We start from the raw sequence: 116,435 nt of genomic DNA, 5'->3' as shown, positions 1-116,435 counted from the left end.
AAATATCTTTTACCATATTCCAATGCACTCGTATTTATCATTCATTCGTTACCAAAAATAATGCTTTTACATTTCATAATTTATACAGTACCAATATTTTAGGTGAGCATAGATATAATTGATTAGCTGCTTGGTAATTAATCGTCACTTATATCTCTTTCTCTTCTTTTATATATCTTGATCAATTTGAATGTATTTAGTATTCATCACGTAAATCTTTTGATCAATGCAGGCAATTAAATCTCGATTGCATCGTCATCACGTTGTGACCGCATTGTAAAGAATTTTGAACTATCTTTGTTGATGATATTGAATCTCGTTTGCATCATTATTACTCTGCGACCGAATTTTCAAAGTTAAGGTATGGAATATTCTATTACTCGATTCTATTGATTTAGCTGTCATATTAATAGTCAAATTACGTCATCAAACTTATAAAGCTACTTTCTATAGATTTACCCGAAGATAGATCTTTATACTTGGAAGTTCAACCTTTTGAAGACTTCAATCTCTTAGACGAATTGATTGACAATGGAACAAATCAAGCATGCAATAACAGAGTTTCAAATCCTGAGGCATTGCTGTTTACGGTAAGGAATTTCATTCTATTTTAACTGTTTATAATTTCAATTGATTTTACAATTTAAATTTTGAATTACGAGTAATTTTAATCTATTTCATTTCAATCACGGAGTATCATGAATTCATAAGACGAGGCAATTCATATTTAACAGTTAGTTATTTGATTATTTGCATGAAACAGATTATTTCAGATAACTGCAAGTAATTTGTCTTTTTCTTTTTTATTTTAGACTGTAAGTTCTATTGAATCTTTTCCCATTTTATTTTTATGATAATAAATTTATACAAGACTTACCCTAACAAAGGATGTTATTTAGGAAATTGGAACTTACAGTATAATTGACTGGTTAAGGGTAAGATTACTTATGTAATGGATCCTTATGATTCCGGTATAACGAAAAGATTTTGATATACACTGACTCAAGGCCGTAGAGGGGAGGTATAAGTTTGGAACCTTATTAGGCCCTGTTCTTTTGAGTTTATGGGCAGAGCAGAGCAGATTTCAGCAGAGCAGAGCAAATTTCAGCAGAGTAGAACAGATTGAAGCCGAGACGAGCCTAGCAGATTTTATTATTATTATTATTATTATTACTACTACTACTACTATTACTAATAATAATAATAATTATTATTATTATTATTATTATTATTATTATTACTACTACTACTACTATTATTATTACTATTATTAATATTATCGCATTATTATAATTATTAAATATTATTATTAAATATTAATTATTATTATAATAATAATTATTATTAAATATTATTTAATTATTATTTTTATTATTATTATTGAAAATTAATAATTAGTATTATCTTTAAATATTAATTTTTATAAAAAATCAATTATTATTATTAATATTACTAATAATAAGGATTATTATTACTATTATTATTAAATATTCATTATTTTTAATATTATAATTATTAAATATTCATTATTATTATAAATATTATAATTATTAAATATTAATTATTTATTATTATTATTATTTAATATTTATTACTACTATTATTATAATTCAATATTAATTATTATTATAATTATTAAATATTAATTATTTATTATTATTATTATAATTATTATTAAATATTAATTTTTAATAATATTATTATTATTAAATATTTTTTATTTATTATTATTATTAAATATTATTATTATAATAATTCAATATTAATTATTATTATTATTAAATATTAATTATTATTATTATTAAAATTAAATATTAATTATTATTATTATTATAATAATTCAATATTAATTATTATTATTATTATAATAATTCAATATTAATTATTGTTATTATTAAATATTAATTATTTATTATTATTAAATATTAATTATTTATTATTATTATTAAATATTAAGTATTATTATAATAATTCAATATTAAATATTATTTTTAAGCAGAGCAGGGTAGAGTAGAGCAGATTTCAGCAGAGCAGCTCTAAAGAACGGGGCCTTAGTAGGATAACGTCTTAGGCACCAACATAATGCACCTGTATTCGTCTTCCCTCGCCTGGATTCAGCTGTCAAGCCTGTCCGAATACTTACAAAATCTGTAGTCTTGAACTATAGTTCTAGTAGTATACCCAAGTCTTCGTGTTCTCTGTCTGGGCAGTATATTGCTGATTTTCCCTGCCTGATCGTAAGGATAGTATAACCACAGAATCCCAAGATAACTGGAGAGAGTGGAGACTAAGTCACATTATTAGTAACAGATTGTACAAGAATGTATTGACCAAGTAAATATACAATACATTAATCTTCACCATGTCTGCAAGTTAATGCTTTATTACACTGGTGTAGTATAGTAGTTAATAAATAGGTATAAACAATCATAGTTTTACATATTGGAGACAAGGGAATCAAATGAGAATGTGAGTTCTCATCAGAAAAATAAGGAGCTTTCATTATATAGCCCAATTAGCATTACCAGTGCAAAGACAAAAAATAATTCAAATGCTTAGCCTTATGTACCTACAGCTGCTACCATAGCAGAGGAAGTGTTCTTACCGGTTGAGGGCATGCTATATGTGCATCCACCTCCTCCACGTTGTTTGACTCTAAATCTGTTTGGTTTCCACTGTTGGAATTGGCCATCAATTTTGCAACCTGCAACCCACACAATCAACATAAGTAACCAATTATCTCACTGTTAGCTAGGCTAGGTCTTTTGATAGAGGGGGGAGTTCTCACTGCCTGAGGGGATTGTATATGAGAACTCGCCTCCACCACGTTGTTCAAATCCAGATCTGCATTGTTTTCATTGTTGGAATTACCCATCAATATTGCAGCCTGCAAACCACACAATTGACATAAGTAACCAAATTCCTTAATCCTTACTCTTAGGCTAGCTAGGGTCTTTTTGAAAGAGGAAGTGTTCTCACCGGCTGAGGGCCTTGTATTTCATCACCCTCCACTCCCTCCTCCATCACACCATTTAAATCTAAATCGGTCTGGTTTCCTCTGTTGGAATTGCCCATCAATTTTGCAACCTGTAACCCACACAATTGACATAAGTAACCAATTTCCTCGCTCTTATCTAGGCTAGCTAGGGTCTTTTTATTTTTTATTTTTTATTTTTATATCTAATATATACCTCATCCTTCAGCTGTTCGTTCTCTTGTTTCAGTGCCCTCTCCTGTTGAAGCAGTGATCACCAGATATAGTTAAATAATGACAAAAAAAAAAAAAAAAGGGAAGACAAGAAAAAAAGAAATATGAAAACTAAAACACAGTTGACATAATCATATCCTGTGCATGCACAAAGAATGCCCATTATTACCATTCCCCCATTTGGATCAGCTATAGTCGACATGGCTGGGCAAGAAGTTGAGCCTGATCATAATGCTTAGACTTTATCTAACGATAACTAGATGAATATTGAGGGACAACTCTTCTAGGAATGTTCTTCCAAAGACTTGCATATTCCCATCTGAAATTTCTGATCACTTTTGCTTTGAAGGAACAAGAAACTGTTTCGCATGCTTCATACTACTCCGAAGATAGTGCATCCACACCTTTTGAGTTAAATCCACTAACCTAGTTTTTGAATGAGGAGCAATTGGTAAAAATAATCGTCAGGAAACCGAAGATACTGCATCCACACCTTTTGAGTTAAATCCACTACTGAGCTACAATTATTCTGTATTTTTCACTTAAGGAACTTCATTCAGCATAGTTTTTTCTAATGTAATTGGGGGCTGGGTTCTATTTATAGAGTTTGGTTGGACCAACCATCACATTAAACTCTGTCTCTGCATAGATCCCTTGTTTCAGCAGTCTTGTTAATTGCGGTTGTAAAGAGGTTCACAACTTGCTAACGTAATATAGATTTGGTTGGCTGGAGCACTGAAGATAGGTATGCATAACTTCTGTCTTCAAGGAAAGGAGGGATGTCAAAGGAAGGTAATGAAAATCAAATTTATTAACCTTATTGTTCATTGCATGCATTTTGAAGAGGTGAAGCAGCAGGTATCCTATTTAGGAGAATATTATAGAAAATGTCAAGGAAGCTCTAGGATTAGTTCCATAGGTTCTACTTTCATCCTATACTTTCAAGGTAGTGTGTCCCAGGTCGGGAAATTAGAAACAGAAATTTTTGCCTGTTCCTAAGTACCTTGTCGCTGCAATCACTTTGTGAAATTCATCTGTTCACCGAGGAATGGACTACAAGATACATATGCTTATCAAAACTGGTTGGGTGTCCCATGAGAATTGATAGATACAAGCAACCTCTCCCATTGCCTAACAATAGTGAGAATAAAGGACAATATAGATGAAAAGAACATTGTCAATAAAAACCTATTAGAACCATGAGGATCCGCATCCTTACAAGTGGATTAAAGAAATTGAATAGTGCGAAGTGGTAAGCTTTAGGATGCTTTCTACTTCTTTGTTGTAGTGCTGCATGTTCTAGACATAGATCCTGGTTAGGAAATGTGAATTGGCAAGTCTTTCCTTTGACTAGTTAATAAGTCATTATATAAATGGGGATGCATCTACATTTGTAAATAAGTACAACTTTACCCAGAAGCTGAAAGTATAACACATTATTCTTATTAGATACAAGATCTCTAGAAGAGGAAATCACTGTACCTTTTCACGTAGTGCAGCTACAGATTCTAGCATAAGCTGAGCCTGTTAAGAACCATAGTATCGAAGTCAGTGCAAAACATTTGATAAATACTGAATGGCGATCAAGAATCTAAATTGTGTGGTGTCTAGTTTAAGATTGCCCGAGAAAAGAATTTAATGACCCTCCTTGGTTCCTCCCCATTATTTTCCCTCTTTGGCTTCTCCCAACCTCACAATTTTCATCCTTAGTATTTGAGAAGAAACTGAGGTGAGAATGGATTATCCCGAAACCTCAAAGAAAGATGAAGCAACAAACAGAAAAGGATAAAGGTTCTTATGTGTATAAACTACAGACTGCTTACAAGAAAGCAACTGGACTGGGGTAAGATTTAGTATGGCTATGAGATTATATATTAGTTTAGCCTTTATGAAGTAAAATGGTTACTGGATGCGAATGATAACAACCAAAGGAAATAGAAGGGCCAAGAGTTATGTTATGTATTGTCTTACTGAACATTTCAGCGAAGAAATTAATGCATTCTGTATGATACATCGTGCAATATGTACTCTACACACTCTACAAGAATGGATTACTTTCCTGTTTCTAGTGAGCAAATTACACAATTACTAATCAGAAAATTGGGAGCTTGACTACACCACACAAGAGTAGCAACTGCTGTTTGATTTGAGAGAATTTGCTCATGATGATGAAGTAGTTGTAAGAACTAAGTCAAGCTCCTTCAAGTTTGAGAGTTGCAAGAGTAATGGAGAAAGAATAAGAACTAGCCACATAGTAGCTCACTAACCCAATGGCCAACTAAAAAAAGGAGAGGGAAAGGATAACAAGGGCAAAGATGGACCTTTCGGTTTCTTGTCTGTAGAAGGGCATCAGCTAGTTGCCTCTCCATCTGCATGAAATCATCCAGACTAAGTTTCTCAATATCTGGGCCTTCTAGATACCTGCAAGATTAAATAAAATTATGAAACAAAAAAATGTCATCTTCAGAAGAAGAAGCAGATAAGACATTTTAATACTTGCCTTTCAACTGTTTTTACTAGTTCACTACATGTTTGAACTTCTGTGCATGTGGAAGGGGAACTCTGGTCACAAGAAAAAAAACACCAAAATTGTTACAAATGAGGGAAAAGGTCAAGAGAACTATGAACATGAATGAATATTCAAAACATGAAAAATCATTCCCGGCCTAGAATAAGAATGATGCTAGATACAGAGAATTCAGAAACTTTCAGTAAAAGAAGTGAAGGACTATCGATAATGTCTACAAGGACGATCAATACTCTAATGCAAGAAGAAACTATCCTATATTCCTATGCCTAGACTTTATAAATAATCTCTATCCACACTAACATCAATACCTACCCTGTTAATTCCAACCATGATAGCTGATGGCAGCTACGGAATGGAACAGTAATAAGAATACAAGCACAGCCACACCCCCCTCTCCCCTCCAGAATTAGTACCACACCACTTACTACTTGAACACAAGCAGAAAGACACTATCAAGGAAGCTGGTGTGAGCTGTGAGTAACAGTGCACACCATTAGGAAAGGCAAAAGATTGAGAACAGATACTCTAGTATCAAAACCTGTCTTTAGACTGCAAATTGCGTAACAAGAATTACACTGAAGGCATTCTCATCAATGTCATTCTGTAATTGCTTACCAAAAATTCAGTCACCAATGGGTATGTGCAATAATAAAGTAGTAGTAGTGATACCATATCATCCTATATGATGTACTATAATACCGCATAGAGTAGCCTTTAGCATACGGTCAGAACAACTAATTCATCAGGATTTGTCATGTATAAAAGACTTGGGAGTAGCAGTGGAATAGTACATGAACATAAATGAGATGTTCATTACCTCTGTTTCATCAACAACCATTGAAGCTTTCCCATCCGCGGCGATAGAATCTTGGTAGCGCTTAAGAATCTGAGACAAACTGAACAAGAAAAACCATGTCTTAAATAAGGCAAGTCAAACACACATGAATTATCCATATAGAGCAGGGTAAGCCCTTGTACTCTAAAGAGAATGGAAGTTTCAAAAATCATTAAACCAACAGAATTTTGTGCTATTTAGGGAGGACAAGCCTTAACAAGAGTTCAGAGCATCCACAATACTAGCAGTAAGAATTTAAGTGACAACTCTTATGGATAACACTTATGGATAACACCTATAAGTGTAAGTTGAGGGTGGTTAGAGGCCAAGAAATAAAAGGAACCCTTAGTGGATGTTGAAGAGGAAATAATACATTGAGCTTGACTAGATATGACAAATAGGTGATAGGTGAAGGATTTGTCTTTTTAACATCTGACCTTATTTGTTAGATCCCATAAAGTTTTCTAAGATAACTTTGATACATCATCACGATCTTAGCCGGAGCTTCTTTAACAATGACAATGGACATAGAGACTATATTTTGCTACCTATAACTTCTTGTATAGAGGTCAATAATGAAAGAAATATGAGCCAACTACAAAGAATGTGGAAGTAGAAGCAACACCATTGTGTATAGTTTTAAATTAATGAGAAAACAAAGGGAAGAAGATGGTCTATTGGGAAAGGCAAGTTTTGGACCATAAAGGTTTAACTTCCTTCATATGATATGTTAATGTCCTTAGTACAAAGAGAAATGGTCAATCTATGAATTTTTCCTTTCCTTCTCAATATCCTATCTCCCCCATTGAGTAAAGATGTACTACGTTTACTAAAAATGGTTGCTATATATCATGTGTAACAAACATTTTCTTTTCTTTTTAAATTTTCATTTTTCTCTACCTCTCTTCTTGTCACATGCATCACTATCTTTCTCTCTCCATTTGACATTCACAAGCAAATTTTGTCTAGGAGTCTGTGCAAAATCATTTGTCGCATATCCTGTGAAAGAGAGGTAGTAATCAATTTCATAGTGAAACCAAACCCTCGTCCCATTCTAAATTTCCAATTAGATTTTTCATCAATTGGTAAAAATAAGCTTGGTCAATGAGGATTTCTGTTTGACTAAAGGAAATAGTCCTTATGCTCTTAAGGATTTTTGACATTATTGTTGTACTCTTAATACGAGGGTGACTAAACTTGAGTTATGAAGATTTCATTTACATCCAATGTTCTTATGCTTATTTACACTTTATTTGGATGGAAGGAAATGGAGAGATTGATTATCTTTCATTTGGATAACAAACGAGGAATGAAGGGAATGGGAGGGGAGAGAACTGAAGGGATTTAATTGTAATAATTTGATCTCTCCATTGACTCATCTATTTCCCCTCCCTTCCCCTTCACCTCCCTTCCCTTCTTTTATTTCCCATTTCTTTATCCAAACACACTGTTAGAGACACTATTAGATTAAAGATAATTTATTTTCTGCACAGAGCAAAATAGCCCCAAATCGCTAGAAAGTAAGAAGTGGAAGAATGCATATCTAAGTAAAGTGTTAATAAAGACAAGATCTCGATCAAGTGATTGAAATTTCTATCAAAGTCTTGTACTTGCGAACAATTCATTTTCGCGGAATGGTATATGGCAATAAATGATTCTTTATCTTTTCGAAAAAACTGTGAACGGATTTATGTGCTCAACTCCTTAAAAAAAAACTTCCCAACCTTAGGATTGAGCATTTAGGATCATAAGTTGTTAAAGTTGAAAAAGACTTCTTAGAGACTTAGGGTAAAAAAAACCTAGCTGAAATTAACAACAAAAACATGATCATTATGGACATGAGGGATCTCTATTTCTAGTTTTTACAACCTTACTATTATAATTATTGGCAGAATCTCTTGTTATCATGAGTAATAGGCCATCCTTGGTCTACTTTGAGTAAAGATCTATGAATCTATCCAACAATATGAAAGGATTATGATTCAATTTGTATGAGTAAAAGAAAATTCTTATTCGAGTTGGTCATACCCATTTTACACATGAAAAAAGAAATCAAAGAGTTTGTGTATCATGTTAAAGTTCACATATAAAACAAACTCATATAACAATTGAAGGTGTAAGGAGGAAAATATGGAAAAAATATAATCAAACCTTAGGGAGGGAAAGGTAAGAAAAGCACCTTTGAGAGACATACCATACATTTTGTTTCATGAACTTTTTTTGGAGTTGATTTTTCTTTTAACTTACCCTAAAAGTTATTTGTTCACCTCTTAGATCTTATCTTTCTAGGTAGTTACATAAAGCTCTTACTGTATCTTTGTTCTTGTTTTAGTTCTAGTTCCAAGATTAAAATGTATAATTACTCAACTTTCAATCATTTCTCAAACAATAATTTATGTAATACATCACACAAGGAATTGGGTTTTCAGTCTTTAAATATTTTTGAATTGTCCTTTAAACTTAATTCACAGATGAAAGGATTTCTCTTATCATTTCCTTGAAACACATTCTATGAGCAAGTAGTTTAAAAGCAAAAATAAATAAGAGTATTACTTCCCCATTCTTGTCAGCATGGGGTGAGCATGGTATAAAAAGAGAAAAGACCTTTCTCTTGTTTCTAAAGTTTGATGTAAATACTAATTACTAAATTGATAAAATAGGTAATGAAGCCAGAATAGGGATTTTCATGCACATATCTAGGGTTTTCTCTCATTTAAATTATTCTTTTACACATCAAAATCGTGTAAGCATGTAAAAGTAAGTATATCATCCAAATTGCAAGAAGTTCGTTCTTCCAAAGGTTTGATGAACACTTGATTTTCTCTTATTGTTAAAGGATCATCTAAACCAAAAGTTTAAACTCATAACTCTTATCACGCCCCCTCACATGAGAGCCTTTTGGGCTTGAAATGTAGATATAGCATGAACCTCCTCATATATAGTGCGTAATATTCACACTTGAAAGAAGAGGTGGATGAGATTTGAACATGTGACCTTGTCACGTTGGTTTTGATAACGCTAAAGGAGCATCTTAAAGCCCAGGATTGGTTTATACTACATTCGTCCCTTATTTTTTCTTCATAGAGGTAATGTTAATTAATTTTTGGTTGATAGAAATTAATGAGAGTGAAAAGTGGTAGGGTTCATAGGGTAGTTGTGAGAGTAAAGTTATGGTTCCATATGTCCAAAAATATAATGAGGCAAAATTAAAGAGATGGACTAAAAGGGAAATTGGGGCAAAATATGAAGGATAGTGGAAGTATACTCATATTGTTAAATACGAGTCTGGGTCATACCCTTCATTGGAGAGAGTCTACTTTACAAGTCCAAAAAGGTTCCTTCCCAAAATCATATGGCATAGGAAGAGTAGTCCCTTAGCTTTATAAAGTGTTATATAACTCCCTCTTCTTTCATCGATGTGGGACGTTTACATGTGGTGTTTGGGAAGGTTATGCCTAAACACTTATTTTAATGAAATTTTTACTTTTTATCACCTATAAAGACATTATATTAAAACAAATCAAAACACAAATTATAAGAAATCTTCCTCCCATGGTATGAGGTAAAGGAATTAAAAATGTAAAAGATACTCAAAAGGATACATAACAATGTAAGATAATGTGAAAAAGACAATTTCAAAGGGGGGCTATAATGTATTATTTTGAAGATCCTAATAAATATCCTTTGTGCAAGGTAAGTAAGGGTTAAATAAGAAAGGTAAAGAAGAATCAAACATATAAGTAAAGAGTTTATTCTCATTTAACCTTCGATATATGAAAGTTGATTCATAATGGATATATAATTTTGGCTCAAACTAACATGCTCATTGTTAAGATTACTGACTAAACACTCAACTATACATTGTCCATAGTAGTATCTAGTTACTCATCTACACCTAAGGAAGGCCACAAATATAATATTGTTTCTGACTCTCCCACAAGTTAGCACACATCAATGTTTTTGAAATTATATCTTATGTGCTTAACTTTTAAAACCAACCATTCCTCATTTAGAAGTTTTGGGTTGATTAAATGTCTAGGATAAAGAATTAAAGACTTTAAATTCTTCAGTTTATTTCATATTATGAAATAGGGGGTTTTAAGTATGTTCTTATTGTCTTTAATAACAATCCTTTTAGTTTATTTCATATTATGAATCAAGGGTTTTAAGTATATTATTACTGCCTTTAATAACAAATGAGAGTTAGTTTATAACCTTATTTTTGGAAGGTTTAACTATTTATTGAGTAGCAAAGTATTCTTAAAAGTTGTCAAAGCATTGTTCATTTCTAATGTTAATGATGAAAAGCCTTTGTTGAACTATCATACATTTTGAAATCATTTTTATAGTCCTATAATAAAGACGAATTCATTTTTGAAATTTTGGGCATGGTTTAGAAAATAGTTGCATAGGTCACATAATTAGTGGTTTTACCTCTTATCATGACTAGATATAGTTTTGTTCATATATATATAAACTCATTTTACATAATAGACTTTGAAAATATATTAAATATCATTCCACTGAACATTTGAATTAAAGGCTATTTACCTAAGGTAGAACAAAATTTTAATATTAGTATATTCCACTATATAGCCTTAAAAACATACAAATGAATCAAAAGCAATTTCATTTTTGTATATATCAAAGTAATTTCACTTTTTTTACAAAATTTTAATGAAAGATCATGAAATTAAAATATTTCAATGGTGTAAAACTTGGAGACTATGTTCTTACAATAATATGACAATGAGGATTCATTTGTGTAGTTAACAATATTGTCAATCTAGTAAAAAAAAAATCTTCAAAACTTAATAATTATTATGAAAAAAGGAAATTGCGATGTGTTTTTTCCTTTTAAGTGGTTTTTACACATCTTTGAATATTTGCTTTTGAACCATTTGCAATACTCTCTCCTTCTTGTCCTTCTAGTGAATGCGAAAATGAAATGATTGATGCCCTTATCAAATAAACAAACAAACAAGACCATCATGAACTTTCATGTTAACATAATCAAAATTTCATTAATATCACGTCAAAGGAAATAATGCTTTTAATGTTTCAAATACAGAACTTATAATGCAATAGACATAAATTTTAGAAGCACTCATACATCACTTAAGTAAAAAGTCTAATGCATTTCTTATGATTAGGACAAAAACGAATAATTGACATAAAACTCATTTTTTAAATTTCACATCTATGATAAACAAAGTGGAGGCAATAGGGTCGTCATGAGATGGAGTTAAACTATTAGTTTCACACAAGATACCTATATAATCCTCATGTTGGTTCATGTAACCGACCCATTAATGGAACTAATGGAAAATGCAATGATACATTAAATACTATTTTGAAATTAACCATCATAAATCAAACTATTTCAATCAATCTTTTTCCTCTTCAATTAAAGGAAAGAACGAAAGATTATCATTATCCAACATCCTTATTATATCTTACTTTTTTTTATTTTTATAATTTACTTATCGGGGACTCATATTTCATTTTTACAATAGCAATTTGTTTGAAGGTAAGTATTATGATGTTGATGAGAACTATATGTTAGTTAATAAGATTATGCACATAATTACTTGAATCTAAATTACATATCTACCCGTAAAATTTTGGCTCATATTATTTCATTAGAATTTATTGTGATGGATCTTATTAGCATTGTGTTTTCCAATAGATCGTTGAAATTGATATCTTGATTCAATCTCATGGTGATGGTGGTGATGATGAGGATTCCAATGCATGCAGGCGAAAGAAGTGTTAAGTAGTCTATTATATAGTAGTAGTGGTGGTGGTGGTGGTGGTGGTGGTGTGGTGGAGGGAGGATGGCAAAGGAGAGAATATCAGTGGCAAAGGAGAGAATGGTGGCCTGGCAAATGGCGTCTGTAAAGATGGGGAGTGGGAGCGGGGTGGTGGAGGCAACTACAAGAACGGAGAGAGAAAGTCAAATGCTTATTGTTGTTGTATGTAAGAGTGGAGAGAGATAGGGTCTAATATGAGGAGAATGAATAAGAGTAAGGGTAAACTTGACATTTTACTATAAAAATTATGCTTAATAATATAGAAACGTTAACTAGAACGATTTTTCATCATATACCCCTAATTTTTTTGCTTATTCACCATATACCCCTTAACTTTTTTAAATTCATAATATACCCTCAAGTTTTCACAAAAATACATCATTTACCCTTGATAACTAATGATTGTTAACTTCATCGGTCATTATGGATAATTATGACTCGAAACCACCCTAAATACATTCTCCTAGCCCTGAAACAACCAACAGTCCTTTTTCCACCCTTAAAACCACCCTCAATTTCATTTTCTCATCCTCAAAATCAATTATACAGATATGATTATGGAGATTCGGAGTGGTTTCGGGGGTTGGAGAAAGAAGAAGAGTGGTTTTGGGGATGGGAAGAGAGGTTTAAGGTGATTTCGATGCATAATTTACAAATTTCACTCATCTTGTTGTCATTAAGGGTATATGGTGAATTTTTGTTGTGAATTTTTATAACAACTCAGGGTATATGGTGAAGGTGAAAAACTTTAGGGATTTATGGTGAATAAACAAAAAAAGTCAGGGGTTTATGGTGAAAAAACCGCAACTAAAAAAAAACTTTTCAAAAAGAATGTTGTCAACTATAAAAAAAACGAAAGAAACTTCCCAAAATGAATATGTGTCAACTAAAAAAGAACGAAGGTAGTATTTTATTAATGTTGTCGGCATGGACATATCTACGCATATAAGTGATTCTTCATCCATCATTGTGAGTCCATTGTAGATAAAGGAGGGAAGTTCGTTAATGACAATTAGGGTAAAATGTTCTTCACTCCATTGAATTTGAAGGACTTCTTGGTATGGGTGTTAAAGCCTTGAAATATTATGGTTGTTTGGTATGGGTGTTAAAGCCTTGAATTTGCTTTGAAATATTATGGTTGTTTGAGATGGAAATTTAAGCTCCTTAAACATATTTTAAAAAGGATATTAGTTAGGAAATTTTGCAAAAAACCACCTTTTAAATCTTGTTTTTTGCATTTAACCACCTTTTAAAAAAAATGTTGCAAAAAACCACCAATTTTAAAATTTTTGTTGCAACTTACCACCAATTCAATGTAAAACAATTGATAAATTTGGCTAAAAAAGTGGTAATTTGCAACAAAATTTTTGAAATTGCTGGTCTTTTGCAACATTTTTTTTTAAAAGGTGGTTATTTGCGAAAAACAAGATTTAAAAGGTGGTTTTTTGCAAAATTTCCTATTAGTTAAGTGCATATGTAAAATCTACATAATTTTTTTGTCCTTTGTAATAATATGTTTTTCCTTATTTTTTATCCTTCGATATAGAAGAACTTAAAGCCATTTCAAAGATTATTTTCCTTTTGGAGGTAAAATAAAAGGATGAAAGATTCTTTTCCTTTTGGAGGTAAAATAAAGGGATGAACTAATCTAAGTTGACTAAGTATCATATGAAAAAATCTCATAAGGGTGACCTTTAAGAGTATTGGCCATATCAACTTTGGACTAGGAAATTTAATATTTTAAGGACTCAAAATTAAAATTTTCATGTGAATTTTTATTTCATATTAACTTCCCGCATGTTAGTCCCCTATTCCACGGTTTTCACCCATTTCACACGTGAATGACGAATGAATGGATACGGGTGATATATTAAGCGTGTAATGGATGGATGTAGATGGAGAGTATTGAACGGTGTATGGATGCTAGTGAAGTTCCACCCGCTCCAAATCCAATCCATTGTCATCTCTACTTGTATATAACCACCTATTCCATGGGTAAGGGACATACATTCAACCATCACATGGTAGGAAACCCTAGTCGAAGAAACAAAATGAGTGGAATAGCTTTGGTGACTTATACAACCCTTGTTGGCGTTAGAGATGGAAATGTCCAGTGGATCACCCGCCCACCCGCTTCACTCGCCTTATTGGACAGATGAAAAACCTGGTTTAAAAGGCGGGTGACGGATCGGATTCGGGTGGACAATTTTCATCCATCACGGCATCACCCGATCCGTTAACCCGACCCATCGCTCGATTATTACAAAAAATACAACATTTCATGTGTTATTGTTAATTTAAGCTTGGATTTGAAGGCTTTGAGTATTATTAGAATTTAGATGTTTATGAATTATGAGTTCAAACATCATCCGATAATACAATAGGTTGATATTTCGATAAGACGATGACGCTTAGGACACACTAAATGTTATGTAATTTTTAATTTTAAATGCTCATATTGTACACCCGATTATCACCCGAACCATCCGTTTTACCCGTGGGTGACGGATGGATGGATTCGGGTGGATGTTTTAGCGGGTGGTGGATGGATCGGGTGGGGTGGATGGATGCAGGTGATGATCCACCCGCCCCGAACCCAATCCATTTCCATCTCTAGTTGGCGTTGTTGAAGACAAAGTTGATGGTTCACTTTGCGGTTTTGAGAAAGGTACATCAAAAGTTTGGTAGTTTTGCGAGTAGACCAATCGTGCGGAGGAGTTACAAAAGTTGACTTGGTGGTGGTCTAAGTATCTAAATGAAATGTCACACTAGTGGTGAAACCACTTATGATTGCTTAAAAGGTGGAGGAATAGGCTTTGCAAATGGTGGATTTGGTGCAAGTGGGCTAACTAAAGAACACAACTATTTTTCAGGTAAGAATATTAGAGTTGACCTTTGCTTCTTCACCGACAATATAACTAGTGGTGAAGTTAGGTGGAAATCAAAATTTTAGTGGTAGAAAAAACTTTTAGAACAAGTATGGGAGAAGCTTCATTGCAACCATCTATGAATGCAGGAGCATGAAGATTCTAGAAGTGATAAATAAGGGTATTCTTGTAATTGGCCAAAATGATGGAATCAATGCTAAGGTTAAGTGAAGGTAACATGCATTAGGTGGAAGTGTGTAGAAAGATCCTAAGGTTATTTATAATAATTGCGTAAAGGGCCAAGGTAATAATGTTAACTATAAGGTCACGTTGGGGACAAATATTTTGAGTGATGTCAATACAATTAAAAAGAAAAGTGATGTAGGGCTAGCCTAAATTTTAGGAGTTGAGTAGAGAAATTAGGCCAACTCATAATAAAGTTTGCCTCTTAAAAAAAGGCCTATAAATGAGATTGTTATCTTCGGATCACTTTTCATTTTCTAAATCTTAACCAATATCAAATACAACCTATATGAGATGACAGTGGGTCTCGGACTCAACCTACATCCATGGTCACCATGGATCTAGATTCCTTTTCACAAATATGGGTTCCTAAAATTTAGACCCAACGAATTTGGGTCTGGGTCATTTGAAGAAAAAACCGTTTTGGGTACGGGTCTAACCATGATAATCGCACACCCAAATCTTATACCTTTTTTTTTTTTTTTTTTTTTTTTTCCTTCTAATAATTCAATTCAGTATTCCCTATCTCTATAAAATAATTCAGTTACAATGTTGTCAAGAGGAGAATAAAGGAGTTAGTTAGATGAATACCTTTATGGCTTTATAAATAAGAGAAGAATAGAACAGAGTTAACTTAATTGATCGGTTGTTTTGGGTTAGCTTGGTAAGCTAAATTGGGGCACCTCACGAAAGTGGAATTTTCATTCATAACTGTTGTGATTTCATTCATGATCGTTGTAATATGGTATATCACTCAAAGTATCTTCTTCGTCCTTAATTTCTACCATTAATGATGTTTATGCTATATTAATTTACAACATAAGACTTGGATGGAAGGATGCTAGATAGAACCAAAAAAATTAAAATGAACTAAAGAAGTATTTTTTATTTTTTCTAATTTTGATTTACTTAAATCTTGTTTATACGTTTATCTGAAAGTGCACCATAAAAGGTAGTTAGGGATTAAGACTCGGTCAAATATAAAGAAAATCTATTATAAGTGAAAAGATGACAAATAATGTATGTATTTTGGCATGTCGGTGAGTAACGGATTTGCTAGGCATTTGTTACTCACCAAAGGTTGTTGACAAGTCAACCTTAGAAAAGTTAGCTAATGCGTTTGAAAAAAATATTGCTTAATTTTGACCAAGGAAAAGGAGCTAAGCATCTGTATCACTAGAACAATATCGCATTGCTTAAGTTCGTTTGACATGTAGGGAAAGTCTTTATTCTACTAGTCTTCCATTTTCGTGCTCTCATTTTCTTGTATTGTTGGGTCATGCTTCGAGTTACTCTTAGTAACCTACTCCTTAATCCAAGTTTTAAAGTTTGTATATCTAGCCGAGGATCTAATGTAATTGGTTGTTTTCATTAGCTACTTAGTCTTTTATTCAAGTTGAGTTTGGGTTTAATTTACGTATGTTAACTTTTAGGTCTTCACATCAATATTTAGTGAGGGGGGGGGGGGGGGGGATGTGTAAAGACTTTGGCTTTTCTAAGGGTGAAAGGATTTTAAGTTGTAGGGGATGTTTGCAAAAAGGATAAACCATGTCCCGTGGAGTATGGGGAGCTTTTTTCCCTCTTTATAATTAGGGTTGTAAAAATTATAGTTAGGGATAAGAATTTATGGTTAAGTAATAAAAAGAAATTGATCTTAGATGTAAAATTACCTATGTAAAGTAAATTTAAAGAACTATGAAAATGGAAAGAGAAAGGAAGTAGGAAGGATAAGGGTAATTAGTAAAGATCCTAATAAAATGTGTGGTAAAGATAAATGTGAAAATTTTTATTACATCCAATATAGGAAATCGAAGAAGCAGGTCTCGTAGATTTTTAATAGTTGTTTAAATTTACTGTTTAATCTAAAATGAAAAGATTAATAAAAGTGTTCTTTGAATGCATTTTAAAAGTGGATCTTAATTAATCTTTAAAGTTTAGTTATTTATATTAATCCAATAGATTTTAGTCTATGATTACTAATTTTGAGGGAAGAATTCGATTGTTGGGGTTTATAATAAAAAAAATGTGTCTAATATGACTTCATTGGTATTTCTATATATGGAAGTTTCATCTTGCCATTCCTTAATTAGATTCGTTCGTTCTTGCCATATTATCCTTCTTCTTTTGCGAAACATTAAAAAAGTATTTAACAATAATTATAGCTTTTGTTTATATCGTTTTAATTTGTTTTCTTTTATCTAACAATTTAATTTGTATTTTAATGAGGTAAATATGAACAAAAATAATTTTTTATTGCATATAATTATATTGATAAACATTAAATTAAGTATAAGGCTCTGTTCCACTTCATTTAAAAAAAAAAAATTAATATTCGGCAAAAAGAATTTTATTTAGTAAAAATACATAGATGAGTGTGTTAAGGCAATAGTGACTTGGCAGGGGAATGGGTAAGTCTTGGAGTTGGAAGAAAATACCCTCGGTATAGGCCAATTCCGAAATGTGAAGTTGCTGCGTAATGTTTCCAAACTATTTTGTAGATTCTGAAAAATTAAAGATAAGAGGGGAAGAGAGGCTCAAGTGGATTTTGCACATAAGAGATTAAGGTATTTTGCTTCGCGTGTGGAATTATGGGACACTTGGAGCGAGACTGTTTCAATGTCACTAAAGAGGATAGGAAGAGAAGGCTAGGATGGGGAGTTGGTCTTAAAGCAACTCCTAGGAAGGTGAGAGCAACATAGGCCAAAGAAGTAGAGCACCTGTTGCAAAGCAAAAAAAAAAACCACCAAAGGTAGAGAGTTCGATGATTGCTAGCAAAAGGTGTAAGGAGATTTCAAAAGAGATGGTGATTTCTTATGAACAACTAGCCTCGGACCACCACAGTACACTTTTAGTTTTCCTAAGGCAGCCAGTACATATTTAAGGAGGGGGAGATAAAAAGGTGATAAGGAGTGCTGGAGAGGGAGACAATAAAGGATGGTGAATCAATCGCCGCAATGTGAAGCAATTTTCGCTATTAGTAAAGATAGTGATGGTCTAAGCATGAACGTAAGAAGATGTGGAAAAGGAAGGCTAGAGCAGAATCTTAAGATGTTATATCATGGATATATCTTTACCAAATCAAAAAAGAAATTCCATAATAGCTAATTTTAAAGGAGAGGAAAATGGAGGTTGTGAGTGGTGTAGCTAAGACTTTGGCAACCCTGTCGAGAATTACGAATCTGTTATGTTGGAACTACCGAGAGATGAACAACCCTTGGAAGGTTCGCCAACTCCGTAGATGGAGCAACATTTATGCCCCCGACATTATATTTTTCTTGGAGCGATGATTAAGAAGAATATCGCAGAGAGCACTTTAGCTTGGTTATGTTCATGCATTTGGAATGGCAAGTAGAGGTAAAGTGGGTGGTTTATGCATATATTAGAGGTATAACATTGATTTCTCACATGTTACGTTTCTCAAAATTATATATGTGAATGACGATGCGCCATGGAAACAAAACTCGATCATTCCGTTGTGGAACGAGCGCTTTGTAACGGGTTTTAGAGAGACCGAACCGAGGAACCCCGTTTTATAACGGCGAGCCAAAAATCACACCCAACATAGCGCATCTCCCGTTCCATAAGGATGGAACGGCGTTCTGGAACCGTTATAAGCATTTAATGGCCGTTAAATTTTAGAAATTCATACTATTCTTTTTATGCTTTTGCCATTTCATGGCTTCAAGATTTTGGAGTTTTATAAATGGCGGAGAAGAAGGTTGAAGATGGGTCATGATCAAACAATCAGACTATTCAAGAGACAAAAATATAGAGGAGAGAGGAAAGAGGTGAGAGAAATAAAAAATGAGTGGCTGAAATATTAGACACTTGGACCCCACATTCAATTAACTTCCTTTTCTTTTTATTTTTAATATTTTTGGACCCACACTCTTTTATCCCTTTTTTTAATTTAATTTTATTAAAAGTACTCTTACAAGTATTTTAACTAAGCTATACATCTTAGAGTAGATAATACTACACTACTACATGGTCTACATCATACAGTCTTTAGTATTTATTATAGTTTTGGCTATTATATGGTATAAAAACTAAGAATATCGCTCTATAAACTAAAAATTCTGCTTTTGTGAATTTTTTTTAAGTATTTCACGCCGCGAAATCCGTTATCAGTTCTATTTAACCGTTATAAGCCGTTTCCACAACAACGCGACCGCGGCTGCATTTTTTTCCCATGTGATGCGCCTTGTTGGAGGTTTGTTGGGATTTATAAATGGCCGAAGGAGGAAGACAAACACAAGTGGACTTTGATTCGACACCTTAACGATGGGGTGGAAATTAAATACCTATTATGTTTAAAGGCAACTTCAACGAAATCCTTAGCTATGAGGAGATTGATGGAGGAGCTGACATATTAAGAAGAGAGGTGGAATATTTTAGATACGGTTGATGTGTGTGGCCTTCGAAATTTTGTCTACGTAGGTCAGTGATACACATGAGGGGGGGGGGGGAATTCAGCTAATACTACAGTTTGTGAGCAGCCAGACCGTTTCCTTCTTACCTCTTCATGGTGAGAGCTTTTTCCCAATATGATAGTGGATCATTTGGTTCATTATAAATCAAACCACATAGCTATTGTGATCAAGCAAAAAGAAAGAGGGAACAAGAAGAAAAAGAAATTGAGGGAATTCAAGTTTGAAACTTCATGGTCACTTGATGAGGGTAGCGAGTAGGTTGCTAAGGGTGCGTGGTAGAGCTCGCGCGGGGAGAATGCAGTCTCTCAGATGGCCTTTGTGGGGCTTAAGATGGCCTTTGTGGGGCTTAAGCTAGCTACTTGGTGTGCAAAAGCTCACAAAATTTTTTTTAAATAGATTACCGAGACCAAGAACAAGTTCAAAGCAACCAACAAAACCCGATCTCACAAACTAGCTTTGTAGAGTGTGCTTTGCTTGAAAAAAGATGACTAATTTCCATGATAAACACGAGGCCTATTGGTACTTAGGGTCGCGTACACGAAGTACTTTTATCATAAAGTTTCGCAAAGAAAAATAAAAATTACATTGGGGGATTGTTTAGCAATGGGAGTGTATAGTGTGAAGATATGGATGAGATTGAATAGATCGTCACTCATTTTATGAGAGTCTTTTCAATTTGTCTAACCCTTCAAATGGTGCATTTCAGGAGGTGCTTGAAGTTATGAGGCCGACAATTTCCAATGAGATCAACCATAAGCTTCTTCATCCGTTCATAAAGAACGAAATTTTCAAGGCTCTTCGGCAAATGCATCCTTGCAAAGCTCTCAGCACATATTATTGGTGATGATACTGCTAGTTTTGTTTGTAATATCCTTCATAGGTCCTTATCCCCTAATATTGTTCTTATTCCGAAGGTAAAGTCCCCCTACTTCTACTTTGGAATTTAAACCAATTGCTTTATGAAATGTGCTAAATAAATTAGTGTCAAAGTCAATTGTAATCGGGCTAAAAGAGTGTGCTTCCTAAGGTGGTTAGCGAAAATCAAAATGCATCATTGCCATGGAAATTTTCCACACTATGAAGACGAGGTGTAAAGGCTGAATATGATAAATTGCGATGAAGCTTGACATGAGCAGAGCCTATGACAAAGTTTAGTGGGGTTTTGATGGGAGATGGGTTAATATGATAGTTAATATGAGCAGAGCCTATGACACCAGAGCAATTGACAAGAATCCAAAGTGATAGTTAATTTGCTCAACCAATACGAAGCAGCATTCAGACAAAAAATTAATTACTCCCTCCGTATTTTATTACTTGCTCCATTTCTCCATGCGCAAAGTTTTATGATAAATAATAAAAAGTAATAAAATATGGAGAAAGTGGGGATGGTGGAAAAATAAAGTATGATAGTTGAATGGAGAGAGTATATCAAAATATTAAAGTATGATAGTTGGGGGTCTACTCAGAGAAAAAAAAATAGTAAAATATTGTAAAATGTTTCTAAAAAAGAAAATGGTGCAAGTAATAATATACAGTCGTAAAAGGAAAGTGAAGCAAGTAATAAGATACAGAAGGAGTATGAGAAGTTTGAGGTTTCTTTTAGTAAGGGAGTTAGTGTTCAGCGAAGAGAGGGTTTGTTGGAAATTCTACACATGCGACGGTAAGTAGATATGAGAAGTATTTAGGCATCCCTACAATTATTGGTAGTTTAAAGTGTGTAGTGTTGTTTAGGTGTTGCTTGACATAATTTGGAAAAAGTTGCAGGGTGAAAGGAGAAATTTTTGTCCAAAGTCAAGAAGGAAATCCTCCTAAAATCTGTGATCCAATCCATCCCTACTTACCTCATGGGGGTGTATCAATTTCATATGACAATCACCCAAAATATTCAATCGGCGATGGCGAAGTTCTATTGGGGGCAAAAAGATTCCAAATGGAAAATCAATTGGAAAAGCTTGGAGAAGATGTGCTCCTAAAAGTTTAGAAGGCATGGGGTTTAAAGATCTCACTGTTTTTAGATACTTTATTAGGACGCAAAGTGTGGAGGCTCATCCGGAATCTGGACTAATTGTTAGAAAAGATTACGAAGGCTAAGTAGTATCTTAATTCGATGTTTTTTTAGGCTAGCTTGGGCTATCTCGGAATTATGCTTGGAGGAGTATTTAGAGTTCCAAAGCCCTTGTAAGAGATGGCATCATTTGGAGGGAACCTTGGCTAGTAGACGAATGTGCAGAATTGTGACAAAAACTGAAATCGAAGACTTAAGGGTTGTGGGTGATCTGATTAATGGCAAGGGGGAATGACTTGTAGGTTTAATTGAGCAATACAGATACGGGGTGTATACTTGCTATCCCTCTATGAGATTCATTTGCAGAGATAGGAGGGGTCACGGTAGAGCACATGCCCTAGTGCCCTACCACCCTTTCCCTTTTTTTTCCTTTTTTTTTAAAAAAAAAAAGTTTAATTTTTTATTATTATTTAAAAATAAACTGACTCTATTTGTTATTGCAAACAATTAATTATTCTACTTTTTAATTTATTAGTGGTTTAGGACTAGTGTTTTCAGTCTTAGTTTATCATATACTTCAGATGCATATGTGGATGAATGTTGATATTAAGAAAAATTTGTAAATTACCACCCAAAAAGGTATTTATTTTCAAAATAATCACCCGTTTAATTTTTTATTTTATTTTACCACCCCTTAAATTAAAAAACTACTCAGATTACCACCCATTTCAAAATTCCGATAGATTTATGTTATGTGGACCCACCCAACGGCTATGCCTAAGCATTACAATCAGCCCTGTCTTCACTCCACCTCCCCCTTAAACCAATTTATTGTATACAAGACAACCTAAAAAAAAAACCAAGAGCTTGTTGTCTGAATCACCATTACTATTGATCATCTTCATCCTGTCACCACTAAAAGTCGGGTGAGACCCACATAAGAGAAATCCACCAGAATTTTAAAATAGTTGGTAATGTGAGTATTTTTTGAATTTAAGAGGTGGTAAAATAAAATAAAAAAATTAAATGGGTGGTTATTTTAAAAATGAATACATTTTTTGGTGGTAATTTAAAAATTTTCCTTATATTAAATAGGATTGATGTTATGCCTTTTGTTTTACACATGATGATACATTTTGTTATTTTTGATAGTACATGTCTACCTTCAATTGTTAATCCTATGTAACAATATGAACTAAGTATTGATTATGTTGATAACTTTAAATTTCTCTTGATATTGGATTGTTACATTTTAAATTTATGCTTAGTTTTTGTCCTTTTTGGTAATGGATAGGTGGCTCAATGTGCTCTCTATGGCTGATTTTATTAATGATAGTTATTTCTTAATTGGTTAGTTCTATTTTTTTATTTATTTAAATGTGTTTAGATTGGATTATTTTGTTGTCGATTAGTGTATGTGGTCGATGGTGCCCTACCAATGTTGGAATCTTGGCTCTGATAAGATTAATCGAGCCTTTTCGAAAAATGGAGATTATTCAATCAAAACGCTAACATGATAGGTAAAGTGATGATTTTCACCATTCTTCTATTAGAATTTGGGCAATGGAGGCTAGCCCAAAAGTCCGACATTTCCTTTGGCGGTTGTGCACAAATACTGTATAGTGAAGCATACTTTTGCCACTTGATTGAGAATGTTGTGTCTTTGGTGTAATTGTGAGGTCGAAACAGTGGGCCATGCAATTTTTTACTGTCAACGAGTTTGTGAACTCTGGGATGAATGTGGCTCAATGTGAGAGAGCGAATTCAGTGTGCAATTTGATTGAGAGTTGGAAGACGGTAAATGCAAAGCTAATGCAAAAAGGAGCTACCTTGCTTGGTGTATTTGGTATGAAAGAAATCAGTGGGTCTTTGAGTAAAAATCAACCCCAATAATGCCCTCATTGCTAGAGTCTATAGGCTAGTGGAGGATCATGGTCTATATGCTAAACACATCTACAATTCTTCTCTTCGAAGATTGCAGTGAGAAGGAGGACTTGGCTTGTGCCACCTCCAGGCATTATAAAAATAAATGTCGATGCCAATCTCAGTGAAGATGGGTGGATTTGTCTTGGAGTCATTGCAAGAGATAGTCAGGCGCACGCGAAGAGTTCGAGCCTACTGTAGCCCCGAAATTGCCGAAGCAAAGACTCTGGCGATTAAGGATGTTAAAAAATTGGTCCGGACCAGGCGGACTGAGCGCGGAATGGAATTGGTCCAGTCTCTAGGTCGAGAAAATTATTTTCCTGACCTTCCGTCCGTTCTGGTCCAAAACCCTATAAAAATCGGTCTTGGACTAGATCGATTTTTTGCTTAAAATTATACATAAAACCTTTAATAATAATTAAGATTATCCTTAACAAGCTTGAAAAACTTTAGTCGTATGAGCTTTTTTTATACTAAACATACAAAAAAAGACGTTAAAATATTGTTTTTCCTTTTTTTTTCAAGTTTTTCATAAATTATTTAGAATTTTTTTTTATAAAAATTCTATAATCAGTCCAAACCGTTCCAGTCTGAGTGGGTTCAGTTCTAGCTTAATCAGTTTGGTCTTCGGTTCTTGAAATTCAATTTTTTAGTTCGGTCCGATCTTGGACCGATGAACAGCCCTGCTGCCCATGGCTCTAAGGCTTTAAAGGAGGTTCGACATTGAAGAGGTAATCTTGGAATCTAATTGAGACATTAAATCAGCATCTCTCAAAAGGAGCTATAGTCTTCGTTAATCTTGACTTAGTGTTAGGTGATATTTTTGTACTTAGCTCTAAATTCAAGTCTATTTGTTGGTCGCATGTTAAACAGATGCAATTTCGTTGCACATTATTTAGCTAAGCTAATATCGTTTGATCGAAAGGAAGTCTAAGAGGATCATTATCCTAGTAAATTTCTTCGTACGTACTCTTGGACAATCTGTACCTAAATTAATATATAAGCTTGGTTTTCCTAAAAAAAAAAGAGATAAAAGGTTAGGTTTTCATAAAATACATGATTGTACATACTATTACTATTATGGCTGTTTCTGTTAAATTGTTGATACATTAATGGTGCAACTAAAGTTCATGGTATCTATATAGTACTCTAAAAAAAAAAAAAAAAAAAAAAAGTGGAGTTCTTTTTGGAGGAAATTTTTTCTCCTAAACTTTTATTTTTTTTTGGATATTTTCATCTTATTATAAAAATAACAAATTTAGTTCATGTCCCAAAAATATTATATTTATGACAACTAACTAATCTACTCCGTCAAAAAAAAAAAAAAAAAAAAAAAAAAAACCTATATTGAACAAGTATTTTATACAATTGTTAACCAATATATATTTCACACTTGTAATTCCTCTGTAATTTTAAATGTATGATTTTCTTCTATATATAACTTTGTCACGGCCATTAAATTACAACTGACAACATATATTTTGTGTATTATCCTACGCTTAATAGATTCTTTTTGTGATTTCATTTTGTCAATATCACAATGGCACAAGTTAATACATGGAAACTAAAAAATCATCAAGAAGCTATGAAATAGTTCTTTATTGTCTTGTCATTTAAAAGGTATAAAGGTTCAACTTAAGGTTTTCTTAATGTAATTGATGTGTTTATTTTTAGGTTGTTTCAAACTCAATGATTGATCTAACTTTCATAGATTTTGCTTGAATATTTGTTGGAAATTTTCCATGGGTAGTATGAATGAATATTGTTCTACATCAAGAGATTAGTAAAACCTCTAAAAAGCTTCATTACCTAAATTGCTACTTTACCTTAAACTTTTTTTTTTATTCAACAGTGTTTAACTTAGTAACACCACTAATTAGCCCTAAAATCTATTGTTGAACACTGTCTAAGATACATTTACCTAAACTCCATAACGCTATATGTCAAAGATAATTAAAAGTTGTAGCTTTAAATCCTTGAAAAAAAGTTGTACTTCAGAAAGCAAAAAAAGTTGTACTTCAGAAAGCAACCAAGGTGAGGCTAAAGTATCATCACACACATATACTACATCAAATATTCATGTTATAAGAAAAATGATGCTTACTCGAAAGGAACATAAAGTTCATAGCTAGGTGAAATATGAATGTTTTGATAAGTTACGAATTGTAATATATAATATTGAAAGATTAGTTGGTTGATAACTTCATTCTTGTGTAGTTCATCCATCTATTCGATTCTATACACCATCAAACTTTTAAAGCAAATAAAATTAGTAAACTATGCACTTAAGGAGCACAAATGCACGTGTAAAGAACATCACATTTTGATAAAGGAACATGGATTTGTTTTTCTATTTATTAGTTATTGGTATAATTAAGTGTATAACATACTCATCACATGTTTTTCTGTCAAAGTGTCATGCTCTTTTACATACGCATTTGTGTTATTTTGGTGTATAACGAGCAATGTGCATGTGTATCAAACGACTAAGATTATAAGGTTGAGTTTTACGCTTTGTTTGGTTGACAATATAAAATGAGGAAAGTGAAATTTTTTGGGATTTTATTAGTTGGATAGTTGTTTAATTGACACCCAAAAATGGAAATCTTCATAACCCACAAAACATGATGGGACAAACAAGTTTAGGAAATTATTAAGGAAATAACTTCCCATAAAATATAATTTTCTACAAAAATGTAATTCCCATATCAACCAACGAGACCTTAATATAAATGCTTTAGGCGACATTAAATCACATGAAGGTCTTGAGGAGATAGATATGAAGGTTTGCAAACAGAGGCGGAGCTAGGGGGGTACAAGTTACTCTATAAATTTTTTTGTGGCAACAATCTATCATAAGAACTTAGATGGAGCGGTGGTTCAAGTTACTCTAATTATTAAACTTGCAGCTTTGTAGTATGAATCATTCGTTGTCATCTTGGTGAGTGGAAATGAGGGATTGTTTAGAGGACCTAAGTTCGATTTTTTTTTGTAGCATTTTACACTTGTTTTTGATTATTTTTTTTTATTGTTATTATTTATGAACAAGACAATGCATATATCCTTTCATTATTTCTTAACAATTACATCTTTTTAAATGATTTTATAATTTTGCATGAACAAACCCATACATTTGATAACCTATATTATCTTATGTTTGAAAATTTAAAAATTTCTAAACTCATAAGCAAATATTTTGGAAGCAATAGTTGGTGTATGATAGTTTTTTTTTTTTTTTTTTTTTTTTTTAAACTAATTATTTTAAATTTTTTTATTGGTACAACTTTAACTCTTTAATAACTATTTGTGTCATCTATACGTTTGAGTATTTATTTTCCCTAACACATTTTTTAAACTATGTGATGTCTATTTGTCCCCTTGATTTGGAATTTCTGGCTCGTCACTGTTTGCAAATGAAGCTCTAAAGACTGATGATTCTTGGACTAAGCTGTAATATTACAGAAGTTTGGACGAGAATTCTATTAAGATTATATGAATATTGCAAGTCCTCCCTTAATTAAATTGAACCCTATAATATCCACCATTTCTGCTAGCAAGTTTCATATTGAACATGAAGGTCCTTGTTAAGGTGAATGGTGAAAGCTATTGTGTGGACGCTAGCTTTGGGAGGATTTGCACGAATGAATTGCTCCTGAAGTGTGGGCTGGTGAAGAAAACCAACTTGTGATCAAGTTTAAAACCTTTAAAATTGTACACCATAACTCAAGTTTAGAATATAAATTCTAGAAAATATAAGGTATTGATATATATATATATATATATATATATATATATATATATATATATATATATATATATATATATATATATATATATATATATATATATATGAATAAGAAAAACCCTATAAACAATGTCAGAATAAAAAAAGTTCATCAAAAGTTGATAATACTAATCTTTCAGAACCATTAAAATTAGTATTTTTATGTTAAGCAGAGGCAATTGTGTTTATTTCGATGGAGATGGCAAATAAGCTTCTGGAAGATTGGGGAAAACTCAAACTAACTGATGAGGAGGATGTGGTGGTTGGAGGTGATGATACGCAAAACAATGATGACGTTTCTGAAATCAAGATGTCCCTCTCTCTCGTTGGAAAACTACTGACGAACAAACCCTTCAATATGGAGGTGCTGAAGAAAACCCTTACATCGATTTGGAGTTTGAAAGATGGTTTTGCCGTGCGTATGGTGGAGTCTAATCTCTTCATTCTCCAGTTCTTCTGTGTTTCTGATAAAGACAAGGTTCTTGATGGTTGCCCATGGACATTCAAGGACCAAATTTTACTGCTTAAAGACCTAAGGGGTGAGGAACAACCGTCGGAAGTTGTCTTTGATAGATCACCATTCTGGGTAAGACTAATTGATGTACCGTTTAATAAAAGAAATTGTAATGTGGCTGCTGAAATTGGTGATGCTATTGGCGGTTTTCTGGATTATGATGAGAGCGATCCCCTTGGTTGGGAGAGAGATATGCGTCTAAAGATTATGCTGGATTTGCATAAACCGCTTAGAAGAGGTGTCAAACTCAAAACCTCTTCAAATTCCGTCAAGTGGATTGATATAAAATATGAACGTCTTGGTGAATTTTGCTTCTTTTGTGGGAAGCTAGGGCATGTTGATAGAGAATGCCAAGATGTCGAGGTTGATCCGGGTGAGCAGGTTGTTTACCAGTATGGCCCCTACTTGAGAGCTTCACCAAGTAGACGTCGTAATGTGATCTCGATGGCAGAGAAGGAGAAGCAATTAGGATGGGTGCAATCTTTGAGGAAGGAGAAAAATCGAATTATTGACTATAAGGACCCAAATGCTGTGAGATTGGGCCCTCCAAGTGCGGCACGCAAATTGCTCTTTCCTTCCCCTTTGAGAAATGAGAAAGCAGGAATGTTGGAGGGGAAGACTTCTGGGACACTACATCCAAAGGAAGTCAGTGAGGATAATGATGGTGAAGGTGGGAATACTTTTAACTTTGGTGAGGAAAGTGGTGGGGTTAGTCTTATTGACATGGGGAAGGAAAATCCTAATGTGTTGGGAGCTTCTGTAACTGTGGGTATAGGCGGGGTAGGTGGGGCTCCTCCAAGTTCTTTTGGAGAATTTTCTATTGGAAGTGGGGAGGGTGGACAACAGAATGTAGGTACGATGAGAAAGAGTAATATCAAAATGGGAAGGAAGTTGAGAAAGGCAGGGAGTTCAGGTGGAGGTGGGAATAGGAGTAATGCCGAGTTTGATGATGTGATGTCTGATGTGGTTCTATCGAAGAGGAATATTGATGAAATGTGGACGGAGGAGGGGAGTGATGAGGGGGGGTGTGGGAAAAGGATGCGCATAAGTGACGAGTCGAACTCTGGGGACAGGTTTATCCAAGTAGGAGGTAATGGTATTTGCCATGCCTCCGAAAAGAAATGAAAATTTTGAGTTGGAACTGTCAAGGGCTTGGCAACCCTTGGACAGTCAACGCCCTACGGAATATATGCTGGAGGGATAGGCCGGAGATAGTATTTTTGATGGAGACTATGATTGATAGTCGCAAGTTAGAGGAAATTAGAAACCGATGCGGTTATGTTCATGGTTTATGTATTAGTAGTAATGGCAATTCGGGGGGCATTGCTTTTTGGTGGCGGGATGTGAATGTTCGGGTTTCTTCTTACTCTTCTCATCATGTAGATTCTGAGGTTCGAAATAATGAGGATGTTGTGGTGTGGAAGGCGGCAGGGGTTTATGGATGGCCTGAAACGGCGAATAAACATCTTACATGGGAGCTAATGGAGAGCTTATGGGGTGTATGTGATGTACCTTTGGTGGTTTTTGGCGACTTTAATGAGATATTGAATAATAGTGAGAAGGATGGTGGGGTATGGAGAGGTGAAAGGCAGATGGAAGCTTTTAGAAATGCTATGAATAATTGTCAGTTGCATGACATGGGATATAGGGGATGTTGTTTTACATGGCAAAGAGGAACGGATGTTACAACTATTGTTAGAGAGAGGTTAGATCGCTTTCTTGCTAACGAGAGTTGGTCTAATTTATTTCCTAATGCTGCTGTCCTACATTTGGCTCGATACCGCTCTGATCATGCACCATTATTATTGAAATCTGACTATTTTCTGGAGAGTCAAAGAGGTAACCGCATATTCAAATTCGAGTCTCTATGGTTATCTAAAGAAGAATGTGGGACCGTAGTAGCTGATGCTTGGAGATCAAATGAGGCCGACTTGGTTCCAGAAAGAATTGAAACATGTGCAGCAGCTTTGTCTACGTGGGCTGCTTCCACGTTTGGGAATGTGAAGAAAAGGATTAGTGATGCTGACAAGGAGTTGAAACTATTACAATGCCAACAACCTGATGCATATGTTCTAGAAAGATGTAATGCTCTTAGTGTGGAGCTTGATGAGTTGCACATGCTTGAAGAGTCATATTGGCATAATCGAGCAAAGGCTAATGAACTTCGTGATGGGGACAAGAATACGAAGTATTTTCACCATAAAGCAAGCCAACGCAAAAAACAAAATTTTATTAAGGGTTTGCACGATGAGCAAGGTGTTTGGCGAACAAGCAAAGAGGATGTACATCATATCGTCGTTGATTATTTCACAAATTTGTTCAAATCTGATAACCCGGTGGAATTTGATGAGGCGCTGACTGGGGTTGATAGTGTGGTGACGGGAGAAATGAGCAACATCCTTGATCGTGAGCCAACCGATGCTGAGGTGAAGAATGCACTTTTTCAGATGCACCCCAACAAAGCTCCCGGAGTTGATGGTATGCATGCTTTATTTTTCCAGAAATTTTGGCATATTATTGGAACTGATATTGTGCACTTTGTGAAACAATGGTGGAGGGGAAATGTTGATATTGAAAAAATAAATAGGACTTGTGTTGTGTTAATCCCAAAATGCAACGATCCTAAATTTATGAGGGAGTTTAGGCCGATTAGTCTATGTAATGTACTATACAAAATAATTTCGAAGACTTTGGCAAATAAACTAAAACCTTTCCTTGACTCCATCATTTCTGTGAATCAAAGTGCTTTTGTGCCCGGGAGACTCATTTCTGATAATGCTTTAGTGGCTTTCGAGATTTTCCATGCAATGAAGCGTAGGGGTGAAGGGAAATATGGTAATGTAGCTCTAAAGTTGGATATGTGTAAAGCTTATGATCGTGTGGAATGGAATTTCTTGGAGAGAGTTATGCTGAAAATGGGATTTAGTGTTGGCTGGATTCATAAAATTATGGGGTGTCTCTCAAGCGTCTCCTTTTCATTCAAGATTAACGGAAAGATTTCCGGCTCAGTTATCCCGACTAGGGGTCTTCGTCAGGGGGATCCTATTTCTCCGTATCTGTTCCTATTGTGTGCTAATGTTTTCTCTACTCTTATTTCCAAGGCGGAAAGAAATGGTTTGATTCACGGGGCTAGAGTTTGTAGAGGGGCTCCTAGAGTTTCTCATCTCTTCTTTGCGGACGACAGTATTTTATTTGCTAGAGCAAATGTGCAAGAATGCTCTAAGATTGCTGATATCAGGATTTATGAGAGAGCATCCGGACAAAATGTTAATCTTAGCAAAACGGAAGTGTCTTTTAGCAAATGTGTTGATGTCGCCCGAAGGGAAGATATTGTGGCAGCTTTGGGGGTTAGAGAAGTGGCCAAGCACGAGAAATATCTTGGTTTGCCAACGATCATTGGCAAGTCAAAAATAATAATTTTTGCCGGACTCAAGGAAAGATTATGGAAGAAATTGAATGGTTGGAAGGAAAAATTGTTGTCACGTGCCGGGAAGGAGATTTTGATTAAGGCCGTGGCACAAGCTATCCCGACTTATATGATGAGTGTGTTTAGAATTCCAGACGGTTTTATTGATAGCATTCATTCGCTCATTGCCAGATTTTGGTGGGGTTCCACAAATACATCTCGGAAGATGCATTGGCATAATTGGGATTCTTTGTGTATGCCAAAGTCAATGGGGGGTTTAGGCTTTCGAGATCTCAAGTCTTTCAATCAAGCTCTTTTGGCAAAACAAGCATGGAGGTTGCATAATGATACAAAGTCCCTGTTGCATTCTGTTTTAAAGGCGAGATATTATAAAAATGCTGATTTTCTGGATTCGAAAAAAGGATATGATCCAAGTTATACGTGGAGTAGCATTTGGGGAGCAAAACCTTTGTTGGTTGAAGGTTTAAAATGGAGAGTTGGCAACGGGCTGAGTATACGGGTATGGGATGAGGCTTGGCTGCCAGGTGAATGTGCTTCAATTATTCCCACTATGAACCTAAATGCTGATCCTGACCTTCGTGTGGCTGACTTGATCGATTTTGCTAGTGGAAAGTGGAATGTGCCTCTGATTAGAAGTATATTTGTGGAGGATGAATGTGACTTAATTCTTGAGTTACCTTTATCTGATTTTTGGCCTTCTGTCAGAAATTCTGGTGGCCTACGAAGAACGGATGCTATACTGTTAAATCGGGGTATCTACTTGCTAGACTTGGGAAACATCGTGCATGGTCTCTGTCTCATGGTGTACACGAGGAGGAGCTATGGAAAAAGGTATGGGGATTGGACGGTCCTCCTAAGCTGCAGCATTTTATATGGAGGGGGTGTAAGGGAAGCCTCGGTGTGAAGGAAAGGCTTTTCTATCGTCACATTGTGAATGATAGTACATGTCAGGGGTGTGGGGTGGCTGCTGAGACTGTTATTCATGCTCTTTTTGAATGTGCTGATGCTTCGATCATTTGGTCTTATAGCAATTTCTATAACCTGTTAATTGATGCCCCCAATTCTTCCTTTGCTGACCGCTTTATGTGGGTTGCTAATAGGCTAGACAAGAACGAATTTGGTCTATTCTGTGCTTTATGTTGGGCTGCTTGGTTTTGTAGAAATGAGAGGCTGCACAATGAACCTGTTAATGACCCTGTTATTGTGGCTACAAATTTTACAAAAATGTTGTTTGATTACAGGGTTTATGCGGGTAGGGTCTTCAAGCCTGCTGAGAATTTTGTGAGTAATGTGATGGCTGGAAATTGGCGTGTGCCTGCTGCTGGTGCAATCAAAATCAACTCTGATGCACATATGGCAGCAGGGAATAAAATTGGGTTGGGTGTGGTGTTAAGGGATGGGGCAGGGAGTGTTGTGGATGCTTCTATTCAGTGGGTGAAGGCTCGATGGTCAGTGGAGCAAGCTGAAGTTGCAGCAGCAAGGATGGGTGTGCAGCTAGCAAGGGATTTGCAATATGAACGTGTTGAGCTCGAGTGTGATGCAGCAGCAACTGTGGTGAACTACATTAATAGTGGGGAGATGGGCTACTCTACTTTAATGCTTTTTTATGAAGATATTAAGAAGTTGAAAGAGTTCTTTGTTTCTTTTCAATGTAAACATGTTCGTAGATCGGGTAATACTCTAGCTCACTTAGTTGCTAGATTTGATGTCAATGAACCTTATCATGTATGGCTCGACAATTTTCCCCAAAGCTTCTTAACTTTGGCGGAAATTGATATGATTTAATATTATTGCCCGTCTAACGGTTCTTTCAAAAAAAAAAAAAAGTCAAATAACTAATAGTGTACCTTTTCTCTCTCTAAAACCTACGCTCCTCCTCTCTTAAAAACAGAAAACCCATTCCATGTTCCCCTAGCCGCCATTGACCAGGCCTCCCTTGCTAATCAACGGTCGTCAGCGAGCATCCTTTAAAGGTTTAGTTTAGTTTTTTAATCTCTCAAGACTAATTCTAACGCTTTGGTTGTTTTCTGGAGTAAAGTTAGGGTTAGGGTTTCAAATTTGGGGGTTTTGTCTTTAATCGTTTCTTGAGGTTTAGGCCAGTTCCAGCAAGTTAGTTCCTCTCTTCTCAGGTGGGTTTCGGTCCGGGTCTTCACGTGGTCGGGTTCCACTTCTTGGGCGGCCATTATTTGGTGTTTGGGAGTGTTTTTCGTGGCTGAGACGAGGACTAGGAAGACTCTGTTTCCAGTTGTGTTCGGATCTGTCATTTCAGGGACAGGGTTGATGTTTTTAGGGATATTGGGCTAGCTTTAACGCCGTCGTCGGGGGATAACCGGAAAAAGGTCATCGCGACGTCCATACGGTGAAGTTAGGGTTAGGGTTTCATGAATCTCTTGGGATTGACTTCGAAATCTCGGTTTGATTTCCGTTTTATATATGCCTTTCCTTTGGTTTGTAAGTCCTCTTCTTGCCTTGCTTGTTGGTTTGGTCAATTGTAGTTTCTTTCCTACGGAGTTAAGTTTGTTAATGTTTTGGTTACATAGCTTCCTTAGTTTTTGGGTATTTTGCCGGGAAGTAGTTGCTCTCTGATGCTTTTGTTGTTTTAATTGGGATATTTTGTGCTTAATCAAGTGGTTTTACATGATGTTTGGGGGGCTAAAAGGGTGTGTTAAGCCTCTCGTTAAGTGGTTTGGTTTTCAGGTTCCGGTAATTTCAGGGATGGTCCTTGTTTGTGGTCTGTTTCGGTTCTTGAAGGTGGTCTTGGCTTGTGTTTTTTATTTTGTTACTCTTTTTTATTTGTCCGGTCGACAAAGTAATGGTGGGTTATCACTTGGTACTCACCGTTTCAGCTTAGCAATGGATTGTCAATCTATTGCTTGGAAAAACCTTTATCCCAACCCTGCTCTCCAACATGGGGGCTCCCAAAAGTTTCTTTTGGGGTTTTTAGTATGATAATGGTCTCTTCCTTAGAGAAGGGATCAAAGGTATCCACAGTTAAGGGTATCGAGCCTCTTGTAAAAGGGACTCAAATTGTGTCATTAAGCCATGGTCGTCTTTTATTACTACCTGTTTTATCTAATGTTAAAGACTCTTTGTGTCTTTTTGAGCCCGAGTTAATATATGCCAACAACCGCGTGTTCTCTGCCTTTCCGTACTTTTCCCAACATCAACAGAAATGGGAATCCAAAGCCAATACAGGAAAATTTAGGTATCTCCTACAGCATGTTCAAAGACAACTTGGGTGCTCAAGCCGGCATGTTCTTGTGTGGAAGTTGTACTTATGTTTTATTTGTATTCTATGAGCTAGTAAAGCTCGAAAGCTCTTCTAAGTAGCATAGCGAACTTATTCCATTGTTTGTAATCATTCTCTTTAATTATTAAGCATATGTCAAAAAAAAAAAAAAAAAAAAAACATCATGCACATAGGCAATCAATTGCACTTTTGCATTCAACTTAATTAGTTGTTTTATCTAACGTATAATGTTGACAAATCTATGAAATAGTAGTATCTCATGAGATGGTATTTACTATTTTAAGATTTATTATTCAATTAGCCTTTATCTTACATTTTTTTTATTTTTTTACAAAAAACATGTTAGGGATTCTTTGGCACCATTTTTTGTTTTCGGTTTTTATTCATTATATGGCATATTATATGATTTTGAAAAACAAAAAATAAAAATAAAAACAGAAAAAATACAGTGATGTCAAATGAACCCTTACATTTTGGGTTTGAATTATTATACAATTCAAGACAACTACGAGTAGTTTTATAATTTATACAATGTAGTTCGTCAAAAGTCTTTCATCTACTAGGCATGCATACATACATACATTATTACATAATTATATTATAGTTCCATTTTTTTAGAGGCCGGATTCTTATAATAATAGCCAGGGAGACTTAATTTGAGAATTTGTTATATACATCCGGGTGTACCGTACAATCAACTAACCTAATGTTTGTTTTTTTTTTTTCCTTCATTTGATGATATAATGAAAAACAATCATCAAAATGAGAACAAACCGGGTATATATAACAACCTCCGACTTAATTTTAATGGAATAAAAGTGCAGCAAGAGATTTAATTATCTTAAGCATAGCTAGTGCTAAATTATTCCAAGACATAATTTCATGTTTGAATTTATTAGATTTTTATTGTGATCTTTGTTAAGGTATGAATAATTAGTTTCAATACCTTTTTTTTTATTATATATATATATATATATATATATATATATATATAATTTTAGGAGTATTCTTCATTTAATCATCTCATCTTTACAAAGATGTTAGGTTACTAATTTTATTTCACAAAGTTAAATGGATTGAATTTCTTTAAGCTCGTCATCATCGATTAAGGGTCAGTTCTGATTTATTGAGTTGAGCTGAACTGAATTGTTTATGAGAAAAGGAAATTAAATTAGGAATCGAACTGAACAGAACTGAAATTAAGCTAAAAAAATAGGCCCTAAGGGGATTAAACCAAATACAAAACTACGATTTTTATTCATCTTGTTACTTGCTATTGACAAAAAAATCCTTAGTTCTTGTGAGAATGGAATCAATTCTATTTACTTTTTACTGTGTCAACTTATATTAAGAGAAAGATCATAACTTGATCGAATCTCTTACGAGTCAACTTAATTTGATCCATCTTTACGACACACGACCTTACCCTTGTGGGAGAAGAAGCCGACCCCAGTGGAAGTTGGAAATGCTACAACTAGACCTAGCATCCAAATCAATGGTAGAACTACTAGAACCTGTCATAAAACTAGAAGCTAGAAGGAAGAAATATTTTCACGATATTTATACTAGTGCGGAGAAACTTAAACACGTGTAATTATCATAAAAATATGTACTTCATCTGTTCTTAAAAGATTGTCCCAATGTTTATACGAGTATTATTAACCTATAGAATCGAAACGTGATAGATAAACGCTTTTTAAATACCAGAAGGAACTGTATTCCCAATAAAATCAATTATGCCATGTAACTATCAAATCGACAGTACTTTGACTGTCAACAATACTTATATTATTCCCTTAACTATGAATCTATGATTCTATGAAGATAAGCCTAGTACATGTTCAACAAGTGGATAGGCTTTGGTAGTTTTGGCGCACTAGTAACAACACTACAGGTTGAAAAGTCTATGCTCAAAATTCACTATATACTATAGCACACAGAAAGAAAAGTTTTTTTTTTTTCCAAATCAAGAAACATTATATTACTAAAATTAGGCCATCAATGTAGTACACCAATAAATTTCTCCCCTTGTTACTATTTATGGAAATTTTTTACACTAATAAAATGAAGCCTTAATTTCTAAATATATACTCGTAGTTTCAGAATTGATTAAGTTATACGAGTAATTTAACATAATAAATGGTTGAAAAATCAATCCAAATCATATCATAATCTATGTACGAATAATTCTAGAAATGAAAGGAATAGTTTTTTATGAAAGACAAAATCAGTCAAAATCGATATGTATATATATATATGGTTGAAATTAAAAGTTAATAATAAAATAAAAATTACGGAGTACTTGTATTAATTATTAATAGTACTCGTAATAACAATATTGTACTGTAATAATTATTCACTAAATGATGTTTCCTTTTTCATTTGCAGGTTTGCTACTAAAAAAGGAAAGTTTCACACTACTATTTATAGTAATCCGTATAACGAACCAAACAATCCAATAAAAAAAAGAGCTTCAACCTCACGCTATCCAATGTAATATACTAATCACGAGATAAACAGTTAAATATTCAACTAACTTCATGATTAAGAGCAACTATATCATAAAATATTGCTAAAGTACCACTGTACGAGTAGTATATTATACCGTTAATAATAAACACTCACGTGATTCTTGTTAAAGACAAGGAAATTAAAACTCAAAAACAATCAAAACAAATAAAAATCAATAATAAAAATAAAAAGAAATAATAAATTTTAAAAATTATACGGAGTACCATAATAATAAAAATAGTACGAGTACTAATCAAATCACCACAGTTACATTATACTGTACTACTTCAGTTGAAGGATAACTCCAAAGGTTTTTATTTGTTGATTTTATTTTATTTTTTTGACGGGAAGAAGGTTAAAATTCTTTACAATTTCAATAATTCAGAATAGGAAGCACCGCCTCATAAATTGAAAAAATATCTTTAAAAATATAGATTAAAATTACCATAAAATTAAACATAAAATTGGTGCAATTTTGTATTTTAAACTTTAAAAAAAAAAAAATAGAAAATCGAATTTATTACAACAATTAAAAAAAAATAATGAAAAACCAGCGCAGATCGAGCTTATTCATGTGAACAAAAACCTAAAATCGCGCGAGTAGTAAATAAAAGTCTAAAATCCAAAAGAAATTCGCCATGTCATTTATACGAACAACAAAAACAAAAACAAAAAAAAAACTGAAACAACATAATGATACCAAAACAAAATCAAATGAAATAAGAGTGAGAAGGAGGAGGATTACTAACTTGGAGGAAGAAGAGGAGCCGCTAACGAATTCGTAAAGGCGACCACGATTAGAGAAGACAAGAACAGCAACATCAACCTCACAGAGAACGGAAAGTTCTCGAGCCTTCTTGATCAATCCAGAACGCCGTTTCGAAAACGTTACTTGACGACTGCTTTTGTCTTCAATTCGCTTCATCTCAATCTTCCTTCTTCCCATCCTGAATTATCGCTTCGATCTCTTACACTTATCTCTAATTAAATTTGATTTGAAGAAGAGAAAATGAATCAAGGTGTGAGAAATAAAAGGGAAACCCCAATATACTGTTTGGTTTTGTTGAGTGAGAGAGAGATAGGGAGCAATAAATTTTGACACACACAATTGGAGGACATGATTTTTTTGATTGGACGGATTTTTTAAACTACACGTGGTTTTTTTTATTTATTTAGACTGGAGTGGAATTTGAGTACTTCCTTTTCTTATGGGTTTATCCTTTATCTATTTTCTCTTTTTTTTATTCTTCCTATTTTTAGTAATTAATTGCATCGGTATACGTGATTGTTTTTCTTTTAACATTAAAAAATGTTTAATGTTGTGGAAGTGTTTTTGACACATCGCGTCATTATCTTCCTACGTTGTATACTTTGTACATGTAAATGTGACGGTAATAAATAGTTCTGTCACTCATTGTAGGTTTTTTTTTTTTTTTTTTTTTAAATATTTATTTATTTATTTATTTTGGGTCTTATAGTTCCGTTTGAAAATAAATGTCTTAATTTAACTTTTTGTACAGTTTACATAAGCCATCTTAACTAATATTACTCCATATTAATTTATATCTAAGAAAAAATATACAATTATGTGGATATTTGTTAGAATTATTTTAATATATAGCTTCTTGATATCAACTTTATATAGTTATACTTACTGAAAATTAAAAATCTTACTCCCACAGCTATTCATTTAAGGGTCTATTCTCTTCGGCTTATTTTCAGCTCACCTCCAATAAGTTCAGTTCATAATTTCTGTCTCTTATAAAATATTCAGTTCAGTTCAATTCAGTCAATCAGAACAGGCCTAAGTGTCCCAATTTGAGTTTAATACGGAGTATTATTCATATATATCGCTTTGACTAATGTTTGTGCTTTAACCAATGAATACTTGTTAGAATCACCATAAAGCATAGTTTCCAAATATCAACTTTTTAAATTTATACCTATTGATAATTAAATACATCATTAGTTAAATTTATACATTGACAAGTATGACGGTCATATTGGGACAACACTTAAATAAAACGGATGGAGTATAAAATAAATTTCTACATTAGCTTACTTGCCTAATCAAAATAAAGCATTATTTTTAGAGGGAAAAGTGGCTTTTTTTTTTTTTTTTTTTTTAAATCATAGATAACATATCTCGTATATGCAATACTTCCTCCATTCTCTTTTAAATGGCACATCTTTTATTATGTTTGTCAACATACAAGTTTATCGATCAAAGTGCTAATAAATGTAAGTTACAAAAATTAATATTATGATGAAATATATAATAAGACGATTTAAATAAGACCTCGCATTATTGTAACTATAACTCACAATTCACTAAAGATAGTGAAAATATAGTTTATGAATCATGCTCCGTATCAAAAGTCAAAACATTTCAATTAAAGAAGAACAAACAAAGTATATATTTTGACGATTTGAAAATTGGAAAATATAATTCAAATTTATTAAATCTCCTTTATTTTGTTCACTATCAAAAAAATGTAGAGAAAAAAATTATGAAAACTTTAACCAATTAGTCGATCTTTCATATATGAACACCGTACCAAGCTAAGTTTGAGAGCCTCCTCGATCAATAATTATTTAGATTAATTTTGTTAATTAGTTAAAAATAGTGGTCGGGCTTAAAGACGGCACAGGGTCGGGCCGACTCGAGGTCCGACATGAAAAAAGCACGACACAACATGATTTAGGCTCGGCACGGCATGCACGTTACTATGCATGCAGGCCTCTATTATTTGGGTGAAACACGATTAGGCACAGCACGGTCGAGCCAACATGACAAAGTATGCTAAAGTCAATGCAATTTTGCTTAGACACGTAAATTAAACCCGGCACGATAGCATGTGAGCCTGCGCCGTGCACGTGTCAACCTTTTGAAAACTTCGGTCTAGCACGGTACCAAACTCGTGGGCTGAGCCTAACTACCCCTAAAGCACGTGGGCTTGGCTCGACCCACAACCATCTTTAGTCGGACTGATATACAGGGCGAAACTTGTGATAAAATTTGAAAGTAATGTTCATGCTCGGTCAATGGGGCATTTGTCTACCTCTCTGTTCGAAAGTACAACATGCTTGTGTTGTGTCAATTTGATTTTGTAATGTCCAATTAAAATTGTTTAGATTTTTTTAAAGTTATTTGTTAGATTTCGGGAAACCTCCTCAGATTGAAGTGTGTACCATTGATCAATATATATAGTGTTACAATACTAGTCCTAATCTTGTTAGGAATCCTATTGTGATAAGAATACAAATTATATCAAAAATATATACAATATATCCTAGCTCTGCGACGTAATCCTATAATATCTATCATACCCCCGCAGTCGTAGCGGGAGGAGGTTGTACGCTAAGACTGGACCTAAAATCCAGAAATAATTCTCGTGGTAGGCCTTTAGTGAAAATGTCCGCAAATTGATATCTAGAAGGAACATGCAGAACCAAACTTGTCCCAAAGCAACCTTTTCTCGAACAAAATGAATATCCATCACCAGATGTTTGGTGCGTTGGTGTTGTATCGGGTTGCCAGAAAGGTAGATAACACTGACATTATCACAATAAACAATAGTAGCCTGCCGTAGAGGACAATGTAATTCAAGTAAAATATTACGAAGCCAACACGCCTCAGAGACAACATTTGCGACGCCTCGATATTCTGCTTCTGCACTCGATTTAGACAAAGTATGTTGACGCTTAGATGACCAAGACACGAGATTGTCCCCAAGGAAACAACAATAGCCCGATGTGGAACGTCGGGTATGGGGACAACCTCCCCAGTCAGCGTCAGTGTAAGTAATCAATTGATGAGAAACAGTTGGATATAAATGTAAACCGTGATCAATGGTACCCTAAACATAACGCAGAATGCGTTTTAATGCCTCATAATGAGGTTCCCGGGGATCATGCATAAAAGACACACTTGTTGTACCTCATAGGGCAATATCTGTCCTGGTGAAAGTGAGATACTGAAAAGCATCTGCTAAACTGCGATACAAAGTATGATCCCAAAAAGGTGGTCCTGCATCTGCACTAAGTTTGGACTTAGTGTCAACTGGAGTGGCTGCAGGTTTACAAGAGGCCATACCTGCACGCTCTAAAATCTCCTATGCATACTTTTCTTGTGAAAGTAGAAAATAAGAAGGAGTACGGGTCACTGCAATCCCTAAAAAATAACTCAAAGGCCCCAAGTCAAACATAGGTTACTTAGTTTGCAACTGAGAGATGATACCTATACGCAACCTGTGAGATAAGGTAGCTAAAATAATATCATTAACATATAGAAGCAAATATGCCATATCATCACCCTGTCGAAAAGTAAAAAGAGAGTTGTCACTCTTAGCAATGACAAACCCAATTTGATCAGAAAATTTGCACAACGCTGGTACCAAGCTCTGGGAGCTTGTTTCAAACCATATAGAGCCTTTCGGAGCCGACAAACATGAGAGGGAGCTCTCCGATTAATATAACCCGGGGGTTGATGCATATAAACAGTTTCCTGCAAATCACCATGTAAAAAGGCATTTTTAACATCTAATTAATGAACCGACCACTTTTTAGCCATGGCTAAACTGAGAACAGTTCGAATAGTGGCCGGTTTTTTTACCGGAATGAAAGTCTCATCACAATCCACACCAATTTCCTGCGACCTGCCATCACATACAAGACGAGCTTTGTGCCTTTCAAGCTCACCATTAGATTTGTATTTATGCTTAAAAAGCCACATACAATTAACAACGTTCACCCCCGTAGGCCTAGGTACCAATTCCCATGTCCCTGTTTTAATCAAAGCACTAAATTCATCATTCATCGCCGCATTCCAATTATGGTCATTTAAAGCTTATTTATAGGAATTTGGAAGTGGGAATTTATGAGGAGGTGGACCCGAGTTTTGTATAGTTAAATTACAATATTTCGTATTCGGCTTAAATATTCCCCGTTGACTACGGGTATTACGAGGGGAGGGAGGAGGTGGTCTAGTAAGTTGTAGCGGTGGAACACCGCGGAGAGGAGGTGGGGTATATGCGGCTGGGCTGTTGGGTGAGTGCAGGGACGACAGTGGGGACCGTAGGTTGGTCGTAGCTGGGGCAGACGTGCCGCGGGTCGCCTGCAATGTGTGATGTTGTGTTGATAGAGAGTGTGAAATGGGTGGGTTGTGTGTGAAAATTGGCGGGGCTGCCGCTATTTGGGCCGCTGACCCATGAGTGTCCGCTGGGCATGGTGAGATAGGGGGCTGTTTGAGTGGTTTGGTGAAGTGGGTGGGCTAGCATATATTGGGCTTGTTGGGTTGGCAGTGTTTCGTGCTTGCCTTAGCAAAGCATGGGTTAATAATGGGGAATTCTCATATTCCCCTAAAAACTCATAGTCTTTCAAACTAAATTTCTCTAAATTTTGATATGGGAAAGTTGATTCATCAAAAGTGACGTGTTTGGAGAGTATGATTTTTTGGGTAGAGAGGTCAAAATATCGATAGCCACGGTGGTTTGAAGGGTAGCCCAAAAATATGCAAGGGGAGGACTTGGGAGCAAGTTTATTAGGAATAGTGGATGAGAGATTTGGAAAACAAAGACAACCAAAAACACGAATGTGTGTGTAAGAGGGTATGACACTGTAGACACCCAAATGTGTCTCCCCAAAACCAAACCCAGTGATGAATACCTTTTGCGTCGAATGATAATCGAACGAGGTGAAAGTGTGAAAGATCTAGTGTTGCGGTTGGTTTTTATTAAATTCTTTCTTTCTGTTTTCGAAAACAACTCTATTTTATGAAAACAGCCAATCCAGTTTAGTTTGGTCCACGACAAGGGTCCAATAATAGTGTAGTTGGATGGGGCTTGCAAAGAACTTTCCAACGATATATTATAAGCCCAATTCCGATGAATAATGAGGAAGTTATGGCCAAAACACTAAACTAGGCCCGGTTTGATCTTTACATGCGGCCCAATGATCTAGGGGAGGGCCCAATGTTAATTATTATTCCCAGAGTTATTAGAATTAATTATAGTCTTCTAGAATTCTCTAGAAGGTTCTCTTTAGTCCTAATAAAATTAGAATTAATAATTATATTTTGATAAGTTTTACTTGGAATAAAATATTATTTTATGAAAAATACGATTTCAGTTTTTCATACGGACTTTACGAGACAATTTTAATTGATAAGTGGACTCCGTGTTTGAAAGTGCGTGGGAATCCAGGCTGTCGCCAAACGACAGGCCTGTCGCTACGCGACAAGCCTTGTCGCCATGCGACAGAGCTTGTCGCCAAACGACAGGACTGTCGCTACGCGACAAAGTAGGTTTTGCAGCGACAGAGTGGAGTTTTATTCCTTATCAAATTCTACCTATTTCCGGACTGTTTTCTTATTAATAGGTTCATGAACCTCCGTTTTTATTCATTCATAATCATTATTCACAAACAATTATCAATCTACAATCTACAATCTACAATCATCTATCTCTTTCTCTCTCTAAAGCTAAAAGCTTTCCTTCTCTCTATTCTTTTTCTAAACCTTCCCTCTTACACAATTCCTCATACATTAGCACTAGACACACCTAGCCAAGTTCGAAGTTGCTTTCGCCCTAGATGTGAAAAGTTATAATTTCTGAGGGTTTGGTCCCAAATCTCTATTTCAATTATTTGATTTGATTGTTTGATTTTATATTTTCCTTGAAGTTACTAACGCGTGTATTTTTTTATTAGAAAGAGGTACGAGGCATCAAAGTATGTAATCTTATTGCTTTATTCTTGTAGAAAGCATGTTTAAATTTGTTTAATTCCTAGTATCATGTTAGGATGTTATTATTGCTTTCTAGTATCATATTTAGGGTGCCTTTTACTCTTTTCTAATATCATGTTAGTATCATGTTAGGGCTAAATCTTTGATCTTTATTGTTTAGTGACATGCTAGGGTTTGTTATTAATCTTGTTAGTATCATGCCTAGGATCTTGCTATTAATATTATGCTTTAACATGATTATGATAATTATGATTATTATGATTGTTATTATGATTATGATTATAATTATGATGATTTTTATTATGTTGCTTGATGCTTATTTATTGTTATTGCTTGATCACGCCTTTTATGCATGTTTAAAGGGAATTTGTACTTGTAATCACGCTTAATAAGATAATTAATAATCTTGTTTAGGGCTAATTTGATTATAATTCAAGTGATCGCCAATAATAGTTTTGCTTGTGCATTATATTCAACCAACATAGATAAACAGGTTTAGGGTTAATCTATTGTTTGCATGCTAGTCAGAAAGCGCACATGAATACGAGAAGAGTAAAGTAGAGGCCTATTATTAGGGCAGGTTCAATCTCTTTTAGGTTGGATCTGTACCTTCATCCCCGAACCCTATTTGGTTCCAGACCTTTTGGAGTTGATGATCTCATGGATCGTTAAGGGGTGTAATCTTCACCTTATGAACGATTTACAAGTTCCTAAAACTTGTTGACGACTCTTTTGCTCTAGCTTCCTTCCCTTTGGACGCCACCATGCTTAAGTGTATGATCATAGTGGGGTTCAAGTTTGGGGTAATGCTTGAAATATTCCCTACAGACACCGAATAATGCCTGAGCCGGAGTTATGTTATTGAGAGCTTTTGTTGGCAAAATATTGAGAATATATGTAGCAGTCTCAAGAGCATGAATCCAGTAAGAAGGGGGAAGAAAGGCATGGAAGAGCAAAGTGCGTTTGACATTATTTAAAGTGCGGATCATTCGCTCGGCTTTCCTATTTTGAGAGGAAGTGTGTGGACAAGAAAAACGGAAAACCATTCCATTTTCGACACAAAATCGTTTAAAGGGATCGTTATCAAATTCGCATCCATGGTCACTTTGAAAAGACTTGACAGGTCTTTCAAATTGAGTATGCACATATTGTCTAAAATTTAAGAACGTTTGAAAAGCTTGGGATTTATAAACAAGTGGAATGGTCCACACATAATGGGTAAAATCATCAAGAAACACAAGATAATATTTATGACCATTAACACTACGGATTGGAGATGTCCATCGGCATGAATAATATCAAAAGCACAAGTAGTATAGCTATTCGAAGGATAAAAAGGAAGTCTAGTGTGTTTTCCAATATGACAAGAATTGCAAAAGGTGGAGGCTTGCTCCTTACTACAATCAATAAAATTATTACTCCCAAGAAAACTTAAAGAAGGTGCCCCGAGATGTCCTAAGCGATTGTGCCAAGTGGAGGGAGACACGGCCGTGAGAGAGGTGGCTAGGCATGATGTTGGCGATGTGTTTATGACTGGATAGAGATCCCCAATGCTATTACATATCGTTATTTGGTTCCTCGTGCGAAGGTCCTTCACAGAAAAACCATATGGGTCAAATTCTATAGAAATTGAATTATCAGATGTGAATTTTCGATTTGAAATTAAGTTTTTAATGATTTGAGGTGCAACGAGAACATCGCGCAGGGCTAATTTATTATTGGGGAGGGAGGTATGACCATAACCAGTAATTGGAATACGATGACCATTACTAACTAAAATATGATTATTAGCGCTTAAATTAAACAAGGGTAGGAGATTACCAGAGTTATGAGTCATGTGAGACGATGCACCTGAATCCATATACCAACCATCATCTTGATTCGTCAACGTCATAGTTGAGAACGCGTTTCCAAGGTTGGTGGGAGTCATGAGCGGGCCATACCCCGGTGGGGCTGTCATGTAGGCTTGTTGTGGGGCCTGAGTCGTGAACTGGCCTTGAATGGGCCCAGCAGGTGCTTGTGTTCCACAGTGAACAACTTGAGGATAGGGAAAAGGAGGCCTAACCCTGGTGAGCTGAGGGGCCCATGTCCACCCAAAATATTGCTGTTGTCCAGGTGGGCCGGCCCACTGTGCTGAAGAAGAGGCTTGAGCTGACCTTGTTGAGATTGCTGTGTAGAAGCAGCCTTGGCAGGGGCTTGGCCACGGCCCCGACCTCTCTCCTTCCCTAACTTGCCTCCTCTGCCGGAGGGTGATCCACGACCATTGCCTCGTCCTCCGGTGCCGGAGCTACGTGCCTGAGTGGAGTGATTCGACGAAGTGGATGCTCCTGGTGTAGTGGAGTCACCTTGGTGTGCAAGAAAAGACTGGGCCGATGAAGCAGTGTTGTTAGCACGACGAGATTCTTCGAGGAGTAATCGAGATCGTGTTGTCTCAAACGACGGAAGGGCCACCATGTCAAAATCGGTGTTCACTAGACCGGAAACAAGCCGAATTACAAATTTTTGCTTTGTAATTGGTTGATCGACATTGGCGAGTTGATCTTTCAAGGTTTTTAACTGGTGGCAGTTAGAAGATATTTTCGGGAAGTTGGACAAGTGCGGCATGTTAAATTGATTCTCGAGATAGACAGGCCGAGTGGATTTGTTGTCTTGAAAGATTCCTTTGAGCTTATCCCAAATTTGTTGTGCCGAGTCGCCTCTACACAAGACTGTTTCCAACAAATCAGTTGATATGGTTCCATATATCCAGTTCTTGACTACCGAGTCAAGACGCTTCCATATACCATTGGAGATGTCCGTTGGTTTTGATGTTTTTGGATCAATGTGATCTAGAACATTGAAGGCATGGGCATGACATTCAAAAAGCTCAACCCAGTTGGAGTATTGTACCTTTTCTCGATCAAGAATGAGCAGGATCGCGTTCTTGATGTTGTTCACGCCGAGTGCGAGATGAAAATCCGAGGAAGGGGGTGATGGGGGTTGATCATCTTTTTTAGTCATGATGACTGTAAACTACACAAATTGTGAAAAAGAAGGAAGAAGACAAATTGAACAACACAAGGATGCGTGGAAGAAGGAACCAGTAAAAAAGGAAAAGAAAATAAATTGCGGAAGTTAGATCGTAACCTAGAGCTGTGATACCATATTAGATTTCGAGAAAACTCCTCATATTGGAATGTGTACCATTGATCAATATATATAGTGTTACAATACTAGTCCTAATCTTGTTAGAAATCCTAGTATAATAAGAATACAAACTATATCAAAAATACATACAATATATCCTAGTTCTGCGACAAATATTATCGTAATCCTATAATATCTATCATTATTAATTAGTTATAAAAGTAAGCAAGTTGATGCTCGGACTAGTTCATCACGCTTGTACGAAAATTTAAAAGAGACGTTCATGCTCCTCCCATGGTTCATGACCCATCATTTTTGACATACGCTAACCTATACTTCATATTTAGTACTTAAGTTGAACTAAACGTGGCTTATATATAGTAAGTAAAACCAATACTCGAAAACGTGGCCTATATATTTAGTACTTGAGTAAAACCAAAGCTCAAAAAACCAACACTAGAAAGATAACTTCTCGATGAAGCTTTTTGAAAGCTCCCAACTTAAAATAAAAATAGGTAGCTTAATTGCTTTGCAGCTTTGCACGAATATAAACAATAAAGTCGAAGAAGATGAATTGAACACTATCATCCCAAAAGACGAGTGAGTAACTTAAATTTTATTAAGCAATCCAAATATAACCGACTTTCAACTTTTTGAATTTATATTTTATGAAGCAATCCAAATATAAATAAATTCAAAAGTTGAAAGTCGGTTGGTTGAATAATAGAAGTGGATTGGTGCATATCAAGTGGTGGGAAGATAATGTCATCGAAGCCGCAATGTGCAGTGGCCTGACGACCGTTGTCTAAATCAGTCTACTTTGATTACTCTCTTTTGGTACTCAACTACGACTACACAACTTGTCAAATGGCTATATCCTACAAGTACTATTCTCTCTTTTCTACGAAGTAGGTTTTAGTGATGTTATCGAGCCGGAACCTTTCATAGATTTACCCGATTTAAGTTGCGATCTAAGTCTTTTGAAATTTCGGTCCAAAGTGTTTTTAATAGAGTACACACTTACTCTAGATTAGACCAGAAAATTGCGAGTTAGGCCCTTTTATTAATATTTGGAGTCTGACAATTTAAGTAATCCTATTGAGATCGCTGCCCTCAAAACTTATGAAGAAATTGGCAGATATATATTTCACAAAGGTTACTGTTTCTGCAGAATCCACATTTTCTTTATCTCCTCGCTAGTCAGCTTTGTGGAAGTCTCGCTCAACAATGAGAACACACCTCGGCTTGGCTTCAGGTGGTCCCTATTTCTCGGCTGGATCAAACGATGAACGCTAAGGCTTATCACTGTGTGTTGTGTTATCGATAGGGTGTTCCTTTGTTCTTTATTTCAACATCGTGCTCTGCTTGATCTAGGGTATTTGTCGGAGTTATTTCTGGGAATCATGCGGTGTCATGTGCTGGTATGGTGGGTATTAAACATAACCAAAATGTTATTCGGGTTACCCTTTTGATATTTGCTATCGGTCTGGAAATTAAACAATAAAGGAGGTTGACTTTGAGTTGTCTGGGAAACAATAGGGCAAATGTATTACTTTACTATTGGGAACAAGGTCGCGATGTGTGTTGTCTTGATGACAAGGTCTTCATCTTTGACTTAGTTTGGGTTGTCTGACTTTTTATTTAGGCGAGTTGTGACTGATGCGGCTCATGGTAAGCAGGTCAAATATGAAGTTAGTTGTTGGGTGATTGGGTAATGTTTCATTCTTTTCTCTTTCTCTTCTCTTGGAGAATTAGAAAAGGAGGTTGTTGCGTTGTTGAAACAGATTCAAAAGTTCTCGAACACTCAAGACATTGCGGCACATGTTGTTGTCCATCTCTTCCCCGGGATAGAATTTGATATAACTAGAGGAGTGGTGGCCTAGATTGTATCTCGCTCCCTACTAGTTTTTTATAAGTTGTGTTGTTTGTTTTTGTTTAATAATAATAATAATAATAATATGGAGTAATAAAGGTTTAAAAATATGGAGTGATAAAAAAATATGGAGTAAAAAAAAGGCTAGCTGGTTGGTTAAAAATTACTCCCTCCGTCTTTTTATTTTGCCCCATTATTATTTTTTGAGTTAAACTTTGACCATAAATTACTGTTAATCTACAAAAAATAATAAAATTATGAGTGATCTTGTTAGATCCGTCTTTTTATATATTTTATTAATGTCACGTTTTTATTATTTTTCCATGTATAGAACCAAAGGTATAGCGTTTTAAGACACTTTTTGAAAAATGTACACAGTCAAATAGGGCAAAAATAAAATAAGTACAAATGGAATAGTTGAATAGAGGGAGTCAAAAATAAAAGCGGGGGAATCTTACAAGTTCTATAGTTAAATGCATCCAATAATGTAAGGTGGACATTTTATCCTTTTGATATTCTTGCTATTTTTCGCCTAACGTGTCGCTATTAGTCTATTGTTATTGTTGGATTGAGACGGTTCATGGTTGCTTACGGAGTACTTGCTTTCTTTATTTTATTTATTTTTTAATTTGATTTTTTTAATAATAAAAAGCCAGTTTATATAGGTCTTTATTTTTACCTCTAAAAAAAAATAAAATCTAATATATATAAATAAAGTAGGCATTTTTGGAGAGCATTCGGCGCACCACATAAGAAAAGGTATTATTTTGACCAATGAAATTTTAGATTAATAATTTGTTTTAGAATTAAAAAATTCACTCGCCACCTAAGAAAAAGTGACGAATAAGATTTAAGAATTTTGCCACCTGGGTAAAAATAACGAATAGTGAACAATTAAAATTTAAATTATTTAAAAAACTAATAATTATCTTTTTCACATATATGGATGTAAATCTTTGATCATAAATATCTTTAATCTCCCTAGCAAATATTATAAAAATTAGATATTAATAATGTACTCATCGAAACGAATAAAACTAAATCTCATATCACCATGTTTTTCCTTATATATAAAGAGAAATTTAGAAGATTCCCCCTAATTTTTTTTAATAGTTAAAAGATTCTAGATAAGACTAACATTTTTGAAACAGAACAAGTATATAAAAAAACGCATTTGCAAAGGACCAATAAATAAAATGATTTGTTAAAAATAAAAATATCTTATGATATTAGTAATTTTATCCAAATATCTAATGAATGATCTTCATATAAAAAAATCATAAATTAATAAAAAGATTTACTAGAACCGTGCATCGCACGGGCTTATATCTAGTATATAAATATAGTAGGTCTTTATTGTGTTATCTTCTAGTCCGTGATATATATACTCTCTCTTTTTATTTTTTAAAAAAATTATATATTCTCTCGTGTTTGTTTTAATAAGTATTACAATTTAATCTGCACATAGTTTTAAACAATTTAATTGACTTAAATAAAATAAGAGACATATAGGGTAGTTGGAGTATTTAAAATGGAAAACGCTATACATATTCCTTAGGGCTACATATAAGCATTAGATGCACACTGACTTATGCGTGTTTTTGTCACGAATTCCTAATTTTAAACAATTTTTCAGAGTGTATTTAATGCTTATATATAGCCTTTAGGGTTACATATAGCATTACCCTTAAAAAATTATCAGAGAAAGATAGTAGGGTTAATAGTTTATTGAATTGAAAAGTAATGAATGTGAGAGGAAAGATATTAATAATAAAAAAGAATAAAATAGTATTGGGTTTAGGTGGGGCCATGAGAAGAAAAAAATATAATATTTGAATGTAGTATTTTGCTAAAAAAAAAAAAAGATATACTTCGTAACACTTATTAAAATATGTTCGGATTTGGTAAGTGTAACACTTGTTAAAACATGGAGGGAGTATAGTATTTCTATTTCAGAATAACTAATACGATCAAATTCAAGGTCAATTCTGTTTAGCTTAATTTCAGTTCAGTTCAGTTCAGTTCCTAATTTCATTCTCTCATAAACAATTCATTTCATCTCTATTCAGTTCAACTCAATTCAGTTTAGTTTAACCCCAATCACTTTAGTTCAATTCAATTCAGTTCCAATCAATTCAGTTGTTTATAGTAAATCGAAATAGGGCCTTAACACAATTGTCGATGCACTACTTTGATGAGTAATATATACCCCCTCGTTCCGTAATCGTCGAAACACTACGTCACTAGGTGTTGCACAAAATTTTAGGAATTACGGAGTATAGACAATAGGTTGAATTTTACATGATATAAAGATTGTTAGTGGGGATATATTTAAATGTTAGTAGGATAGATAATTAATAAAAGAACAGTGTAAGTGGAGTTGATAGATGAGAAAATTAATAAAATAGCAATAGATCATTACTAAATAAGGAATTGTAGTAATTATTATAAAATGGATGTAAAAGAAAAGTGTTGTTAATATTACGAAACGGATGGAGCAATAATTAAAATAATTGAAAAAAAAACAACAATTTTAAAAATTCATTAGTAAATATCTGGAGTCAAGGTTAGTATATAAAAGTGCAAAAAGTCAAACTACGTTAATTATTTTGAAACAAAGAGAGTATTATTTTTACATTCTCATTAATTGTACAGTTGTTCACCTACTGTTACTTAATCATTTTTTTAAAATTATACTCAAGGAAATATATATTATGTGTGATTTTGACTGAATTGTTCAATGCATGATTTTAAAATGTAACTTTTGTAATATTTACTTTAAGACAAATTAAACATATTAATGATAAAAAAAATGCGGAGAATGTATTAATTAAGCTGCGTAGTACTCCCTTTATGTCTTTTTAAGTGTCATATTAGAATGTGTGCGGAGTTTTAGACAAAAGAGTAAAATAATTTATAAGTAGATAAAAAAAGAGAAATATAATTAGTATATTGTGACTTATGAGAGGGAGAAATATTGTATAAAATGAAGGTGGAGTGAAAAGGAGAAGAGAGAAATAATATACTCCATATAATACAAGTGAGATTTCTAAATTTGATAATGACACGCTTAAATAAATATGGTCGATTTAAGAAAGTGGGACTCTTAAAGAAAAAACGAATGGAGTAAATGTATATAATAAGGTAAGATGAAAAACCTTACTAAACCAGCACTTCTCGCAAATTTAGCCAGTCCAACTCCGCAGGTGGACGTGTAAGAGTAGAGGAGGAGGTAAGGGAATCTCCCTACTCCCAAACATTTTGTAGTTAGTAAGGCTCGAACTTATAATCTCAAAGTCACAAAGTAAGTTCCACACCAACTCCATCAAGCTTTGCTTGGTTAGATTACTTATTTATATTTTTTATTTCTTTTAAAGTAATGAGAAAGACCCAGACCATACCTCAACCCTCACGGTTTTTTTAGTCTGGTATTTATAGATCAGACACTTTGAGAGTGATGGAAAAGGGTAAAGATAACTCGTTTATATACCTCCTTCATTCCATAAACCAATATTACTCCGTACTCGGACATCGTTTTCCTTTTATTGAAACAACGTGTCCTTTTGCCTCCATAAATGCAAGTTGCAAATATCTTTGAATTGGGGTAAGTACATTAAAACAAAAAGGAAAATATGTGGTAGAAAACAAAAACCCATTTATTGGCCTAGTCTTTCAAGTTGGTGAGACATTGCTTTCTCACAAAAATAGTACTGGTGTAGAAGGAAAAAAGCAACGTGGGCTGCATAAGAAGTATTTAATTGGGCTTCATTATTGGGCCATGTATGAGCAACCATTGAGTCCAGTAAGATGGATCACGCATCAAATATTGATGTTGGTCCAATAATAAGCCCACATTCCTTATCGTGTTATTTTTTACTTGCTTGAACTTGTAAGGTCCATATACTTTTGTTTTTACAGAAGATTTTTAAGGTCACAAATTTCAACGCTAGATTTCAACCATTCTAAGCAAAACTTATGATGAGGCTTAAGTTTTCTAAATTTGGAAAAGAAATGTATTTATCTTCTATAAATAGTAAAAATACATGGAGTACTTTGTAATACGTTAAAAAAACGTGATCCAATCAGAGTACCAGACTATATCCTAACGAATCCACCAATTTAGGCTGTAGGCTACATTGAGCCAAGTCCCTCGAGTGAGGATGATGAGGTTAAAAATAGAGGTGATCAAGTTGAGTCCAGCCCGTTGGCCCGATCCGATTTTAGGCGGGCTTTGGACATATTTCCCGGCCCAAAATCAGGTCAGGCTCTGCTCGACCCGATTTTTTAATAATTTTGGACGAACTTGGGAAATCAATTTAATGCAATTTTAGTTGATTTTTTTTTGCCCGGCCCGAAATTGGCCCAAAGCCCACATGGACAACCTAGTTTTGACGGGTTTGGGCACACATTTTTCTGGCCCAAAATTTTTGCCCAGCCCAACACGATAAATGAACATATTTTTTACCTTGGCCCGGCCCATACATTGATCACCTCTAGTTAAAAACACTTTCAAACTGGATCTAGTGAGATTTGAGCAATTATGCATGAGCTTTGATGTAAAATCTTTTCACTAATAAATCAAGTGCTATTTAAAGTGTTATATGTTTATTTAGGTGGTCTAAAGACAGAAAAAAAAAAAAAAAAAACTCTATTTTAACTACTCCGTATAATGGATCATCCAATCATGATGTTATTCATACTTTCGATAACTTGAACATTTCACTTAAATCATCAATAGCAATTAGTTGAGATTTTTAGATTTAGTTTGAGGTGTTAGAACTTAGAACCAACCAAATTATGAGATTTCACGCATACTGAACTAAGCCAGGAATTCAACAGACTAATAGAAATGCTTCGTAGTTGGTTAGATGATTAGATTATGAACACTCATACAAGTATACAACAATACTTATGTATTAGTGATGTACAAAAGCTTAAGATAAGAAAGCAATATTACTAGTTACTAGTAAATATTCCATTTGCAGACAAGGTTTATCCAAAGTACAAAAATATAACAGCAAATAATGTTAAGAGTTGTTCTTACACACAATAATCATATACTTTTGGTCTTGTGAATTATGACAAGAGAATTGAACACTCAGCATATATATGGATTACAGCTCGAATTCACAGCCATTTATATGAAGCCTTTGTAACTAAGGACAAAGGCATGTTCAAGGTAGCCAATTTGGTAAGAAATTGTTGGCGTTAGCTCCTGCCGCGGCTGCTGCACTTACTGGATCAGGCTGGTAACTGCAATTCCATACAATATTAGCTATTTAGCTCAACTAACTAGGTAATACGGTAATACCCATGCCATGCTCGGTTTATTATAATTGATATAGGAGACGCTAAGGTGGCATACGTACCCCATTTGCAGTGTTGGTTCACAGTCAAGAGGGTGAAAGAAGGTATCATCATGAGGTTGAGCAGGCTGTCTATCGTAACCAACATCTTGCACATTCCCCCATTGAAGAGAACTTGCTTGGTTTGCTTCAATCAACTGCATCAATTTCATGTAACATAACATGGATAAGGATACACTACAACAATAGTTTTACTCGAGAGAGTCCCATTTAATCTTCAAGATAAACAAAAAACATTTATCCAGTGACATTTGTATAAATGAATCAACAAAATATCTCAGTCAGCATGTCATTTTCGTAAATAAATCAACATTTATGAAACCCACATTTTTACAAAAGTTGTTGATTTATTTACAAAATGCCACTAGATAAACACTTTACTTGTTTATCAGCAAGATAAAACTTGTATTTTCTCGTTTTATTCGTGTCTATGTACAATTAAATTTTGCGAGAACTACTAATTAATACGAAAACTATGCATACAGATGAAGGTAAAATGATGTAGGGGGAGGGAATAAAAAGAAAGAAAATCTACGCACCCTTTGTTTTAGAGTTCTGTTTGCTTCATTAAGCATATGTTCCTGCAGCAGCAAAGACATTCTACTGAGTTAAGCAGCAAAAGTAATGGTTTTTATGATAATTGGTAAGAATTTGTGGTTCCTCGAAAATTATTATTAGCTACTAGTAGCTAGTATACCTTCCTTTGTAGATCAGTGAGTTGATCAACCATGCACTGTGTCTGCAAGGAATAGAATGTTAAAAAAAATCGAAAACAGTAAGATGAAAAGCCATGAACAATTTTGTAAGTACGCATACTACTTGGCCTATCAAATGAGTTAGGCCGAGCAGGCTAGTTTCAAAATATCGTAGCACTCTCTCTAGTTGTTTTTATAGAGAGAAGACTTCATCAAGGACTAAGGTACTCATATTCCATGTCTATCTCATTAAACATAATCTCGGTCAAATTTCACACTTCAGTTTAGCTTAAGGAGATAATGACAATGCTAGTAGAGTCCAAGTACAATTTCTCTTACCATTCAATCATATGTTAGAATGATTTATCGCGAAAGAAACATAACAATATTCCTCCAAGATGGTTTCTTTGTTAACACCTCACCAACTACACATGTATAAGGCAAGGGTATAATTTCAATACCCTAATGAATCGGTTCAATTTTCAAAAGATTATCAAAACATCATTCAACAACTAGCTAGATGCGTTACCTCCATGCATACCCTAATATCTATGTAGACCATAAAAGTAACATAATATCAACCAGAACCTACACTTTAGTATAAACGATACTACTTATTGTAGAGTTCAAGTATTTTACACTTTCTTCATTGTAAGAGAAAGTATAAACTTGCAAACCATATTCTTCCAATATAATTTCCACCAATTATAAGCATGTAAAAAGGCAAGGACATCAGTTCATTAGTACCCTAATTGATCTGATCTGCTTCAGTGACATATCAAGCTGTCTTTCAAGAGATTCAAGCTCCTTGCTGCTTAGAGGACCAAGATCTTCTCCCATGAGATTCCTAACAATAGTATGTGAGAAAACATCATATCTTTAGTTCATGCTCGTAACAACAAATTTTATTCAAAGAACAATTGACATGTAACTAGCACATCCCTCTGACCTACCTATGTGTCCGCTGCAGGGACTCATAACGCGCTTTAAGCTTTAGGTACTCTTGCTGGCTACTTATTTCCTTCATTCATTACAACCAAGGAGAAACATTAATATACTAAAATTAGTTAGGAAAGAATTGATTATGAATATATATAGAACTGAAAAGTTCACTCAATAAATCCAATACTAGCATTCTGTTGAAAAGATAAAATGACCAAAAGAATAGATGAATTGAATAAACTTAATGAACACGATTGGATATGTTATAAGACAAGTAGAGCTTGTGTATTTGTGTATGATTGATGCATTGATCCTTAATCTTGTACATAATAGTTGTCTGCTACTTCACAATACAAAAGCAAGATGCATCATATTATGGCAATAAATTATTTTTTTCCCTATTATATATACTTCAAAAGGCAAAAGTGGATTAGGGATGAAAATTTGAAAAACTTGAACTCAAGTTAATAACTAATCATTACTATTAGTAAAGAACAAAAATCCAAATTGTTAATATTTTTCTAGAAACTAACATGCTATAAGTTGGAAAACTAAAGGTAAAAGTATTAGTCAATAGCACTTTAGGGTTTACATTCCACCAATGGCATGAAATTAAGGAAGCAATGTTGGTGCCATAAATGAGAAATCATACATTTGTTTGGTTTATAAACAAGCTTAAATAAAAGTAACATAATTGAATGTACTTAAACTTAAGTTGTTACACTTCATTCTACCTCTAAGGCTCTAATCAATATTCCCTCCAAACCATTTAATCCAACCATTTTTAACTAACTTTGCACATATTTTTGTCTTCACCGACCACTTAGAATATCAATGTTCTATTACTTGTAACTTCGTAAGTTTAAAACTGCCAATATGGAGTAAGTATGTCAGTTTGGAATACCCATACAATAATTAACAACTTATAAATCAACACTTTATAAAACACTTATGTGGGAATGTAAGAAATTCGTGTTATAAATTCTACCAATCATCTTGTGGAAGCCAAAATCTCAAGAGTCATCATATCCATTCCGAGCATAATCAATCAATTTTTTAAATTGTACTGTTGATTTCTATTTCCAAATCATTATGATATGGCTTCTAATTCAATTCTAATGACCTCATTTTTTCTTCTCTTGGTTATCTCAATTTCAAATTCATTGTCAATTTCCAACTTGCTTGTAGCCATTTTGCATCCTAGCCTAGAGGCCCTAGACATGGTCAGTCACTTGAGAATTCAGTCATTTTCTTAACATATTATGAGTATACACCTTGAATTTTCAGCAAATTAAGCAAATGAAATGTAAACAAGACAATTCTGAGAAAAAAAATTCGTGGGTAATTTACATACCAGGGCCTCTCTTGTAGAGACGGTGTTGTCTGGGGGCCCATAGTTGCTCTTTTGATACCTCTCTAGAGTCTTGAGCATGCTAGAAGGCAAAGAATATATAGAGTAAGAAACTTCAATTGAGATATATATTCAATTAAAAATAGAGAATTTTGGAAAATATTCAGCCATTAGACCTTTTATGGTCATTTTATAGTAATACACTCTTACATGAGATTGTCTAGAGAAGATTACACAAATCATATGATCAATAATTCAGTATGAGACACGTATATGATATACTTATGCTGCAGAAAGCAATCATTGTAGTAAGAGTTAGAGACCGAGCATGACAAATTGACAAGTAGCTCTTGCATCAATTGCAAGATTTTCAATGCAGTTTGCAAGAAATTGAAAAACTAGCATGCTTATATCTTGTTACCTAGCTAAGTGTGGCTACTTGAGAAATAGTGTAGGCATTAATGTATTGATCGATATCTTCCAAAGCACACAACTATTTTTCTCTAGGGCAAACAAAGCTTTAATCGACATTTGTATATTCATCAGGATAAAAATTGATTTTTTTAGTCTCCTCCCATCCAAAAACATTACAATTAAAATTTAACTACCATAAAATAGTGTGTAAAATTTCTTTATTTTATTTTATTTTATTTCAATAATACAATATATTGAATATTGTTGATAGATACAAAACTCGTAAGACAAGAGCCAAATGCATAAATTAACTAATGTATGGATCAGAATCATCAGATCAGACTTCCATGAAAACAAGACTAAACTCATGAGTTAACTTTATTTTTCCTAAACAAAGAAAAAGTCCAAATATTAATGGAAATAAAAATCAAACACTAAATTCATTTCATGTACTTAAATGACATGGATCTTCAGGGAAATATGATTGGATAATTTGTGTGGATACCAAGGACTTCAACCCCTTGTCATCTTAGCTGTTTGTTTCATGAGGCTTCACAAAACCCAAAAAATAGAAGCAAAATTTAAGTCTTGAAACCCAAAATACAATTAAGTATTTCAGATGGATTATGCTGGAAATCCACTGGTTTCTTGCTGAAATAATGATTATCTTGTCTCATTTTCTTAAGAGATCAAGAGATTGTCCAAAAAACATTAAATCAACTCAAAATTTACAGATCTAAGAATATCAGGAGATTCCTGTAAATCTGAAATTTCAGAAACCTGGAAATTTTGAAATCAGAAATTTAAAGAAAAGTAGAAAACCCTAATGATACAAAAAAGTTTTGTATTTATCAGCAATAATTAATTTTTCAAATTTAAAAAAAAAAAAAAAAAGCAAAAAAGTCAAAACCACCCCAAATCTAGGCATCAGCTGTAACTCTGTAAGCCCTTATTAGTTGTAATTATGAAAGGTAATTAATTAATTAATTAATTCAAGATGGAACAAATCCCAAATGATTACCTTAAACCTAGGATGAATCATTTAAAAAGAAGCCCTAAAAAATACAAAAATTGAGCACATTCAAGAATGTATAGCAGCTGATCAATTGTTTTACTGTATATATTACAGTACATAAAAAGGTGGTTAAAAATTTAACATAACTCAAACTTGTTTGAGGGACTCAACCCCTCAAACGATATTTGCTTTGACGGAAATTGATTTAACCCAAGATCTTTAAAATTGATATGTTTTTAATAAATTTGCTTTAAAATTATAAGGTGAACCAAAGATAAAGCTCTAGAAAAGAAATTTAAAATAAAGAATTTGTTGCAAGAGACTAATTAAAAAAGCAAGATAGGAAGTGAGAAGAAAAGTAGGAAGAAGATGAATTAATACAAAGTTTGGTTTAGCATAAAAATGGAACCAATAAAACAGAAAAAGAAGGTTAGGAAGTAGAGGCTATTGTTAGTAAAACCAAACACAGGACAAATATTACATGAGACCAGATCTAATGCTATTCAAAACTAAACATACAAAACACAAGAAATTAATTTTTAAAATTAAAAAAACTCAAACTTCCATTTCAATTTTTTAAAAATAAAAATAAGGGAATACACAAAAAAAACTGCTAAAAACGCTGAGACATTCACTAAAACGGAAACCTATGCCCTTCTTTCCCACCTCTTTCTCAAGATCCTTAAAAACTTCAAACAAAATTTCTTATTTTATTTTTCTTTACATATAAAAAAGCAAACTTTATTGATATAAGTATGTAGGTAGTTTAGTCTCTTTAAATTGTTTTAGACAACAAAAAACGAAGCTTTAAGTGAATTTGGGGTCGGCTAACATGAACCGTCATTCGAAACCATATATCCGAGGGCAAATTTTGAAAAGAAAAGGGCGAAAGGTGTAAAAACAAACCTAGGGCTACTGCAAAACTCATAGAGTTTTCCTCGATTGGAGAAGATGATAAGAGCAACTTCAGCATCACAAAGTACAGAAAGTTCATAAGCTTTCTTCAAAAGACCATTTCTTCTCTTTGCAAATGTTACTTGTCTGTTGATCTTGTTTTCAATCCTCTTCAACTCCACTCTTCCTCTCCCCATTTTCTTCTACTTTTTCTCTCTCTACTCTCAATAACAAAGAAAGCTAGCTCCTTTCTTTTTATTCAGGAATTTTTTTCTTTTTTTTTTTCGATGAATTATTTTATGAGGGGACTTTATTGAATTAGATGTACGATACCCTTAATCTCTAATCATGAACTGATAACATTTGTTTGTTCAATTAATTACTTTTAGGTAAATAAAAGGGAAAAGAAAAAATGAAATAATTGTGGGCCAATGATACCATGTCCTAGTTGAGATTTTTTTGATGGAACTTGTCCTAGATTCCTAGCTACTTAAGATTATTGGAGGTATAAATTAAATTGGGGTGGTAATTACTTTGGATGTAAAAAGTTATACATGTATTTTTTGAAGGGTCGTCATAAATCTTAAAATGTCTCGTGTTAGTGTTTATGGGTACTTGCAATAACACAAAGATTTTTACACACTTTTTTGGTCATATATTTTAAAGAGAATATTTGTGCGAGTTTGTGAAGCGTTCTTTGCACTTAACCTATCTCAATAGAACTTACTCAATATAATTGGACCTAATTAGCCCTAATTACATCTTATCTTTACACCCAATTGGACATGGTTAACTATGAATATACCTGATTTACATTGAAACTTATTAGTTATTACGAAGTATGTTTTTCAAAGTGAATAAAATTCACACTAAAGGCAAAAAATAGCCTTTTTGACTCAATTTTTAATATTTGAGCAATTTTTTAACCCACTTCTATAGTATTGTTTCCAAACATCATGTACACATTATCTCCATACACATCTAGTAATTTACACCATGAAGACTAAATCAGATCAAATATAGTACTCAAAGCAAAGGAATATCAGAGAGCAATTTAGGAGAAGGAGAAGAAGATATATTTTGATTGCTTAAACAGAAAACCATTACACCTCTCCCTTTATACATGAGCTCAGGGAATCTAATAACAAACCAAGTAAATGAATCATTCCATGCATTGAACCCGAGGCTAAACAGAAAGCTAAGGAAAATGGCAAAAAAGAAATAAAAGAATTGCCAGCAAGGCATATTAGCTGTAATAATCTTAATAATCCCCCTCAAGCAGGTGAGTGAGTGAAAGGAACTCCCAGCTTGAAAACATGTTTGTAATGTAACTTAACAGGTAGCACCTTAGTGAAGATATCGGCAACCTGATCTTCAGTTGAAACTTTTACAGGCTTAATTATACCCTTCTGTACTTGATCACGAACAAAGTGGCAGTCAACCTCAACATGCTTAGTGCGCTCATGTAGGACAGGATTTGCAGCTATGGCTAGTGCAGCTTGATTGTCACAGTTAGAAACTGTAGGAGGAAGATTGTGAATGCCTAAGTCCTTAAGAAGATTAGACAACCAGGACACTTCACAGGTGGTAAGAGCCATTGCACGATACTCAGCTTCAGCTGAAGATCGAGCGGTAACAGACTGTTTCTTGGCTTTCCAGGAGATGGGAGAAGAGCCAAGAAAGATACAGTAGCCAGAGGTTGATTTTCTTGACATGGGACAACCAGCCTAGTCACTGTCACAGAATGCTGTGAGTTTAGCAGCAAAGGTGGAAGCAAGGAGAACTCCTTGAGAGATAGTACCAGCCTAGTACCTCAACAATCGTTTTGCAGCTTGCATATGAGCAGTATAGGGTTGTTGCATGAACTGAGTTAGAATTTGGACTATAAAAGCTATATCAGGCCTTGTAATTGTTAAGTAAATGAGCTTGCCAATTAATCTTTGATATGTTGATGGGTCAGGCAAGGGATCACCCTTTGTAGCAGTCAATTTAAAATGACTGTCCATAGGAAGAAGCAGAGGTTTAGTGGACAACATGCCAAATTCTTTCAGTATGTCAGTAGTGTACTTTTTCTGAGAAAGGAAGAAGCCAACATCAGTTCTGTCAATTTCAATACCAAGGAAGTATCTGACTTCACCAAGATCTTTCATGTGGAAAGCTCGAGATAAGAGTGCCTTAAGGCTGTCTATATCATCTATGTTATTACCACAGATGAGTAGATCATCAACATAAATCGGAACAAGAGTAATGGAGGTGGATGTGACTTTGATGAACAAGCTATAATCACACTTGGATTGAGTGAAGCTCATTTGCATCAAAGTATGGACAGCTTATGAAACCACTGTCTAGGGGCCTGTTTTAAGCCATAAAGGGATTTCTTGAGCTTACAAACTAATGGAGAATCAGATTTAGATGGTTTTCTGTAATCATCATTTTGCTATATTCTACTCCCCAGGCCAGAGTATCCTTGAGGAAATGTCATATAGACATTTTCCATGAGATCACCATGAAGGAAGGCATTTGTCACATCCATTTTCACATCACTCCATTGTTCAATAGCAGCAACAGCAAGCAGGGTTCTCACAATTTTCATCTTGGCAACTAGAGCAAAGGTTTCAGAGTAGACAACACCAAATTGTTGCTTGCATCCAAGAATGACCAGCCTTGACTTGTGCCTCTCAACCGAGCCATCAGGATTGTACTTTGTTTTGTACAACCAATTGCAGTCTTCCCTGGTGGCAAATAGGTTATATCCAAGGTGTCATTCAATTCAAGGGCATCTAGTTCCATGTTCATGGCTTTTACCCAGTGTTCATGCTTGACAACATCTTTGAAGAAGACAAGATCATTCTCAGCTACCAGAGTAGATAGAAAACGGTGAAACTCATGTTATATTGCAGTACTAACAAAATGAGCAATTTAAGAAGGTTTAGATGGTATGGCATAGTCTTTATGCCAGAATGGGACAGTATGGTCCCTGGTTGACTTTATGAGAGGTGGAGGAGAGGGAGAAGTGTTTATAGAGAGGGAGAGGATATAGGAGTTGAGACTGGAGAGGGTTGAGTGTTTGGGAATTGGGAATGGTTAGTAGATGTTGGGGGGGAGGAGTGGTCTGAGTGAATGTTAGAGTTATCAACTAGCTCATCAAAGCTGTCAAAAATGACAGACTCAGGAAGGGGTTGCATATAAGAATTCTGAGATGAAGAATGAAATGGGAATATGTGTTCATGGAACCCTACATCTCTAGAGACAAAAGTTTGCTTGGTTTCCAGATTTTACAGTCTGTAACCTTTTTGTGTTGTAGGGTGAACCAAGAATAAGCACACAACACCCCTTGCATCAAATTTGTTAGTAGAATGATCTAGATTATAAGCAAGTGCTAGGCATCCAAACACTTTCAAGTGACTGTAATTTGGAGCTTTGAGAAACAAACACTCAAATAGGGTTTTTTTGCTGAGAATGGGAGTTGGAAGTCTATTGATAATGTGTACAACAGTTAATACACAGTCACCCCCAATAAGACAGAGGTAGAGCAGCCTGAAATCTCAATGCTCTAGCTACCTCAAGAACATGCCTGTGTTTCCTCTCAACTCGAGCATTTTGCTAAGGTCTTTTCACACAAGAAGTTTGATGAATAATGCCATGTTTGGCAAAGAAAGCATTGCTTGGGCCATCATCAAATTCTAAGGCATTATCCGACCTTATGAATTTGATGGTCTTCTGGAAATGAGTTTGAGCATAATTAAGAAAAACTGCAAGAGTTTTCAAAGAATCGGATTTGAGCTGCAACAAATATACCCAAGTGTTCCTTGTATGATCATCTACTATAGTCAAGAAGTTCCTGTATTTGCCTTTGGTGCTGACCCTATATGGTCCCCAAATGTCCATGTGAATCATCTCAAAAGGTTCAGCAGCATGAGAGTTGCTCAAGGTATATGGAAGCTTGGTAAATTTGGACATTGGACAGGTGACATAGACCTTAGAGTCATGAGCAGTGAAAGGTTTTACACATGGTATGCATTTGAGCTTTGTTATAGAGGCATGACCCAGTGTATGATGCCAGAGAGTGAGAGAGTCAGTTTTATCTATGGGAGTAGACACATTTGAATTAAGAGCACTAACTTGCATATTTCTCAGACAGATGTCCTGTTCCAGAATATCAGAGGTATGTGAGTTAAGGTAATACAGGTCATCTTTCATCTTTCCTGTGCCTCTAATTTTCTGAGTTTGTGTGTTAAGAATGATGCAATGCTTAGGGAAAAATTGCACTTGACATTTGTTATTCTGAACCAGATTCTGTATGGACAGAACATTGTGCTTGAAAGTTGGCACATATAGCACATTTTCCAATTTCAGTCCAGACTTGAGAGTAACACTTCCTATGTGTGAGAATTCTGCTTTCTCACCATTTGGAAGGTTAATTTTGGTCATATTAGTAACTTTCTTGTACTCATCAAGATTTTGTAGGTGTTCCAGAGCTCAGCTTTCATGTCACCATCAGTTGGTTTCTCAACTGTTCCAAGAACAAATCCAAGCTTGCGTTTAGAGGAAAGGTTGATCTCCAGTCCTGCGCCAAGCTCTATAATCAGAAGATCCTTGCAGCTTGTCTACTTGTACTGAAGTAGCACTATCAGAGGGATGAAGAAATAAAGGATTTAACATATCCTGAAAAGAGATCCTTCCACCAGGCATGGTGACAAAAAAGAAATGACAGAATTGCCAGCAAGGCATATTAGCTGTAATAATCTTAATACACCAATTCAATCACTCTCATATTCTATCCAAAATTTTTTTTCCTTAAACCCACCTACCTTTTTATTCTATTTTTCTTACTCGCATTTTCATACTTACCTAAAAACAAATATGCTCGGTAAAAACTTTTCCCATATTGCTTTACTAAAATATCATATACAAATTAAACATTGTATTTGTAAAACATTTATAGATATGTCTTAATATTAATAGTCTAATATGTGTGATCACAAGTGTGAAAGTCATACGTGTTAGTTGCAACTAAAAGCCAAAGGAAGTAAAACATACTTGTATATACTTCGTATATGACACTAGTAGAAAAAACTAAATGGCAAGCGGTTCATACCCCCTAATGGCAAGCGGTTTTGAACCGCATGGGCTTAGGGGGCTTTCCATTATCCATTTAAATGGCAAGAGGTTCAAAACCGCTTGCCATTACTAGAGACAGGGAAGCGGTTTTGGTGCCAAACCGCTTGCCATTTGCACTTGACATAATATTATGTCAAGTGTAATGGGAAGCGGTTTTGGCACCAAACCGCTTCCCTTTTTAATTATTTTTTTTAAAATTAGTATTAATTAATAATAATAGTATTAGTCACCCGTTTTAATATAAATAGTGACCTGTTTTAATATGCATACTAATCTGTCTTAATATTATGAATTAATAATAATATTAATATTATTAATTATTAATAATATTAATATTACTAATTAATAATAATTAAAATATTACAAAGAATAATAATACAATAACAACATGAAATAAATATATATATATCAAAAGTAACATCAATAATATATTTAATTAACAATAATATGTAAGTACACCAAAATACATAAACATAACACTCATAAATACTATGTACTATATATATATATATATATATATAACATAACTAAAATATTGTTCATAATAACTAAACTCAAGCTCACTAATTAATTCGGTGTGTGTGTGGACCCACTCCGACAATACTAGATGCCATCAAATGTCACGAAAAAAGCCCACATGTCGCGAATTTCATCAATTTCTTTGCTTGTTAACGGGCCTTCCCTTTGAATCTTGCAAACCTTTTGGGAAAAAAAAAAAGAAAAAACCAAACATTATACATCATGCATATTACATAAAATTCAAACCAAATGTATGTCAAATATTTCAAATGCCACATATATAGGTTTGTTTCTTTCACAAAATGGCCCAAATAAGGCCTACATGACTTTTACTTTGACCATTTTCTACATTTTCTATCAAATGAACAATTTCTTTCTCATAGCATGCCCATATTACCTATTCTTAGGTGTCTAAGGCTTGAAATCACATCAAAAGTGCACCCAACTAAGTTTTAGGACGCTTTTTATCCAAAATCGGACAAATAAGGGATACATGACTTCTGCTTTGCCCATTTTCTACATTTTTTATCAAATGAACTTTTTCTTTCTCATAGCATGCCCATATTACCTACTCTTAGGTGTCTAAGGTTTGAAATCACATCAGAAGAGGGTTTTACTAAGTTTTAGGACGCTTTTTATCCAAAATCGCCCAAATAAGGCCTATATGACTTCTACTTTGTCCATTTTCTACATTTTCTATCAATTGAACTATTTTTTTTTCTCATAGCATGCCCATATTACCTACTCTTAGGTGTCTAAGGTTTGAAATCACATTAAAAGAGCATTTTACTAAGTTTTAGGACGCTTTTTATCCAAGCTGGCCCAAATAAGGCCTACATGTCTTCTACTTTGCCCATTTTCTACATTTCTTATCTAATGAACTATTTCTTTCTCATAACATGTCAATATTACCTAGTCTTAGGTGTCTAATGTTTGAAATCACATCAAAAGAAAATTTTACTAAGTTTTAGGACGGTTTTTATCCAAAATCGGACAAATAAGGGATATTTGACTTCTACTTTGCCCATTTTCTACATTTTTTTTCAAATGAACTTTTTCTTTCTCATAGCAAGCCAATATTGCCTATTCTTAGGTGTGTAAGGTTTGAAATCACATCAAAAGAGCACCCAACTACGTTTTAGGACGCTTTTTATCCAAAATGGGCGTACATGACTTATTTACCAAATTCACTAACAATTACGCACCAAGTTCACAAAATTTTACCCAATTGACTAAATTCACCAAAATTTTAAACGTCCGACTACTCCCCGGGCTGCTGCCATGGCTGCTGCAGCTACCTGGGCTGTTGCCATGGGGTGGGCAGCTGCCTGGTGTCTGCTGCAGCTGCCTGGGCTGCTGCTGCAGTTGCCTCGAGTTCCTCGGGTTCTCACTTTGTCATTTATGTGTTCGATGCAATAATGGAAGCAAGTATTGATCGAACGAAAACAAAAAAACCATACTTCCTCAATGTGTTGAGCTTCCGTGCAACTGTTGACTATGTCAAACATAAACCTCATCACGTATAGGGCACAATCAAATCCGTTGTCTTGTTGTGCACACTGACATGACACAAATCTAATCTAGTCATGCATAGCCATAACCGAAGGCAAGTTTATTAAACAAATCACTATATCAAGGCAATACCTTCGAATATTTCCAAGTAGGACCCGCAACTGAATGACAATTTATCTTCTTCATAACACTTCAGGAAAATAAGTTCAAAGTTAGAAACATAACTACTCAATGACTTAGGTGAGGATATAAAACAATAGGAAGCGATATGTACCTATTCAGTAGGTTATTCACTAGCAACTTCCTTGGTGGCCAGATACGAGCCGAATCAAAGTAGTAGATTGTGTTATTGGAAACACAAATCACCATAAGGCTCCAATGAGCACTACATATATATATTCAGCAAATAACAATCCATCAGTTGTTAGACATCAACATATATACTTAACAAACAACTTAGGAGTGACATATTTAAACGTACTCCTCAAAGCATGGGGCTAATATGAACTTGTTTCCCGCACGCGTTGATTCTCTAATACTCCGCTCAAGGTAATCTACCACATCACGAGGGTTATGTAAGCATTTGGTGACGGAGGTCTGCTCGGGGCATAACCACCCAACTGAAGCCTTAGCATTGGGTTTACTACTTAGGAGCTCCTGTAGTGACTTTCAAGAGAGTAATATGGGAAAATAATTACTATTTGCATTGTTTACATTCGGAAATATCAAAAAAACAATATGATTAGGAATAGTGGCATTGAATTACCTCATGAAAGTTTGAATGATGGAAATGTTAAGCATGGAACCGGTTAGAAATTCCTTCACATCCACTCTTGAAATGTATGCGATCGCATCCTCATCGTAGTGGAACAATGCCTTAGGTAAATTCAATTGAATGTGTCTATTCGTAGGAAACTCACTAACACGGTTGTGAAGAAAAGTACATGCTTTTGAAAGCGACTTAAGGACATCGGCTTCTACCAGTGGAGTAGAAGAAGCTCTCGAACTCTTCTTCGACAAGTGCTCACCCTTCAACCCTTGTCCTTATCCCATGTTCTTTGGAGGACCTTCTTCCTTGGATTTTGGCTTCTCCACCTTCTTCCTTTTAGCGGACTGATTTTCCTTTGTGATCTAGTTACATAAAAGCACATGGTCATATTACAAGATATTGTGGACATGTTTTAAATACAAGTAGTGTATACTTACCCCTCCTACCAACCTCACCCGATCACGTGGCCATTGCACAAAGCTACCGGTCGCATCACGCAACTTAAAGAAATCATATTCCTCTCTAGGCACCGGTAGTGGTAAGTCCTCAAACCCAGCTACTATTGAATTGATCCCGACCGAGATATAGTGGGTGCTAGTATTAGACTTGAAATGGACCTTGTCAAAAGGTTGTGCACTACCATACCCCACCAACTGCAACTCTCCATCAATTTTTTCCCCGGGGTGAAGAAGCTCACAAGGTGTCTCTTCCTACATATTTGATTAGGACATAAGTTATGAAATAACGAACGAAAGCCTAACAGAAGCAAATTTGATTAGCTACTGAAGTATACCTTAACATCAAGGAAAGGTTCAGGTGTCGGATTTGCAATCTTCATTGACTCTGCATCCATAGGACTAGGAACCTGCAAAAGTAAAATAATTAAGCATGCAAAAGACCTCGTTATTTGAATGTAATGAAATTACCTCTCTCTCAACTAGTGGATCGTCCTCGGCACCTCCTGGGTGACTACATGAGTCCACTGGTGTAATCGAGGGTAACAGCAAAATCGGCAAGTTCATGTGCTTCAAAATGGCATTGAATTGACTTTGCATCTGTTCTTGCACCTCTGCGCGTATCTCCGCCTTGACTGATTCCTTTTCCTTCTCATCCATACGATGTGGCGAATTAACACTTGATCTACTTCTTCCTAATCTAGTGTATTCTGAACCCATCACCTTTTCCCACCCTAGTTGTTTCCCTCCAGAACCAATAACTCGCCCAGGATGGTATGGTTTTCCCAAAGCTAAGGTGAAAGGATCTTTTTCAATGCTTGGAGTGAGCTTGCCTTCAATCACTTCCGACGTATGCTCAAGCTGTAACAACACAAAAAGTTATCAGTTCTAAGTAAGATGTACTTTATATGAAAATATTTAATAATAAGGGTGTAATATTAGCATAAGTAGCATAGTTTGCTTACAAGTGCATCTGCTACTATTTTTGTATCTGGCTGCATGACATACTTGCCGGTTTTCTTGTCGATCCCATGCATAGCACACCACCAGTCAATTGCACGACATACCAAAGTTGTGACCGTGGAAGAAAGCGGTTTCTCAGATGATGACATTATGGGTTTGGGGTATAGACCCTCTTTAATCCACTTTGGTCTACATTCCGCAAATGTCTTACAACCCATATGATGGCTATACAATTTCTTCCCAGCATTGATTCTAGCTTGTTCAGTTTTTTCCTACATATTCAGAAATGTTAGCATTATTCTTTATAGTAAACAAAAATTAAGTAGCCTACTCTAATTGATATATAAAACATACAAGTGCGTTCTAGTTACTGATTTCACCACAAACTTCTCCCAGTCCTGCACCGTTATTTGTGGATATAAATCCCACGGTTTCTTATCAGGTTCCTCCTCTCCTTCAGTAGCTTTCACATTTTTCTTTGGTCTTTTCCTTTTTTTCTTATGGATCCATCTGGTTCTCAAGTAACTTTTGAAGTTTTTGAATCTCTCTTGTATAAAAGCTTCAAAGCATTTTCTCTTGGCTGGCTCATCAGGAATACTGAACACACTCTGTAAGAATGGCAAACGTCCACGTTAGGCAAGGCAAAAAAAAACATAAACTGAGAGATTGAGGCTGGTGCGGGTTATACGTCATTCATGTTGACCTAACTCATCATACTTACCATTGTATCGTCCTAAAACGTTTGAAGCAACCCGTGAGGTATCTCGGCCCACTCAAGTGTAATGGGTATTTTACGAGTTAGTATGCCAATGTGACTGGAAAATTTGTTGCGCCATTGGCCAGTAGGTTGACCTAACTCATCATACTCAAGCACCATGGGAACCCCGGGTTTCTTAAAAGCTTTTGTTGCACCCCTACCCTTTCTCTTCACCGGTGCCTTTACCCCCCCCACCACCGGTGGTTTTCACTTGACTTTGCATCTGAATTTGTCCTTGTGAATCACCTACAAACTCGAAAACCACATTATCCTAAATAGGGGGGGCACATTCAGCTATAAGCTCATATTCATCAAGCCTACGTTGCAACTCGTCATGAGCTTGGTCTTCCGGTTCGCCCAAATCAGTCTCCTTATTAATATCATACAACTCATCATCAGAGTGAGAAGAACCATGGTCTTCATCATCCATATCCTCATCATAATGAAGGTTATCATCACTACCCATGATATATACACACCTACCATCACAAGCAAAGAAAATTGTTAGTCATCAGTAAAGGCAATCAAAAGTGCTGCACCAAAAAATCCAAACACTTACCCAACTTCTTTGTTTTCATAAAAAATTCACATATAATCCTCTTAACAATTCATATTTAGTGTATATTACATGTTTATAAGTTGAAAATGCTTAAAAGTCAAATATTTCATGCAAAAACAAGGTTGTAGGAGCGAAAGATATTTAGTATATAAAACATGTTCAAACTTTCCTAACTTCTTTATTTTCATTCCACCTTCACATCAAATCCTTCTAGCAACTCATATTTGGTATATATAACATGTTTATTAGTTGAAAATGCTTAAAATTCAAGGTTATAGGATCGAAAGAAGTCAAAATGACATAAATCAGGTTCTAACTTTCCCAACTACTTAATTTTCATTACTAGTTCACATCTAATACATCTTGAGATATTTATTATGATGCATCAATAAAAGTACCTCATTCGAGTATTCCCTCATTGTGGTCTGATCGAATATAAGTAGTCTCATCGTCTACATCAGTTGCTACATCAAGTGTAGGAGCAGTGAAAGGGGGAGAATCATCAAATGCATCATATTCATCCTCGTCTTCAACATCTCCAACCCCTAAAATTCTCCTTTTGCCAGCAAGGACGATGGACCATTTTGGATCGGATGGGTCAGTTGCATAGAACACTTGCTTAGCTTGAAATGCAAGGATGAATGGTTCCAAACTATCCCGCAAGTGGCCAAGGTCTACAAGAGTGAAGTCATCATGTCTTACGTTGCGCCTATTATTATCGACCCATTTACACTTGAATAAACCTACCTTGAACTCACGGTAATCTAGTTTCCATATTTCCTGAATTCGTCCGTAGTAGGATAATAGTGCGTCAACTGGTGATGTATCCTTCGCACTAGCAAACTCTCTTGATGAAGCCACAAGAGTGACACCACTATTTTGAGTCGATGAGGATTTCTTATCCTGACTCTCAGTCCAGAATGTGTACTCATTTATGTCATATCCCTCAAATGAATGAACATCTTCCTTTGGACCATAAGCTAGCCACTTTATTATATTAGAGACAGTCTCATCCAATTGACACATCACACGATCATGGAACCACTTCACAAACATCTTATTATGCAACTGCATTAGTGCCCTTTCCCCTTTTGATGGAAATTCAACACGCAAACTATCCATGTGCTCTTCTAAATATAGGTGAACCTCCGCAACATGATGAAGCACAAATAGGTGAGCTTGCAAGAATTGATCTCGAGTAGGTGAGATCCGTTTCGACCCGATTGTGCCATGACCATCAAGTCTCCCTTCATGTCGGGAAGTGGGAAGCCCAATAGGTTCGGCAACGGCAACATACTCTGCCACGAAATTCCCAATCTCCTCAGACACAATTCCTTGTATCATACTACCTTCCGGATGGGCTGGATTTCTGACTTTATCTTGCAATGTACCCATGTGTCTTTCAAGAGGATAGCACCACCTCATAAAGATTGGACCGCACAACTTAATCTCACGAACCAAATGAAGAATCAAATGCACCATTATGTCAAAATGTGACGGTGGGAAATACATCTCAAATTTGCACAAAGTTACAACAACATTCGCCTGGAGAGCATCAAGTGTAAAGGGATCAAGCACTTTGCTGCAAATAGTATTGAAAAACCCACAAAGGCTTGTAATAACTTCTCTCACATGCTTCGGTAAAATACCACGAATTGCAATCAGTAGGAATACTTGCATCATCATGTGACAATCATGGGATTTCATACTTGTCAACTTCAATTCTCCATTTAAGGAAACAAACCTTTTCATGTTTGACGAGAACCCAGATGGAAGCTTAATGTCATACAAACAAGCACAAAACTTTCGTTTTTCTTCCTTTAATAATGTATAGCAAGCTGTAGGTAAATACACCTTTTTATTCTTGCCTTTTCCATCATCTTTCTTCTTTGAGATACCCGTGGCCTTTTCCTTGCGCTTCCCCTTACGGTTTTGTCCACCATCTTCGCTTCCCTTTTCCTTTACCTTTGCCTTCCCTACCTTTGTGTTAACCCACAATTCCGAACGAACCCCCCACGCTTGCAAATCTAATTGCGCACTCTTTCCATCCTTCGTTTTGCCAGGAATGTTCATAATTGTCCCAACAATTGCATCACAAACATTCTTCTTTATATGCATCGCATCGAGACAATGTCTAACATCATGTTCTTTCCAGTACTCAAGCTTCCAAAAGATTGATTCCTTTTTAAAGAGAGCATGTGGGTCTATTAGTTTTGTTGTTTTACCAAAAACACATGGTATACCCTTCACTCTAGCATAAACCTCCTTTCCACTCAATGGCCTAGGTGCAACCCCCTCCTCAACTTTCCCAATGAAGGCCTTTTTCTGCCTACGATATAGGTGATCGCGCCTAAGAAATCTTCAGGTTCTCACGTACACATCTTTGCCATAGTGATCAAGGTACACGTTTGGTGTGTCATCGATACAAATGGGACATGCTTTATGCCCTTTGTTCTTGTACCCGGACAGGTTGCCATATGATGGAAAATCATTGATGGTCCACATAAGGGCTGCACGCAATAGAAACATCTCGTTCTTATGGGCATCAAAAACGAAAACTCCTTCGTCCCACATCTTCCTCAAATTATCAATAAGGGGCTCAAGGTAAACATCAATGTCGTTTCCATGTTGCCTTGGCCCCGTCATCAAAAGTGAAAGCATTATGTATTTCCATTTCATGCACAACCACGAAGGCAAGTTGTAAATCACTAAAAGTACCAGCCATGTGCTATGTTTGGTACTAAGAGTGACAAATGGATTCATACCGTCCGTGCACAACCCAAGCCTTAAATTTCTAACTTCATCACCAAATGCCCTAAACTTCATATCGATGTTCTTTCATTGTGGAGAGTCAGCAGGATGCTTCAAAAAACCGTTTTTCTTTCTTTCCTCTGCATGCCATCTCAAGTTCTTAGCATCTTTTGGTATTGAAAATAGACGCTTTAACCTTGGAATAATAGGAAAATACCACAACACCTTGGCAGGAGGTCCTTTCATACCAACATTGCAGCTTGTTCGCTTGTAACGCGACTTACCGCAACGTGGACACTCCTCCAACTCTTCATATTCATTTCGGTACAGAACACAATCATTAGGACATGCATGTATCTTCTTATACTCCAAACCAAATGGACACATGAGTTTCTTTGCATAATAGTAGGAATTAGGAAGTTCATTCCCATCTGGAAACATGTCACATAACACAGTCAATAAAGAAGTGAAACTAGTGTCGCTTCAATTATGCTTAGACTTAATGTTAAAAGTGTTAGCACGGCTGAGAGTTTTGTGTATTTTGGACCCGGGATACAAAGGCTTTTTGGCAGCCTCTGATAATGACTCAAATACATTAGATCGGTCACCAAATTCACCCTCAACATCACGCATCATCTCATCTAAGTGATCGCCACCACCATCCTCGATCTCATCCCCCTCCTCATCCCCATCTCCACCATCATCACTCCCATATTCTTCTTCCACATGAATCTTGGCACTTTTATCATGCGTCTCATTCCCAACAATATTCTCTCTATACGATCCCTTTTCACTGTGCCAAACCCGCACATGATATTGAGGCCTAAACCCATGACATTGTACATGATCCATGATGGTATCAACACTATCGACCATTGTGACATTATTACAATTGACACAAGGACAATAAAGGTAATTGTCACCCGTTCGAAACTGATACTGTGAAGCACTCTTGCAAAACTCTTGAACCCCATTAAAGAATTCCAATGTATCACGTCTACCATACATCCAATCGCGATCCATTGACGTTTTAAATAGCCTTTAAACATACCAACACATTACAAATAATTTATAAATATAACATATATTATGTCAATCAAAGTACATAGCATATATATCATTCATATCGCGTAATAATGAATGCTCCCAAAAGGTCCTTATCACTCCAACCTAACCCATCCTTGAACGTCTAATCTCACTAGTGAATGTATGTCAACTTTTCAATTTTAAGGAAAATCCGGCAGCATTTCCCCCCCAGTTCTCCAAGTACACAATGTAGGTAATTACTTACCTACATATGCACCCAAAGAACATGGTGAGAAAATGATAAGCCGAGATATTCCTTAAAATCGAAAAAGAGACATACATTCACTACCTAAGTGAGATTATACGTCCAAGAACAGTCCCAACCGGGGACTATTCAAGACTTTCTCCTATCGAGAAAGACTCGAACGGGTATCTAGGAAAATGATGATGCAAGCATTCAATAATGTGCATTCATTCATAAAGTTACAATCCATTCATTCATTCATAACAATACACAAGTTTATTCATTCATATAGTGATAATTAAACTACCTACAATCAAACTAAGGTTACTTAACAATCCATTCATTCATTCATAACAATCCATTCATTCATTCATAACAATCCATTCATACATTATATTTTAGAAAATTTTGTGAAAAACTACCTATTATAGTCCAGAATTTGCGAGAAACTACCTATTAAAAAAATTTTGTAATTGACTACCTAACTTTTGAAAAATGTTATAATTTTCTACCTTACGCCGGATTATGAAGTTTAACCAAAATTTTCCGGCGTTGACTTGGTCACGTGACACTTAGCGACCATCACGTGGGAAAATTGTGAGAAAATTTGGGAAAGAAAAGGGTCATTAAGTGTCATGTGATGGTCACGTGACAAAGTCAACGTCGGAGAATTTTGTTTAAACTCCTTCATAATCTGGCGTAAGGTAGTAAATTACAACATTTTTCAAAAATTAGGTAGTCAATTACAACATTTTTTTTAATAGGTAGTTTCTCGCAAATTCTGGACTATAATAGGTAGTTTTTCACAAAATTTCCTATATTTCACTAACCAAATTTAATAAACTAACACTCTATATATACATATATATATATATATATATATATATATATATATATATATATATATATATATATATATATATATATATATATATATATATATATATATATATATATATATATATATATATATATATATATATATATATATATATATATATATATGTAACATTCATACAATAAAACTAAGGTTACACAAATTCAAACAATTAATACAAACTAACCCTAATTTGAGTAACAATTAGACAATTAAAGTAACAATTAAGATTATGGAATAAACAAACAATTAATAAAAACACTTAAGATAAAATTGTGTTAACTAAATTTGAAACCCTAACTTTAAAGTTTGGAATAAACAAACAATTAATACATATGGAAGTAAAATTTAGCAAGAACTTACCCTAAAGTGACAAAGAGAAGGAATGTGGGGTGAGAGAGAGTCTACTGTTATTGCTGCCTTTGAACAAGTTAGGGCAGGGAGAGAGAGGTGTGGTGGTGGGGGGAAAATTAGCTACCCAAGACCACCAGCAGCCACCCACGAACACCACCAGCAGCCCAACGCCGACCACCAGCCACCCAAGAACACCCACCAGCAACTGCGGAGTACTTTGCCCACGAATAGCAGCAAAACCGCCCCCCTACGCAGCAGCAACCCGAACCAATTAAACCAACAAAAACTGAGAGAAAAGGGAGTGAAGGGAGTGGTGGTTGAGGTGGTGGAGTATGCCGGAGAGAGCTTGGTGAATTGAAGGTGGAACGCGGGAGAGAGAATGCTGAAATGAAGCTTGAAAATTTTGGCCAAAATTTTCGAGCAAAGTCTCTGATTTTTAAGTCCTGCTTTTTTTAAAAAAAAAAAATTGGCAAGCGGTTTGAATCGCTTCCCATTACATTTGTGGAAGCGGTTCAACCCAAACCGCTTGCCATTACACATCTTACCTTTTTTTTTGGTGGGTTTTTAGAAGTGAATTTTAAAAACCGCTTGCCATTTGAAGCTTCCCATTTAGTTTTTTCTACTAGTGTGACTACTTACAAAAGGTAAGACTTTCAACTGAAATTGAAATTTTACTAAGTTTTTTTTATTATTTATTTATTTTAAATAAAGAGATGTAAAGAGAACTTCCATCGACAAAAACTTGTCTAAGAGAATTAGGCATGTCTAATAAAAATTAACAAATTAATCAATTAGTTTAAAGCTCTCTAATTTAAAAGATGTTGGAAGTATTAATTATGAAGTCCCTTACTATCTTATCTAGTGATTAAAACTTATTGATAGCATATAATTTACCGTATTATTATTGGCTGAGGGAAGGACAAGAGTAGATGTCTTGATATGTACTCAATTGATTCTAAGAGCTAAGTGTGAGAATTTTAAAAGATGAACATATTATATATTCTTGTGTTTATTTTTACGCAAAATGGAAACAACTTATTACATTGGAGGGGAGTTAAACCCCAAATAATATATTCTTGTGTTTAGGTTATAAGGAAAAATTGCCTCTCCATACCGTTACATCTTGTTTTTTTTTTTTATAGCAAATAAGTCACTAAATTTAAATCTCACTACTATTGTTTTGTAAGCCTTTATTTTGGATCAACATATATACGCATAAAATGAATATTGTACTGTATATATGTAAACTTTAATTGCTATTGATTACTTCGAGTTATATATATTGTAAACCTTAATTGGCCGCTTTAGAATTCTAAATAGTTAATGATGTTATTTTGATCAAATCATATATCCGTATTACCGTCACATCAAATTACATACGTACGTGCATCTCAATTGTAACTCTAATAATGTATGATTGTAAGAGCCATTAATAGATTCAACAATCTTTTATACTGTACTCAATTATACATGCAGCTCATTATTGCATTCCCATTTCATTTTGAAATCTTATTATACCTTATTTGGCATTACAATATGAATAAATGATAACAGTAGAGTAACAGTTGGACTCATAAAAGTACCTATTTTAGCAGCAATTTTCTTAATCAATTTATTATGTTAATATTTTCGGTTAAACTTCGGGTCGTTGGAATATGTATGATGACTGTGTGTACTGAAGTTGATTGATTGGACGTTGGTGGTTCGGGGAGAGAGAAAATGAGGTAAAAAAAACCTTAAAATAACCGAGGGATTTTGGACACGTGTCGATATTTAAAGGGTTCAAGTCACTGGAAAAACCCACTGCAAATTTTGCGGGTCGAGTAATCATGTGACCTAACCTTAAACAACATGAAAATCAATCTCGTACATCATATTTTTACTTTAATATTATCAAATTATTATTTATAATTTTTTTGACGAATATACCCCTATTTTCAGTGAAAGATGCATAAAATCTATAGGGTTTTATGATGTAGGAAAGCATGAGCAAAAGGGGCTTTAAAGTTATTAGATTATCACGTCACAATGTACCATAACAATTAACCATGGGGCAATTTAATTTGTTGAACTTACACTTTCAATCAACATATATCTATCCTTGGTACCCACGTTTATGGATTGTCTTAGATAGACATGAAGTACTATGTATCGACTATCTATTGTGACTTTGTGAGTTGTCCCACATTAAAGAAGATAGGAGAATTACGATTGATGAAAAAGGAGTAATTATTGTAGGTTGAAAATCCTATTTTCTCGGTTCTTTTTTACTTGATCTGTTTCTTTTATCACGCTTGTCAATACAAAAGTTTAATGATCAATACGAAGTAACTTTAATTCTCCATAAGTAAAATATATAAAAGTCATGTATTATGATAGTACTTATTGAGACGAATTTAAAAACATCAAACATGAATACTTAATTAATGATTTAGTCGTTAATGATAATAATTAATGGTTTAGTCGTTAAAAAATACTCCGTATAAAAGTTATATAGTATGGTAGTAATTAATGGTTTAGTCGTTAATGAAATAATAACACAAAGATCAATAAAACAAAGATAAAAACATGCAGATTTACTTGTTTTTATTAACAATGTATATACATCACTACCCCCATACGGCCATAAGCAATTAAGCAGACGTGATTGTTCAAATATATAGGGATACAAGGTAAGTATATTTTTATATGCACGTCTTCCAATAATTTCGATACTATCAATAGGGGTGAGCGTAGCAGGGTACCCTGTAAAAATATCGATACCCGGAACCGAAACCTGTTGCAACAGGTTCTTAAAAATAGGAACCGGAACCTGTTGCAACAGGTTCCTAAGAATTGGGAACCGGAACCGGAACCGGAACCTGCAGGTTTCGGTTCCTAAACAGGGTACCCTGTCTTCCAATGTAAGCTTAATAGTTACTTGATAAATTGTGGCAATTCTATATTATTAAAAATGGATATTCACAATAAAAGCTTACAACTTTAGTAAACTACTTCAAATATAACAAACCAACACTAATTGTCTAGAATATTTAATAATTAATAGCATATAGGTTCCGATTTCATGTACCCTATTGGGAACATGTACTAACAGGGTACCCTACAGGTTCTAGGTCCAAAATTTTATTACCCGGAACCGAAACCTGTTGCAACAGGTTCCTAATTTTATTACCCGGAACCGGAACCTGATCAACAGGTTCCGAGTTTGGAACCTGCGGTTCCGAACAGGTTCCGGTTCCACATTAGGGTACCCTGAATTTTTGCTCACCCCTAACTATCAATCATCAAAATGGTGAAAAATGCAACATTATCTATCTAATAGATCGAGATAAATAAAGTTTTTCCCAAGTATGAGTATGACAGGAAAATTTTCATAGATTGGCTCTTTAGTACTAGCTACCTGTTCTTATTGTAATACTTGAAACATTTATCACCAAAATTTGGCACTTAAACTCGATCGTGAAGTACTCAAATGACATCATTTTGCAATTTTGCATGTATTACTACGTACTTGTTAGCTCACTATTTCTTTATATGCTCCAAAATTTCAATTAGGACATACTCTTATTGCATGCTACTATTTTATGCTACTCCGTATATGCAGCACATAAATTGATAAGACAAATTTTGCCTATTTTTTGTTATTAAAAAAAAAAAAAAGTATCTTTTATGTGGTAATAAGTTTCATAATGCTTGTATAGAATATACTCTCAATTTTATTTTATTTTTTTTTTTTTTTACCTTGCAATAGTTTGATTTTTACACTATTTACATTTCTCATTTTGGCTAGCTTTAATGATTTATAGGTTAGGAAAAATATATTCATGTGAGATTTTGTTAGATTTATGTTGATATATGTACACTTTCACAATATCAGTTTTTTATAATTTTTACACATTGGTAACTAAAGATATTAATTATTGAAAGTAAATAGTGCATTGGCAATCGGAAAAAGAGAAGTGCTGCAAGTATTTAAAAAACAGAGGAAGCATCTATAGCTAGTTAGGGTGATTGAGGCAATTAACCAAAGGCATGTAATTTTCACAAGCAAGAGCTTTAATTTAATCGATCATTATTAGCACATAGGTACTTATGAGGCAGGTACATAATCACCTCTTTGTATAATCCCCTCTTTGTATGATACTATAGGAACGTATGTAGGATTCCTAGTATTCCATCCGATCCATTTCATTTTACTTGACTCAATCAATCACGACGCTCATTTTTAATTGGTTTCAACAAGGAGGGAGGTGTATCGATCATTCGATCGTACGTCTATACACATGTTATGGAGTTCATGTTAATCATGTGATGACACCAATGAGAGTAGTAAGGGAAGTACCACAAATAAATAAAAAGGAGTAAGGTATAAGCTTGTAATTACCTATTCGTTACATACCTTTAAACTTTATTCGGAGTAACAAAAATAGTGTTGCAACTTAAAAATAATATAAGTGTTAATCAAGGTACTAATTTTTTTTCTTGAGATTAGGGTAATTAATGGTCGGTCTACTTCATATCAAATATCATCCAAGCTCAATGACAGTTCACTACTACTTGGATAATTATTCATCAACAAGCAATGACAAGAAAGTAGGAACTAGGAACTTCATAAGAGTGTGAAAGAGAGCGACAAGAATTGACGAATCAATTAATCCTATCCCTTTGTCTTCTCTCTCTACTTCATCATCTTGACAATGACAGGCAATGAGGTGTGATTGAGGTCTACTAGCACACAAAGTGCATATATGGTAGAGCAGGCAAGGGCCGGTCCGGGCCAGCACGTCATAGCCCGGTACAACATGAGTGACGTGATAAGCCGATACTCACAGGTTATAGGTTGTGGGTTATGTATGAACAACATTTTTTACACAAGCACAACGAGTTGACTTGTAGAGTAACAATATTAATAATCCATGAGCAAAATATAAACTTTATATCTAGTAATTAATAAAATCAATCGAGTGTCCGTTGGCATAACACGATGCATATATAGGTCGAATTTAACTATTTCAATTATCGTCAAGAAATCAGATTAATCAAATTAGCTTAAGATAAAGTATAAAACTACAAATTTTGAATCCTCTTTTTGTTATACAAGTACTTGGAGAAAGTTAATACAACCAAGAAGGTCACCAACCATGGCAGTGGTACCGTACTATGTAATCGGACCACATCAAAGTATTTATATCTTTCATTAAGTCTGAAATAAACTTCACTTAAAATGTATGTGACCACCAACAAATTAGCTTCACAAATGATCCATTATAAAATAAAGGTCCCCTCACTTCATCACTAGTCTATTATTGCAAAGTACCATTTCACACACTTGCATTCTTTTTTGGCCTAACATATTGAAAACAACCCTTCACATAATTATATTCTCTTGATCAACATGCATTAGGAATTTCCTTCGTAAAATGAATTTCCTAATACTTCATATTATTTCTTTATTGTTTTACCTTGAAAATTGCAATTATCCCTTATAGTATGGGTTAGCTTGGCACAAAAATGGTCCGACTCGTTAGGCAATGGCTCTCTTGAGCTCGCCACGTTATGACGCAAGGGGTAGACTGATGGGCCTTGAGTAGCCATGCCTGGACATCATTTTTAAATTTAGTATTGCACGATATGATTGAAATATATAATATGTGGATCCAACTATGTATGAGAATCGTTTATGAATGATCAGCAACACTTTTTTACTCGTTCTAGGCACAACCCACTATGACAAATTCAACTGAACTTTTTATAATATATCATATATATCTTTTCACAATAATATCTGATATGATATTACTCCCTTCATTTTTTTTTTTTAATTTGCATCACTTTGGATTGCACAAAGTTTTAGGAGAGTAATATAATATTGTGAGTTAGTGAATAAATTATTATAGTAAAAGTAAGATAAAAAAAAAAAGTAAGATGGGGACCAAGAGAAATTATGTGAGAGAGGATAGATATTTTTACTATTTTAGTGGGAATCATGGAAGAGAGAGAAATGATAAAATAAGTTGAGTGGGGTTTAAAGTAAAAGAGAGAAATAATAAAATATAGTATAAAGTTACCAAAAATAGAAGTGATGCAATTAAAAAAACACCCAAAAAAGAAAGTGATGAAAATAAAAAAAAAAACGAAGGGAGTATTATCACAATATCATATCAAAATATACATTTCTATCTCAATACCCTCCCTCAAGTCGAAGGTGTAGGTCTCGAACGTCCGACTTGGACAATAAAATAAAATCTGCATCATGTCACCATCAAGTAGCAATATGTAATCATCAAACGATCTGGCGAAAATCACAAAAGTAATCCTCTTGTACTTGATTAGCATGCCACGTTATTCCTCTTCATTAAAATCATCATATTTCTCCAGGATATTAGAAAAATAAAAAATTAATGTGAACTCTCACAATAATTCTCAGTCGTACACAAAAGTTGTGAACTCTCATGCACAAATCTCACACAAGTCAATTGACTCACGTTTTTTTTAAAAAAAATTATTAGTATTGTGAACTCTCACAATAACTTTGTATTGGACGCATATAATAATTTACACGAATTTTCGGTTTCCGATATCTCATATCTCTAACACACTATTACAACACTTGATGTTGTATGGCCCGATCCATGCCCATCTCTAACAAGCCTTTAATTTATACCGTTGATCGGCTTTTATTATATTTGCTTGTGTTAGTTACATCATAGCAAGCATGTACTGCATAACATTGAATCTCAGCCCTATTCTTTGAAAGTAGTAAAGAAGAAATTTAGTAAGACTCCAAGTAAAGAAACAAGAGATACTTGATTGCATGTGGGCCCTTCATCACATGTTCCTGTTCAATAATTAATCAATAGAACTAACTCTAGGAGGCTTCTATCTTATTTACTCCAACTTCCTCTCTCCTTTTGTTTTCTCTTTTGCAGTTTTGTGTACTTTAATTTATGGATGATTGAATTGCATGATGAAAAGTAAAGAACCGAAAATCCGAAAATGTACGGAATGTGAAAATAAAAGCCCTAAAATTCTAACGACTAATGTTAGTTTATATATTGTACGAAGTGTTGACTCGAATGAACAATACAAGAGGGGGGGTGAATTGTATTGTGGAGGAACTGGGGTAATTTTTGCGTGGTTCTAAAAGAAACTCAAACAAAAACTTTAAAGTGCAAGAGAGATTTTACGTGGAAAACTTCTTGGCCCTAATCAAGAAGAAAAACCACGACCACAAGGGATTTTAAACTCAATTCTTAATAATAATAGGGCAAACAACCTATTACAAATTAAGACTCTAAACTCAAGTTCCTCTACGAACTTAGGTTCCCCTTCAACTGATCCCTCAATCAGTTGAGCTCTCTAATCTCTCTCTTTCTCCTTGCTTCACTCAAAGCAATCTACACACTCTAGAGTTTACCCAAACTCTTCCCAATACAACTCGAATTAAAACTCTAAGATGCTAAGTACAAAGACACTCAAGGACTTAAGTGGATTTTGACTCTTTTCGTAAAGCTTAGAAGATTGTAATGCTCAAGTGTTCTCTTCAAAATAGAAAACCAACTCTATTTATACTAGAGGAAATCAGTTGAAAAACTCCCACGTCTGCCTTGACTTCCACTTCACCACAACTCCCATGAAACTAGGAAGTGCAGTTCGTGGAGGCTTGGGCAGCAAGCTGAAGTATTCTTGAGGAAGTGGTTTACTGCTTCCTTAAATTTCTCAACTTCCTTGACCAAGTAAAAGAACCGTTAAAAAGAGTTTCAAAGAAGATTTTACCAAGTCAGATTTTCCAAAACAATAGGATAAGGTTAAAACAGAAAATCTTTTAAAATAAATAGAATAAAAGATAATTTTCCGAAAATAAAATAAAATCTTTTTAAACAAGGAAAATAAAATCTTTATAAACTGAAATTAAATCCACTTATCATCCTATCAATAATCAACGTACTTACCATATATACAAGAAGCCTAAAATAAATATTAAAGATACAATAGACTCCTTGGAACTTAGTGAAGCTTCGACTCTGGAGCTTCAGTTCCTCACTCAAGGAACTTGGCTTCTGATTGTCTTCTATCCTTGTCCAAAGCTCTTCCTTTGACCTTGTTCCATGCTCCATTCTGACTCTAGAACTTCGTAGCATATAAACCTGTCAACACTTCAAAGCTAATAGACAAATGTTAAAGCCCTTATGGGTTTGCTTAGGTTCCTTGAGTCATCATCAAAACTTAAGATCAACAATATTCCCCCTTTTTGATGAATGACAAACCTAAGCAAACTCATGAATAAAATTGAAAGACAATCAGAAAAGGAAAAACTACTTTAAAAGAAAAATGAACTAGCTTTAAAAAAAAAAAAAAAATAACAAGGAACTGAATGAATTGAAAATTATTGAAATTATACCATTATTGAAATTATACCTTCTAGGTTTAGATGGATGGAGAGCTTGTCAACAATTGAGTTTGCCTTCTTTTCCCCCTTTTGGCGTTCATCAAAATTAATGCACACAAAGATATATATCTAAACACAGCACCATGATAATGGTTTGTGTCCAAAGCAGAGAACAAAGCACATATAGGCAGAAATAGTATGCAAATAGTCATGAAGCAAGCATGCAACATCCATATAAACAAACTGATGTTCCTCCAGAACATCCAAAAGCAAACACAATACCCTGTTTAAGTGTTTACAGACCAAAAGAAGAAAAATAAAACAAAGTTCAATCCAGACCAAGTTCAAAGATAAAAAGTTTCATGGCTAAGACATAAGAGAAAACAGAATTAGGCTTCAGGGGCAGAGGATAGATGCTCTTCTCCTGCATCTTCTGCTGGTACTTCTTCAATGACCAGCTCCTCCAGCTTCTTCAAAAGATCTGACTGCCCTTGAGATATAGTGGAGGTGCTCTGCTGCACTGCTGATGTGAGCTCAGTAGAAGCCTTTGCCCATTCTGCCACCATCTTCTCCAGAGACTCAATTCTCTGAACTAGAACAGGCTGTGCATCAACAAGTGTCTGCACTGTATCCTTGAGAGCCCTCAGTTGTAGAGTAGAGCTGACAGAACCAAGACCAGTTAACCCCACCTCATCTTCTACTGGAACTGCAGCCTCAGTGAAAGTGCCCTGTTCCCCCTGGACAGAAGTTCTCTCTTCTCCCTTATCATCACATAAATCCACAACAGCAGTTGATTCAGCTTTGTCTTTTCCTTTTGGCCTAAAAGCCAACCTTGTACTCTTCCTTTTTCCAACACTAGGAGCACTCTTTGCAGGCATTGTGAGCACTTCCTTAGCCTTCTTTTCTCCCTCACCCTCACTGTCCTCTCCCTCTAGCCATCTATCTAACTCCTCTTCCTCCATTTTCTTCACACTACCTTCATCCTGCTTGGGTTTTGAAAGAGTTTTGGAAAGGAATTGGGTGACTCCATCTATAACAGTTAGGTTTCTGGCCTCGAGGGTTCTTGGTTGTACATAATGGTTTGTTTTTAGCTTGAGGCTTTCATAGTTAGTCATGGAGACACCACAACTTTCAAGGAGAGTGATTAGCAAATTTGCATATCCAACCTTCAAATGGTTGGCAATGCAGTGAGTGAGATGCTGGATCATTAGGGAGGGAAAGTTTATTTGTATCTTGTTTTCAAGGCAGTACATGAGCACAGCATCAAGGTGATTAGCCTCGTTCCTGTGCTGAGTTCTTGGTATTATGGCCATATGAACAAAGATAAACAGCAATTTTTGGATAGGTGAGAATAGGTTGTGGTTGGTTTTCACTTTGGAAGCTTTACCCCCAATTGACTCAACAATTTTTTCAATGGAAACATCATCAACACTTAATTCAGTTTCTCCTTTAAAATACTCATCAAACCCCTCATTAGGAGTTCCAAACACAGCAGCCAAATCATCAGCATCAAAACTAATTTTCTTATTTTTAACTCGGCTAGTACACACACCATTCACATTCTTAAAATTTGCACAAAATTCTTTTAACGGAGCATGAGCAATCACATTGTCATAACATTCACTAAACAACTTAACCCAATTTTGTGCCTCAAGAATATCAAGAAGTTCAGTATACTTACTTATCTCACACCACTTGAGATTAATGCAGAGACCAGCGATGAATCGATCAGAGCTTGCTTCAAGCCTCTTGACAGCAGGTGATTTTGATTTTTCCCCCTGAATCGGTTCACCAAGTTCCTCGTAGTCCAATTCCTCTTCAACCTCTATCTTCCTCTTCTTTGAATCACTGCGACCCATGGGCTTGTTTTGTGGGGTTTCGGCGATAGCTTGAGTTGAGGTTTTAGTCTCAACTTCCATGGGTGATGCTTTTTGAGGTGAATTTTGGATTTTTGGTGAGATTTCCATGGGAACTGGAGAAGAATCACTAAAGACAAGTGTGTATTTTACGGAGTAGGGTGATGAGGAACAGTGGTTAGGGTTTGATTTCATTTTATAGTGGGGTGAATTCTGAGAGGTGAATTAGGTCGGTGGAATAGTGTAGAAGGTGAATTGAATGGGGTATGTGTCGTTTGAAGAAAGATAGTGAAATTACTTTTCACTTGGTCAGATTAAAGATGGAAGATTCATTTAATGTGATTTGACATCAAGAGTCTTGATTAAATAGAGAAGTTTTTGATCAGAAACTTGAATTGAATTCGAAAAGACTAGGGTATTTAATTGAGGATAAATTTGAATTTAAAGAGATAAACTTGAGAGATTAATTCAAAAATAAAAGGATAAGATTTTTCAGAAGATAAAACTTAATTAACTGACTAGCTAATTAATTCAAGAAGTGATAGAACGAAATCTTATGAAAATATTAGGAGGAACTTGGAACAAATCAACATAGCTTGTTAGTAATATAGATAAGCAAGTGCAATTTGATTTCTTCACATACAGCCACAATCCCATATATATTGCCATACATTCTAATGCTCAGGACTATGCTTTCACATATATAGATTGTGTAAGACACATATAGTGCATGCATGATTGACTTATACCTTGGGGAAACTTGAGGTCTTCTAACTCAATTGTATCATACCAAGTTCCATGCGCATCTTTTCAAATTTGTCCCTGCTCAAAGGCTTAGTAAGAATGTCAGCAATTTGATTTTCAGTCTCACAAAAATCTAATTTAATTAAGCCTTTTTCCACATTATCCTTAAGGAAATGATGTCTTATATGAATATGCTTTACACGAGAATGATGAACTGGATCTTTTGAAATGCATATGGCACTAGTATTATCACAATAAATAGGAATGCAATTATACTTCATACCATAGTTCCTTAGTTGTTGTTTTATCCAGAGTACTTGAGAACAACAGGCAGCAGCTGCCACATATTCAGCTTCAGCAGTTGACAGGGCCACTGTGTTCTGTTTCTTGGATCCCCAAGAAACTAGACATGGCCCAAGAAACTGAATCATCCCGGAAGTACTTTTTCTGTTCACCAGATCCCCTGCATAGTCAGCATCTGCAAAACCTTTTAACTCAAAAGTATCACTTCTAGGATAGAAGAGACAAAGATTGTCAGTTCCTTTGAGGTACCGTAGGATCCTTTTTACTGCTATAAGATGTGATTCTTTAGGAATAGATTGAAACCTAGCACATAAGCCAACACTCAATGCTATATCAGGTCTACTAGCAGTTAAGTATAAAAGAGATCCAATCATACCTCTGTATCCAGTTTGATCTACACTAGTTCCTTGTAGATCTTCATCTAACCTTGTGCCTGTTCCCATAGGTGTATGGTAGGTCTTTGCTTGGTCAAGATTATATTTCTTCAGTAGTTCCTTGACATACTTTTGTTGGTGAATTGCAATACCTTTTTCTGTTTGTTTGATTTGTAGTCCAAGGAAGAAGTTGAGTTCCCCCATCATGCTCATCTCGAATTCACCACTCATTAGTTCAGCAAAGTACTTGCACAGGTTTTCGTTAGTTGCTCCAAAAATAATATCATCAACATATATTTGAACAACTAGTAAATCAGTTCCTTCAGATTTTAAAAACAAAGTTTTATCTACTTTTCCTCTTTTAAAATCATTTTGAAGAAGGAACTTAGAGAGCCTTTCATACCAGGCTCTAGGAGCTTGTTTCAGCCCATAAAGAGCTTTATCAAGCTTAAAGACATGATTGGGAAATTGGGGATTTTCGAAACCAGGAGGTTGTTCTACGTACACCTCCTCTTCAAGAAAACCATTTAGGAAAGCACATTTAACATCCATTTGATACAGTTTGAAACCCATGAAAGAGGCAAAAGCAATTAATATTCTAATAGCTTCTAATCTAGCAACAGGAGCAAAGGTTTCTTCGAAATCAATACCTTCTTGCTGATTGTAGCCCTTCACAACAAGTCTGGCCTTGTTTCTCACAATTGTTCCATATTCATCCAGCTTGTTCCTGAATACCCACTTGAGCCCTATAACCTTTTTGTGTTCTGGTTTCTCTTCAAGATGCCAGACCTTGTTCCTTTCAAACTCATTTAGTTCATCTTGCATGGCTATTATCCAGTCAGCATCCTTCAGAGCTTCGTCATGATTTCTTGGCTCAATTGTGGATAAGAAGGCTTGGAAGGCACAGAAGTTCCTCATCTGTGATCTGGTCTGAGTTCCTTTACCAATATCACTTATGATAAGATCTGTTGGATGAGAGCCTTGATATTTGAATGGCTTTGGATGAAACTCTCTAGCAGGAACTCCAATTTGAGGCACTTCTTCTTCGGTTTCTTCTGCATTTTCCTCGTCGCCGGATTCTCCATGATCTTGTTCCTCCGAGGTTTCTTGATCAGGAACTTCAGCATTTTCTTGATGTTCTTGCTCAGGTTCCTCTCTTACTTCCTTGGTTTGCTTGGAGGCTTCCTCCTCTTCTTTCCTGTCTCTAATCATTCCAATTTCATAATCATTAATGTCTTTTTCCTGTACATTCATAAACATATTAGATTCATCAAATATCACATGAATGCTTTCTTCTACACACAATGTATTTTTGTTGTAAACTCTGTAAGCCTTGCTATTTGATGCATAGCCAAGGAACACAGCTTCATCACTTCTTTCATCAAATTTTCCTATGTTCCTTTTCCCATTATTATGGACAAAACACCTGCATCCAAAAGCTCGAAAGTGAGAAATATTGGGTTTTCTGCCCTTAAACAGTTCATAAGGAGTCTTATTGATGATTGGTCTCATCATAACTCTATTAATAATATAACAAGCAGTATTAATAGCTTCAGCCCAGAAGTTCCTTGGAAGACCACTTGCTATGAGCATAGTTCTAGCCATGTCTTCTAGAGTCCTGTTCTTCCTTTCAACAACTCCGTTCTGTTGAGGAGTTCTTGGAGCTGAAAAGTTATGATCCATGCCATTTTCTTTGCAAAAGTCATCGAATCTTGAATTCTCAAACTCTGTTCCATGATCTGATCGAATGTGGATAATTTGATTTCCACTGGACTTTTGAACTCTTTTGGCAAAGGACACAAATTCATCAAAAGTCTCGTCCTTGCTAGACAAGAAAATCACCCAAGTAAATCTAGAAAAATCATCAACAATAACTAAAACATATTTCTTTCCACTTCTACTTTGAACACGCATGGGGCCGCACAAATCCATATGGATTAGCTCCAATGGCTTTGTGGTGCTGACCATGTTTTTGCTTTTGAAGGAGGACCTGACTTGCTTGCCTCTCACACATGCATCACAGATATGTTGTATGAGGAACTTGACTGAGGGAAGCCCTATGACCAAGTTCCTTGCTCTAAGTTTATCCATGAGTGAGAAGCTAGCATGTCCAAAACGTCTATGCCATAATAAAGGATCATCATTAATGGCACTCAGGCAGGTAAGGTTGTTCCTTGGAACAGAATTCAGATCCACAATGTATGTGTTCCCTTTTCTAGTTCCTTCAAGAACAACCCTTCCTGTTTTATCATTAATGATGTTGCATGAATCAGAGGTAAAACTTACAGAGTTTCCTTTATCGCAAAATTGTGATATGCTCAGCAAATTGTGCATTAAACCCTCGACCAAAAGTACATTTTCTATTGAATGAGAACTGGACCTTCCTACTTTTCCTTTAGCAATTACTTCACCCTTCTTGTTGTCTCCAAAGGTCACAGTTCCTCCTGGATAGGCCTCTAGTGAGAGAAACTTTGATTTTTCTCCTGTCATATGCTTTGAACAACCACTGTCGAGGTACCACGTGTTGTTCCCCCTCACTAGGACCTGCAAAAGAACTTCATTGGTTAGATTCAGGAACCCAGGTTTCCTTGGGTTCCTTGGACGTTGAAGCAATATCAGATTTCTTTACCCAGACTTGCCTAACATTCTTGTTAACAGACTGTTCCTTCTTGTTACAAGTAGTAACAAGATGGCCAGTTTTACCACAGAAGGTACATACTTTATAGCTAGGCAGGTCTACATATTTTTTCTTGTTCTTATGCTTTGAACTTATGAATCCTAAACCTTCAGTTCTTTTGGTTTGAGCATTCTCAATCCACTTAGGAATTCCAACATGACTAATGCATCTTTATTTTCGAAGCTCAAGTTCCTTCTCCAATTTTGCCTTTTCAATTCTTAACTCATCAAGATCAAATTTTAGTTTTTCAAAATCCTCATTAAATTTAGGCAAAGATTCAGAGGAGGAACTTGGAGATATTTCAGCATTAGCTAGTTTGTATTGAGTCGGTTCCACATTTACCATAATATTTTCAAACTTGAGTTTCTCATTCATTTCTTTTAAGAGAAGATTCTTGTCAAAAAGTTCAAAAAATCTGCTTTGCACATCAGTTCGTTGATTTTCAATCCACGTACTGTGTTCCTTGCAAACTTTGAGAGCTCTTTGACACTCACCTAGACGAATACTAGTGTGAGTCCATTCATCTTCCATTTCAAACACTAAATCAATGAGAGCATCTTTAGTATAGGTTTTAAGTACATTAGGATCAAGGAATACCTCTTTAGCAAGCTCATCGTTGTAAGCCCTGTCATCACGTTTGGCCATCAAACATAGATGAGCTGATTCTTCTTCAGGTTGTTCCTCTTCATCCTCACTTTCAGAATCTCCCCATGCAGCTATCATAGCCTTCCTTATGTCTGTTTTGTTGAAAGGAGTTTTGTTGTAGTTGCTCTTAACTTGTTCCTTTGCCTTCCCTTTACCTTTCTCTGTTTCCCAAAGTGGACACTCACGAATGAAGTGTTCCAGTGATCCACATTTGTGACAACCAGAGTCAGCTTTTGAAGTAGAGGGTTTCTTGGTGAAGTTCCTTGACCTGTTGTTTCTATTGAACATTCTTTTGAACCTTCTCACCAGCATAGCTGCCTCTTCTTCATCTACTTCAGATTCTTCTTGATCTCCAGCTTTGAGAGCCAAGCCTTTTCCTCGGTTTCCTTCACTGTTGCTTGTTCCCAGGTGCAACTCATGAGTCATGAGGGAACCAGCAAGTTGCTCAATGTTGAACTTTGTGAAGTCCTTTGTTTCTTGTAAGGCTGTTACCTTGGCTCTCCATCTCTCATCTTGAGGAAGGCTTCTTAGAACTTTTCTGACCTGCTCATCAATAGGGATTTGCTTTCCAAGAGAAACAAGCTCATTAATAATGTTAGTGAATCTAGTTAACATTTCCTGAATTGATTCTTTTGGTTGCATTTCAAACCGTTCATATTTTGTCATAAGCAAGTCAATTTTAGAGCGTTTCACTTCGTTAGTTCCTTCATGAGTTACTTGAAGTAAATCCCAAATTTCTTTAGCATTTTTACAACCCATAACACGATTGTGTTCATGGGGTCCAAGACCACAATGAAGTAATTTAACAGCAAGTGCATTAATTTCCATTTTCTCAAAATCTTCCTTATCAAACTCAGACATAGGTTTAGGTACTACCTCATTTTCACTGTTGGTTTTGGTAATTTCAAAATCACCAACTTCGATAACTCTCCAAACTTGGTAGTTGTCAGCTTTGATAAAGATTTCCATCCTGTTCTTCCAATAGGTGTAGAATTTCCCATTGAACATAGGAGGACGCTGCGTAGAGTAACCTTCTTCCAGTTTCTCGTGATTGTTCATCTTGATTCCAGGAACTTAACTCGTCAGGGTTTCCTGATTTCTTCGAGGAACCTGCTCTGATACCAATTGTTGACTCGAATGAACAATACAAGAGGGGGGGTGAATTGTATTGTGGAGGAACTGGGGTAATTTTTGCGTGGTTCTAAAAGAAACTCAAACAAAAACTTTAAAGTGCAAGAGAGATTTTACGTGGAAAACTTCTTGGCCCTAATCAAGAAGAAAAACCACGACCACAAGGGATTTTAAACTCAATTCTTAATAATAATAGGGCAAACAACCTATTACAAATTAAGACTCTAAACTCAAGTTCCACTACGAACTTAGGTTCCCCCTCAACTGATCCCTCAATCAGTTGAGCTCTCTAATCTCTCTCTTTCTCCTTGCTTCACTCAAAGCAATCTACACACTCTAGAGTTTACCCAAACTCTTCCCAATACAACTCGAATTAAAACTCTAAGATGCTAAGTACAAAGACACTCAAGGACTTAAGTGGATTTTGACTCTTTTCGTAAAGCTTAGAAGATTGTAATGCTCAAGTGTTCTCTTCAAAATAGAAAACCAACTCTATTTATACTAGAGGAAATCAGTTGAAAAACTCCCACGTCTGCCTTGACTTCCACTTCACCACAACTCCCATGAAACTAGGAAGTGCAGTTCGTGGAGGCTTGGGCAGCAAGCTGAAGTATTCTTGAGGAAGTGGTTTACTGCTTCCTTAAATTTCTCAACTTCCTTGACCAAGTAAAAGAACCGTTAAAAAGAGTTTCAAAGAAGATTTTACCAAGTCAGATTTTCCAAAACAATAGGATAAGGTTAAAACAGAAAATCTTTTAAAATAAATAGAATAAAAGATAATTTTCCGAAAATAAAATAAAATCTTTTTAAACAAGGAAAATAAAATCTTTATAAACTGAAATTAAATCCACTTATCATCCTATCAATAATCAACGTACTTACCATATATACAAGAAGCCTAAAATAAATATTAAAGATACAATAGACTCCTTGGAACTTAGTGAAGCTTCGACTCTGGAGCTTCAGTTCCTCACTCAAGGAACTTGGCTTCTGATTGTCTTCTATCCTTGTCCAAAGCTCTTCCTTTGACCTTGTTCCATGCTCCATTCTGACTCTAGAACTTCGTAGCATATAAACCTGTCAACACTTCAAAGCTAATAGACAAATGTTAAAGCCCTTATGGGTTTGCTTAGGTTCCTTGAGTCATCATCAAAACTTAAGATCAACACGAAGTATATTGCTTAGATTGTATTGATAAAAAAGATAAAAAAAAAAAAAGCAATCAAATACTCATACAAAATTAAATGCTATTGCATTGCATGCAATAGTAAATGATAGATTTATCTGATCAATTCACACAACATGTATTCCTCTTTGTCACGCTAACTTTTGATAACATATAAAGGGCTCACTCCACAAAAAACTTAAATGGATAAAGATATCACTGAATTTGATCAACATACTTTTAAGCATTTATAAGGTTGCCATATTTTCATGAATTATGTATATCTACAATGAACCGTACGTAATCTTTTTATGCAATGTATTATGTATAGCAAATGAAATAATGATATCATGAAACATTTTTTTTTATATTAATGGTAAAGCTAGGTTATCTTGATGAGAAATTGGACAATTCTTCAATTCCCACGTACTCTCCAAAACTTTTAATCTAAGATCGACCGGATATTTCACCAAATTAGATTATCCATGAGCCCATAACACCGTGTGACTAATACTCGTATCGATTTGAGAGTGAGAAATAGTTCAAGTGGTTAGAGCTCCCATTCTGATTTCAAGAGATCTTAAGATCGATTCTCATCATCCACCCTTGTGGCTCTCTAAACACCAAAAAAAAGGTACTTGTATCAATTTGGCGCACTCGTCACACAAATCACTTAGACATCAAGGTTCCTAGACTAATGAGGAAGCTATGACATCAAAGTGCACTTGGACTAAAATAGACCATGGACTTGTTGTAATTCAATAATTAGGCAGTTTGCTAAACCTCAAAACTTATGCTTCTTGGCCTAATATGTTTTGTGCCGAAAATATTGACCAAATCAACAAATTGTTTCCTTTTTAAGATTTTATTTATTCAATTTGTATGCTTATAAAACCTACAACATCAAATATTATTGAGCAATCAACATCAAATATTTAGCTTCTTTTGATAAGTATATTGTACAAATTTTAACTACATAATTGAACAAATAATTCGGGCTTTTAAAGGCCAAACAAAACACATCAACATGAAGAATGACCTGATTTGATTTTATTAAAATTAAATAAACGTGGAGTTAATTGAGATGTCAGTGTCATTCATGTGCCGTTTTATGCTCTATTTTCTGGGAAATGTTAGCAAGGCTTTTTATTTTTGATTTTCATGAATCGGTTAAAAGATAATTTTGAATAAAGATATACTTCCTCCAAACTGTTTTTATTGGACGAAACACTAATTATATAGTTTCGTTGATGTGTATCCCATAGTTTCAAACTTATTTTTTTAGTTATTAATAAGTTAAATTTTGTCTTTGAAGAAGTATTGATTTAATTAAATTATAAAAGAAAGATTAATAATTTGAAAATATAACAAAGATTTAAACAAAATATTTCACTATTTTCCATAAAATGAAAGATATAATACTCCATATGTGAATAATGTCAAGATTAAAGGGTTTATTCTCTGTTATTTACTCCATTTGTCCTTAAATTACATTTATACTTCTCTCTATTAAGGTCATGTTCACTTCACCTCAAAAAAATAATATTCAGTAAAATAACTTCAGTTCAATAAATTAAAAAATAAGTTCAGTTCAGCAAAAATAAGTTCGGTTCAGTAAAAATAATTCCAGTTTAGTAAAATTAAAAAAGAAATATGATAGAAAATTAGTAAAAATAATTTCAGTTCAGCAAAAATAAGGTGAAGTGAATGGGGCCTAAGTGAGGAATAAATACTGTAAATAGGAATGTAATTTAGGGAAGGAGGGAGTACTTTTTAATATATTTAATTTTACAATAGTCCCTTTAAGGTCATAATGAAGATTCCCATTACTCTTGCGCTTTGGTTCTAAGGGATTAGCATGTCTAGCTGTCTAGATGGCTTAGATTAACTTGTGTTATTTTCCGGTTTAATAGGGTTTTTCTCTTGACCAATAAAAAAACAAATTTCTTTTAGAGTATATTTTTTACAAAAAGATTACAAGGCTCAATAAAACTATCCCACTTATATTATTTTATTTAAATTAATTAAATTGTCTAATTTATATATCAATTAAAGTATAACACTTATTAAAATATGGAGAGAGTAACGCAAAATATTAATCTGTCTCATAATTTTGGGAACGTGTGTTAAACTGTTAACAGACTAGTACAGATGAGGATGACGGATTACCTCTGCGCCACCCTTTAAACGCTTCAGTCCAAAGCCCAATTAGCAAATATTTTGGGCCCAAGGCAACTATGAAAGTGATGAATACACCCGAAGCAAATGTTGGGCTAGTATTTTCGTTTTATATTTGAATTGATACATTACATATGCATCCTACGTCCAACTTCCTATTATAGGTATGTAGGTTTGAGCCCAATGGGTGGTTCGTGTAGGCGGATGCACGATCCGCATGGTGCATCCGCTCTAAAATTATAAAAGGCAGAATGTACATGCAGTTATATTCTAATGTATATGGATATATAAAAAAATATAATGTTCATTTATAATGTACATGGGACATATATATTTCGTATAAAAGAACATAATGTTCATTTATAATATACACGAGATTTTTGTGCAACAATTTTGTATATTTTTTTTAAAAGAAATTTTTTACATAAGGAATAGATAAATAGTACTGTAATTATTTTTTTTACCATACATTAATTGCAAATAACTTTTTTTTAAACCAAAAATTCACTTTCTCTCTCCAAACAAAACATCAAACCCATTTAAAATCCTCAAATCTCAAGCAAAATTTCAAGAAATTCGAAATTTTGAGTCCAAAATTGTTCAAGATGACAGATAAAAACAATAGCTAAGACCAGATTCGACATTCATATTTGTTTATTTTGAGTTTGAGTGTTTGAAAATAGTAATTTTTGGTTTTATTAGGAATTAATTTGCAATTTATGTAGTTTTGTTGTTGCAATGAGAAATAAAATGAAGTTCTTGAAGAAGATCGATCAATTAATACATTTTGGAAGAAGAAAGCAAGCAAATAGACAAATTCAGAATAATTTGTAGATCCAAATAATACAATGTACATTAAAATACAATAAAATGTTCTTTTTCATATATTTGCATGTTCCAAATAATACAATGTAACATTAAACCTGTAAGCAACATTATAACACATATATATGGAGAAGATTTTGACAAGATTCAATGTTTTGTTTTGATATTTGCAGTAGTGAGAATTTATGATAGTTCCATGATTTTTCAATCGTGAGAGTTTATGATTATTCCATGAATATGATGATTGTAATAGTGAAAACATTTTTTTTTTTTTTTTTTGGGGATAAGTGAAAACAATTTAGGAGCGGACTAAAAGAGAATACTATATTTGGTAAGACTTAAAAGTTTAAACTCAAACTAGTGTGTAACCCGGTTTTTACTCCGGGTGTTACACTGTTACTTTGGTTTTATCTATTTATTTATTTTTATCTATCTATCTTATTAAACTTAAAAGACTTGTTAATCTTTTTATTTGTCAATAAATCATAATAATTTACCATGACAACAATAAATTATTTTGATATATTCTAATATATATTATGTAGTAATATATTTATATAGAATACAATTTATTTGAAGCTAAGATGGTAACAAACTAACATGTATTGTCTTTATTTAAGAAGCTTTAATAATGATGATTGGTTGATGATGTGGAGTGATTCTAGTGCGAGAAAGATTACACGTGACATGATATTTATGTAATATATATAAGTAAAGATGAGACATGTAGCTCCCTTCATCTCATGGCGCCAATAGTTAATATATAAATCTTCTTTAAAAACAAATTGAAGTGACCATTGTGACCTATAAAGTATTTATTATTACTCCAAACCGAAAAAATAAATAAAATAAATGGTATTAATATAAAGCACCCAAAAAAGAAAGTTGACTGGGTTTTTGAAGAAGCCAATTTCTTTGAGTAAACACGAACAAATCCTCGTCCTTGTAACCTCCTTTTGTTTTTAAAATCCTCCTCGAACCTCGATCACTCTAAAGATTGCTATTTGTACCATACACTCCGTTTAATATTAATTGTAGAATGTAGATATTTAACGGCCATGTGACTTTTTTCCACTGGTTTGTTTATCTATATTTTGTCTGTATCAATAATACTACTTCGGTTCTTGTTACTCGCAATAAAGAAATATTTTATATCTCATAAATAATATCCATTTGCTACAAGTAATAAAAATCAGAGATAGTATAAATTTACGGATTATTTGTTAGTACTATTTTGTTATGGAGATTTTAACTTCTGAAAAATTGTTGGATTAATCTTAATATGAGTAATGTTATTTTAAATATCACATGCATTTTTATTTTAATAACTTTTATGAGTAGAAAATAAAATTTTGATCATTGTCAAACTTGCAACATTTGTGTGAAAGTTATAATGATGAAATAAAATTAATTTAACAATTATTTAGGGCCTGTTCACATTTACTGAGCTGAACTGAACTGAATATTTTATAAGAGAAGGAAATTAGGAGCTGAACTGAACTGAACTGATTGGAGCTGAACTAAAGTGAACTGAATTGAAATTAAGCTGAAGTGAACAGATCCTTAGTCAAACTTGTAACATTTGTGTGAAAATAAAATTTTAATTATAGTCAAACTTGTAACATTTGATTGTATGAAAGTTACAATAAGTAAAAAAAATACTTCACTTTAATTTGTACTTAACTTAAAAATGACTCGGATGATGCTGCCAGAAGTCTTGCATGCACGTTAATCAATAAACACATAAAACATAATTAAAAATTCCATTAAAAAAAATACAGTGAAGTTCAAGATGTTGAATTATGCAGATATCATTAGTTATAAAATATTAGCTTACCACTCGCCACATCTTATGTTAAAGACATTATTTTGAGAGACTCGAAACCTTTTACAAATTGGGATGTTATGTTCAGCAAAAGTACGAGTCCACTAATAAAAGTAATAGTACAAAATTTTACCCAGAATGGTATATTCACATGTCTATTAATTGGCCATCACTACTTCCAAATTCCAATTTTACTGTATATTATTCACTCTCCAACTTTTGTGTACAAGTTCTATGGTTTTTTTACTATTCATATTAGCAATAGTTTAATAAAGGATTTAAAAGGTATGTTGATTAGCAAAAATTAGTTCAACTAATTACGTCGTATTAAAAAAAAATCAATTATCAACCCGAAGAAAATATTATGATCAATAAAAATTCATTTCAATTAGTAGAAAATCAATATTGATAAGTAAAAACCAATTCAATTCCAGGTTTTAACTTTTAAGTACATGACTTTAATATTGAATAAATGTTGAACTATTTGTTATAGGTAAATTGGATGTTAATAGTCCTCCGTATTATGCTAATTATCAATTAACAAAGTACTTAAAAAGCCCTGAAAGCTACTCCTTTCGTTCAAAATGATATTCCTGTTTATGTACACCAATGCAAGTTTTTGCAAATAATTGATCGCAATTTTTTTAAAACTCAAACTAACACCTGTTCAAAAAAAAATAAATAAATAAATAAAAATAAAAAATCTCAAACTAGCAAAAATTATAAAAATTAGGGTTTGTTTGACATCATTTTTCGTTTTCAGTTTCCTGTTTTTTTGAAAACCAAAAACAGGAAACAAGAAACAAGAAGAAGGTATTTCCACTTTTCTATTGTCAGTTTTCAAAATTATCATGATTTTAATAAGTTTAAATAATTTTTGATTCATTATGGGGCATATATCATATGCTTTTAAAAAACAAAAAACCAAAAAACAGAAAACCACAGCAATGTCAAACGAACCCTTAGCTATTAATAATATACTCACCAAGATGAATCAAATTATACCCCATATGATTGTATTTGTTCTTATAGATTGAGAGAAATTTAGAAGATTCTCTCTTATTTTAAAAGTTGAAAAATTCCAAACAGAAATATTATTGTAGAATGAAAGGAGTAATAATTTAAATTGAACTTCAAATACTAGCATTTGCAATACTTTAACGTAGATTTCAAATCTAGTGTTCGATACTATTATCCCAAATACTCCGTAAAATTTTAGGGCTCTAAAGACACCTATTTGGCTAACTATCCTCTCAAACTAACCACCATTCTTAACCACTTAAGACTGAAATAAACTACATTCTTCAACAATTAGTAATAGTAAAATAGTACTCCCTCCGTCCTTTTATTAGAATCCCATTTCTCTTTATTATGTGAGTAATAAATATTAAAAATGAGACTCTAATAAAAGGACGGAAGGAGTATTGAAAACTCTAATTTTCTTATACAAGCTGAAATAGGTTTTTTTTTTTTTTTTTTTTTTAAAAGAAAACAAACCTGTAGTTTAGATTTTAGACATGTAGCACCTTGTATTGCGTCTATGTAACATATTCCTAGAGAAGTTGCATAAATAAACAAGTACATAATCCCAGTAAAAATATTATCTTTACAAAGGGTGATTTTTGAGAAATTACCCTTGAGAACTGAAAACAGAAACGGCCAAATTAAAGAGCTGCAGTCCTACAGTATGCACAGTACGCAGACAACTCAGGTTCAACAAAGTAAGGGAAGTTTGGAATTATTGTAGGTTAAAAATGCAAAGTGAGACATCTCTTTTGGGACTGTAGTATCCCAGAACACACAAATTGTCAAGCATTTAAGAGGCAACCAAATTCAAGGAAAAGCCAACTCATTTAAGACTTAGAAATAAAGATAAAGTTAACGTACAACAAAGTATTTTTTTTTTTTAAATTTTTTATTAAGGATTAATTAGGATTAGGAAAGAGATTAGACAAGCTAACAAATGGCAACAGCAACTAATTACTCCCAAGAGAAGGAAAGTGTTTGATGACTTCCACTAGTAGAAGATGCACCAGTATCATTCTGGAAAACATCCTGGCAGAGGCTGTTACTGCTCTGTAAGTCCGAGAACAGTCCAGAACCTGTAGGATGTCCTTCCATACCATGGCCTTGGGAGGAGCCTGGGTACTGAGAAGGAACGCTGTTGAAGTGCAGGCTTGAAAGCATTGGCCGAGTAGGGTTTATAGGGCTCGGATGATGGAAGGTACGACCCAAACCCATCTCGGGAGTCTCAGCATTTGATGACAGAAGAGAGAGAGCACGATCCGAGTCAATCACTTGGTTCAGGCTATTGCAGAAAAGTGTTTTCTGGTGGTTAGTGTTGTTGCTGCTGCTTCCGCCGACATTATTGGGATCGTGATGAAGTGTTTGACCAGCTGAAGAAACTCCAGTAAGTGGGGATTCAGGAACTTGTAAGAATGGGAACTGTCTGCCTCTGTAGGCCGGAGAGTATGAACTAGGTGTCGCACTGTTGTAGAGTGTCGGGCTGCTCTCAGATTTAACAGCTCCAGACCAAGCAGTTGACATGACTGATGTAGCTGGAATTATTGGTTGATTGCTGAATGCCAAAAATCTACTACCTAAAAAAAAAATAAAGCAGCCATTTTCAGTATCATCAAAAGGTTCAACAAATAACCACTTTTTCTTCCAAATTCAAATGCTTTGCAGCTTACAAAGGTTTCAGTTCAACAACCAAGGGAAGTTGAGGGTCAGGTTAAGACAATTCTGCTTGTGCTTGCTTCTCTAGCTATAAATGGGAGCACAAAATCTATCTCATAACTAAAAGGAAATGCAATACATTCTCATAGATTTTAAGGATAATCATGTCATGCATATGTTTTGAATAATAATCCAAACCTTGGCTAGCAGAAAAGAAATTTCCATGATTCATAGGTAGGGGTTCAGGCTGAGGCTTCCTTCTACGACGATTATGTCCTTCAAGACGTTTTCTACAACTCCGCTTCCCCTCATCGAATTCCCCTAGTGAGTGAAACCTACAAATACAAATCAAAGATGTTGAAGGAAATGGCCAGAGTATTCACTATAAGGACTAATTTAGGTGTGCAAATAAAGTATGCACTATTAGGGGTAAAAAAATCACATCCAAAATACCTTAATTAACTTAAACTGTCTTTGCGTCATAATTGACCAGAATTTAAGACAAACTCTTCCATCTATAGTCATTTATGGTATCAGTCCACAGTTCAACTGTTCAAGTAAGTACTTACAGCACAGTTACCACTACCTAATGCTGCTATTCCACAAGGAGCAGCACTATAAAATTCCAAACCATTTATATTAATCTATATTAGTACAAATATTATTGGCCAACGAGGGTATACTAGCAGTATCAGTGATCACTTACAACAACAAACAGAATCTGAAGCTACTGAGAAAAACTCGAACAAATTAAACAAATTGGACCCAGTATATAGTTTGAAGTGATAAGACTTTGGATTATACTTAAGCATATAACCCATTATAGACCCAAAACCAAACCTGAAAACTCTTTTACCAGTTCTTACCTTAATGAACTTGAAAGCAACACAAGCATAAGCAACACAAGCATAGACTCCATCAGAATTCAAAAAAGTACTCCGTACAATTTTCAAAAAAATTCCATAAATTAATTGATTAATTACCTGCTACATTGCTGACAAAAGCGTTGTTCATTGCCCCCAATTGTAACTCTTGGGGTCTTGGAGTGCATCTCACAAACTTTATGGCGTCGGTGGTAGTCCCTGCATTTACTAAGGTCGGCCTTGCATCCGTCCACTAAGCACGAAACCACTTGGCTACTGGTACCTGGTGTTCGGGGCCTCTTTGATGATCCAGCTGTTGGTGAAAATGGGTCCATAATAGAATTTGAATGACCCTTGAAGTTGTTCACTAATCCTTTTCCAATGTCACCTAACCTACCAAGTTTCAAATCCACAAGCCTCTCTCCTATTGCCTTCTCTGTATCAAAGCTAGAGGACCCAAAAATGGCTGAAATAGTAGCAATTCCTCCCTTCTTCAACTCAGCCAAGTCACAGTAATTTTTTGTAACTTTATAGCCCATATAATAGCCTTCTCCCTCCCAAATTTTGTCCACCCTACTTTTTCTTCCTGTAATTAAAATGTATCACCAATAAATTAATATGATATGAGAAAAAATAACCTTATACTTAGCAGAAATTCTTCAACATTGTTCTGTCTCAAAAAAGCCAATACAAGAATAGTTCACAGACATATATTGGTAGTCTTTACTAATCCAAAATTCTTAGACTAGATTTGGTGAATACCTAATCTTTGTAATGATTAGGATATATAGGCTCCACTGAGGTAGTACTAACATAAAAACAACAAAGATAAGTAAAAGTCAGTCATTTTCAAAATTGAATTAATTAATCTTAAGAAACCAATTAAGATTAAGACAAAGTGAGGGAGAGACAGAAAGAGGCCCAAAAAGCCCTCCTCCAGTCATAAGTGAAGTGCAAGTAATATTATAAACGTGGTTGTTTAGTTGAACATAGAAGTAAATCTATAAATACTTAAAATCAAGTTACTTAATTCTACCAGTACACATGATTTTTTCACCCAAGATAAGTATCAAACCACATGAAAATTGTAAGAACTACAACTAATTAAACAGAAAGTAATTTTATAGGACAGCTAAGAATGGGTATGGCTTCAATAGGCAATATTGGAGAGTGACTTCTATGATTGCTATTAACTTAATTCCAAATTCCAGTCATATTTCTGAATCCCCAAAAACCCAGTTACACAAAACTACAAAAAGGTATTTTGGAGAGAAAATGGAATCAAAATAGGCAAATTTCAGGAGAGACATAAAAAAGAAGAATAACAGCAGGTATCAGAGTAGTAAGCATACTAATTTAAGGATATAAAAGAGAAGAAGATTGAAGAAAAAGCTGTTAAATTTACAAAAATAGATACCTGGGAAATAAAAAAAAAACTTCTCAGAAACCAAGCAGATTGTATAACAAACTTCTAGACTACTGTCAACATTGGGGCAGAAATAATCCAAGAAAGTTGGAAGGATAGAGAAGGCCCAAACAATTGGAAATAAAAAGAGGAAAGCAGGGGATGTAATGTAAAACTAGTATAACAGCTAATAATGCCTATTTTATTTTATAATTTTTCAAAAACCAAAAAAGAAAAGAAAAAAAAAACACTCACAAAAAAGAGTTGCAGAACAAGGACACTGATCTGGGCTTCCCAACCATTCATTCTCTGACAGTGATTCCATTACAAACCAATAATATGACTACAGTGTGGATCAGGAAGAGAAAGACAGAGATAGAGAAGAAAGCAAAGCAAGAGCTGTGCTTAATAGTATAGCCTTTCTTTTTTAGCAGGACAAGAGAAAAGAAAAGCTAAGCCTATATTTAACGTAGAAGCAGAAAAATTATTGAGACTACTACACTTACTAATTAGAGAGAGAAAAGAGTTAAAAGTAAGCAAGTAAGAGAGAGAAAATAGTTGAAGTTAAGGAAGGCAAAAAAGAAAAGAGTTAGGCTTACTTTGTTCAGAGTATACAAGTAGAAAGTTGAAACAAAATTAAAAGGAAAATATAAGTAGAAAGTAGAGAGTAATGTGTAAAATAATGTTCACAAATATGGGAGTTAGGACTTCCTATTTAAGGGTTTGTAGCCTTGCAGTAAGTAGAAAAATGTAAGTTAGTAAAATAATGAATAAATGGGATTTTGAAAGGAAAAAATAATAATTTAAAAAACTATTAAAAAATGAGTGGAGGGGAGAGGGACAGGGTGTTGTTGCTTTCAACTTTTTTGGGTGAAAAAAATTGAAAAGTACAAAGAAAGGGAAGGAAAGAAAAGGGGGGTATGGGTATTGAGTACTTTCTTGTGTTTAGTGTGTCTCACATTGGATGATGTCTCACTCTGGGTTTTTTCTTTCTTTCATCTTTCCCCACATCTTGTTTTAGTTTTATTTAGATGTCCAACTTATTAATAATAATAAATAATTATACTTCTACTATGGAAATTGGATGGTTTGCAAGAATACAAAACCCCCTTTAGAGTTTAGAATCAGAGCTCATCTCCAATGGGGTATGCATTGTGACTAAACTATGTGTTCGTACAAGAGGAAATCAGTGACTTGGCTTCCTAAAATGTTTCTAATGGTTAGTCACAAAAAACTTTACTTCCCTTTCAACTCAAAATACAAGTACTTATCTTTTGTCTTTAGCCTTTCCAATGAATTAAGCTTTTAACTCCATTTATTAGAGCTAGGTTGACAATGAACATTGCGATGATTATCACCAAAATAAATGGTCAACTAATACTTGTAATTTTCACAAACATCTAATATCTATCTAAAATTGTTTTAAGTAAAACATTATTGATGATAGACTACCTATATCATATTATCATGCACCCAAATATGTGTTTTAGACTTTTAGTCTATACTTATTAAATTATACTTTTTCTAATCCCCTAATATTACAACATTTTCCTATTTATATATATTTTCATTCTTTTTCTTTTCTCCTCATCACATGGGTCTCTATCTATATTCCTCTCTATTTCTTTCCTCTTTTTAATATCCGTGTCCAACCCCTATCTTACAATATTAGGGGAATGGAGTAATACATAAGTGTAAGATTTGAAGCACCCATAAAACACATGGTTTTAGAGGGTATGTGTATAAGAAACTCCATCTGCACATATTTAAGGACATATAATGTATACATTCAAGAGAGCATAACGCATCAGCATAGTTCATGGCCTCATGAACACATGTATAGAAACATACGAAGTATGTGCATATTTAAGAACTATTATACAATGTTCACATTTAAGAGAGTAATAAATTTGAATGCCATCATATTATCAAGTGGAAGAGAGTGGTAGGCTCCCACACTTTCTTCTTTCATTCACATAGTTATGGACAACACAACAACACTATATTGTGCACAACAAAGGATCCTTTCCTTTCTCCTCATCAATCATTAATGACTTTAAATAGGGGAGATCGATAAAACTGAATTTTAAGGGTATCTTCATTTCTCAATCAACCGTGTGAAACTTCAAAGTCTCTTATGATTACTACAAATTTTGTTTTCTCCATCAGTCTATCATCCACGCGAGAAATATGATATCATAAAGCTTACATATTTTTAACAGAATATTACTCAAAGCAAGAAAAAGACAGGCAACTAACCATTGACATTAAAAATAAAATAAAAACAAGGGACCACTTGTATTAAACATTCCAAAGAACTAGTTTAGTGAAGGAAACAACCTTCATTGTGTTGCATGATTATAGAGAATTTGTGATACAACGTACGTACGTGTAAAAGTAAAACAAAATGCATTAATTAACTCATAAAATGATGATTTAGATTTTGGTCATCTAGCATGACACTATGACATTAATTTGGAATTGGTACGAATACACTCAATACAGTAGTTAACAATTTGGGCAAGCAATTCTCAAAGTAGTGTGTCAATTCGGTATGGCTACTTGAGTGAAACGAGAAATAGGGTAAATTATATTACCACTATCATAATCAATCCAATAAATTAGGCTTTGTTTGGTTCAATATTAGTAAAGGAAAGAAGAGAAAGGAAGGGAAGGGAACGGAAAAGAAAGGAAGAGAAGGGAAAAGGAAAAAAAACTAGATCATATAATGTTTGGTCTTTAGTGAAAGAAAGTTAAAGAGGGGAGTAGATTGTTTGGTATGACATTACTAAAGGAAAGAAAAGAAGAGGGAAAACTAATTTTAAACTTAATAGATTTAATTTCTTTCTTTCCTCTCAAATTTCTCCAATTTTAAGAGGAAAGGGAAGATTTTGTGGAGAGAGCTTTCCTTCCATTTCTTATCAAATTCCATCTAATTTTTAGAACGAAATTAAACATAGGAAGACATATTTTTCCTTTCCTTTCCTTTTCTCTCATTTCCTCCCAACCAAAAAGGGCCTTAAAGTTTAAACCTCTACAACTTATTTGCTTAGAAATATAAGAGAAGAGTGACATGGAGATGAGAAGGGATTTGAGAATTCCTTTGTTTGTTTATAGGGATATGGATAATAAGGGAAATGAGGATATGAATAAAACTAAGTTAATAATTCCTCCAAAATAAGAGAAAATTCATGTATCTCAACTTGAGATACATTGAACCATCTCAACAGGGCACTATGGTCTTTTTGCAAGTTAATAGTAGGGCTAATGTTGTAATTTTGTCTAAAAAAACCTTTATTGTCAAACAAAATCAGAAGTTTTCAATGAAGAAGGTAAGAAACTTCAATGGGTAAATAGAACATGGCAACAGTTTTAATAGAGAAAGACACCACTCTTCCTTTAGTGGTTAAGCATATCCTTCTATTCTCCCTTTTCTATTGAAAGCATGAAGAAGATGGAGGATGGAGATGAAGGCCCGAAAGTATGAAGATGGAGAAGGAGGAAAGCATGAAGAAGATGGAGGATGGAGAAGATGAGCAGGAAGAAGAAGAAAAGGACAATAAAAAAGTACAAAAAAAATATTAAAAAATTCATACTTTTCTTGTTATTTACAGTAGTGTCATTTTGAGATAAAAAAACGTATCTCTATTTTAGAAGTGGGGCTCCCTCCCAAAATAATACCTAAGGGTGGGTATATGAGATGAGGATAATAATGCAAGATTAAAACACATTTTTATCCCGAAAGAAAAGGAGCAAAGAGGAAAAGTATACATAAAGGCAATTAGGTAATTTTCTTACTCATTCTTATCTGAGGCCCTATTCACGCCAACTTAAATAAATATTATTTAGTAAAAATCATTAACTTCAAAGTTTTTTTTTTTTTTAAAAAAAACAATTTCAAAGAAGAAATATATAATAGAGAGTCCATAAAATTTATTGTAATTAGTAAAAATAATTTAAGTTCAACAATAATAATTTCAGTTTAATAAATATAATTTCACTTCAACAAAAATAAGGTGAAGTGAATAAGGCCTAATTCTCCACAAATATGACGGTGGAGGCAAATGTTGAACATCAAGTCTTACTTCAAAAAACATGAAGAATACTTTCTAATGAACATAAACTCCAATGAATATTGGAGGTATAACTAAGATGATCTTATGTTCATTGGACTTATTAATCTTCATATTTTTTAAAAGTTAGACTTAATGTTCAACATATGCACGGTAAGCACTGTGTCTACGCCTCCACCATTCAATTTTTACTAATTCTTTATCTATATCAAACAAGGGCTAACCTCATTTTAAATTCTTATCCTATCTTATTATCCAACTTAGCGTCATTCCTTATGCTTAAGGGCCCACTAGAGCATAGAGCATCACCATTCTTTGAATGAATATTTTATCCAACTTATCGCCATTGTTTACTTCTATTTAGAGAATTCTCTCCGAGTTTGGCTTATGAATTAATTCTACATCTCACAACAAGATTGGAAGTAAATTTACATAAAAGAAAAGACAAGAAATCAAGCAAGTTATTCCCAGTTCATTCTCATCTATCTATTTCTGGGTCCCTCAACCAATGAATTCCAGTTGCTTAGATCAAATAAATTGAATTCCTTAGGAGAAATAGCACTAAAAATAAATGTCTTTTGTTGTATAAATGAATTACAGTACTGATGTTTTTCATCAGCAAATAAATGAAATGAGAGATGCATTAGAAATGGGGCCCTCTTAGAAATGAAGGAAGCTTGTTTCCCTGTGGGTCGCATTGTGCTTGCCTTTTCTCGCCAACTGTATTCATCTTACGAGGGCAGGGGTTCTTAACTACTGAGGTTATAATTAAAGCGTCATTGGCACTTGGCAGCTCTTGCTGTCCACCATTTATATTAGGAGTCCCACCTTATTATATCAACACTAGCTGTTCAATCATTCAACTGTAAAACAATACTTTAAAAAATAGAGTAAATTACTTATCTTAGTTGTTCATAATTAACCTTGACCTTAATTGTTTGGGATAGGTACTAGTTGTTGGTTACATTATCCTTTGTATCAAACTATCAATTACACCCTCGGCCCCAATTTATTTGTTCTGATATTCTATTTAAGGTATTCCTATTTACTTGTCTCGTTTCTATTAATATATATTTTTTTTTTGAATAGTGTCACATTAATTTTATCTAATTTTATACTCCATATCTTTCTATCTTTTTCAATAACGGAAAAAGCATTTAAAAGCCAAATACAATTACTTGTCAACAAAGGTTAGAGGATACTAACTATTACGAGAATTACCAAGTATATAGAGGAAAAATGTGTTTCTCCTTTTATTACTACACTCCTAATTTTGCCACTCTTGTAAGTAGAGGAAAATGTGCTCACTTTGGGGGAATTGATCAGTGTCAGGAGAGGGTGTCAAATCAGTTTTTTTGAAAGTAAATATCAATTTCCATTTGATTGGGTCTAATTTGTTCGATAATATTCAACATAAAAAACCCATAATCTACCCAAAAGTTGTGACATTAGTTGTTACAAACATGTTGTACCTAAAGCGGAAATAACTTACCCAATTATATTAGGTAATATTAATATAAATAATTCCAACTTTCATGTATTCCCTCTGTTATTAAATATTTGCTCCACTTTTCATTTTCGACCGCTTTTAAATATTTGTTCCATTTCTTTATTTAAAAAGCTTTAATAATATTTAATTTATTTCGCTTAACTAGTGGACCTAACTTAAATCATATTTTATTAATTTCATATTCTCTCCTTTAATTTTCTCAACTACTTTTGCCTTTTACAATCTTTTATTCTTCTACTTACTTCACAACCTTCATTTTTAATTACTTTCTCCAATTTCTCCTGAAACTTAGAGCATAGAGAAATGGAGCAAGTATTTAAAAACGAAGGGAGTATCAGCTTTAAATAATCCCAATTTATATACTTATACTAAATCAGAATATTTTTTTTCCCTCCAAAATCATTTGTTATCCCTCTAAATGCTTAAGTTGATTTTTTTTTTTAATATTTTTTTGGGTGAACAATAGTTTACAACAAATATCATACTACTTTTAATAATATGCAACTATTTTTTTAATCTACACAATTTACAATTATTAATCTACAAAAAAATTAAAAAATAAATAAACAAAATAAATTTTATACGAACGACTTGAATAAAAAAAAAAATGCAACCCTTGATTCCCAATTAATCCAAATAAAAAAAAAAACCTAAATCTATAGTACATACTAAATTTACTTTTATTTTTTGTAAAAAAAATTTAGCTTGTATTGGAAATAAATCTATTTAATATTTTTTTTTTTTCAAAATTATTTGCAACACTATATCCTATGAACTAAAAGCACTGCGTATTTTTTCACAAATTTTTAAATGTGGCAGGTGTTATTTGAGGGATTCGGTCAGGGGTTACTTGAGTGGTTCATTCAGGGGTTACATGAAGAGTTCGGTCAAGGATTACTTGATGGGTTACTCTAGTGTTAGCTGGCCACACGGTGTGACCAACCACACGGGAAAAGCCCCCGTATCTTTTTGGTATTTTTTCATGTACTAGATATCAATAAAACAGAGTTTCATATACATATATAGTTGCATATGTGGTTGTCCACACCGTGTGGCCGAGCTTATTTGGTCAGGGGTTACTCAATCGGTTAGAGGATACTCGCTTAGTGGTTACTTGATCCAGGATTACTCAATTAGGGGTTACTCAAGACGGTTAAAACATACTTGGTCAAAGGTTACTTGGTTTGAAATTATCTGATTAGTGTTTTGATGTGTGTGAGTCAGCCACACAAAAAGCGCACTGAATCAATAATTGAATACACCAATTTTTTTTCTATTTCATTTAATTTGCACATCTCATTATTATATTGTTTTTTTTTAAGAAGAAGAATCCTTATTATATTGTTTTTAGAAAAAGTATTGTATTACATGAAAAGATATGTACTTCTTCCGTTTTTAAATACTTGCTCTAATTTTCTTTTTCAGCCGTTTTTAAATACTTGTTTCATTTCCTTATTTGAAAATATATTATAATATTTAATTCATTATCTCACCTAGTGGATCCAACATAAATTATATTTTATTAATTTCATACTCTCTCCTCCTATTCTCTAAACTACTTTTGTTTTTTTACAATTTTTTATTTTTCCCCCCACCCCACTACCTCCATATTTTATTACTTTCTTCAATTTTTCCTAAAACTCCGTGCATTGAAAAATGGAGCAAGTATTTAAAATGAAGGGGGTATTGATTTAAAAATCCAAGCATGGCTCGAAAATTAACTAGTTTTGGATTTTTTTTAAAAAAACTAATTCAAACTTTGAGGCGCATTCGCCTTAGGGCCTGTTCACATTTACTTAATTTCAATTCAGTTCAGTTCAGCTCCTAATTTCCCTCTCTCATAAAATATTCATTTCAACTCGGTTCAGTTCAGTTCAGCTCCAATCAGTTCAGTTCAGTTCAGTTCAGCCCCAATCAGTTCAATTCAGTTCAGTTCAACTCAATTCAATAAATGTGAACAAACCCTTAATTGTAACATTTAAAATAAAAATCGGAGAGAGCATAAAGTATTATACTTGTGCCATGTCAGGATACAAAAAAAAGTATTACATACCTAAATAATATAGAGTAGTATTTAAAAAATTTATATAGGCTCAAGTACCCGTCAATATATAAAAGTTGTTGCAATAGAATAGTCAACTCTTTTTAATAGAATAGGGTATATTTCTCTCAAAGATTCAAATAATTACGAATGTAAAATGTCAAAACTATAGTAAATAAGGATATATTCTATTAAGTTTAATTTCAGTTTAACTCCAATCAATTTAGTTCGGTTTATTTTCTAATTTTCTTCTCTTATAAACAATTTATTTCAATTCAGTTCAATTGTTTTCAGTAAATCAGATCAAGCCCTAAGTTTTGTTTTTTAAAGAAAAAAATTAAAATTACTTGAATATTCGATAAGCAAAGTACGTAGTAATTTGCACACCTACTTTTTTTTTTTTCTTCTTTTTTTTAATGGACTTTGCACACCTACTACCAAGTAGCTACTACTCTAATAGTATTGTATTTCAAGAGTAGTTAAATTTACTAAAAACTACAGTGTTCATGACTTCATGAGTCTCATCAATCCCATGCCTGGCTAATAGTAGAGAATGAACATTGAATTGACAGGTGCACTTAAGTAGTTAAGTACCCTTCCATATTTGGCAACCGAAATCAATAATTGTTTAGTTGAAATGTCCATATGTTGAGAAGGAAACAATTTAAACAAAATTGAACGTTGAAGGTTGAAAATCTAAGATTAACTTCCAAAAAAAAAAAGATTTTCAAGATTTGTCATTGCATTTTACATAAATTTTATACACAAGCAATAACCAAGGTTTAAAGTGATAACTGGGCAAACTCATCATTCAGAGTTATTAATTATTATTGAGCTAAGAGGTCGGCCATTTCACATCACCAAAATAGGGGAATTGTTTGTTAAAAAATATTATAGAATTTGAAATACAAAGTGAAAATAGACTCATCACTTTCCTTTTTAATATGCCAATACTTGGTGTTAGAGAGTACGTCTACACAACAACAAAAGTTCTCTAATTTTGTAAGAAGATAAATTTAAGAATATACTTTACCCCAACAACGGGTTCTTGGGTGTGTCTCCGTGCACTTTTGGAGAGCTACTTGACACTAGTTCATTGCCAAGACACATTAAAATAGTTCTTGAATTAATCTTAATCTAAAAGGAGTGAGCAACTCAAGAACCAATTAATCAATATGACTATGTAATTAGAAATCCACTTCGTAGTAAAAGTAGAATAAAGAGTGGTTTTTTAGAGAACTTACCTTTGTTAGGGTTATTGGTATAGATAACTCGAGTCCATGGTAGAAAAACAGATTGGGAGAAAGAGAGGGGAGAAATATCTAGAGAGTCATGTGCCAGGGCTCTTAACTATTTAAGTGGTACTGTACACAAATATAAAGAAAGGAGCGTAAGTTTATGATATTCAAATTTAACAATTTTAAACCCAATTAGACCCAAGAAAACATGCCTAGAATTATTTGACTAAAAGTAATGAGTTTGTATATATAAATGCATCACCTTCATTATGTATAAATTTTTGGAAAAAAGTGAATTTAAACCAAAACAATGAAACATACTTCCTATTTGTAGTTGGAAGTACAATTGAGTTCAAGTTAAGCCTGAGGATTGAGACTTATAGTTCAAAACTTAATTCTGGCCAATATTCGGATTACTAAATCCAATGATCCAATATCAAATCTAACTTCATAATCCAAATATCAAATTTGCATTTCAATTTTTTTTTTTTTTTAAATATTTAAAACTAATTTAATAGGGTAAAAAAGGGTAAAAGGCAAAACCCTAATCTACAAAAAAAAGTATATTATGGAGTAGGTACTACTCATCATTTCATATTTTTTTTAAGTAAAATATTTTTGACTTTTTGCACTATTCACCTAATGTATAAGAAAAAACATAGTCTTGTGGGTAATTGTTGTAATCATCTCAATTAATAGATTATTAATATTTAATTATTATTATAATTTTTAGTTATTGATATTAAAGATATTAAAATTTTGCATCAGTATATGTAAACAGGAGAAATGTTTTTCACTTAAAAAAAATTATACTGTACCTCAAATTGTTATCGAAGGCCCAAAAATCTTCGACATTTATGCAGACTTTTTCAACGTTTCTGCATTTCATGACATAATACGTGATTAAGTAGATTTAAAATATGCATAATCCTCAAACTCCTTCATCATGCACTGCCATTACTCTCAAATATGGCAGAATGAAAATTAAATACTCTAGATCATCTACACGGTTGCTTCCATTAAAAGCTTTCAATACTATTCATAGAAATTAAAGCACAATTGTCTTAATTCTTAATCTCCTTTTACTAAAACATAAGGAAAAAGACTTCACAAACTCCATGTTAGATGATGAAAAATGTCTTAAACGAGTAATGTTTATCTTAAAACAAATGAATATTAACAACCCAACAAATTATTACTTCGGTATATATCACATACATAAGTAACCCAAATCACATAAAAGCCAATTCCATTATACCATACTACGTTCATTTCATATTATTTGCAACAATTAAACATCTTCTACTCAAATTTTATGCCAATTCGTTGTAAATAATATAAAACGGAGATAATATATATTTTTACTTAACTATATATACAGTACAACATACTATATTGCATAGAAAAACTGATGAATTTTGTTGACGGATACTTGTCAGATTTTTCACAATTACTATGTTGAAGAAAAAAAAACCTTCCAAGTAGCACCATATGTAAGTGTCCTACATTGGTTGAAGAAAGGAGAATTAATCACTTCATAAAACTAAAGGGCTACTCTTCCTATTGTCATATGATTTTTGAGATGCAACCTCCTTTGGTCTTGTGAAATGAAGTCTTTGTCTTGATTTGCGAATACAGCCCAGACTTGTATTTAACATAGTATTAGAGATAAACCCAATGAGGACCCTAAAATTAAAAGGAATCTTGCATATGAGGGGGGGATGTTGAAGCAACAAAACGTAAAATTTCTTTGAAGATCGACGAGGAGCGCTATTTGGTATTTTGAATTTGCAACTCATAATATTAAATGGGTCCCAACACCATTGTATTTCTGGCTGGCCTTACCTCACTCAAAAGTGTGAGCTCAATGAATTGAAATAATTGAATGCCCCGTCTTTTCAATTGTTACTATCTTCACGCTTTTATGTTTCCTCGTTATCAACTTATCATCTTTAGGCCACTCATCATTCAAATCCTCACAATTTGCCTTGCCCAATGACTGGCTGCATGAATTGGGATCTAAAGAATAGCAATTTTATTGTGCTTTACACGTAAAAACCTAGAAATTCTCTATGTTGTTCGGCTTGTTCTCGTGGTTTTTCGTAGACCATTCGTTTGTCATCAATTGCCATACAAATCAAAACCAAACATGCTTGAAAAACAACGAAAACTACTTGCGTTGCATCACTATCATTCTCGTAAGTTTGGAACAAGCTCCAAGTATGACCCAAACAATAATCACACAATAAAGTTATGCTTTTGAAAGGATGACTTTGTAAACACTTTAAATCATTTAAAACAAACAAATATTATATATTGGGTTAGAACTCGTGCGATGCACGATTTATATAAAACCAATTTTTAATTTGTACATTTGAATAATAAATCGCTATTATACATGAATATAAATAAGAATTACGTATATTTTGTAATTTAAAATCTTTTATTTTCTTTAAAATTATGATATAGTATCTGTTTGACATCGTCTAATTCGTAGTTCAATATAAAAGGTCATTTAGTAGTGTGCTATTTAAAATTGTTTAATTCCTACGATAAAATGATAGGTTTTAGTTGTAAGGTAAAAGCTTCTATTATTTAAATTTCAAAAATGTTAAATAAGATAGCTCTAAAATAAAAAAAACATCATCATTGCATTTGGGTGGGAAAATTTTATCAAGACAACAACACGTGAGCAGTGATGACATTAGCATCTTCTGTTTTAGTAATAGTTAATAGATTTGTATATGATAAAAACAATCATACAAAGTACTATACACTTTTTTTTGAAAGAAAATACTATATAAATGTTTTTACCAAAGCAATTTTCTCCGAATTGTTGGATTAAAAAGATTTCTAATAAAACCAATAAAATACCTTAAAATACATATTTATATTGTAATATGTATATTTTAGTTAAAATAAATAAATAAATAAATAAGTGGGATACATTTTTGAAGGAAAAAAAAAACATTATTATACACAAAGTATTAATATTTTAAAGGCAAAAGCTAACAAACGTCTCGAGAGCATTGGATAAGCTAGCTAAAAGTAGAAGGATAAAATTAAAAATTAACATTAATTACACTGATCAACGCGTGATTTTATCATGTTTTCCCAAATTAATACCATTTTAGGTAACATTTTAAATGCTTATACAACGACCGGGGGCGGTCGTTAACAAGATCCATATTTAAATTGCTTTAAAAAATAAAAAATAAAAAGACCAAGAGAGCACATGTTTTAGATCATCCACCTAAAGCAGTAAAGCCGTAGCCATCTTCTAAACCAACCACACAATATTTAGGCACATTATGGAGACCAAATACATAAATTAGTAAGCCCTGCTAAGAATAGGACGGTTGGACTTTGAATGAAATTCCATTTTCTTAAACTTGTCGGATTTTATCACCTCATTATTTAGGCGCGATGGTGAAAACTACCAAGAGTCAAGCATCTTTTCAACATCCTTGTAATGATGGTACATACATTGTATGAATCAATACTTTTGTGTTTTCACACCAACCCACAAACCCCTCTTCTTTTCCCCTCACATTGAACCCAAAACAAAACGGCAAATAAACCAGCCAAACACGGAAAACTTGGACAGTCAAATATCAACGCATATTCATTTATTCAAATTTTCTTTATCTAACTATACAAGATAAAAGTTGTTTTAACCTAAAGAAACTATTAAGGGCTAAGAGCCTAAGACTAAGTATCTCAAATGAATGGATGAGAATAAACAAATTACAATGTTGTATATTTATTTATGAAAACCATTATACTCTGTAATAGGCTAATAGCCAACTTTTTTAAGATGTCACTAATACAATTGTTTGTATATTTATGAAACTATTATGCTCATTTTAATAGCCAACTTTTATGCAGTCTTGTTAGAGTACTCTATTTTCTTTCATTTCTTTATATTGAAGAAAGAAATTTCTGATTGTCACATTTTTGTTTTTATTTTTTGACGGACACATAAAAATTTATAGTGTCCCACATTGAAAATTAATTTAATAACTAGTTTATTTATAAAGGTAATGCTATAAATAACCCTCGAGGTTACAAATATAAACATTAAATATACTTCCTTATGTATAGCATTTTCCAATTTATGACCTAATGAGTAGAATAAGTTGTACAAGAGCTAAGCACAATAAGGCTACCATTTGGATAAACCTCATTAGCACCGAGTATGTGGAAGGAGCAAAGATCAATTTATTGACAATAGCTTCTTAAAGACATGATTTATTCCATGATCATGTTTTTTTTTTTTTTTTTTTTTTTTTTTTTTTTTTTTTTTTATATTTTTACAAGAATCCTGATTAAACCTCAAATCCTTGCATTTTTTTAATCCATTATTTGCGGGCCAGACACTTAAGAGTAGAGAGAAGGGTAAAAAAATTCCCTACCTCAAAGCACCCTCATTTTTTAGAATTCAAACCCCAAACTTTTGAGATCTAAGATAAGAAACTTACGGAGTACCAAAGAAGCCACATTTTGTTAGTATCCATGATCATGGATATAGATTCAATACTTAAACTAAATAATTTATCTTCACATTTTACATTTAATTTCATCGTGACACTTTCTAAATACTCACTACATCTCTAATAAAAGTATTATTTGCTTTTAGCACACAGTATTAAAAAGCGAATATGAAAAGAAAAATATGGAATTTGAAAGATAGAAGGGTGATTATATTTGAAATAAGTAGTATACTTTTTATAGAGAAAATATAAGTTTAGTTTATTTCCATGATTTGTAGCAAAATTGTAAATAAATCAACTTTTTATTGCCTTGACGAATATTCCATGCTGACTACAAATACAAATACTAA

At 34.1% G+C, this 116,435-nt stretch overlaps 3 protein-coding genes across 6 annotated transcripts; all 3 read right to left on the bottom strand.

Moving 5' to 3' along the window:
• Positions 1-2,326: 2,326 nt before the first annotated feature.
• Positions 2,327-38,466, bottom strand: LOC145582698 (agamous-like MADS-box protein AGL27). Of its 3 annotated transcripts, none has more exons than XM_081639697.1 (9): positions 38,093-38,466; positions 6,556-6,634; positions 5,709-5,770; positions 5,530-5,629; positions 4,691-4,732; positions 3,192-3,233; positions 2,980-3,087; positions 2,789-2,887; positions 2,327-2,704 (listed from the first exon to the last, which is right to left on the bottom strand). In XM_081639697.1, exons 1-9 carry the CDS (start codon positions 38,287-38,289, stop codon positions 2,579-2,581), a joined length of 855 nt encoding a protein of 284 aa, XP_081495823.1. In that variant the 5' UTR covers positions 38,290-38,466; the 3' UTR covers positions 2,327-2,578. The 3 variants fall into 3 exon arrangements, with proteins under 3 accessions (XP_081495823.1, XP_081495824.1, XP_081495825.1); XM_081639698.1 differs by having other exon boundaries at positions 2,792-2,887; XM_081639699.1 differs by lacking the exon at positions 2,789-2,887 and having other exon boundaries at positions 38,093-38,465.
• A 15,695-nt stretch (positions 38,467-54,161) lies between these two features.
• On the bottom strand, positions 54,162-60,219 carry LOC145581616 (agamous-like MADS-box protein MADS4). Its single transcript, XM_081638633.1, has 8 exons — positions 59,777-60,219; positions 57,445-57,523; positions 56,102-56,169; positions 55,896-55,995; positions 55,151-55,192; positions 54,993-55,034; positions 54,457-54,590; positions 54,162-54,340 (listed from the first exon to the last, which is right to left on the bottom strand). The coding sequence occupies exons 1-8, from the start codon at positions 59,959-59,961 to the stop codon at positions 54,262-54,264; spliced, it is 729 nt and encodes a 242-aa protein (XP_081494759.1). The 5' UTR covers positions 59,962-60,219; the 3' UTR covers positions 54,162-54,261.
• A 39,473-nt stretch (positions 60,220-99,692) lies between these two features.
• On the bottom strand, positions 99,693-103,649 carry LOC145581615 (squamosa promoter-binding-like protein 13A). 2 transcript variants are annotated; one of them, XM_081638631.1, is made up of 4 exons: positions 102,986-103,649; positions 101,446-101,911; positions 100,661-100,797; positions 99,693-100,383 (listed from the first exon to the last, which is right to left on the bottom strand). In XM_081638631.1, the coding sequence occupies exons 2-4, from the start codon at positions 101,862-101,864 to the stop codon at positions 99,764-99,766; spliced, it is 1,176 nt and encodes a 391-aa protein (XP_081494757.1). In that variant the 5' UTR covers positions 101,865-101,911; positions 102,986-103,649; the 3' UTR covers positions 99,693-99,763. The 2 variants fall into 2 exon arrangements, with proteins under 2 accessions (XP_081494757.1, XP_081494758.1); XM_081638632.1 differs by having other exon boundaries at positions 103,330-103,649.
• Between the last annotated feature and the right edge of the window lie 12,786 nt (positions 103,650-116,435).

This window comes from Chenopodium album, chromosome 15 (genome assembly GCF_948465745.1).
Source record: "Chenopodium album chromosome 15, dcCheAlbu1.1, whole genome shotgun sequence".
Lineage (NCBI taxonomy): Eukaryota > Viridiplantae > Streptophyta > Magnoliopsida > Caryophyllales > Amaranthaceae > Chenopodium > Chenopodium album.
This window is presented reverse-complemented; position numbering and strand designations above follow the sequence as displayed.

Bases quoted from the DNA above. Each gene is read 5' to 3' on its own strand.
- LOC145581615 (XM_081638631.1), bottom strand. From the start codon at position 101,864: ATGGGCTATAAAGTTACAAAAAATTACTGTGACTTGGCTGAGTTGAAG. The intron at 100,798-101,445 runs GTAATTAATCAA...TTGTATTTGTAG, and splicing joins TTTTGTCAGCAATGTAGCAG to GTTTCACTCACTAGGGGAAT. The intron at 100,384-100,660 runs GTTTGGATTATT...TTTTTTTTTTAG, and splicing joins TTTCTTTTCTGCTAGCCAAG to GTAGTAGATTTTTGGCATTC.
- LOC145581616 (XM_081638633.1), bottom strand. From the start codon at position 59,961: ATGGGGAGAGGAAGAGTGGAGTTGAAGAGGATTGAAAACAAGATCAAC. The intron at 55,193-55,895 runs GTACTAATGAAC...TATTCCTTGCAG, and splicing joins AGCAGATCAGATCAATTAGG to ACACAGTGCATGGTTGATCA. The intron at 54,341-54,456 runs GTACGTATGCCA...ATGGAATTGCAG, and splicing joins GAACCAACACTGCAAATGGG to TTACCAGCCTGATCCAGTAA.
- LOC145582698 (XM_081639697.1), bottom strand. From the start codon at position 38,289: ATGGGAAGAAGGAAGATTGAGATGAAGCGAATTGAAGACAAAAGCAGT. The intron at 2,888-2,979 runs GTGAGAACACTT...TGTGGTTTGCAG, and splicing joins AAATACAAGGCCCTCAGCCG to GCTGCAATATTGATGGGTAA. The intron at 2,705-2,788 runs GTGAGAACTCCC...TGTGGGTTGCAG, and splicing joins ATATACAATCCCCTCAGGCA to GTTGCAAAATTGATGGCCAA.